General features: G+C 43.8%; 2 protein-coding genes across 3 annotated transcripts; one reads left to right on the top strand and one right to left on the bottom strand.

Annotated features, from left to right (window-relative positions):
- Positions 1-15,157: 15,157 nt before the first annotated feature.
- UXT (ubiquitously expressed prefoldin like chaperone) lies at positions 15,158-66,777 on the bottom strand. 2 transcript variants are annotated; one of them, XM_078664782.1, is made up of 7 exons: positions 66,640-66,777; positions 39,919-40,100; positions 38,661-38,742; positions 29,842-29,909; positions 26,740-26,847; positions 23,485-23,548; positions 15,158-15,486 (listed from the first exon to the last, which is right to left on the bottom strand). In XM_078664782.1, the coding sequence occupies exons 2-7, from the start codon at positions 39,999-40,001 to the stop codon at positions 15,424-15,426; spliced, it is 468 nt and encodes a 155-aa protein (XP_078520908.1). In that variant the 5' UTR covers positions 40,002-40,100; positions 66,640-66,777; the 3' UTR covers positions 15,158-15,423. The 2 variants fall into 2 exon arrangements, with proteins under 2 accessions (XP_078520908.1, XP_078520909.1); XM_078664783.1 differs by lacking the exon at positions 23,485-23,548.
- LOC144785911 (ER membrane protein complex subunit 3-like) lies at positions 66,695-107,830 on the top strand. The gene is made up of 8 exons (XM_078664781.1): positions 66,695-67,274; positions 85,847-85,904; positions 89,570-89,663; positions 92,695-92,799; positions 93,579-93,660; positions 95,730-95,809; positions 104,968-105,050; positions 106,886-107,830. The coding sequence occupies exons 1-8, from the start codon at positions 67,120-67,122 to the stop codon at positions 107,015-107,017; spliced, it is 789 nt and encodes a 262-aa protein (XP_078520907.1). The 5' UTR covers positions 66,695-67,119; the 3' UTR covers positions 107,018-107,830.
- Positions 107,831-144,179: the final 36,349 nt, after the last annotated feature.

A 144,179-nucleotide genomic window follows, 5' to 3' on the forward strand; every position in this document is an offset into this window, starting at 1 on the left:
TCCACGTGGGCGACCCTATCTGCCTTGTCTTCATACAGTTTGTTCATTTTTCTCAGGGAGCTTTGGATCTTCTTAGTTGCCTGCTTGGCCCTCCGACCCTCTGTCCTGGCTTCTCCCTGCATTTGCTTTAGGGTAGAATAAAGAAGATCCAGTGAGGTGTTCTGAGGAGGCCTATTTGGTGTGTTCTGCCCCACCTGGTTATTTACGCTGCCATCATCTTGATACAGCTGTGATGTAGCTGAATAGTCCCAGACGAGCTTCCTGGCGGTCCAGGGCATTAGAGGGGCTATCAGGCATTTTCGTCTTGATTTAATCCTCTTTTTCTGCTGGCTACCCCTATGGGGAGCCTTCTGTACAGATGAACTGTCAGCAGAGTCAGAGGCGCAAGATAAACTCCCTTCACTTGAGAGAAGAGAGTCAGACTCATCATTAAGAGAGAAAAAACAGCCTCCATCAGGTGAGCCAGTAGCCCCCCCCCTGTCCTGTGCTAACCCTTGAAACTGCCCTATACTTGTAAGATCAGTGGGCCCTGAGGGATTTAGTAAGGGTCTCAGCTCCTGACTACTCACAACATCCTCCAGTAGGGCCTGCTCTCTTCCAGCTGTAAATCCTAGCTAGAGAAACGGTATCAGCATTAGATATTAGAACATGAGTTTGCATTTCTTTAGGCTTTACTTTATTTTTAAACTATAGAGTGTTTTAGTTGGTTAAATCCTATGCTAGATTCACTTACTTCTTAAATTATAATTACTGAGTTTCGAGTTTAGAAAGATGATATTCTTATTTTCTGCTAGTAATGTTTGGATATACTCTGTTGCTATTTGCTATATCAGGGAAATATAAATAGAAAGCTTTATATTTATTTTTGGGTTTAAGTTAAATGTTTGACTGTTGGTGTTATTTAGTTATAATTATTTTAATTTATTTTAGTTACTTTTTAGAGCTAGCTTTCCTATCTTGGAGTTGAATTTTTCATTTCTTCTGTGTAGAACCTGGCAGAGTGTTGCTTTGTTAAAGTCCTGGTCCTTTCAGTGTAAATTAGTGTACATTTTTGTCTCCTCTTTATAGTGGTGATTTAATTAGTAAAATGTTTGAATTGGTTAGTTTCTTTTAAATTTAATTAGATTTTTTATCTTATTTCTTTCAGGTTTTGGTCCTTATTTGGTGATTATGTAATTAGTGTTCATATACACACATATATATATATATATATATATATATGTTCGCTCCAAAGTGCCCACCTGGCAAGTAGCACTCCGACAACAGCTATGAAGGTAAACCTTTTTATTGGGTATGGGCAGGGTCACGCTAGCTGCATCCTTGCAGCCCTGAATTGTCATCCGCCTGACGCGTTTCGAAGCAAAGGCTTCTTCCTCAGAGGCGTGGCACAGGAAGTGCGTGTGGTCCACTAACAGTTCTTTAAATTTTCCATGCCTCAAAGCTTTCTGGGAACTGTAGTGTCCATTTCAAAACCCGGAATGGGTGCACAAATCACACTGCTGGATTGAAGAGAACTTGAATAGATCTCCGCCGGCGGGACCCGCCCTCAATCCCAAACTGCTGTCCCAAATCGCAACCCGGTAGGATACCGAGCTGCATGGCCCCCAGGAGTATCAGGATGGTGCTTGCTTCACGGCTGGGCGGCCGTGTAAAAATGTTCGCTCCAAAGTGCCCACCTGGCAAGTAGCACTCCGACAACAGCTATGAAGGTAAACCTTTTTATTGGGTATGGGCAGGGTCACGCTAGCTGCATCCTTGCAGCCCTGAATTGTCATCCGCCTGACGCGTTTCGAAGCAAAGGCTTCTTCCTCAGAGGCGTGGCACAGGAAGTGCGTGTGGTCCACTAACAGTTCTTTAAATTTTCCATGCCTCAAAGCTTTCTGGGAACTGTAGTGTCCATTTCAAAACCCGGAATGGGTGCACAAATCACACTGCTGGATTGAAGAGAACTTGAATAGATCTCCGCCGGCGGGACCCGCCCTCAATCCCAAACTGCTGTCCCAAATCGCAACCCGGTAGGATACCGAGCTGCATGGCCCCCAGGAGTATCAGGATGGTGCTTGCTTCACGGCTGGGCGGCCGTGTAAAAATGTTCGCTCCAAAGTGCCCACCTGGCAAGTAGCACTCCGACAACAGCTATGAAGGTAAACCTTTTTATTGGGTATGGGCAGGGTCACGCTAGCTGCATCCTTGCAGCCCTGAATTGTCATCCGCCTGACGCGTTTCGAAGCAAAGGCTTCTTCCTCAGAGGCGTGGCACAGGAAGTGCGTGTGGTCCACTAACAGTTCTTTAAATTTTCCATGCCTCAAAGCTTTCTGGGAACTGTAGTGTCCATTTCAAAACCCGGAATGGGTGCACAAATCACACTGCTGGATTGAAGAGAACTTGAATAGATCTCCGCCGGCGGGACCCGCCCTCAATCCCAAACTGCTGTCCCAAATCGCAACCCGGTAGGATACCGAGCTGCATGGCCCCCAGGAGTATCAGGATGGTGCTTGCTTCACGGCTGGGCGGCCGTGTAAAAATGTTCGCTCCAAAGTGCCCACCTGGCAAGTAGCACTCCGACAACAGCTATGAAGGTAAACCTTTTTATTGGGTATGGGCAGGGTCACGCTAGCTGCATCCTTGCAGCCCTGAATTGTCATCCGCCTGACGCGTTTCGAAGCAAAGGCTTCTTCCTCAGAGGCGTGGCACAGGAAGTGCGTGTGGTCCACTAACAGTTCTTTAAATTTTCCATGCCTCAAAGCTTTCTGGGAACTGTAGTGTCCATTTCAAAACCCGGAATGGGTGCACAAATCACACTGCTGGATTGAAGAGAACTTGAATAGATCTCCGCCGGCGGGACCCGCCCTCAATCCCAAACTGCTGTCCCAAATCGCAACCCGGTAGGATACCGAGCTGCATGGCCCCCAGGAGTATCAGGATGGTGCTTGCTTCACGGCTGGGCGGCCGTGTAAAAATGTTCGCTCCAAAGTGCCCACCTGGCAAGTAGCACTCCGACAACAGCTATGAAGGTAAACCTTTTTATTGGGTATGGGCAGGGTCACGCTAGCTGCATCCTTGCAGCCCTGAATTGTCATCCGCCTGACGCGTTTCGAAGCAAAGGCTTCTTCCTCAGAGGCGTGGCACAGGAAGTGCGTGTGGTCCACTAACAGTTCTTTAAATTTTCCATGCCTCAAAGCTTTCTGGGAACTGTAGTGTCCATTTCAAAACCCGGAATGGGTGCACAAATCACACTGCTGGATTGAAGAGAACTTGAATAGATCTCCGCCGGCGGGACCCGCCCTCAATCCCAAACTGCTGTCCCAAATCGCAACCCGGTAGGATACCGAGCTGCATGGCCCCCAGGAGTATCAGGATGGTGCTTGCTTCACGGCTGGGCGGCCGTGTAAAAATGTTCGCTCCAAAGTGCCCACCTGGCAAGTAGCACTCCGACAACAGCTATGAAGGTAAACCTTTTTATTGGGTATGGGCAGGGTCACGCTAGCTGCATCCTTGCAGCCCTGAATTGTCATCCGCCTGACGCGTTTCGAAGCAAAGGCTTCTTCCTCAGAGGCGTGGCACAGGAAGTGCGTGTGGTCCACTAACAGTTCTTTAAATTTTCCATGCCTCAAAGCTTTCTGGGAACTGTAGTGTCCATTTCAAAACCCGGAATGGGTGCACAAATCATATATCATATATATATATTCACAGAAAAAACCATAGGTTATAGACCATATATAGTTAGGAATTAGCATTTACAAAACCTTGAAAATTCACTGAAAAAACCATAGGTTATAGACCATATATAGTTAGGAATTAGCATTTAGAAAACCTTATTTTACTCACACAAAACCATTGAAATTCCATATATAGTTAGTTGCACTAACTATATATCGCGCACCCGCAATCCACTGCTGATGATGTCACATATTACATCATTCATGACATGGTCAGTGACATCACTGACAATGTCATGAATGATGTAATATGTGACATGATCAGCAGTGGATTGCGGGTGCGCGATATATAGTTAGTGCAACTAACTATATATGCGAATGTCAATGGTTTTGTGTGAGTAAAATAAGGTTTTGTAAATGCTAATTCCTAACTATATATGGTCTATAACCTATGGTTTTTTCTGTGAATTTTCAAGGTTTTGTAAATGCTAATTCCTAACTATATATGGTCTATAACCTATGGTTTTTTCAGTGAATTTCATAGGTTTTTTAATAGCAAATCTTTATAAAAATAATACATTTTAAATCGAATTTTATATTTTATAATTTTTTTATTTTTTTTAATATTATTTTTAGTGCGCTCCCGGGGCGCGGACAGGTGAACGCACGGGTAAGCGCAATCTTGCGCCGCGCCCCGGGGCGCGTACTAATGCGCGTCCCGGAAGCGCTATTGCCGCGAACGAAAACAACATCGTGACGTATCGCGTAGCCGCCACGCCTTGCGTCATAAGACACGTATCGCGTAGCCGCGAGATGCGTCTTATGACGCAGCTGTATGGGCGGTTGACTGTGTGCATGAGTGTATTGGTGAGTGAATGGATATCTCAGTGCTACATGTCAAAGTAAGTACATATGTAAAACACAGTACATGTGAGAGTTGACATTTATAAATAACTGTGCATAAGAGCCAGTGAATGTGTGAGTGGCTGTATGGATCATTGTGAACTTGTATCAGGGATTGTATAAGAGAGTAAATATGTGTTAGTATATGTTTGAATAAGTAAGGTGTGTATAACTGTATAGTTGAGGAAATGGAGGTGTGATTGATTCTTTGCATGACTGACTAGGTGTGTGAGTAACTCCATGGATGAGTGACAGTCTGTGAGTGTCTGTTTACACTGAGTGTATCTAAGGTTATATTAGAGTCTGAAGAGGTTCATCGTATTATCACATGAATGATGTCATCAGTGATGTGATCAGTAATGTCAAATGAGATGTCATCAGTGATGTCATTTGAGATGTCATCAGTGATGTCATTTCAGAGGTCATCAGTGATGTCATCAGTGATGTCATTTGAGATGTCATCAGTGATGTCATCAGTGATGTCATTTGAGATGTCATCAGTGATGTCACTGACCATGTCATGAATGATGTAATATGTGACATGATCAGCAGTGGATTGCGGGTGCGCGATATATAGTTAGTGCAACTAACTATATATGCAAATTTCAATGGTTTTGTGTGAGTAAAATAAGGTTTTGTAAATGCTAATTCCTAACTATATATGGTCTATAACCTATGTTTTTTTCTGTGAATATATATATATATATACGGTATTTTATAGTAACACCGAGTTCAAAAGCTGATGGTTACAATGACATAACATGTTGATTATCTGTTTGTTCCATAATGAAATAACGAAGTAAAAAATATTTTTAAAAAGCAAATAAGTACGTCAATTTACCTTGATTACTTAACTATACTATGTTCATACCACTCCTAAGTCCACATAACAACTCATTAAATTGTGATTAGTTACTTGATGTATCTTATCGAGGACTAAATATATTTTTGCTGATGAGAATAGGTCAATTACTGCTACCATAGGTAATAAATAGTGGATATTGTCGAAAATGTGGTTTGTCACATTTACATATATATGCAGTGAGTTAAAAATTGAAGAGAAATTTTAATTTGACAAATAATTGGAAATGCTGTAGGCATTTCACATATGAACATATTGTACTATTTTAGAAAACTGTGAAACCTAAAAACATATAAAAAAACATTAAATCTATTGAGATTAGAAAAAGTGGTATGATTTTATTTGCTTTGATTTTTTTGTTTTAAATTTCTGCTTTGTATTCATGAATGAATATATAAGCTTTAAATAGCTTATGTGATACAGAACCAAGCATAATAAATATATCTGAGTCTTCTATGGCAATACTTGGTGCCGTAGATGTTAATGGCAATGCTGCATTGGCGTACCACTTTTTGACTATTTTACTGTTGCGAAGTAGAACAGGCACTGTTAAAGCAGAAGCTTAACAAGTTGGCGAAAGATCTCAAAAATCACCCATTGCCATACAAGTCCCTGACTGTGAAGTAATCTACTTTATGTGGGGATATGTTCCTTGTGAAAAGACAGACTGCTGTCACTCATAGTGAAGTTAGCCAATGGCTGAAGTGAGTAGAAAGATCGGCCCATGATGTATGCTGTGGCAGATGATGAAATATGTTAATTATGCAAAAAAAATCATAATCATAATGTTTTAAGTCCTTTCCTAAAATTATCTATAGAATATGTCAATAAAGGCTTAGGCCCTGATGAGTCCGGCAATCCATGGAGCGCCACACTCATGGTGGTACTTTCCCAACCGCCCTATTAGGACTAGGAACATCGGGCCGCACCGGGACCGCCGCAACTGCTGTTCCCTGGCTGTGTGCATCAGTCCTGAGGTCGCCATATGCTTGGCGGAACGCTGTGGCCCCACTAAGCATATTACGAGTTTCCTCACTGCCACACTTTTCATGGCAGTGCGACCGCCATGAAAAAATGTATCGGTGACAAAACAAAGGGGGCCCTCCATGGCCCCCTGGTGCCTCTTCGCCGTATGGTGCATGCAGGGGGCACATGATGTGCCCCCTGTCTGGATGCACCCCTATGCTCCTGCACTGAATGAAACGCACAACATTGTGTTTTTCTCTCCATGCAGGAACCGGACGTTCCCATTGCGCTGCCTATTTTAAAGGCACTACTATGGGAACTCCAAAGAACTGACCACCAGTTACTTAAAAAGTTGTAATCTGGCGGGCAGTCATTTTTGGCTTGGACGGTGTGGGAGCAGGTGGCAGCGCCACTCCCACACCGCAAAAGTCATAACAAGGCCCTTGGGGTCCAAAATAAGAATTGGATTGTTACAGGAGCCACAACAACACTAGCAGATTTTCAAAAAGAGATGATTTCTAGCAGGACACTTGAATAACGACCATTAGTCCACTACCTACAATAGAAGACATATTAACTCGGTAACCATGTGCCATTCTCTTAATGAAGCTAAACAGTATGCTGTTGTACAGTTTTCATGTAACGCCTAGGCACAAAGACATAAGCTAAATTCAAAAGTAATGTACTAGTGATTTGTGAAATAGCTAACTGGGAGAAGAGATCTAAATTTCCTCCCCCTTCCTTTTCTCAATGAATACCCATCAAGTCTAATGCACCTTATATTACTGATTTGACTGTATTAGCCTTGAATCAGCTAACCATAATCAAATGATTATGTTTTATGTTGTGTTTTCTTACGTTTCTTGTACAATGTCTGCACTTTCCCAATCTTATTTATAGCAAGACAATGCTAGCAATAAAAAAGTTAAGGAAACATTACCCGCAACAAAGAAAGTATTTGTAAATGAGCATTAAGTGATTGCTAATGATATGGACTTCATGGTTCATATCTGGAAAACTGGCAGCCGCTTGCCCCCTGGAGCCTGACAAACTGTTCAAAAATGGAACAGCCACTTTAAGGTTTTAAGAAGACATTATTGGCCCTCCACCAGAGACTCTGATTAAATCACACAAAACATTACCCAATGATTCATCACAGCACCTGTACATTGATTGTGCGACTCTTTGTTCTCTGACAGTGCAAGATCACTGCCCACCTGTGTCAAGACTGACCTGTCACATGGCCCTGAGATCTAACAATTTGATGTAAGATAGGGGCTCAGATTCCAGGATCACAATATCTCTACTGTGGATGCGAAAAGCTTCCAGAAATGCACCCATTACTGCAATACCACCCATTCCAGTCTTTATGGCTGAAAGCTGGTCACAGTAAAAGTTAGTTAAGTACATTATATCTGTTCACAATATGGGCTAAAGCTTGTCATTGATTTATTTGTATATAGTTCTATATAGTGGTTCTAGACTTGGGCTTGTTGGAACGCTGCAAAGAGTTGGATAGGTGAAACTCAAGTAGGGATATCAACTGCATAAGGCTTGATGAAAGATGGCTGCTTTTAAATTCTTCATTGAAATTAATGGTTAGTGAAAATAACAGTAGCATTGTTTGGAGTTTTATTAGGCAAAATCTCTGAGCAACACCTGAGAAGGCATTTGCAGAGGTTTTCAATTTTTTGTAGCAAGACATGTTAAGTGTAAAAGTAGTTATTTTAGCCCTCATCTAAAAGAGGCTTCCTGAAATTAAATGTTTTGAACTCATGCAGCTGAAATTTGGAGTTTAATCAATTTGAAGGCGATGGATATTAGTTTAGAAGGTATTCATGCTTTGAATAAGGTGAAAATGCACACCTTTTAGCATATTAAAAAATAAATCTAATGTCTTTCCCCTCGGAATGGGAAGTGAAGAAGGGTGAATGTTGGCATTCAGATTGTAGAGGGAACATTCATGGATTCCAGTTCAGATGGAACTTTCATAGACTACTCTGGAGATGATCAGGACTTCGACTAGAAAGAAAAAGTCATAGGCAGTGAAGCGAGCTTTGATATTGCGTTATAGTGGAATTTGGAAGAGGCAGCATATGTACCCTTCATCAAAGTAAACTGTTGAATACAGAGAAGGACCAGAAGTGATGCCCAAGCTTCTCACTGAGGGTGAGAGAAGAGGTGGGTCTCATTGTGTGAAAAGAATGGCAGCAAACTGATAATAGAATGACGTGTACAAGGAGCGATAGAAGAAACGTCAGCCCTCTGAACCCAAGTGTAGTGTGTCTTAAGACATTTTGGGGCTCTTTGCAGCAAGGCAAACACTAGAAAAAGTGGGTAGGATTGTCCCAGTGAACTTTTACACCATTTGTTAGGGTGCGCTCAGTGCCAGGCATAAATGTGGCACCTCATCAGAAGACTTCCAGGACCTGCAGTCTGTGACCTGAAGTGATCCATGAAGGCCTGGAGCTTCTCTCTTTTGTATCCAGGACTAAGAAGTGGACTCCAAAGGTCAGTTGGTGGACATCCTATGTGGCTCCAGGGACACAAGTTTCAAGAAGCCTTTTTCCTAAAGTGCTCTGCTGACCAGTGCCAACTGGACTTGGACTGAACTTTGCTGGTGGCCTCTGCCTGACACCTGGAGTTTCTAGGTGTCAGGCAGGTTCTGAGGGTTTCAAAGTGTACTCCTGTGGTTGTTTGAGCAACTAGAAGTTTGGGAACTTTTTAAAACGTTTGCTCTAGAGCGCCTGAACCAAGGGGATCTACTGAGAGAAGTATTCAACAGGCATTTCCTCAACATCGGATTGAATAAAAGAATCCCTTTCAGCGTTGAGACTTGGAAACTTTTTCAACCTGGAATCTTAAACACTCCCAAAAGTCAACAGGTCCAACCAGCTTCAAGTATCCATCACCAGCAGCAGTTCACTCTTGGGGAAGATGTTTTGTTCAAAAGAATTACAAAGTCCCTTTTTGGTATGGGATGTTTGGACTTTGAAACTTTTTCAAACGTTTTGACTTTCAGACTTTCACTGAGACCAATCTGCTTGGTGTATCAGGCCTCTTGTTGACCTCAAATTGTGCTCTGGATTCGGTCTACAACGACCATTGAATTCCATTGGTGCTATCGTCACGTAAATCTTTAAAAATTAATATCTGCGGTTCTCCTTATTGTATTTTTGTATTTCTGGTATAATTTGTTCATTACATTTTTCTCTATTTTTTCAAATTTATTTTTGGGATTTTATTGCTTGATATTTTTACTTTATTACTGTTTTAGTACTGCATAAATACTTTACACACTGCCCTAAGTGAAGCCTGTCTGCTTAAGCTACCAGGAGGGTTCTACTTGGTTAATTTAGTGACTTTAAGGACTCACCCTGATAAGAGTTGAGATTATTCCTCAAGGTGGACAGTTACCCACCTCAAATAATATCTGATCTGAGTGTTCCATCTTCACAAATTACAGATGGAAGAATGAGAACCATTCGAGGACTTGGTCATGCCTGTAAATGCAAGAACAGAGGATGGGCATCAGTGTCCCATCTTTAATAATGGCAATAGCTGCAGATAAATCCACTAGAATACGCAGGCAGGAGTCATCGTTATCAAGCAAGTACAATTTGTAAAGAGCGACTTGAGCAGTGGCTGTCGTGCTGAAGTATCATTGGAATCTGGATTCAAATTGTTGAACAAGGTTAAGTTTAAGATGTTAAGCACACACTACGTTTTCCAAGGAAAAGGGAGGGGGGGGGAGGAGGCGGGAACTAAACAAAGCGAGATCTGCGTTTGTGTATTTCAGAAATGTACACCATCAGGTTCCACCGCATTGCTTAGAATCGTCAGTACTAATAAAGGGGAGGCAGTAAACTTCAGAGGCTGTACTTAGGCTCACCAGTTATTGCAAATAAACGTTCCACTTCCAGTCCCAGGTAATAGAGTTCAAGGTTCTAATGGAGTGGTGTGTGCTTTAAGGTACAATAAAAAAGGCAAAACGAATTAAACTAGCGACGATAATATACATAATATATCATATTTTCACAGCGAGTGTGCAACTGCAACACGTTTGCCATTCAAAAATAAGAATACAAAACAAATAAAACAAAAAAGCTTGCTTGTAGACATTCTTCACAGATCTTCATGTAAAGGTGTGCTAAGTAAGGCCAACAAATAACATATTCCTATGACTGGAAAAGTAACCCCGTTAGGATGACAACAAGAGTTGCTGCCCCCATATTGACTATAACATCCTGGGAGCCTTACACCGTTTTGAGGGAGGCTCTACACAGTAAAAACAAATCTAGGGCCTAATTTACGAGGTTTTGGCACAGGGCAGCATCACAAGGAATTTGGTTGCGCTGCTCTTCATCAAAAGAAAAGGGCAACACATTCCTGTCCTGTTCCCCTGCGCTGGGACACAATGAGCTGCCTAGTGCCAATGCAGGCACCCTTGCGCCATGGTGCAAGGGTGTCTGAGTTGCAAGGGTGATTGTTTTTGTGCAGGAATGTGTCCCATTCTGCACAAAAACAATCAAGAGAGATGTTTTCTTCTTTCGATGTGTGCTGAAGAATGCAGTATATATCGAAAGAGGAAAAAAACTAGGAGAAATAAGGATATTCTTCCTGTTGCAGCTCCCTAATGCCACCCCTGGTGTGGTGTAATAAACTGACTCAATCGCAGGTATACGATTCCTCGTAAATCTGGGAAGATTTGTTGATTCCATTGGTGCTGCGTGGAAACCCCCACAGCATCACCCATGGAACGCCCCTTTCACGCAGTGTTCTGCGTGAAAGGGGCACGTATTTAAAAGGGCATGGAAAGCCACATAAAGTGGCTTTGGGTGGCCTTGGCAGTATGCTGCGGCACATTATGCCATAGAAGTGTGAAAAAAAAAATGATGCTCCGGCAGCACAGATTTAAAAGGAGTCATATACCAGGGATTGCGGCAGATTCTAACACCACCCCAGGGGTGGCGTTAGGGAGGCTCAACAGGAAGAAATATCCTTATTTCTCCTAGTTTTTTCCTCTTTTGATATGTTCTGCATTCTGCAGCACACATTGAAAGAAGAAAACACCTCTCTAGATTGTTTTTGTGCAGGAAGTGCCACTAGGGGCCTCATAAATGTGTTGGTCCCAATAATCAGAGACTTTTCATAAACCAGCTGTCCAAGTAAAGAAAGATAAGGGAGCATTTTCATCAGAGTCTGGAAATTGCCACAGCCAGGCATTTGGTCAATATCCAGGATAAAGACTTAAAACAGAAGTACTTATGTTGATAGTGGTCTTCCCCTAGAGCAAAGTGAATTAAGAACATGTTTCTGGATATTTTTTAAGGAGGTAATGAAAATAATCATCCGGAAGCTGTAGCCTTTGTGAAGTGCTCTGCTATGAACATCATTGAAGAGTCTACAGAGACTGTAACTAGGACTTCTGGGCAATCCCTTACTACTCCTAACACGCACCAGAGCGGGCGGCGGGTGTGCCGGAAATCGCCATTTGTTCCTTAGGGCAGTGTTTATGTTCTGTAATTACAGCCCTTGTCTTGTACAAACATAGATGTCTCTACGATCTACCTTCTGATGAGCAACCTCTCAAGGGGGCAGGGACTCTTCTTCCAGTCAACAAAAATATGGATGTTATGTGAGTAGGAAGAGGGGTTACTCCACTCTGTTTACACTACCAAATAATCACACTAGACGCCATCCCATGTGCCCCCAACCAGAGTCTTGCATCTCATTTAACAATAGACTATCTAATGCCCCCTCTCCTGCCCACTGCTGAAGCTGTTGTACCACACTGGGAAGCCAATCGGTGTCCAGACATTGGGGCAGAGCTCATTAAAGAAGACCGATAGAACTACGCTTCTGCAATGTAGTGTACAAGATTGGCCTGGGCATAAGCTGCAGCACGTCACAAGAGGCTGCTCACAGCACTTTGGGGCTGTACCTGGCCATACGTGGCTGTACATGAAGCAGCGACGTGGCATACAAATCTGGGTCTGGATAGAGGAGGCTCTGAAGGCAGTACCATGGCACACAATAATGTAACAGGTCTCGTGAGATTGTACTGGGTGTCTGAAGCTGTACCGGGGCATAAACGTGGTCTACGCATGTTAGGCTGCACATCACATTTTACTGGAGAAGCTGGAGATGTGGCCCAGCACTGCTCCATATGAAACCTTAGTAGTATTGTGTTCACTAAAAACAAAATCTCTTCCCTCAGCCATGAAATTACAGATTGTCTCCTATGGTTGCAAATAGAAAGGAGAACCAATGTGTCCTCGCTTGGCTTCTTCAGTGTGGGAAGGGCAAGCCTTCCATGTAACTTTATAGAAATGTAAGATTTCTGTTTTTTTTAAGGGATATCAAGGCCAGCACAGATCTCTGCAGCTTGTTTTCTGCGCTATAGACAAGGCAAACTCCTCTGCCACAGTTCAGGCTGTTAAAAATATTATCCAATTGATGCTGAACTGTCTTTGGCATCCCAGGTTAAATTTATATAGACGTGATGCTTCAACTCACTTCACACTTGTGCTTGCCAGTCACAGCACTCACAGTGTCAATTCTTAACTGTATGAGCATCAATCAGCTGCGGCGTAGCAGAAACGGTATTGACCAGTTTTGGGGCGTTCACGTGACTAACATCTAGCTGCCATTTAGCATCAGTAAATTTGATCATGCATCGTGTGCGATAGAAACCCTTCAAGTGTTGGCATTTTATTTTCAAAAGCAGTTTAAAGTGCTCTGTTCTGTACACCTTTCATGCACCACTCTGCACGCCTGCGTCTCAATGACAAGGTAGGATTGTAATTTTTTGGAATCTATATGCGGCTTTTGACACTAGCTTGGGGTCGGTGGAACTGCTCTTCATAGGATTTGGCCTCTTCTATTAGATAGAGAAAAATCTATCATTTTAGAGCTTTTTTTCTTCTGCTCCTCAATCAAATATGGGATTCCTCAGGGCTCTTCATTGATCCTTACATTGTTTAATGTATAGCCCCGTGTCCCATGATTGAATAATACACATCTTATTTTCTTGTTTGGTAAAAAGGTGGCAGTAGTCCAGTCTACTTTTAAGGAAAGTCTTTGGTAAATGGAAAAATTGATTAATAGGAATCACATGAAATGTAATTCTTCTAAGATGGAGATTCTTCTGTTTGAGCACATCGCAGACAGATGGTTGAACGAATGATGGTTGGAGGAGTGGAGGGCTGCTCCTACCCCAACTTCGGTTACTAGAAATCCTGGGGTTAAATTTGAAGACAGCCTTTTTTTTCTTTTCGACCCCAGATTTCATAGGTGACAGCGATGGGTCTCTCTTTGATCCAAGACTAAAAGAAAGTATTTGAATTTGTTCCTATGGGTGCACGCAAAACTATTGTGCACGCATCCATTACATCTAGACGAGACTATGCAAATGCTCTCTACATTTGTTTGCCTTACCTTCTCAACCATTTGCAAATAGTTCAAAACACAGGGCCAGGCTGACACTTGGGCTGCCCAGATGTCAATTTGTTATTTTACATTTGAAGGAGCTTTGCAGGCTACCTATCAAAAAGCGTAATACCTTGAAAGCTCGCTTTTCCCCCTCTTTTCATAAGACACTCCCGTATCTTTGTAAGAGGCTTTATCATTATCGGCCAGGTCCTCCTCAGATATCAGAGAAGGTCTTAATTCTAAAATGCCCACGATTTCATTTGGAACCTGGGGAGGCCAATCTTTTTCCTATCTGGCCATCAAAGCCTGAAATTCACTACCCTGGTCTTTCCGGCTAATTGATAATTAAAGGCAGTTTAACCCCTTGCATGCTGGTGACGAACCCCAGCCGTCACGCTCCGCGGTGCTCGTGTGCTGATGACGGCTGGGGTTCATCACGGCCCCGCCCTGTTCGTTTGTTTACTGCACAGCGGCGGAAACGGGCCAGCAGCGAAGGGGTTAAGAAACAAAGTAGGGCCATGATGTTCTGCCAGTGATCGATTTCTGTTTTGGTTCCCTTTCTTGCTTTAGCGCTGGGACGCCTTCTTGGCAGCTGTAGCGTGCTATAAAATTTCATGATTGATTGATTTACTTTGTTGATCTATTTAGGATGTTGCCCAATACCCTGCTTTTTATTAAGCATCCTGCTAAATTCTATCTCTCCATCTGGAATAATCTACCACTTGATCTCAGGTCTAATTTCTTGCTTTCTAAAATAGGCCTGGCTTTTTAAAGTACAACTGTAATGAGTGTCTCGACGACGCCCTCCACGAGTTACGTGCTTACCAATTTTCTGCCAATGCAAAGAAACGTTTTTAATGTATGTGCTTTCAATGAATAAGCTAACCAACAAAATGGACAATCAAGACACCAGCAAAACCCAGGCTCGCTCTCCCAAACAATAGCCAGAAAAAACACCAAACGTATAGGCAATTAATAAAAGAAAGGGTTGGGTGGGGAAAGGAAAGGAAAGCAGGCTTAGACAAGATAGCAACAACAGAGAAAGAGGCGAGAAAATCAAAGGAAGAAAGCAGGAGAGAAGTTTTACAGTGCACAAATGTCGTAGAAGTACTGGTAGGTTCCCATGCTGAAAAGACAGACTTTTAATCAACCCAAATCCGATCATATGTTGAAGCAGATTAATAAGTTTTCATTCTTTTACAATATCGGGAGATGGCTTAGTCTCCCCCTAGATGTGTTCTGTCCCTGCATTTGTGTTCAATAACGAACAACAATGATGCGCGCACACCCACTCACATAACTCACCCACGGAAATAGACAAGGAAGCTGCAAGTCCCTAGAAGGTATGACACTTTATTTGAATTCCTTCAGTGTATCAATGTGGTAACCACGGCGACAGTCCACACTGAGGGAAGAAGCCAGGATTCCCTCCCCAGCAGTGATGAAGGAGGATGTCTGGTACATGAGCTCTGGCGTGGGTGGGCAAGTCGCCTTGCGGGGAGGTTGCTGTGTTGCTCGACGCGTCATGTTCGTGACGTCGTTTTGGGGAACCCAGAAAGGGGGAGGGTTTCGTAGCTGTTGCCTTAACTCCAACAGTACCTAGAAAACGTCTCTGCGCTTCTCATCTGGCAGCTCTTGCAATCCCTGCAGTTCTCGCAGCCCCTGTAGGAGGACAGAGAGAAATATGGTGAGGAGATGAGAGGCGAATAGAGAAAGGCAAGATGGTCAGTTGAAGATGGGAAACCCAGGAAACGTGGATGCAGATAACAAGTATTGAGAGTGGGTGATGGAAGACATGTAAGATGAAGAGAGAATAAAAAGCACTTGAGAGCGTATAACGATGAGGAAAAACAGGTCGAAGAGGGAAAAATTCAGCAAAGATGTATAGATACAAAGAGACTGTCAATAGAAAAAGAAAGGTTTGAAACGAACACATAAGTAATACAAATTAGAAGACAGCGCTAAAACAGCAGGAGGAAAATGTGATGGAGATTGAAAGGAAGTAATAGAAGAGAGAAATGAGATGGACTATTAGATGAAATATTTCATGTAGTAGTACGTGTAAAGCACCAAGGTGTCATGAAGTGACCCCAGGTTGTTTTGATATTGGTAATTCTTAACATACATATCAGAATAGACCACAAGTCTGTCGAACAGGCATAGCAAGGCAACCAAAAGGTCTAGCCTTGGTGAACTAATGTGGTGTTTAATTTATTTTGAGTTGCAAGTATATATTATAAAAATAAATGTAAGAAAAAAAAGAAAGAAATGCAGTCATCTAAACGTGGAGACAATATGATTGCTGTTTTTTTGTCGCAAAGAAAAGCTTTTAAATATTTTGAACTACTGTGACCTGAAGTCATCATTTAAGTACATAACGAGGTCTAAAAATACAAAGGAAAAAGAACAGATATAGCAAATGGTGGGCAAAGTAAAGCATTGGCGCACGAACCCTAGCAGTGAAATGCACTTCTTTTTAAGTGGATTTGCACATGTGATCAAAGCAAATGCCATCACTCACTGAGTAGAGCCAATGGCCTTAAGGAGGCTACTCTTTTCCTCAAAATGTGCTGTGATTGGCAGAAGCAAAATGTGAAAGTTCAAGGGATGAAGAGGGATGTTTGGGTTTTTGTACGTATTATTTCTTTTCTGATTACATGAGGAAGGCGAAAAAGCTAAAGCGTTTTCTAGGCAGTACTAAATTCAGTTACCATCTTCTCATATGACAAATCATTTCTTAGTACCTGCAGCAGCTAAGAACCTCTCTTTTACCTCTTTAAGGTATGTTCTTGCATCATGCAAAGGCACTGTAGTTTTCCCATTGCATACTTCCAGAGTTTGACGCACTTTGTTGTGCCGCTTTAAAGAAAAAGCAACAGGACCTCCTTCCTGGCAACTAAAAACCAGGCAAGAGTGAACTGTATGTTATATCTACTTATGCCTTTTGTTGAACATGAAACATGAATAAGGTGGTATGCACACCACGTTTGTCTTTTTTAATCATTGTCAATCTTTAACCATTTTAGTCAGTTCGCGTGCAGGACTAGGTCGTGACATGCCCTGAATGCACTATTTAAAGTACAATCTGTGGGGAGCGCCTGGTAGACGCTCCACTCCCAGCCGCACTGCGTGTTTTAGGATTCCAAATCCAACCATTATTTATCCATTCCAACATTCTCCATATTCGTCATGCTTTTACGATAGTTTTACCATGTTTTCACTCTCATCCTTAGTTATTCCACGATTCCATCAAAATGTATTTCAGAAACTTCACATATTTACACGTGCCAATCCAGGCCTCCTTGTAAATTGGGTCCAATACAACCAATGGCTTTTAGGCAGCATCTCTTTATTTCAACCCAATGCATTTCGGGCTTTAACAAGCCCTTCGTCAGGGGTAACTGAAAGTCAACAATAATATACATTATTTCAGTATATGCTACGTTTTAACCGAAAGTATTTACATTTCAATTAAGCGTTACACATGTGGCATTTTGCATATAAACAAGTAGAAACCTTCATTTAAACTAGCCCAATTATTATGTAATATTCAACTCTTCATTATAAAAATAATATTCAACTCTTCATTATGAAAATAAATGTAACAAAAGTGTATTTACGTGCTTGTGAGCCAAACTTAGTGTTTTGGGAATCGTGCATTATGTCCTTTCGCATACCCAAGCGTCTATCAGTTCAAACTGCGTGTTTGTTCCTAAAGCCCCGAACTGAATACTTTATGCAGTTAGCGTCATGTTTAAGGAAAAGCTCTCTGTTTTCCCCCCAAGTCTCATTAGCCATCTTATCAAAAAACCATCCTGCACGTTTATTCAGCTTAACTTGCAGACGCCTGTCAGCAATCATTCGCTCTTCAATTATTTGCAAACCGCAAAAATCGGTTAAATGCGGTTTGCAAATATTATTTTTATAATGAAGAGTTGAATATTACATAATAATTGGGCTAGTTTAAATGAAGGTTTCTACTTGTTTATATGCAAAATGCCACATGTGTAACGCTTAATTGAAATGTAAATACTTTCGGTTAAAACGTAGCATATACTGAAATAATGTATATTATTGTTGACTTTCAGTTACCCCTGACGAAGGGCTTGTTAAAGCCCGAAATGCATTGGGTTGAAATAAAGAGATGCTGCCTAAAAGCCATTGGTTGTATTGGACCCAATTTACAAGGAGGCCTGGATTGGCACGTGTAAATATGTGAAGTTTCTGAAATACATTTTGATGGAATCGTGGAATAACTAAGGATGAGAGTGAAAACATGGTAAAACTATCGTAAAAGCATGACGAATATGGAGAATGTTGGAATGGATAAATAATGGTTGGATTTGGAATCCTAAAACACGCAGTGCGGCTGGGAGTGGAGCGTCTACCAGGCGCTCCCCACAGATTGTTTTGTTGAACATGGCCTACAACAGTGACTAATTGGCGATTATTATTCTTTGTCCAGAAACAAGTTGAAATTATTGAAATACATAAATCACACAAAGCATTTCGCTATTTTTTATAAAGAAAAGCATTCTGATTTCTAGTCAGTACTAATCTCTTTCGTTATCTAACAAGTAAATTAGCATTAATTGGAAGTGATTCACTCTTAACTTTCAGAGATTGCCAAATTTTATTAGCATTTGAATATTCACTAAGATGCAGCAATTAGTGACTATGGCCAAACTTCTCAGCAGACTTCTACTTTGACCTGCTAGATCATATACTAAATTCCTCTATGGGGACTCTAAATTCCCACAAGTCGCACCCCTGCCTCGTATTTTCATCATATAAGATTTGCCACATAGACCCACCCAAGTCTGACCCTCTTTCTAATTGTATCTCTGTTCCCCTTTTATAATATTCCTCTATGTAAACAAATAGAAATGATAAATGTATGAGCTGTAATGTTACACCATCAACTTCTATTTTTGTCAAACTATCACAGTTTGTATATGATCCCAAACGACAGGCCCAGAAACGTGTAAAGTGCTCCAATACTAAATTAATTGGTAGACTGTGTGGTATAAAAGGGCTAATTAAAACAACTATATTAGACCTACGGTAGTACAGAAATAAGCATGTTAAAAAAATACAATCCATTGTGAAATGCTTTGTCCATTACCATGCCTATGCTGAACTGTAAACATCTTTTAACATCCACGGAGTTTAACTATTTTTCGACTGGTAAAACTGGGTGAGAAAAAATGGTTGGTAGGCATAACTGTTTACTCAAGCGAAAACACAATGAAACTGTTGGTATGAATCTTGGGTTAGTGCAGAGGATAACCATGTTATTGTAAAACTTTAGGTATAGCTCCTTTGTTGAGAAAAAAGAAAAAGCATGCACTTTTCTTACTCATCTAGTCGATGTAGTTTCAACAAAAAGGCTGTCTTCCAAGAGAGATACTGAAGTTTGTTTATATGCATATGTTTTAGTGGTTCTTTCATCAATGCAGCTAAACAGTGTTAAGCTCCCATGATGGTGCTGATCTTAACACTGGGTGGAATGCATAAAAGTCTTTCCACAAACACTTCATTGAGAATAATGTTGAATAGGCAGGCCTTCTCAGGGATGTAGATATTGATGAAATGTGAACTCTTGCATAAGAGTATCTTAATTAAACCAGATTCAGTCAATTATAGCAGATAGGAAAATAACTGATGTGGGTACAAGGACACTAGTTCCATTCGATTAGAATGTCCCAAAATACAAAATGGATCTATATTAACTTGAATGTTGTAAGATTTGATAGTGCTCAGACTGCCTGCAAGATCTGTATGCACTTGACTGGGAGTTGCAATGTGCCAAATTCTTAGTCCAGAGAAGCCAGGCTGTCATGTGTAAGGACCACAGATCCTGTTGAGGTTTTGGACCTTCACCCCGTGACAGAAAAATAGTGTCCAGCTTGATCTGGATTGGCATTGCCGCAGACATCTCTAATAACAGGGAGGACCAACGCTGCTTTCAGGATTATTGTGCAGCACCTGACCGTACCTTTCCTAAACCAATGGGCAAAGGAGGAAATGCATACATAAATTTGTTGGTCAAATTTGTGGAAACGTCCTCTGCCATGAACCCTGCACATCTTCATCTGCTAGTGAACAGTGAGGCACTGTTGTACTGAGCAGTTGCTTAAAGGGCACCTGTGGATCCACTATCTTTGAAAGATAAAAAAAAAACACCCCTCTGGTCTGGAAAATTACAAATGGCTGCTTGTTGTCAAGTTCCCATTCAATGTTTGATTTTTAGTTTCCTGTGCAACACATCTGCACAGTTCTTTATTATTGAGGGGCCATTCCCAGCCTTGCTTTGTACTGCTGAACATCACAGTTGTAATGTCTGTGTGAATCCACTGGCTGTTCTGTTCTTCCTCAACTGGTCCCATTTGCAGCTGGCACTGTAGCGGCAGTTGGATGCAAGAAGAAATGCAACCAAATGGTTTTCCAACATTGCCTTCCCTTGTAACTATTCTGGCTTCTAGAAAAACTATCAACTTTGCTAATGAAACTATGGACGTTTTTCCGCTAATGACTAGGCCTTGTGCTGATAGAAGCTGCATTGTCCTTTGAACTGCTTATTGTGCCTGAGTGAATGAAGACGCTTAGATTATCTGGTCAAATAAATATGGGTAAGTAGACAGAATCTTTCAAAGGCATCCTGCTGCAGGTGCCATGCATTTCGTAAATATGCAGCAGAGATGAGCGGAGACCTAACACAGGGCTTTGAATGGAAAACTTCTTTTTCTCAAATCACAAGAGTGCACATAAAATACAGATCTTGAGCCCATAGGATATATAGTACATTAGCTTAATAGTATGATCATCAATTAAAAATATAATTGATTCCATAAGATACTAATAAGTTCATTTACTATATATCCCTGTGGGCTAAAGACATGCATTTTATGTGCACACTTGAGATTTGAGAAAAGCAATTTTGCTTTGTGGGGGCACATGGACACTGACAAAGCGACCTGTTGTCATGAAACACGTGTTGGCCCATGATGGACACTTAATTCATGAATGAGGTGTACAAATAATTTCTGGAAACCTTCATTCATTCCATTTCGAAGATTTATTGTCTGAATCTGAAGACCTCCGAACTCAGTTTCTTCTTTCAGGGCTGTTGCAGAGTCGCAATCAGAGAAATACAGGTCAGGTAATTGACTGGGATTTCTGAGATAATCTGAGAGACTGACTTCTTGTTGGTCTATTTAGCATGCTTTTTTGGAGATGCTGATCATTGAGAAGCTATGGGTTACAGAAGTAATTCTTTCGGCTTGGTTGGTCACAATTGCAGCACACCTGCTGACAGTGCGGCCAAGAAGTGAAGTAGCAGATTCGGGAGGGGGTCATGTGACTAATGTGCATTAAGTGCATTATTTTATCTCAAGTTAGAGTTTTGCAGATCCTTGAAGGTAAGACAAGGTAGTGCAATCCATCCAAGTCACACTACAGTGGACTCTTCTCGAAGGTCTAGTTTTGAAAAATATATGGGTTTGGTAGATTTCGCTGCATGGCAGCTGAGCCCGGGCCCACATTCCACAGCTACCCATTGTGCCAAAAGGTTAATTTTTCCATGCCAAACATTTCATGTCTCTATGTCGCATTTTGGGCCTTGTAGCAAGTGCTAGGCCTGCCCAAACAAACAAGGTACCATTTATAGAGTAGAAGAGTGGGAACACATAATAGGAGAACATTTGGTATTACCAATTGTATTTATTTCCTTTGTTTGCTTCTAAGAGTAAGCCTGCGTGCAAGAAAGGACGTATTTGGCAAAATGCCCTCTCCATCACGATAGTGGGTGTAATAACAAAGTCAGAGGTGTTTAAATAACCACTGTTCCTAAATTGGGTATCTTGTGGACATTTCAAAAACACATTGATTTCCTTTCTACTCATTTTTCATTGATTAGATGTGACCATATTAATTGTTGCACTGTCAGTCTACAATAAAAAATCATTATTCGCTCCAGCAGAGTTGTTGAGTTGGGGTACTGTACGTTTTTGGACAACCAACAAATACTATACAGCCCTGTGATTAGAAGGGTATGAACGATGCAAATGTATAATACTTTTGTAATTCAGCCACTGGAGCAAAAAATTACAGATGTAAACATTGTCACCAATTGCCATCTGTTCCTACTTATTTTCATTGTTTTATGTCAATGACTAGTTTCTTTTGTACCCGAAAGCACTCTACATTTCAAGTTTTACTCGTGTAAGCATATGCTGAGAACAGGGCTGAGAGCCCATGTCCAAATTGTATTAATGGCGGAGCGGGGAAAAGTCTGTCCTTCACTGCCTCCCACTCTCTATGGTTTCTTAGATCATTCATGAATTAAGCAGTCTTTCCTTAGTGCAAAGAAAAATATGCAACAATTATGTAGAGATATACTCATACACAAGCAATCTACACAAATGACCCTTTTCTGAATTCAAACTTTTTTTCAGTTTCCCAACCCCGAAAATTCTAGCTTTCCCAGTTCACCCATTAGTTTTTCATTTCTTTCCACCACAAACTGCAATTAGGTGGAAACCACAAAAATGAGGAACAATGGAGTACCAGTCAGAAAAATGCAAAAACGGTGGCAAACAAAATTGGTTTTCTGTTACAACTTTGTATGTTGCCTAAAACTGGCTAGATGGGGACCTTAGTAGAGCAAACCTTTTGTGGGAGTCATTAAAAAATACACTTTCTTGCAAAGCTTTTTAACCAACAGAGAAAAACACAACATTTTGCTATATTTTTTACTATTTTCTCAGGTTTTTCCAGCATACTCCACAAACGCAGGGTACCTTTAGCATCCTTAAGATGTGGTGGAGGACCCTGAAAATTTGGCCTTGATACCTTCTGTGGAAAAAGGTCTGAAGGCTTGTGCGCAAAGTAATTATGCCTTCCCATCTTAAAATTGTGGATGAGGGAGTTGCTGACGGTTTCCTTTGCACGGTCTCTCAATCGCTATGGTCTCTCAATCGCTATGGTTTGTCACACCATCCATGGGTCTTTCCATTGTGCAAACAAAATACATTTCACATTCTGTAAAGATACACTGATGTAACCGATTGCAAATGTGCCTGAATTAAAAGCATAAAATGCCTGGGTGGCATATTTTTACTCGTTTTAAGGGTGTTTTGTAAATAAGCTGAAGATCACCAAATCGGATGTTTTTCCACTGTTGGTTGGGTACAGACCTAATAATGACTCTGGATATTTATTTTGCTCATATTTCTTTCTGATGATCTGTAGGAGGGCAGAGGAGTCTGGAACTTCTTACCAAGCGTGAAGTATTCACAAATGTGATGTTGGCTCAGATGAAACGTTGTTACTACATTTAGGAGAGCGTTAGAGAGTACCTAGAGATTATTCTGTATGTTTATGGGCCCCCAAAAAGTTTGTCGCTTAAAAATCTTATGTATGCACTTCTTTTTTGGAGAGGGAAACTTTGGAAAGTGAGGGTGAATAAGGAGTCCAAGATGGCATTTGCCCCATGTCTGTTTAGTGACTGAGATGATGAAACCTCGAAAATTGGGATGACAAGTGGCGGCTGGGCCGCCCTTGATGGCAAAACTTTATCTGTAAATCAGATCACCCCAGACTGGAGAGTATCTGCCAAACCACTGTAGATGTAAATATTGTGCAGCAACATAAACGTACCTCTAACACCACCCGAATATTCGCTTTGATTTTTGCTGCATCTTGGGTCATCATTTCACTTGATCTGGGAGAGAGACAACAGGTAAAGAAACCGCAATATTTTATACCATCCAAAATGCCACACTTCCAGGAGCCCATGGACTCTTAAAACTCCAAACCACTGACTAAAATATTGAATCTAATCAATCAACTGGATAACACCAATAAGTGGTGATGACCATTTGGGAAAGGGGATGTCCATGGCACAGATGATGTGCTACAACACTGCTGTGGATGTGCATCTGATATTTGTATAGTGCAAGTCTAGCCAAAGGGCGGTAGTGCACCATTCAGGGTCAAATGCAAAGATGCAGTCAGCGAGTGATTTAAATGGCAACCTGGTTCTAAGAGCAGAAGTGGACTATTCTTGCGTTGTGTGAAAATGTTCTTTAAAGAGATGTACTACCAGTTCTTTCCTAAATTGAAACAGAGTTAGGGCAGACCCGATATGTACTAGAATGTCCCTCCTTAACCTATGTGCATAGATGGAGAAGGCCTTGTTTTTTCCTTTTTTGCACTTCGTCTCCACTCTGAAGGTGACCTTGCTGCAATTGAGCAGAGAACCACTAGAGAAGGCTAGCTAACTAGCCAAATAAGTGTGATGCAGGTTGTGATGCCTTTGTAGATTATGGAGCTGGCTTTAAAGATGGTTGGAGCAGGCAAGGCGAACCAGTGGAATTCAACCCAGATGGGGAATATGGTCATATTTCTAAACCCTTTATAAGGCATGCTCCAAAGTGCAGGATGCCATTAAGTAGGGGTCAGCGTGGAGTCTGGGAGGCTAAGGAGAAGGACCACCAGGGACAAGAATTAGTGAGCTTGAACAGTATTTTTGAAGGAGTCTTCAGACCGGTTTGGTTTACAACCAGTGCGAATCCAACTGACTTGGCCTTGGGTGAAAGTTGGAATTCAAATCAGTCCACATTCATGTGGAAGAGCCAGTTTTGGACCCAGTTGTTGTTGCTTGGAAATAGCAGGAATTCTGATTTGCTGGGGGTGAACTTCAGGTAAGTGCTGAACATTTAGGTTTTGGTGACAGGGTTTCGGTAGTTGGCTGTCTGGAGTGAAGGAGCTTTTCAAGTACAGTTATGTCTTATCTGCGTATTCGTCATTTTTAATGCTCTTAATGAGGCGTAAATTCTGGGGCTCTTTGAAGCGTTTTGGAAATCAAGGGGGTGCAAGTAGCAACACTGGGTGGCGCTGCATGTGATGGGGGATTCTAGGACCTGGATATGCCCATGTAAACAAAGTGGTATAAGTTTGATAGGTAGGAGGTGAACCTGTGAAGGAGAATGAACTGAATCCTGCAATAAAGGACCTCTTGTATGATCACCCCCCCCCCCCAATGTTTTTGGACTGACGCTGCAGGTTTTCCAACTCTGTGGTGCACTGGGTCCTGCTGTTCAGGCCTCAGTGCATGTACTTGTACCCCTAAGTACGTGTACAATTGGCCAGTACCTGATTCACTCATTTAACTTACTCTAAAGTCCCTATCATATGGTATCAGAGAAACCCAGGACTGGTAAGTTTAAATGTCACTAGTGGATTGAAGCACTTAATTGTGCTGCCACAGCAGTGACGAGACAAAAACTGACTCTATGCTTGCCACTGAAGCCTAGTTGGGGAGCGTAACACAGCCAACTAGACATGGCAAATAAACCCTTTTGCCAGGTCAAATTCTTCTTTTTTAATATTAATAGGCCACCCCTAGGGACGCCCTTGGTAGTCCGCCAGGATGCATGCTTCGTATTAAAAAGAAGGGCATGTTCCTTTTGGGTTTAATATATCCACACAGTGAATACAAGAAATTGACATTTTCACCGTAGCAAAGCTGGATGTCCCATTGGCTAGCATGGAGTTTCACAAGTCAATGCGTTAATTACTAACAATCATTTGAGACCACCAAAGATATTACTCCAGGGCATCAACTTAATCCTTACATTAATCCAGACTCATTGCTGATATCGAATTTAAGGTGACATTTAATAGAAAGAGGACTTTAGAAAGTCACCACTTTGTTACTCAAACATCTGGTAGCCTTTCCTGTCTATCTTCAGCAGTTGTTACCTGCGACAACATGCTGCCCTCCTACCAGGAAGTGTGAAGGGCTTCCACACAGGGATCAATAAGAATTGGTGATGGGAGGAGGTGTGACCTCCTCCAGCAGGATAACTACCTGGTAGTGGTCACATGTGGTCCAGTTACGAAGAAGGAAATAGCAATCACACCTTTGACAGGCTGGCATCTAGTCTAGAGGAAGAAAAGCCATTGCAAAAACAGTTTTCCAGGAGGAGTGGCTCATTGTGCATTGACCAGAGCTCTGTCCCAGAGAGGAAGGGCCTCGACATATTGGATTTGGGTAGTGTCTGGGATCCTGGGATTGTTTGGTGGCCAAATCCCCAGGAAGTGATGTAAAGTGTGAAGGGTTTCCTCGTGGGAAGTACAGCCCAATTGGCTAGCGAGTCCTCCCCCAAAAAACTAGAAGATAGCATAAAAGTGGCACCCCAAACCCACAGTCCTCAGATCGCCATTGGACTGTAAAGAAGACAGAAGATGGACTGCCCTGCTGCTCCCTGGACCCTGCAAAGAGAATCTAAAACAAACAATGGACTGCATCTACTGAACCCGATGGTTTTGTAAAGGGGACTTCGCCCACTCATGGAAAAGACCTCAATTTGTGCCAGGACAGAAGAAGCGACTCCAAGAACTAGTTGGCTAGCTTCCTGTTAAACTTCAGGACCACCAAAAGCTAAGAAAACCTGCACCCCTCGAGAACCCTTTGAAGTATTTCAGGGACCTGAGGGGTTGTTAGTTTTAAGTGTAACAAAAAATGGTGCTTCATAAAATATGCCTAAAATCAGTGGTGGGCTCAGATTTCCTGCTCCATTCATGAAGTGCAGCAGGAAAGGGCTACTTGCTTTACATACAGTGAGTGAAATCTGATAAGTTAATTTCATAATCTTTACCAGGCAAGCAGATCTTCTATGATAGTGCAAGAGGAAAGGTTGTTATATTATAAACTTTGTGTAAAATCAATGTAGTATTACAGTCTGAACTCTCATATGTCTCAAAAGTGGATCTGGATAGGGCTCAGTATATACGGTACACAGATTAACAATCAGGTTAGTGCTATGTTCATAGATTCTTCAACCCGACTTACACGTGACTTTACTAGAAGAGTAGCAGGAGGGCTGTGTTAGTAAAGATCACACTCACTTTGTTAGTAACTGCGACTTCTTTTCAATAAACTTCAGTGCCTCAGCCAGAGTCAATTCGGCAAAGAACCCATAACCAATAGCAACAAATACCTTAGAAGGATCAGGTCTGGAGAGAAAAAAAAAAAAGAACACAATAAGGGTTAATAAAAAATGACATCTAAGCAAGTACCAGCTTAACTTCAACTTAAAAAGATTACACATAACCTAGGCAATTACCACCCAGTACGCCAGATTTTTTGATAAATTATTACAACAAATACACAATATGTGTAAAGATCTGTAAAAAGCAAGGTTTGTGAAAAGTAAATCTTGGCGAAAAAAACAAGCTATACTCGTTAGAGAAAATTGCATGCATGGAACCCAAGTTGGCTTAAATGAAGTCTTCAGAAGCATTTGCAGTTCTCTTACATGACAATCTAACAAGTAAAGTGGCTAAAACTAGACTGAACATGGATGGGTATGGAACCAATGAAAAATATTTGAACATTTGCAGACACATAATGAAAGTAATTACGCTAGCTTTAGATTGCATACTGTTAAAAGTGGAGCAACTCTGGGGCCAGTATTATTCAATAATTATATGTAAAATGGTGTTGAGATTATAGTAACTGAGAAGGATCTTTACAATAGTGGGGCCAAACTATAAATGAGCTGTCCATATGATTCAGTAGTCAAAAATAGATTACCTTCATAATGACGCATAGACTTAGACTAATTTCTCCCTACTTCCCAACTGTTTGAGAATTACACATCCTAGCTGGCAGGACCAGGAAAGCTTCACATAAAGAATATTGCCACTTAAAGAAAAATTGCAACTCTGCCAGTGCTAGCATCCCTCTGCTTTAAAGCTCTCCCCAGACCAGTGCATCAACAACCATCCCCATCAAGCACAGCCATGTTTTCTCACTTGCAAAGTTGCAGCACAGCATTTTCTCACCGAGAGCACGGCTGAGTGGATGCTGTGAGGTAAGGAAAGCTAAGACCAAGAGAACCAGAATCAGCAGGATGATAATTATGTCTTACTCTGTTGTATATCTCTCCCTCATTCCCAGCTCTTGGGGCATCTGATAACACTGAAAAATGAGATGTTCAAGTGGTTTGTCAGAGAAGCAAGGACAAGATATAAAACCCATTCTGTTTGAAGGGAGGCTCAAGATGTAAATGGTTGTTAAAATGACATCTCTCCTCCTGATTTTAAATAAAAAAAATATAATTAGGAGGATTCAAGTAAGCTCAAAGATAGTATTTAAAGAATCTACATAATACAGCCAAATGGAAAACATAATTCAGTTAGTGGAGCATCAAGAGGATTTAGATCGCTCTGTCTGTACTGTCCAGTAGCATACCAGAAGGCACTTACTTGTGTTTTGATTTCTGTGTCAATCTTTTATAGATGCACCCACAATGGCATTGCATATCTCGAATGTCTAGAAGTAATTCAACTTGTATGGAGGACTGAAGACTTGACATCTCTTGCTAGACCAACAAAACTAAAGCCTGGGATAATGTGGGCTCTATAATAAGTATTTATACAAATGAGGGAAAAGTAGGTCCAACATACAGGCCCTAAATAATACAACGTAGCAACAAAGGAGTATGCAGTTCCTATGGGGAGGGAGGGGAAGGAAAAGTCGGAGGCTGGGTTGGTCAACACCCCTGTTCTAAAGTAGAGTGTGGGTGTCTCCCAATATGGGAAGTGGGACCCTCACACACCTGATTGGGTGTCATGCTTCATCATAGGGCATGCTCCTCGTCAGGCCGGCGCTGCAATGCCTGACGGGCACCTCTTTGTCAGAGATCTTTTTCCCAAACCATATGGGTGAAGTGCAGGTGAGGGGTCTGGTGGTGTAGAGGTGCGAAGATGTGTGGGAGAATAAAATGAGGCGAGATGATGCTCCAAAATGAGTTTAATCTGCGAGCCCACTCGTCTCAGTTAAAAACATCAGGGAAGTCACCGTCGATTATGATGATCAGAGGAGTCTAGGTTTGCGTAGTTGTGGTCAACATGTTTCTCGCCTTTTGTGTAAATAATCACTTGGCAATTTGTCAGGACCTACAGTAATTCACTATCTACACAGTGGTTGGTTATAGAAATGAACCAATCACTCAGTCGACCTATGAATGAGGTACCTTGATTATTTAAAGAGTAGGACCAACCCAATTCGGGTTTTAATCACGCCTCATCGAATTGCAAGCAGAGGAATGAGCATTACTAAAGAGTTAACGTCATGAGTTCTCCTGGGAACAGGTGCCGGGGACCTACACCTCGCTAGACAGAGCGAGGAGTAGGTTCCCACAAGAATTGACAGAGCTCTTGAACTTTCTAAGAGTTCAAATTAGCCGGGGAAATCAGAGGGAAGGGATACACAAACTCGGGTGTCCATTGTAGGAAAGGTGCATCTCAAAGGAACTTTGCCCCCGATTTCAACCAGAAAACTCCATCTTTTGAAGACAAATGTATTTTCATATGATGTATTCTAAAGGCTTGACCAAGATTATCCAATGACTGACCACATGCCCCAAGGACAGAGCAGCATCCTCAAAATCCAGCTCTCGGGAGAACCGTCTGCTTTTTTTAGATGTCCTCTTGAGACAGTGATCAAGTCACAAGAGACATCACATTCCTTTACAAAACTAGGCACCCCACATAGGGGTCTGCTTCTCACTGACTGCAAGTAACCAAAGTATTATTTGTATGTATGCATATGGTATTTCAATAGTATAATCCTAGCGAAAAGGCAGTAGAGTGCTGTACAGGGCCAAAGACACGCATAAAGTCAATGAGTAGTAGGAGAGGTAACTGGATTGCGATAGGGTGCTTTTCTCCAGAAGGACATTAAGCAGGTGTTTTTTCTTTCCATTTAAGAGTTTGGTTATATAATATCCCCACACGAAAACATTTTCAGCTCCCAATGCTACACTATCATCAACAACTACACAGAAGATCTACCTGTGCTTCACTCCTCCATTTCCTCATGGCTAATGCTTAGATTTTCAATCATTACCCCTTTGTGCCACTCCTGATTTAACTGTGATTCTCGACATTGGAAAGGCAGCACCTTGGATCTTGACAGGATTTCACAAATATGCTTTCACTCACACTTCTGCGTCGACAAAGAAGTTACAGCCCAAGTCCACCTGCATCTTCAGGACCTCCTGCTCAGACTCCTGATGAGAAGAGGCAAGACAAAAGACAATCAATCAAATATTCAAATATTAAACTAGGTGTTTTGTGTGATTCGTTGTTTGCCTTTATGTCGAGTCTTCATGGTGAATTTTATATCATTAACAAAATCAAAGCTTAATCTTATACTGCCTAGAAAGGGATTGGACCATTAAAGCAATGGGGTTGACCCAATGAATCAAAGGACCTGGGTAACAATTTATATGAAAACAGAGTGGTCCCTGACACAATTTCAGAATATTACTTAATGTAAATCTTATTTTTCGAGGTAAACAGATCAAATCTGTGGAGAGATGTATTATTTGCAAGAAACAGTATTAGTATAACAAACCCAACACAAACAATACAAAAGGTCAATTATGCTTGATCTTTCTTTGTATAATACCACATTTAGTTACATGTTCATAACAAGCATTGGCATTGCCAATAGGTCTCGCTTGTGGGTCTTTCGTTCTCTGCCAGACAACGCACACCGGATCCCCAGCACTAATCAAGTTATTTCCGTATTCAAGAATCTGAACTATTCATTTCAATATTATGTGCTTTCTCGGTTTTTCCCCCTCGCAATCACCAAGATAATTAGACATTTTGCACTTTATAATGAAATGATTGCAGCCTCAATCTGTGAGAAATGGGGAATTGACTGTTCTTCATTGTACTGTGGAGTGGATGGAAATGTGTGTGTGCGGGAGGGGGGGTAGAGAGAGGAGGTGAAAGAGAGAGAGAGCCGAGACGGGACGGACGTGGACCGTCTCGGCTCCCGGCCCGCGCGCTGCTCCGGCCTGGAGCCCAGCGTCCTTGGGAGGCCCCCCGCGACGCACACACTCCCTGATTGTAGCGGAGGGTGTGGGGCATCTGCAGGGCTACCCCGATCGCTGCTGGTGCCTGTGGAGCGGCGATTGCTGAGTGCTCCCGATCCCCGCCAAGGACCCAACATGGCGGCCGCCCGTTACCAGCTCGGGCTATGGAGCAACAAGGAGGAGGAGCGGAGACCGGGGGCGAGTCGGACGGGCGGGCGCTGTTCACCCGAGCCGATGTAGGGCTCCTGCCGCGTCCCCCGATGCCACCTCGTTGCTGGTGTCTGTGGAGCGGCGCTGGCTGGCTGCTGTCGATCCCTGCCGGGGACCCAACATGGCGGACGCCCGCTGCCGGCCCGGACTGAAGGGCATCAGGGAAGAGGAGCGGAGACCGGGGGCGAGTCGGACAGGCGCTGATCACCTGAGCGGTATGTAGAGCTCCCGCTGCGTACCCCGCTGCCACCCGCTGTCACCCGCCGAGACTCTGAGGGCATTCCAGGGGCACACCAGTAAAGGGCCGGTGATTGACGGTGGCGCCCCTGCTGATGACGGCGCCGCCCTGAGGCCTTCCCACCGACCTGCTCCGGGGGCCATACACCCCTCTCTCCGCCACAGACGAGCCTGGGCCCGAGGGCAGAGATGCGCCCCCCCCTTCCCGGCCGCGCTGTTTGGCGCCGGCGGGGCCTGACTTCAAGATGGCGCCCTTGGAGACACACTTTCTATGACCGGCAGACGCAGGCTACGGGAACACGAACGCAGAGGATAGTGCCCTGGTGGACTCTGGAGGACTTTTTCGTTGGACTAGTCCCTCCCTACATACCCTGCATCCTACCCACCCTTCCTCTATGCTGTGAATGCTGCTGTTTTTTCTTGGACAGTTCTCGCTGGACTCTAGCCCTTCCTTCCCTCCAGACCTTTGCATCCCACCCACCCCTCCTCTATGCTGGTACTCGTGTAGTGTTTGCAGCGGTCCTCTGTACTCTCTACCACCCCTATATTACCCCTAGAGTGTTTCCAGTCACATCCCTCCTGTCAAGATAGATGATAACTCTAATGACTAGTTTACTATTTGATTTTTAGACTGTATCCATGTGTATCCCCTCCCTGGGTTAGAATTATAGCTTTTACGACTAATCGCCTGTGGAACTGGTGAAATATAGCCAGGTGTACCCCTTCCCCCGTGTGAAGAGATAACCCTATCCACTAGAGCAAAAAGAAAGGTGTTCCTGAAATGTGTAACGTAACTGATTTTATGTAAAGTGCCTTGTAAAGGGGCAGCTGAAATTCCAGGAGCCTAGTCCCGACAGCTCGACGACTTCGGAGGGCTGGAAGTGGTCCCCCGCTACACGGCGGAGGAGGGCACTGGACATCGAATGCTGTCTTATGTAAAGCGCTCTGATAACCTAACCGGTTCAAGATCCTGAAATATGCAACGTAATTGATTCTATGTAAACTGCTGTGATAACATGTAACGGAACTGGTGCTATGTAAAGCGCTCTGATAACCTAATCGGTTCAAGTTCGCGCTATAGAAAACTCTAAAAATAAATAAAATAAAATAAGGAAGGGAAAGGTGGAGAGAAAGAAGCAGAGGGGGAGATAGGGGGGTAAGAGGAAAGAAAGAAAGAAAGAAAGAAGGAATGAAAGAAAGAGGAAGGAAAGAAGGATGGAAAGAAAGAAAAAAGAAAGGAATAAAGAAAACGAGAGAAAGGAAGAAAGAAAGAATGAAAGAAAAAGAGAAAGGAAGAAAGAAAGAAGAGAAAGAAAGAAATAAAGAAATAAAGGGGGAAAGAAAGAAAAAAGACAAAGAAAAAAGGAAGGCAGGAAGGAAGAAAGAAAACGAGAGAAAGGAAGAAAGAGAGAATGAAAGAAAAAGAAAAAGAGAAAGAAAGAAAGAAAGAAACGAACAAAGGAAGGAAGAATGAAAGAAAGAAGGGAAGAATGAAAGAAAGAACGAAAGAAAGAAAGCAAGGAAGGAAGAAAGAACGAACGAAAGAAAGAAAGGAAGGAAGAAAGAAAGGGGAGGGAGGGGAAAAAAGCGAGCGAGAGGAAGGAGAGATAGGTGGAGTAAGAGAATCATAAAGGGGCGTGGGGAGGGGTGCTTTGGCTTTCTCCATTGCTCTGGGAAGTGCATGTAAATCTGTATGACAGAGAAAGAGGCAGAAAGGATTAAACATAAAGGTGGGAGATAGAGGACAGGAGAGAACAAGAACGAAAGACAGGCCAAAGCAGGGTGAAGGATTCGAGCATGAAAAACAAGGCAGCGCTGGGAGGGGGGCTGGGCACGAAGGAAGGAGAAATTTGAGTCACGGCGGCCGTGAAGTGTGAAGCAGATCCCTTTGAAGCTCTCGGAGGCAGGAGCAAATGGTAAGGGGAGCTAAAAACAAGAGCGGCCGGGAAGCGGCCAGGAAACTAAGTACGGCCGGCCACATAATTAGGGCAGGAGAAGTGTGGCAGGCAGATGTGCGGCCTGGTGAGGGGGCGGGAATGCGAGCCTGGTGGGGGAAGGCGGATTACGGAGATGCTCGTGCTTGTGTGGTCACGTGACCCGCTTTGTGGCCACGTGACCTCACATGCACTGTGAAGAAACGCCAGGGAGCATGATTAAATCAATTGGTCAGATGTATCGTTCTGTACAAAAGGGAAACAAAAAAGGGGGAGGGGGGTGGGGGGAACACGAGTCAGCAATTTTAATGACCCACACCCAGCATTAAATGCAGTAAATCCCACAGTATTAAGAAACAGTGACTCACCCCTGTAGTAATCAAGGGTGATTTAATGAAGGCACTCTCTAAATGGGCCGTCGTAATGAGTCCGTTATCCGACCAGGAAGAAGCCCAATGAATGGAAGGGGTCCTGTGTCGAGAAAAGACGCCGGAATCAACTGGTGCTAAAATCAGGACTATTGATGGTATTAATAACGAGGGGTATGTCAGAACAACATTCAGTTTCATAAGTACCTCCCCCCCCTTTTTTGTTTTTTTTGTTTCCCTTTTGTACAGAACGATACATCTGACCAATTGATTTAATCATGCTCCCTTTTTAATCTATTCATAATTTGGAATAGCACCTATAAGTCATCCATAGGTGAGTTTTCGGCTTATTGAATTTATTTGGAATAGGCTGGACAGACAATTGATAACTGGGCCTTTTGGAGATGGGCATTTAGTTAGTTCTTCTGTCTTTTTCAGGTGGCCCGTCCAGTCGTTTTGACGTGACCCCGGTAATGTACCCAACACTGTTTATTGAAATAACTAGAAATTCCTCTACACGATTAGTTTATCTAATTTAATCTAAAGTTACCTTTTAGGTCCCCCCCTCCCTCCCTTGACCCCAGTCCTGAAGAAGTCCCGCAGCAGAGGTTGTGAATTTGCCCGTTTTGCGCCAGGGTCGAAACGTTGACTATTACGCCCCTATCAATTTGAGGCCTATATCATCTATTCGTCATTGTCCTTGCCCTTCCCCCCTTTTTGTATGATTTATATGGATAGCAATGTATGGGTAGGCCTCCTTGGTTGTCCAACTGCAAAAGTGTAATTTGAGTTGTACATAATTATCTTAACTTTGTCCTTCAAACTATTTCTTCTTTCAATTCACTTGAGCACCCCCTTTTCTCTCACTGCAGGTTGCAGTTCTTCCCTTTCCCTATTTTTATGAACATGTAAATACATTTGGTATTATACAAAGAAAGATCAAGCATAATTGACCTTTTGTATTGTTTGTGTTGGGTTTGTTATACTAATACTGTTTCTTGCAAATAATACATCTCCTCTCCACAGATTTGATCTGTTTACCTCGAAAAATAAGATTTACATTAAGTGATATTCTGAAATTGTGTCAGGGACCACTCTGTTTTCATATAGAAAGGGTTTGGAGCATATACGCAAATGCATACTGTAAATGCACATTTATATTCACACTGTATCATCCCTCATTACCTGTGTCATACTACAAAGACAGATCTATATGCAGTAGCGGTCAGGTATTCATACACACTGAGCATCAGGTTCCTCCATTCCTTGCACTAAACACAGGAGACTGAAAGTAGATTAAAAGATAAGGTACATTTCTTTTGACATAGTTTAATAACATATCAACATGACATGAGTAAACTTAAGGGTTTACTTTCACAGGCACAAACACAGTTCGCCACTGGCTGGTGGCATGGCATCAGTGGTAGATTTCAGGCAAAGACCCAAGTAGGTAAGTTCGGCTAAGGCCTCCCAGCGAGGATGGGCATTGGCTTTACTGGAGTTTGAGGCACTGCTGGAGTATAGAATAGTGCTATTCTATAACAAATGTGAAGACTGCTTGTTGGCACAAAAACAAATCCCTGAAGAGTTGGCAATACGGAGCTCAATACTTCTACTTTAGACAATTTTCAAAAGTCAATGTTTCAAAACGAGCTGTAATGGGAGCTGAAGAATACAACTCAGAGTATTTGCTTTTTTCGGCTGAAAATGTTTTAGTCTGATATTTGCCTTGAAAAAACCACTGCGAAAGTAGAGTTACATTACATAATAGCCAACGTTTATTGCACTGCATGACAGAGTGACAAGATGCACGGCATTAAAAACCCCTTCAGACTTACATCACCCAACAGCAGGCAGCCTTTTGAACATCAGCTCTCTGGCCCCAAATTAAACAAGACCTGGGTCAGCATGTACGCCTTTGTCATTCTGCCTTTACATTTTTTAGCTCTCCTCCTTCCTGCCAGCAATGGAACATTTCTGATCATCATCATTCTTTGTGCAAGGCTATGAAAGGAGGACATTACAATTGGAAATGTAATAGTTTAAAAAATGTGCTGGACTGCGCTTTGATTGTCTATGTGCTCATCACTAACCCACCCAGGCGTGAGACTTGTTTTTAATGTTCTTGAAGCGAACGTTGACCGAATGCTTCACCCATCCCTACTATATCATTCTAAGTGCCCTAAACTTAGGAACTAACCACAGGATACCTTCGTCACTCAACTTCACCCTGATAACTCCCTCCGAATACTCTCCTCGCTTTGCATCCATACCCATGGCAAACTCTGAACCCAGTAGTGGAAACCCACACATTTCTCCTTTTCGACGATTATGAGCAATACCTGCTTAGACATGAAGAAAACACTTGCTAATCTATCATCTATCCCGTGATGGAATGCTATCAGTTTGCAGGCATCATATCCTTTCTCAAGAGGTTTACAGTATACCCGACCTATCACCATCACCTAGTCAATCTGAACTTCCTCCATTTTTTGTATGATCCTTAGGCGTCTAGTGTTCATCCTCCTTTTCTTTTATCTTCCCTCCAAACATCTGCATAACCCCATTCAACTGGGCATCCAGTCACTTCATTCCCCTAGCACCTTTCTAGATTAGTTTACTCTGCCCACCACATTCATGTCTCCCAAACTCTTGTTCTCTTCAAACCTTCCACAATCTTTAATACTTTATACCAGTGGTTCCTAACCTGCGGTCTGGAGATGCCAGGGTGTTCACGACACCTACTCAGGGGGTCCACGACTACTTAGAAAATTAAGTCAAATTAACAGATTAATAAAGTGTAGGTAAATAAAGAAGCAACATTGAAAATTGAAAAAGATATTTAGACATCAAGGAATTTTAAATTGGATGATGAAAATTAAGTTGGTATGCTCAGACTGATTTGCGGGAACAGTGCAAGTGCATCAGAATATAGAATGGTTGATCGGTGGCCTTCATAGAATTTGGAAAACTTGCAACTTTAACATTCTCTTTAGATTTTTTTTATGTGTGTGAATGAATTCAAATATTTCATCATTTGTGTATTTATTTTAGGAATACTTTTTTCTGTGTTTATGTGTATTGTTTTGCTGTTCAAATCATCGATATTGCATAGGCTTGGGTCCCTAGATTTCAATAATGACTCTGAGGAGGTCCACGGATTCCAATAATGAATCAGTGAGGTTACACGGATACCAGTAATGATTAAGTGGGGGTCAACAGAAGACAAAAGGTTAAGAACCACTGTTGTATACCATCCTCACAACTCTTAGCTTGGTATGCTAGACAGCATGGTCCTTGAATGGCTTGCCTCATACCCCTCATTCTGTCCCCTGATGCCCCTTGTCCCTGGCTCGTCCAGCTGGAATTTCCCATGGCTCTATCCTGGGCCTTTAACTTTTCTTCCTCTGCACCACCTCCTTTAGTGAGATCTTTTCTTTTGGCTTTTCCTACCACTACTATGCCCCAATAAAACGTCAACTTTTACCCCTCAACTTAATACCTTCCAGCTGCAAGTGGTTGGGTCACCCTATGCTCCTCCACGGAGCCATGTACCATCTACCTAAAATGGCCACTCCTGTTTCATACTAAATCAAATAACATTACCCATCTCACGCTGCTAAAAAATAATCTTAAACATGGCTAGTGTCTGAATTCCAGCTGTGCAACATCAGCAAAATCTACACACCCCTTCTAAAACCAAGTCCCTCATCAACACCGAAAACTGATCAAACTAAAGTACTTCAAACGTGTGCTAGTGTTCCTCCGATTATCCTCTTGACAAATCCATTAACTCTGCCAGACAAGCTCTCTTCAATCTCCAAGAACAGCAGCCCTTATCAAACGACACTTTGGTTGGATATTTCAAATCTAAAGAATAAATATGAACTTCTTGCACTGTTCTGCAAAGGCATTTGCGAAATAGCCATGCTCCCATGCCAACACCATGTTCCCTTATGCTCAGGCCAGAATACTTTGCTCTGCCACTACCTGAACACTCCAAAGCTCCCTATGCTGTTTTGCACTTTGGACTCTTTTACCTGCTATAATTAAATCTTTGTAACAGTTTATCCCATTTAACTAAGTGCCACAACCTTCTGGATTGCTCTCGAAACTAATGTCCACCCTAAACTACGTTCTGTCACTCAAAAATGTTTCTGCACCCATTATAAAAGCATAAATATTTTTTTACCATTCAGATATTGTACTGTATGCCCTCATGTTTCACACCATCCTCGATGCCACATCAACAGTGTTCATATGTATGTATGGTTGATTACTTTGAAAAGGTTTCCATTTGAAACGCTCTTCAGTCCTTAACAAATAATACAGGGTACATTTTCATATTTTGTATTGGATGACATAGCTGTCTAAGATATGCAGAATTAGCCTTCCACCTCTATAACGGCGTTAGTGCAATGGTAAAGAAACCTGGAGCATTTTTCTTCAAATTAGCTGGATCAGAGTTTTTTAGGAGGGCATACATGGCTGCTCTCCTACCAATGGCTAAATTGTTCAGGATCCTGTAATAGGGATAAAGATTTGTCTTTGCATATGAATTAAGAGGGGTGACCAGGGATATGCACCTTTTTGCCTTTAGGTCTCTGTGGGTTCTGAGGATTGGCAAATGTATCCTGGATCGCTGGGACTAGGTATTTTTAGACCACTAATGTCCAACACGGGCGCTAATGGACAAATCCATTTAAGACTTTCAGGATCTCCACCCAAGATAAACGTGAATGCAGTTAATTAGTGTGTGAAGTGTGTATATACTCATTAGTTATCTTGATAATCTGGGAAGGATAGCTCACTCCTCAAGTTATGTTAAACCTTGATTTCGAACAATGGCAAAGTGCTATGGAACCTCTCTTTAAGCTTGGATGGGCGGAAGTATACAAAATCTACCATGTCTAGGCTTTCAGGGGATTGGCACAATTCTTAAGCCTGTGACCTCTACACCCAACCGTATTTCATGCAGAAGACACAGACAGGCAAAGGAGCAGGGTTGAGTTCATCTCAAGTCACATGCATCAGTGGAGGGCCATGGAATTTCATTACTATCTACTTGGGCTTCATGAGAGAGAAACTAAAAATATCACACCCACTGTTAACAAACCAAGTGGACACTCAGGTTCACCTACAAGCAAGCCTGGCTAGTTTTAGCAAATGTCTCAAAGTAAATTTACCTGTAGCCTCTCAACTACATTTTTCAGCTGTAGGTACTGTGCAATCTTCTCGTAAATCACATCTCTTTGTTCCAGTACCTTCCTGAGTAGGAAAGAAAAAACACACATTACTAACACCACAAGGCGGCAATATCATGAGGATTTTTTGAGAGGGGAGTGCTCCACCCACTACTGTTTGCTAATACTTAAATCAATTAAGACATTAATATATTAACCCTACAGAGAGCAGTGTGGAGTATACACGGTCTAACTGCACTAGGGTATGAAAGATATGAATTCTGCCCCTGAAGCTATAGTGAACAGTGTGGACATGCACAATTGTGCCATGAGATGTCGGGAGGCGTACACCCTATGCCAGGAGGCAAAGGAAAATGGCTGATGTGAATGATGGCCAATGCAGAGTTAAAAGCCCAGGGTTATCACAGACAGGTTATTTGGTTCCTTCTATCCATAGAGTTCTTACCTTTTTGTTCCTGTCAAAACCTCAGTCCTGAAGTTCTGACAATGGACATCTTGGTGAATTTCTAGCATTTCGGAGTACCGATAGTCAGAAGAAGATCTTCTGAAGTACAACGACTTCTTAGAAGATCAGGACATTGTTTTCTTTCCTCGGTTCTCTCCATGTTAAAGCAAATGTAGTAGATTCCATTCTTTGGAGCAACTTGCAATGGTGCCTGCATTTATAATCCTACTGCGTCAAGCCTCTTATGAGCTTTCTCTGGCTAATAAAGGTAGCTGTATGTGGGCAGTACAATCAAACAGGACAGTAATAGTAGGTTCATTTAGTCATCTTCAGTCCAGGAGTTATACACAAAGCCAAATGCTGAGTTAACAACTGAATTGCAGAAGCTTTTGTATCTCATACATCCAAAAACTGAATATTGCATCTCTGTCATCTTACTGTTTGTGGTTTATGGTACTGTTTGTTAGCCTCCTAAACACTTGTGTCCATAATACGTGTATCTAAATATCTACTTTTTGGATCACCGTTATCAATATGATTAACAAGCCTAAATGAGCGTCCAATAGCCATACAGAAATCAATCCAAGACACATCACCAAAGCTTCAATTAAGCATAAACTGCCATATAGTTAGACTAAAAATGAAATAGCCAGAGTGCTCAATGAAGGAAGTACATAGACTAACAGGGGAAAGGAGGTAGACCATTTCTTTAAATAAAAAAAATACAAAAAACACACATTTCACAGCAGGAGATTTAACCAGCAGTGCTGTAATACCAAAAAATAGGACACTTACTGCAGGTCTTGTTGAAGGACTTCATTGATAAATTTCTCATATTCTAAAATCTTCTGCTGCACATGCACTTTACCAGATGTCATGGCAATCTATGAAGTATGTTTCCAAAGACTGCATTCAGAACACCCCAGTGTCTCTGGATCCTGTCAGTCCTGGGGCCACATTCTCCTTCGTGTCGTAACCTGAAAAGAGAAGAGAATAACAGGATGATAGACAATAAGAGTGAAATAAAAACATGGCAGTAGAGAAACAAAATAGATATTGGACTTGGATGAGAAACAAAGAAGGTGGAAGAAAGAACAAAAGAAGTTAGATAGAAAGTGAAAGAGTGCGCCAAAGCAAAAAGATAACAAGGAAGATGCTGTAACGACATAAAATATTTGGGGAGAGAAAGACTAATAAAACTAACATTCTTTGTGGTGTGCGCCAATAAGTGAGATAGCAAGTGAAAGAGTGCGCAGAAGGAAAAAGTTAACAAGGGAAATGCTGTAATGACAAATGGGAAATTTGGGGAGGGAAAGACATATAAAACAAAATTCTCTGTGGTCTGTGCCACAAGTGATTATGAGAGGGAAAACAACAATCAGAAGCACTTAGCACACTGCGGCACCTGCAGAGTGAAGAGCATACAGGTCTAAACGAGTCCACATTCAAGAAACTAGAAAATGATTTTGTCAAATAGGATTAGTAAGGGCTAAATTTCCGACAATTAACAACATAATGTTGATTAAAATATCATGCGTCTCTGTATACGCAGTGTCATGCAGTGCAAGTAGCCGATTGGTATGTTGATATTTCTATTGTATTTTACCATGCTAAAGGACTCAGAATTGGGGAAAATAGTACGCCTATTACATGTGATATCCACTCCTGATAATTGTTAACACATTACACTCAAACACCTGCCGTTGGGGAATTAAAAGTACGGAAAGAAAGGCAAAACTACGTGTCCCAGAATGCAAAACTTGGCATCATGGCAAGGACAGACCAATCTTTCTGTGTGTCGATCGCCTATGAAAGACTGGAGAGCTGGCAGTGCGATATCATTGATTTAATGGAAACAGAGCTGATCCTGTCAAAGTTGTAATGATTGGATTTTAACATGGATATGCTAGCCCAAACTGACTTTAATATTTAAAGCATTAGAATGGGTCTCACCATTGGTCTTAGCCAAGAAGTTGAATGGTAAGGTGACTTTATGTGTTGACTTGTAGTTGATCAATTCCCATTACAAAGGATAGACTAAATGGGAATGCTGTCCTTAACTATACAAGCTAAGTGGTATTCAACGTTGGATCGGTCTCTTGCACACCATCAACATAGGGCTGGATCTTAGTAACAGACATCTTACAATGCTTTTTACACCTTTCAGCTGCTACCAAGTTAGATGTATGCCTTTTGAGCTAGAGTCTGCAACAGCTGTGTTTCAGAGACTCCTAACACAATTATTTGGGCACTTACCTGAAGTTACATTCTTTCAGGATGATATTTTAATTATAGGTAAGAATAAGAGACATGATGATGAAGTGTTAAAAAAAGTGTTACACTTTCTAAAATTGAAAAGGTTGTAAGCAGAAATGGGCAAATGCAAATTTGCAGAGAAAAATATCACATATTTAGGTCATGAAATAAGCGATGTTGAAATCAAAACTAAAGAGAAACTGGTGAACGCCATAAATAAAGCTCTATCTCCCAAGTCTAAGGATTAGCTCAGGTCCTTTTTGGGCTTAGCAGAGTTTTATTCATAACTTGTAGAAAATTCCTCACTGAAAACGTAACACGTAGTGACATGAGATTATTTTTGAAGAGTAAAGCTACATTTGGTTGGTGTGAAGCACTTCAGAAATCATTTTTGGAAATTAAGCAGGCAATTAGCAATGTTCCAATGTTGTATGGTTTTAATTCCACTGCTGACACCTCAGTAATAACGTATGCCAATGGAAAGGGTTTAGGCAGTGTATTATCCAAACAACTGTTATGTTATGATGGCTTATAGAGTGCACCGCTACCCCAGCAAAGGGGCATCCCGGCGCTGAAGCAGAAAACTGCACAGCTAGTAGCCAGAAGACAACTTACAGCGGAGGGAAGAGCAATGTTTTGACAGCTTTACGAAAAGGTAGATAGGTCCTTATACTGCGGATGGAAAAGGGCAGCACGTTCCAGAGTTTCGAGGGCCAACACGCGGAAGGAGCGCCCTCCAGCATGGAACCTCCTCACCCTAGGGACAGCCACAAGATTCTGTCCCTTGGAACAAAGTAGGTGGGAGGGGATATAAAAGGTATGAAGATTGGCCAGGATACCAGGAGAAGAAAAATTCAGGATTTTGAACGTAATGCAGAGGGCCTTAAATTCTATGCGCTAGGCCACGGGCAGTCAATGGAGGAAACGGATTGCATTAGAAGTGGTACACCTCCAAGGCAGACTAAGGAGAGCTCGGGCAGCCGCAATCTGAACCCTTTGTAGTCTGACAATTTCGGTCTGGTTCGCCCCCAAATACAGGGATCTGGCATAGTCTATTTTCGACATAATCAAAGCCTGGACAATAACCTGGCTAATTGGGGATCAAAGAAACCCAACAGAGGCTTGAGCCCCCGCAGTAGCAGAAAACAAATCCCAGCCACCTTCTTGGTGTGGGTGCGGAAGCTACGGGTGTTGTCAAAGCAGACCCCCAGGTTTTTTACTACATGTTATGGGGTAGGCGCCAGCCCCAGCGAGGCAGGCCACCAGAGCTCACTCCACATCCCCGAGTCTCTACCTACCAGCAGTATCTCAGACTTGCTGCCGTTGAGCTGGAGACAGTTGGCAGTCATCCACCCCGCGACAGCTCGAGATCGCTCCGAAACTTAAAGGCGTCACGAGTGCTGTCGTCGGCGAGTGCGACTACCAACTGAGTATCATCTGCATGCGATACTACCGTGAGCCCTCTGTTCTTTGCTAACATCACCAGTGGTTGAACATATAGGTTAAAGAGGGTAGGGCTCAAAGCTGAGCCCTGCGGTACCCCCTGCTTGGTGGCATAGACTCTGGAGACAAAGAGAGGGGCGGCTACCTGGAGTACCTCTTAGCAAGAAAAGAGGCAAACTACTCCCGGGTAGAACCCACTATGCCCACCTCCTCCAGACGCCTTAGCAAAATCTGGTGGGAGACTGTGTCGAACGCGGGACTGAGGTCAAGCAAAATCAGTGCTGAGGTTCGACCCTCATTTAGGGCCCATCACAGATGTTCTGTGACAGCTAGAAGAGCATATTCCATACTGTGCCCAGGACGAAAACCATTCTGAGAGGGGTCCAGTATGTTGCTTTCCTCCAGATATCCTATCAAGATGGTATTGATGTGGGCCTCGGAGATCTTAGAGACCAAGACGGGAGAGAGATGGGACGAAAATTCTCTGGTTTGGCGGCGTCCAGGTTGGGTTTTTTCTAACAGGGGGACCACCCTCGCATGTTTCCAGGTACTCGAAATGGCAGTCGAGGAGAGGGATAGGTTGATCACATGACTCAGCGGAGGGATGAGCACAGGTAGAATCTTCAGTAGGCTGGCTTAAGAGGATCAGTTGGAGAACCGGATTTGACTTTGCTGCATAGCACAGACATCTTGTCTTGGGAGATAGCGGGAAGAGTAGTCAGAGTGCATAAGGTAGGAGGACGAGACACTGGGTCAGAGCCTGATGCAACCTGAGGGAAGCATTGATAGATCTTCCATACCTTCTCAACAAAAAAAGGAGGCTAGAGTTTTGCATAGCTGGTCAGATGATGTCGACGTAGCAGTCAGGGCTGTAGATGATTACAGCTATTTCAGTATCGAAAAGATAATTTTAGAAGGATTCGCACTGCTCTTAATCTCCTCTGCATAATGTGGAGAAGTGTGGCTCACTGGTTAGAGGAGGCAGACCTGGAAGCAGAGGTCAGCCCGGGACCAGGGTTCAATTCCCGGTTCGGCGGGGTCTTGAGTCCTAAAATGTCCATGGACTCGACAATTCTCGCTCTGGTGCCTACTCGATTCACGGGTTCACACTCTGCGACTCTGGGCAATAGCTTGCTTAATCTCCACAACGGCCCCTCGCGGCGGGATGCCTGGCTTTCACCTTGCGGATACCCTGCTGGGGTTATCTCACAGGGGAATACCAGGACGGGTTCCCTAAGCAAGCGCTTAGAAACCGCTTGGTGATTTGCGCTATATAAATTCCTGTACATTTACATTTACATTTACATAATAAGTAGTCCGTTCCAACTGAATCAGCCTATGGTATTGCTTAATCGCTATTTGGTAGGGCCTCTTCAAGTTGGGGTGATAATTCCTTCTCCATGCTCTCTCCAGCCTCTTGCACTCTTTGTGCATGAAGGTGAGTGTAGAGTTGTACAAGGGACCAGATTTGGATCTGCGGCTTTTAGACCATTTTGCTGGGATAAGGGAGTTGAGGACAACAATTTATCTGCAGGGTCTGGGTCTGCAGGAAAACTAGGCAGAGACGAGGAAAGAAGGACTTGGAATTGCCCAATGTTAAGTTTATGCCAAGGGCGCCTAAGTGTATGCTTCTGGGACTGACATTGTAAAAGAAGTTATTATAGCATTTGTGCCTTGATTCTTCTCACCCACAGAGGAAAAGTACTCTGTGTTAGAAAAGGAGACAGTGTTTGTTTGGGCATAGGAACACTTTCCAAAGTTCTGGTGGGGAAGAAAATGTATCCTGAGGTTGCATTATAAACCCTTAACCAAATTGTTAACTACCAGGGGTTTAGCTAGAGCATCTGCAAGAATCGAAGTTCAATATATACTAGGTGTCAAAAATTTCACTGCTGATTTTCTAAGTAGAATGTCACTACCTCTCAGAGAAATTGACCAGGATCCCTGGAATAATTTTTGTGTGGCAAGTACATTTACTGATGAGAGTGTCAACAGTATCCCAAAAGAACAAATGGATCGAAGCATACTATAAGGACGATGTCTTAAAAACCTTATAGTAGTGAGGAGAAGTTATTAAACAGGAGATACTAGGAGAAATTAAAGCATTTTGGGATGTACATGACAAATTTCGTGTGGATGGTGTATTTATTTTGAGGTGACAAAATCATTCCACCGAATTTAGTTAGAGAGAAAATAATTTCAATTTGTCATGAAGGGTGTTCGGGTATTACACGCACCAAACACAATGGGAAAATGCTATATTGGTGGACAAAGGTGGACAAAGGTGGATCTGGAAACAGAAAGGTTTGTAAGAGGTTGTATGGATTAGGAGAGTGCTGTTATATCCCAGAATACCTTGAATCTACCAATATGCTCTTAGGGATGTCTCAAATTACCATGGGATGATGTAGTGCTGGATTTCATGGGGCCAATTATATGGTGTGATGGTTCCTGTAAATATATCAGTCCTGATAGATGTGTTTTCCAGATGGGTTTGATTGGATGTAGTGAATAAAGTGGACACAAGCACAGTAATTCGATTTCTTGAGGGAGCTTTTTAAGAGAGAGATTTCCTACAGTGATTCTGACAGACAATGGGGTACAATTTAAGTAAGACGAAATTAAGAACTTTGCAAAAATGGCTGGCATAGAGCAGATATTCACTGTGTTACATCATCCCTGGGGTAATGCTGTGGGGAATAGAGTGATTAAAGGCATAGTACAATTGGCCAGTAGAGTAAGGAAAAATTGGGAGTCTGAACTGAAGAGGATGTTACGGACATGCAGAGTGACGCCACATGATTCAGTGGGTGAGAGTCCTTTTGGCTTGATGAGAGGACCATTCTGCATCCCACAGTGAATGCTGGTTGGACGACAATGCGAAGTAAGTTGAACTGGGATGCAACAGAGATAAGGAAATGCATCATGGCATCGCAAGAAATACATAAAGCACATTTTGATTCTAAACATGGTGTACAAGAAATGCATGTTAAAGAGAGTCAATGGGTTTGTGTCAAATCGGTCAGGAAAGTGGCTAAGGGAGAAAGTAAATTTAGTGGTCCTAAGAAAGTGAGGATGACTCCTGATTGCCCACTGAGCTCGACCCAGCTCTGACTTCGTCCAACCACGCACGCGATCTCTGGATCATCCTAGAGAACGAAATAACCAGGAAGAACAAAGTCACTGCCTTGGGATAAGGTACAGTTTTTTTTCCGGGAACTTTAAAGGACCAATCTGTATCTGTTCACTGCATTCCGTCGGTAGGAAGGTAAGGCATTGTGGACTACCTTACAGGTTACCTTTGCAATCTTGAAGCTCATCCTAGCCTCGAGGACAACCCAGTCGAGTTGTTTCAGGTTGAGCCCGATATGGTCTGATCTCCTGGTACCTGTAACGAGCTTGGTGGCCACATGAAGGAAACAAGCATTTGCAATGAAATAGGTCTCGCATTTGTGAGAGTTTGAGCTATTGACATTGTAAATGACAATGCCTTTTATTTATATGTTTTGAAAACCTGCAAGTGGTGCGTCAACTAGCACTTTGTACTTATAGTCCTTGCTTACAAGAAGCAAGTCTGACAGTAAAAGAGGACACAGGTATTGCAGCTGAAAGGCCAAGCACATAGCCAATCGGCCAGGGGGGCCTTACCGAAGAGCAGAGTCTCGGTTTTGTTAGGATTACATTACATCGAGTTGGCATTAAGCAAGCAATAAGACAGAGGTTTGAAGTGCTTAAAAAAAAAAATGAAGAAGAAGATCAGAACGTGCACTCCCAGACACAATGCTTTACTAGTGTATTTACATTTTATATTACATGAATTTTTTGCCCCCTAAGGTTCCAGAATTCATTAGTCATAGAGCGGACATCAACCACGCAATTTACACAAATTCAATCCATTTCCGCGTGTGAAAAATGACAACCAGTGATGCACTTGGGCATTAGAGTGTCATGATCATGCACAAAGATACTATATGGATGTGGACCACTGTTCTTTTTTAGGAGGTTACACATATCCATGCTTGTTGGTGCAATGCAATGTAACCCTAAAAACCACAAACAAAACGTAAATACAGGATAACTTCTGCGAAACAAAATGAGAAACTCGCGTTAGCTATTATGCAGGTACAAGTGCGTCAAACACTCAAAAAAGCTATCATTAGCTAAACAAGCATTGGAAATGCAATAGGTCTCGCAATAGAATAGTTAGACTTTTTTCTTTTTGCAAATGGAAGAGTGGCGTTGCGTGGATGAGTGGCGTTGCATGGATGAGTGGCGTTGCATGGATGAGTGGCGTTGCATGGATGAGTGGCGTGTGTGAGTGGCGTTGCGTGTGTGACTGGCGTTGCGTGTGTGACTGGCGTTGCGTGTGTGACTGGCGTTGCGTGTGTGAGTGGCGTTGCGTGTGTGAGTGGCGTTGCGTGTGTGAGTGGCGTTGCGTGTGTGAGTGGCGTTGCGTGTGTGAGTGGCGTTGCGTGTGTGAGTGGCGTTGCGTGTGTGAGTGGCGTTGCGTGTGTGAGTGGCGTTGCGTGTGTGAGTGGCGTTGCGTGTGTGAGTGGCGTTGCGTGTGTGAGTGGCGTTGCGTGTGTGAGTGGCGTTGCGTGGATGAGTGGGGTTGGAATGCAATAAGTATAGCATTAGAAAAGTTGTAGTTATTGGTGAGGGTGAGGGTGATTGAGGGTAAGGGGGTGAGGGTGATTGAGGGTAAGGGGGTGAGGGTGAGGGGTTTAGGGTGAGTGAGGGCGAGGTGTTGAGTGGGGGTGAGTGAGGGTGAGTGAGTGTGAGGGAGGGTGAGTGAGGGAGAGGTGTTGAGGGTGGGTGAGGGGTTGAGGGTGAGAGGGTGAGTGAGGGTAAGGGTGAGGAGTTGAGTGTGAGTGAGGGTGAGGGTGATTGAGTGTGAGGTGTTGAGGGAGGGTGAGGGTGAGTGAGGGTGAGGGTGAGGTGTTGAGGGTGAGTGAGGGTGAGGAGTTGAGGGTGAGGGTTAGTGAGTGTGAGGGGTTGAGTGTGAGTGTGAGTGAGGGTGAGTGAGGGTGAGGGGTTGAGGGTGAGTGAGGGTGAGGGTGAGGCTGAGAGGTTGAGGGTAAGTGAGGGTGAGTGATGGTGAGGCAGAGGGGGTGAGGGTAAGTGAGGGTGAGTGAGAGTGAGGGTGAGTGAGGGGTTGAGGGTGAACGGTTGAGGGTGAGTGAGGGTGAGGGTGAAGTGTTGAGGGTGAGTGAGGGTGAGGGGTTGAGAGAGGCATTGAGGGTAAGTGAGGGTGAGTGAGAGTGAGGGTGAGTGAGGGGTTGAGGGTGAACGGTTGAGGGTGAGTGAGGGTGAGGGTGAAGTGTTGAGGGTGAGTGAGGGTGAGGGGTTGAGAGTGAGTGAGGGTGAGGCGTTGAGGGTGAGTGAGGGTGAGGGTGAGTGTGGGTGAGGGTGGATGAGGGTGAGTGAGGGTGAGTGAGGGTGAGTGAGGGTGAGTGAGGGTGAGTGAGGGTGAGTGAGGGTGAGTGAGGGTGAGTGAGGGTGAGTGAGGGTGAGTGAGGGTGAGGGGTTGAGGGTGAGTGAGGGTGAAGGGTTGAGAGTGATTGAGGATGAGGATTTGAGGGTTAGTGGGGGGTTGAGGCTGAGTGAGGGTGAGGGTGAGTGAGGGTGAGGGGTTGAGGGTGAGTGAGGGTGAGGCTGAGAGGTTGAGGGTAAGTGAGGGTGAGTGATGGTGAGGCAGAGGGGGTGAGGGTAAGTGAGGGTGAGTGAGAGTGAGGGTGAGTGAGGGGTTGAGGGTGAACGGTTGAGGGTGAGTGAGGGTGAAGTGTTGAGGGTGAGTGAGGGTGAGGGGTTGAGAGTGAGTGAGGGTGAGGCGTTGAGGGTAAGTGAGGGTGAGTGAGAGTGAGGGTGAGTGAGGGGTTGAGGGTGAACGGTTGAGGGTGGGTGAGGGTGAAGTGTTGAGGGTGAGTGAGGGTGAGGGGTTGAGAGTGGGTGAGGCGTTGAGGGTGAGTGAGGGTGAGTGTGGGTGAGGGTGAGTGAGGGTGAGTGAGTGAGGGTGAGTGAGGGTGAGTGAGGGTGAGTGAGGGTGAGTGAGGGTGAGTGAGGGCGAGTGAGGGTGAGTGAGGGTGAGTGAGGGTGAGTGAGGGTGAGGGGTTGAGGGTGAGTGAGGGTGAAGGGTTGAGAGTGATTGAGGATGAGGATTTGAGGGTGAGTGGGGGGTTGAGGCTGAGTGAGGGTGAGGGTGATTGAGGGTAAGGGTTTGAGGCTGAGTGAGGGTGAGGGTGAGTGGTTGAGTGTGAGTGAGGGTGAGGTGTTGAGGGTGAGTGAGGGTGAGTGAGAGTGAGTGAGGGTGAGTGAGGGTGAGGGCTTGTGAGGGTGAGTGAGGGTGAGTGAGTGTGAGTGAGTGTGAATGAGGGTGAGTGAGGGTGAGTGAGGGTGAGTGAGGGTGAGTGAGGGTGAGTGAGGGTGAGTGAGGGTGAGTGAGGGTGAGTGAGGGTGAGGGTGAGTGAGGGTAAGTGAGGGTGAGGGTGAGTGAGGGTGATTGAGGGTGAGTGAGGGTGAGTGATGGTGATGTGTTGAGGGTGATAGAGAGTTATAGAGGGTGAGGGGTTGATGTTTAAAAAAATTTTTGTTAATAAAATGTCTGACGGAAATCGCCACCTGAACGCTACCTACATTTACCAGGTTAGCGTTCTAGTTTTTTTTTTCTTTTCCCTACCGTTACGTTTTATTTTTGATGGACATTTTTTTTAGCCAATCGGAGCGTGACGTTTTTGACGTCGCGTTCCGATTAGCATACGTAATCGGTGGAATTCTCCAGAACATGGAGAATAGCCGGATGCGGAAGGCGTGTTCCTGTACGTGTGCTGTTGGTGCGTCGTAGGATAGGTAAGAGATTCCCTCGACGTGTTTTTTTAATATAATGTAAAGTAGTATTGATAGTATGCATAAAATAGTTAATAATTACGAGTGTATTTATATAAATAGTGACATATTTTGTTAGCGATTGTAATTATTTTAGTTATTTATGTAATTTATATGCAATTAAGTGTTTTATTTACTACATATAGTATATTTAAGTTAACGAATGAATAGGAGTGTATTTTTAATACTGTTGACATTGTATTTTTTTGTTTGTAATATTTCGAAATGATTATTATGTCGTGTAATTAAAGTTTTGTTTTTATTAATCGATATGTAATGTATTAATTTTCTTAAAGTGTTATGTAATGTATTATTAGCAGTTGTTTGTAATTTGACGTACAAGAGCGGTTCATTGAGTTTCTAAGTACTCTTTTCGCCATGAATATTGTACACTTAAAATGTATTAATTGTATTACGATTTCTTTTGTGAAGCTAAGAGACATATGTAATGTTTATTGATTATTTTTTGCGCTGAATCCAAGTTGCGTAATATGTTTTTAATACTTGATGTAATTCCGTGTGATGAAGTGCTATTGTTATATGCCTACGGCTTTTTGTGTAACTCATGACAATTGTGTTTAATCCGTCCGATTTACGGGATGAATAGTGCTTGTTTATTACCCAAGTTAAAAATAGGCTGTTTTACTTTTGTGTTAGTACATCCTAGTCCTCGCATCCTGACTGATAATTCTTCGTTCTTTTGTTGGTGTTATTTTGTCCTAATAATTGTTGGTTTGGTGACCTGAAGCTTGATAAACATCATTGGGCGTATTTTTACTTTGGTTGTTATTTTCTAGGATGTCTTTCTGTTGCGTATCTTGAGTATGTATTTGTAGGGTGAATTAGGCTGTTAGTTTATTAGGGTGAATTAGGACTCAGGATTTCTATCTTGGAGTTAGAGTGTGGATTAGGATAGTTTATTTCTATTATTCCTTTTGTTGTTGTATGTGTGTGTGTGTGAGGGTGAGTGAGGGTGTGTGAAGCTGAGGGTGTGTGACGGTGTGTGAGGGAAGCTTGCACTGCTGCTGTCGGTGCTGTACCTGTTCCATGTGTAAGGGAAGCTTGCACTGCTGTTGCCTGTGCTGTACCTGCTCCGTGTGTGAGGGAAGCTTGCACTGCTGCCGCCTGTGCTGTACCTGATCTATGTGTGAGGGAAGCTTGCACTGCTGCCGCCTGTGCTGTACCTGATCTATGTGTGAGGGAAGCTTGCACTGCTGCTGCCTGTGCTGTACCTGATCTATGTCTGAGGGAAGCTTGCACTGCTGCTGTCGGTGCTGTACCTGTTCCATGTGTAAGTGAAGCTTGCACTGCTGCCGCCTGTGCTGTACCTGATGTATGTGTGAGGGAAGCTTGCACTGCTGCCGCCTGTGCTGTACCTGATCTATGTGTGAGGGAAGCTTGCACTGCTGCTGTCGGTGCTGTACCTGTTCCATGTGTAAGGGAAGCTTGCACTGCTGTTGCCTGTGCTGTACCTGCTCCGTGTGTGATGGAAGCTTGCACTGTTGCTGCCTGTGCTGTACCTGCTCTGTGTGTAAGGGAAGCTTGCACTGTTGCTGCCTGTGCTGTACCTGTTCCGTGTGTGAGGGAAGCTTGCAATGCTGCTGCCTGTGATGTACCTGCTCCGTGTTTGAGGGAAGCTTGCATTGCTGTTGCCTGTGCTGTACCTGTTGCATGTGTAAGGGAAGCTTGCACTGCTGCCGCCTGTGCTGTACATGATGTATGTGTGAGGGAAGCTTGCACTGCTGCTGTCGGTGCTGTACCTGTTCCATGTGTAAGGGAAGCTTGCACTGCTGTTGCCTGTGCTGTACGTGCTGTGTGTGTAAGGGAAGCTTGCACTGTTGCTGCCTGTGCTGTACCTGTTCCGTGTGTGAGGGAAAGCTTGCAATGCTGCTGCCTGTGCTGTACCTGCTCCGTGTTTGAGGGAAGCTTGCATTGCTGTTGCCTGTGCTGTACCTGTTGCATGTGTAAAGGAAGCTTGCACTGCTGCCGCCTGTGCTGTACCTGATCTATGTGTGAGGGAAGCTTGCACTGCTTCTGTCGGTGCTGTACCTGTTCCATGTGTAAGGGAAGCTTGCACTGCTTTTGCCTGTGCTGTACCTGGTCTGTGTGTAAGGGAAGCTTGCACTGTTGCTGCCTGTGCTGTACCTGTTCCGTGTGTGAGGGAAGCTTGCAATGCTGCTGCCTGTGCTGTAACTGCTCCGTGTTTGAGAGAAGCTTGCATTGCTGTTGCCTGTGCTGTACCTGTTGCATGTGTAAGGGAAGCTTGCACTGCTGCCGCCTGTGCTGTACCTGATCTATGTGTGAGGGAAGCTCGCACTGCTGCTGTCGGTGCTGTACCTGTTCCATGTGTAAGGGAAGCTTGCACTGCTGTTGCCTGTGCTGTACCTGCTCCATGTTTGAGAGAAGCTTGCATTGCTGTTGCCTGTGCTGTACATGTTCCGTGTGTGATGGAAGCTTGCACTGCTGCCGCCTGTGCTGTACCTGCTCTATGTGTGAGGGAAGGTTGCACTGCTGCTGTCGGTGCTGTTCCTGTTCCATGTGTAAGGGAAGCTTGCACTGCTGTTGCCTGTGCTGTACCTGCTCCGTGTTTGATGGAAGCTTGCACTGTTGTTGCCTGTGCTGTACCTGCTCTGTGTGTAATGGAAGCTTGCACTGTTGCTGCCTGTGCTGTACCTGTTCCGTGTGTAAGGGAAGCTTGCAATGCTGCTGCCTGTGCTGTACCTGCTCCATGTGTAAGGGAAGCTTGCACTGCTGTTGCCTGTGCTGTACCTGCTCCGTGTTTGAGAGAAGCTTGCATTGCTGTTGCCTGTGCTGTACATGTTCCGTGTGTGATGGAAGCTTGCACTGCTGCCGCCTGTGCTGTACCTGCTCTATGTGTGAGGGAAGGTTGCACTGCTGCTGTGGGTGCTGTACCTGTTCCATGTGTAAGGGAAGCTTGCACTGCTGTTGCCTGTGCTGTACCTGCTCCGTGTTTGAGGGAAGCTTGCATTGCTGTTGCCTGTGCTGTACCTGCTCCGTGTGTGATGGAAGCTTGCACTGTTGCTGCCTGTGCTGTACCTGCTCTGTGTGTGAGGGAAGGTTGCACTGTTGCTGCCTGTGCTGTACCTGTTCCGTGTGTGAGGGAAGCTTGCAATGCTGCTGCCTGTGCTGTACCGGCTCCATGTGTAAGGGAAGCTTGCACTGCTGTTGCCTGTGCTGTACCTGCTCCGTGTTTGAGAGAAGCTTGCATTGCTGTTGCCTGTGCTGTACATGTTCCGTGTGTGATGGAAGCTTGCACTGCTGCCGCCTGTGCTGTACCTGCTCTATGTGTGAGGGAAGGTTGCACTGCTGCTGTGGGTGCTGTACCTGTTCCATGTGTAAGGGAAGCTTGCACTGCTGTTGCCTGTGCTGTACCTGCTCCGTGTTTGAGGGAAGCTTGCATTGCTGTTGCCTGTGCTGTACCTGCTCCGTGTATTTGTAGGGTGAATTAGGCTGTTAGTTTATTAGGGTGAATTAGGACTCAGGATTTCTATCTTGGATTTAGAGTGTGGATTAGGATAGTTTATTTCTATTATTCCTTTTGTTGTTGTATGTGTGTGTGTGTGAGGGTGAGTGAGGGTGTGTGACGGTGTGTGAGGGAAGCTTGCACTGCTGCTGTCGGTGCTGTACCTGTTCCATGTGTAAGGGAAGCTTGCACTGCTGTTGCCTGTGCTGTACATGCTCCGTATGTGAGGGAAGCTTGCACTGCTGCCGCCTGTGCTGTACCTGATCTATGTGTGAGGGAAGCTTGCACTGCTGCCGCCTGTGCTGTACCTGATCTATGTGTGAGGGAAGCTTGCACTGCTGCCGCCTGTGCTGTACCTGATCTATGTCTGAGGGAAGCTTGCACTGCTGCTGTCGGTGCTGTACCTGTTCCATGTGTAAGGGAAGCTTGCACTGCTGCCGCCTGTGCTGTACCTGATGTATGTGTGAGGGAAGCTTGCACTGCTGCCGCCTGTGCTGTACCTGATCTATGTGTGAGGGAAGGTTGCACTGTTGCTGCCTGTGCTGTACCTGCTCTGTGTGTGAGGGAAGCTTGCACTGTTGCTGCCTGTGCTGTACCTGCTCCGTGTTTGAGGGAAGCTTGCATTGCTGTTGCCTGTGCTGTACCTGCTCCGTGTGTGATGGAAGCTTGCACTGTTGCTGCCTGTGCTGTACCTGCTCTGTGTGTGAGGGAAGCTTGGACTGTTGCTGCCTGTGCCTCACCAAGATTTGTCTAAGTAAATGGAGAGGGGGGTGAGAGTTGGAAGAGAGAGTGAAAGAGGCAGAAACGTGTAGAGGAATAGAAAGAGAGAAGGGATCTGTAACCTGAGAGATGTGGCATAACAGAACGCTCGCTAGTGCGGGCACTGCTGCTCGGGGTATCGGCGCGATTTGTGTAAGTGGGTGACTGAAGCAGAGTGGGTGAATATATATGTCTGATGATAGTGGATGTCTGATGATTGCATGTCTGCTGGGGTGCAGGGTCAGTACAAGTCAAGCTGTAAGTTGGTGTGTGTCAGAACTGGTTGCCTCGGGGCCAACGAAGTCTGTTGCGAGGAGTGGGGGTCAGCCTTTGATGTGCGAGAGAGCTGCCGTGAAAGGCATGTAATTAGGGGGAGGAGAAGTGGCGCTGGGGTGAATGGAGGGAAGGCAGAGAAGGGGAGGGGGGATGAATGTGACCCGGCGGGCAGGGGAGGGGGTGAGCGGGGAGAGCGGCATGAAGGTGTGAAAGCAGCAGGGGCCTGGAGTGGGGCTAAGATAACTGAGACGGCGGGCAGGGGAGGGGGTGAGCTGGGAGAGCGGCATGAGGGTGTGAAAGCAGCAGGGGCCTGGAATGGGGCTAAGATACCTGAAGCCACTCGACACGGCAGGCAGGGGAGGGGGCGTAGCGGGGGTGTGGGAGGAGTGCGTCTGAGGGATGTTAGCGCTGAATCCAACTTGCGTAATATGTTTTCTATATTTGATGTAAATCCGTGTGATGAACTGCTATTGTTATATGCCTACGGCTTTGTGTGTAACTCGTGACAATTGTGTTTAATCCGTCCCATTTACCGGATGAATAGTGCTTGTTTATTACCCAAGTTAAAAATAGGCTGTTTTACTTTTGGGTTTGTACATCCTCGTCCTCGCATCCTGACCGAGATTTCTTCGTTCTTTTGTTGGTGTTCTGTTGTCCTAATAATTGTTAGTTTGGTGACCTGAAGCTTGAAAAACATCATTGCGCGTATTTTTACTTAGGTTGTTATTTTCTAGGATGTCTTTCTGTTGCGTATCTTGAGGGTGTATTTGTAGGGTGAATTAGGCTGTTAGTTTATTATGGTGAAATAGGACTCAGGATTTAAATCTAGGAGTTAGAGTGTGGATTAGGATAGTTTATTTCTATTCTTCTTTTTGTTGTTGTATGTGTGTGTGTGTGTGTGTGTGTGAGGGTGAGTGAGGGTGTGTGAAGCTGAGGGTGTGTGACGGTGTGTGAGGGAAGCTTGCACTGCTGCTGTCGGTGGTGTACCTGTTCCATGTGTAAGGGAAGCTTGCACTGCTGCCGCCTGTGCTGTACCTGATCTATGTGTGAGTGAAGCTTGCATTGCCGTTGCCTGTGCTGTACCTGCTCCGTGTGTGATGGAACCTTGCACTGCTGCCGCCTGTGCTGTACCTGATCTATGTGTGAGGGAAGCTTGCACTGCTGCTGTCGGTGCTGTACCTGTTCCATGTGTAAGGGAAGCTTGCACTGCTGTTGGCTGTGCTGTACCTGCTCCGTGTTTGAGTGAAGCTTGCATTGCCGTTGCCTGTGCTGTACCTGCTCCGTGTGTGATGGAAGCTTGCACTGCTGCCGCCTGTGCTGTACCTGATCTATGTGTGAGGGAAGCTTGCACTGCTGCTGTCGGTGCTGTACCTGTTCCATGTGTAAGGGAAGCTTGCACTGCTGTTGCCTGTGCTGTACCTGCTCCGTGTTTGAGTGAAGCTTGCATTGCCGTTGCCTGTGCTATACCTGCTCCGTGTGTGATGGAAGCTTGCACTGCTGCTGTCGGTGCTGTACCTGTTCCATGTGTAAGGGAAGCTTGCACTGCTGTTGGCTGTGCTGTACCTGCTCCGTGTGTGAGGGAAGCTTGCACTGCTGCCACCTGTGCTGTACCTGATCTATGTGTGAGGGAAGCTTGCACTGCTGCTGTCGGTGCTGTACCTGTTCCATGTGTAAGGGAAGCTTGCACTGCTGTTGGCTGTGCTGTACCTGCTCCGTGTTTGAGTGAAGCTTGCATTGCCGTTGCCTGTGCTGTACCTGCTCCGTGTGTGATGGAAGCTTGCACTGCTGCCGCCTGTGCTGTACCTGATCTATGTGTGAGGGAAGCTTGCACTGCTGCTGTCGGTGCTGTACCTGTTCCATGTGTAAGGGAAGCTTGCACTGCTGTTGCCTGTGCTGTACCTGCTCCGTGTGTGATGGAAGCTTGCACTGTTGCTGCCTGTGCTGTACCTGATCTATGTGTGAGGGAAGATTGCACTGCTGCTGTCGGTGCTGTACCTGTTCCATGTGTAAGGGAAGCTTGCACTTGGAACGGTTGCCTGTGCTGTACCTGCTCCGTGTTTGAGTGAAGCTTGCATTGCCGTTGCCTGTGCTGTACCAGCTCCGTGTGTGATGGAAGATTGCGAGATCTGGCATAACGGAAGGATTGGTAGTGCGTGCACCGCTGCTTGGGGTATCTGCGAGATTTGTGTAAGTAAATGGAGAGGGGGGTGAGAGTTGGAAGAGAGAGTGAAACAGGCAGAAACGTGGAGAGTTAAAAGAAAGAGGGAATGAATCTAAGCTGCGAGATGTGGCATAACAGAAGGATTGGTAGTGCGTGCACCGCTGCTTGGGGTATCTGCGAGATTTGTGTAAGTAAATGGAGAGGGGGGTGAGAGTTGGAAGAGAGAGTGAAACAGGCAGAAACGTGGAGAGTTAAAAGGGAGGAGTGCGTCTGAGGGATGTTAGCGCTGAATCCAACTTGCGTAATATGTTTTCTATATTTGATGTAAATCCGTGTGATGAACTGCTATTGTTATATGCCTACGGCTTTGTGTGTAACTCGTGACAATTGTGTTTAATCCGTCCCATTTACCGGATGAATAGAGCTTGTTTATTACCCAAGTTAAAAATAGGCTGTTTTACTTTTGGGTTTGTACATCCTCGTCCTCGCATCCTGACCGAGATTTCTTCGTTCTTTTGTTGGTGTTCTGTTGTCCTAATAATTGTTAGTTTGGTGACCTGAAGCTTGAAAAACATCATTGCGCGTATTTTTACTTAGGTTGTTATTTTCTAGGATGTCTTTCTGTTGCGTATCTTGAGGGTGTATTTGTAGGGTGAATTAGGCTGTTAGTTTATTATGGTGAATTAGGACTCAGGATTTAAATCTAGGAGTTAGAGTGTGGATTAGGATAGTTTATTTCTATTCTTCTTTTTGTTGTTGTATGTGTGTGTGTGTGTGTGTGTGAGGGTGAGTGAGGGTGTGTGAAGCTGAGGGTGTGTGACGGTGTGTGAGGGAAGCTTGCACTGCTGCTGTCGGTGGTGTACCTGTTCCATGTGTAAGGGAAACTTGCACTGCTGCCGCCTGTGCTGTACCTGATCTATGTGTGAGGGAAGCTTGCACTGCTGTTGGCTGTGCTGTACCTGTTCCGTGTTTGAGTGAAGCTTGCATTGCCGTTGCCTGTGCTGTACCTGCTCCGTGTGTGATGGAACCTTGCACTGCTGCCGCCTGTGCTGTACCTGATCTATGTGTGAGGGAAGCTTGCACTGCTGCTGTCGGTGCTGTACCTGTTCCATGTGTAAGGGAAGCTTGCACTGCTGTTGGCTGTGCTGTACCTGCTCCGTGTTTGAGTGAAGCTTGCATTGCCGTTGCCTGTGCTGTACCTGCTCCGTGTGTGATGGAAGCTTGCACTGCTGCCGCCTGTGCTGTACCTGATCTATGTGTGAGGGAAGCTTGCACTGCTGCTGTCGGTGCTGTACCTGTTCCATGTGTAAGGGAAGCTTGCACTGCTGTTGCCTGTGCTGTACCTGCTCCGTGTTTGAGTGAAGCTTGCATTGCCGTTGCCTGTGCTATACCTGCTCCGTGTGTGATGGAAGCTTGCACTGCTGCTGTCGGTGCTGTACCTGTTCCATGTGTAAGGGAAGCTTGCACTGCTGTTGGCTGTGCTGTACCTGCTCCGTGTGTGAGGGAAGCTTGCACTGCTGCCACCTGTGCTGTACCTGATCTATGTGTGAGGGAAGCTTGCACTGCTGCTGTCGGTGATGTACCTGTTCCATGTGTAAGGGAAGCTTGCACTGCTGTTGGCTGTGCTGTACCTGCTCCGTGTTTGAGTGAAGCTTGCATTGCCGTTGCCTGTGCTGTACCTGCTCCGTGTGTGATGGAAGCTTGCACTGCTGCCGCCTGTGCTGTACCTGATCTATGTGTGAGGGAAGCTTGCACTGCTGCTGTCGGTGCTGTACCTGTTCCATGTGTAAGGGAAGCTTGCACTGCTGTTGCCTGTGCTGTACCTGCTCCGTGTGTGATGGAAGCTTGCACTGTTGCTGCCTGTGCTGTACCTGATCTATGTGTGAGGGAAGATTGCACTGCTGCTGTCGGTGCTGTACCTGTTCCATGTGTAAGGGAAGCTTGCACTTGGAACTGTTGCCTGTGCTGTACCTGCTCCGTGTGTGATGGAAGATTGCGAGATCTGGCATAACGGAAGGATTGGTAGTGCGTGCACCGCTGCTTGGGGTATCTGCGAGATTTGTGTAAGTAAATGGAGAGGGGGGTGAGAGTTGGAAGAGAGAGTGAAACAGGCAGAAACGTGGAGAGTTAAAAGAAAGAAATAATGAATCTAAGCTGCGAGATGTGGCATAACAGAAGGATTGGTAGTGCGTGCACCGCTGCTTGGGGTATCTGCGAGATTTGTGTAAGTAAATGGAGAGGGGGGTGAGAGTTGGAAGAGAGAGTGAAACAGGCAGAAACGTGGAGAGTTAAAAGAAAGAGGGAATGAATCTAAGCTGCGAGATGTGGCATAACAGAAGGATTTGTAGTGCGTGCACCGCTGCTTGGGGTACGACAAACAGGAGATGGTGACTAAAGTTTCAACAATGAGGTTGGAAGGCAGAAACGTGGAGAGTTAAAAGAAAGAGGGAATGAATCTAAGCTGCGAGATGTGGCATAACAGAAGGATTGGTAGTGCGTGCACCGCTGCTTGGGGTATCTGCGAGATTTGTGTAGGTAAATGGAGAGGGGGGTGAGAGTTGGAAGAGAGAGTGAACCAGGCAGAAACGTGGAGAGTTAAAAGAAAGAGGGAATGAATCTAAGCTGCGAGATGTGGCATAACAGAAGGATTGGTAGTGCGTGCACCGCTGCTTGGGGTATCTGCGAGATTTGTGTAAGTAAATGGAGAGGGGGTGAGAGTTGGAAGAGAGAGTGAAACAGGCAGAAACGTGGAGAGTTAAAAGAAAGAGGGAATGAATCTAAGCTGCGAGATGTGGCATAACAGAAGGATTGGTAGTGCGTGCACCGCTGCTTGGGGTATCTGCGAGATTTGTGTAAGTAAATGGAGAGGGGGGTGAGAGTTGGAAGAGAGAGTGAAACAGGCAGAAACGTGGAGAGTTAAAAGAAAGAGGGAATGAATCTAAGCTGCGAGATGTGGCATAACAGAAGGATTTGTAGTGCGTGCACCGCTGCTTGGGGTACGACAAACAGGAGATGGTGACTAAAGTTTCAACAATGAGGTTGGAAGGCAGAAACGTGGAGAGTTAAAAGAAAGAGGGAATGAATCTAAGCTGCGAGATGTGGCATAACAGAAGGATTGGTAGTGCGTGCACCGCTGCTTGGGGTATCTGCGAGATTTGTGTAAGTAAATGGAGAGGGGGGTGAGAGTTGGAAGAGAGAGTGAACCAGGCAGAAACGTGGAGAGTTAAAAGAAAGAGGGAATGAATCTAAGCTGCGAGATGTGGCATAACAGAAGGATTGGTAGTGCGTGCACCGCTGCTTGGGGTATCTGCGAGATTTGTGTAAGTAAATGGAGAGGGGGGTGAGAGTTGGAAGAGAGAGTGAACCAGGCAGAAACGTGGAGAGTAAAAGAAAGAGCGAAGGAATCTAAGCTGCGAGATGTGGCATAACAGAAGGATTGGTAGTGCGTGCAGCGCTGCTTGGGGTATCTGCGAGATTTGTGTAAGTAAATGGAGAGGGGGGAGAGAGTTTGAAGAGAGAGTGAAACAGACAAACGTGGAGAGTTAAAAGAAAGAGGGAATGAATCTAAGCTGCGAGATGTGGCATAACAGAAGGATTTGTAGTGCGTGCACCGCTGCTTGGGGTACGACAAACAGGAGATGGTGACTAAAGTTTCAACCATGAGGTTGGAAGGCAGTGAAGTGAAATGTGAGGAGGCACCTCTTCAAATTGTAAAACAGACGGAGGGCATTGCTGTGGGGAGGGGGTGTAGGAGAAATGCACATGGCGGGCAGGGGAGGGGGCGGAGCGGGGAGAGCGGCATGTGGGTGTGAAGAAGCCGGGGCCTTTGAAGTGAAGCTAAGCTTCACTTCAAAAGGTGTCGGAGGAATGCGGCAGAGGGAACAGACGGCGATTGCGGCTGAGGGAACTGATGTGCACGAGCTTTTAAGCTCAATGCACATGCGCATTGAGCTTAAAAGTCACGGGCACTGCAAGGAATCGCCAGGATTCCTTGCTTCTTAGTTAAAGCTTGTTTAAGCCGCAATAGGCTCGCAAGCTCGATGCGCATGCGCATCGACAGGCGAGACCTAAAAACATTTGGTTAACGTAGATAATCAAAGTAAGCCTCATTCAAAAGCGTAATCTGTGCAAAATCTTTTCACTAAGAACAGGCAAGTTAAAGTCCAATATACATTAGTGCAGCAACGTGGAGATGATGGGCCTGTTCCATGTTCCTAAGAATGAATGGGTGAATACTCAGTGTGAGTTCTGCCTGCTGACAGGGCTTTGAGCCAACCTACTGAATACTGTATACTTCAGCACTTAACTCTGAGAAGTTAAGGAGCTGACTTACACTTACAGGCTTTTAGAGGTTGCGGAGAACATACATAATAGTGCCCGAGGAACTCAGAACAGGGAACTGCTAGGGCTCAAAGCAAAAAAACAAGAAACAGAACAAGTAGGGATAGCAAATAACTTTGAGACTTTACAGAAGGCGGGGTCAGGACTGAAAGCGACGCTTGGAGCAATATGCATTCCTAGCCTCCTAAACAAGCATTTGCAAAGCAATAGTGCTCACACTTACACAAGTTTAAGCTATTGGCATTGTAAATGACAATGCCTTTTATTTATCTTTAAGTAAAAAAAAAAGGCATTGTTATTTTCAACACTAATAGCTCAAACTTGCGTAAATGCAAGACCTATTGCATTGCAAATGCTCATTTTGTAAGGCAAGTTGCTGCCATGATGGCTTAATTCTGATCTCGAATTTCAAGAGATGCAAGAACGGTGGGTTGTCTTCATGGTGCCAGCGTCCAACATATGGAATAATCTCCTTTTCAGATAGTTTTTTTTTGTGACAATCATCTCTTTTGCCCCTACTGACATGTCATTTAGAATCATGTTATGCCTAGTATTTTTGATGCTTTGGTTGACTTGAGTTTGGTAGCTATCTACAGCACTGGTGGAAAGGTAACCTGGGTTGGTGAATGATCACCGAACAAAAGACACATCACACGTTGCCATCAGGAGTCGGTGGTCACAGTAGCTTGTATTAAGGCTGGTTCCTTCCACAGCCTGAATAACTGCTGTGTGTGTGCTGCAACCTGCTCTTGACTGATATTCTAAAAGTGAAGGGTTGAGTTGGTTGTGCAACAAAGTGTTGCTAGCTAGATGTAGCAGAGTAACTTGTGTTATAAGATTTTGTCAATGAATCCTGCATCTCGGTCGGGGTTTGGCAGACTGTTTCAATGACAGTTCTCTGTCAGAAGATGATGTCTCGATACAGTTTCATTGTTGCCGGTAGGGACGCAGTCTAGCGTGGAAGGAGAGACCATGTCTGACTTCCGGTTAATTGCTGTGAACCTCCCTCGGTCTTGGCACTCGTGCAGTATTCTGGAGTGTGTGCCGGGGATTCTTCCTTGGCACAGGGCGCTTGTGTCCTCGTCTCCTAGGAAACATGTGGGGGTAGAGGCGGTATAGACAGGGTGCTCACATTCTTGTTATAGGTCGAGCGTGTGGATGCCGCCAGATGAGCTTTGATTTGGAGCATCGTTCTCTGTCAAAACTCACTCACTGAGGCATTCACTGCCTTTCTCTTCTTCGAAAACGCTTTGGTAACCCTTTCCCCGAACCTTTAAAGTGAAAGGCCATTTTTACCTTCTGAAAAATAACCATGATTCAAGCTACACATAATATTTTCTCGAGACACCTAATATATGAGTGAGCTGTGTCCGTTTGTGCTGTTTCTGTTTTGTCAAAATGGTGGTGGCATATGCACGTGTGAGGGTGTTGCACCTTTTTTTGGTTTGTTAATTTTTAATTCTGGTGTTAGCCAAGACCATTGAAATGTAATATGTTCGCTGAAGAAAAAAAAACAAGCCGCCAGCCCGCGCTATGCAATAAATAGACAAAACTGAGCGCAGCGCCGCTTCACCGACACCACGCTCGGTTTCTTTATATATTTCTTAACTTTAACACTGAGCGCGGTGTCCTTGAAGCGGGCGCTGCGTTCTGTGCTAAAGTTAAGAAATATATAAAGAAACTTAGAGCGGTGTCCGTGAAGCGCCGCCGTGCTCAGTTAAAAGTTAACAAGCCCGCGAGCAAAAGAGACGCCATGCGGTGCGCGTGCACATTGGATGTCCGGCCACTAGCTGGAAGCAGAGAGGTGATGCCATGCGCGTCAACATCGCATGTCCAGGCGTGCACATGGTTTGTCTCCCTTCGCTAGCAAAACCGACAACAATAGTCTTGCCAAGGCGAAGCGGCGCATGCGCTGCATTCGCTAGGCGATACCTTAAAAACACACCTTTGGTTAAAATACTGTGCATAATTGAAGGCAAACGTACACTGGCGTGTACCTTACTATCAGACGCTTGTTCGGGTTGGTTAAGTATTAAAGGGCGATGTTTTCTTTACTTTCATCACATATATGCATGCAGTACGAGTATGGCACGAACACAGGACAACAGGGAACATCACTGACAAAACTCACACATGGAGTGTGTGAATGTCAACAGTTAGATTTGCAATGTTATTCATGTATGACCTTTCCCCCAGATTACTACAACCAGCAGGTGTTGGGTGGGGTAGTCGGCGCTGTTGTTGCCTGCGGTGCAACATGAGAGCTCGGTAGATAATGATCTTGGAGATGCCCGACTGGAAAGGGACCTACGAGGTTCGCAATGTACGGCTCATAGTGAAGTAATGGAAGAAGGTGATCAAGATTATTTCGGACAGCAGCATCTGCCTCAGAACAGCCCCAGGGCATACGGCAGAACACCGATAACTTTATCTACACACCCAATGTCCTATAAATGAATTACATGCACGTTAGAGTTAGAGTGCACATGATGAAACAAAATGAAAAATTCAACTGTTAGGCAAACTAACGAGATGTAAAGAATAAAATCAACACAATACTGTAAAAGTTACCAACGTGAAATAATTGTGTCGAACAGAAGAAGTGCCAGGGCTAAATGGGAGCCTTGAGTGTGTACGTTCTAAACTTCATGTAATAAAATGTAAACGGAACAAGCAGCTCAGGGAAAGAAAGGAGGCTCACATCAAAAACTCTGAAAAAAGTGCTCTCTTCTCTCTTAAACACCTCAAGAAACTGAAACCTTTTCTACCCCACAATTACCTCAAGACAGTAGTCCAATCCCTAGTTCTCTCTAAAATCGACTACGGAAACGCCATCCTTACAGGGACTCCAAAGGCTCACCTAGCCCCTCTAAGAGCTGTGCTGAACATGTCCGCTCGACACGTATCTGGAGTTAAAAGATTTGATCACATCACTCCAGCTCTCAACTGCCTCAATTGGCTTCCCATGGAAGGGAGATGGATCTATAAATTGGCCTGCATCACACACAAAACCCTTCACTCTCCTGACTCCAACTACTTAAATAACAAACTGAGTAGAGCAGGTCAATCCAGAACACTAAGAAGCTCCAACTCACTCATTCCTCCGAAATTGAAAAAGAAACCACCCAATACCACAGTACAGAAACTGCTATGATACACATAATTGACGACGCCCTCCAAATCCTAGATCAAAACGATACCTGCCTCCTTATCCTTCGTGATCTCTCCTCTGCATTCGACACCGTCAAACATGAGAACTTACTCGATCTATTAAACACAAGAATGGGTATATCTGGAACTGTGCTCAAGTGGTTCACGTCCTTTCTACACAACAGAACGCAGAAATTCAACAGTAACAACTTGATGTCTTCTCCAATACCGGTAACGCTAGGCGTCCCACAAGGATCCTCCCTATCCCCAACTTTGTTTAACCTAGTTATGGAACCTCTCACCACCTTGCTACAAGCATCCAATGTTCAATTCCACATGTACGCCGATGACACTCAACTTTATCTCAAAGTACAATCACCCAAAGACATTATGCTCTTGAATTCAACGATCAGAAGCACCCAATCATGGTTGGCTGCTAATCATCTCAAGCTCAATGCTCTTAAAACAGAGTTCCTTTTGATCTCACCGCCTGCGAAGATCACTACCACTAAAATCTGGCTTAAACACCTAACCGCACTCAATGTTCATCCCACCATTGTGGACTCAGCAAAATCTCTAGGCATAACACTTGACACCAACCTCAACATGCAGGAACACATCAACAAAGCAACTAAAGGGGCGAACTACCAGATCAATACCTTAAGGAAACTCAAACCCTTCCTTCCAGCCAAAGATTTCCAAACTGCGGTACAAGCTCTAGTCATCCCTCGAATAGATTACGGCAGCATCGCCCTCTGCGGTCTCCCCCTAACTACCACGGCACCCATAAGAGCTTCTCTAAACGCTGCAGCGAGACTCATCACCGGTTCAAGAAAACACTCACACATTTCCCCTGACCTGAGAGCCCTGAACTGGCTGCCTTTTGAAGCCAGAATTCATCTGAAAATCGCCTGCATCACGCACAAGGCTGTTCACCTGAGCTCACCCGGATACCTCGCCCAAAAGCTGACGATTTCCGGAGGCTCTAGAAACACTAGAGGCACAAACAACCTCCTGCTAAAGCCCCAAAGATTCCGCAAGGAAAAAACGTATAAACGCTCCTTCTCAGGAATGGCACCCAGGATCTGGAACTCACTCCCCCCTGAAATCAGACTCATCTCCTCTACCATGCTTTTTAAGAAAGAAGTAAAAGCTATCCTCATGGCTAAATACACTTGAACTATTACTGGGGAGGATATTTACAGACGTTGTACCATTCAGTTTTACTACTTTTTTTGCATTTTGGTATGACGCGTGTTATTGACCTGCCTGAGTGTTTACGCTATCAATTATTTGTACTTGTATCATTATTGATGTATCTGGCTGACTATGCTCCCACATGTACCTTCCCCACTGCAATTGCTATTTACTCACACGTTGTTCCTTTCGTCTGTAAATCGCTCTGATATCTGCAAAGATCTTGTTCGCGCTATATAAAACTTTCAAAATAAATAAATAAAAATAAATACCGATCGTTTTCTGGCAACGCTCCCAGGATATGGAACGCTCTCCCTGGAGTCCTTAGATGCAACCCCTCCTTCCCCTGTTTCAAAAGGGACCTGAAACTCCATCTCCTAAACAAATACTATCATGACCAACGTCAATCAACCTAGTCTTCTTTATCCGAGTTGTCTCCTCTCTCTCTGGACACTCAAGAATAATGGGTAACTGGACCATGTCACTCTCGCCATTTCTTTTATTGCTCTCTCCCCCTCCGCTCCACTGTATATTTACTTCCCATGCTGTATTTTTTCTGTGGTTTGCCTACAATGTAATGTATTATCCTTCTGCTGTTTACTATGTGTATGTAAAGCGCTCCGATACTTACCGGTCAAGCTAGCGCTATATAAAACTTTAAGTAAATAAATAAAGAGATGACCGCAGCCTCGATTTTACGCCGCAAAATAAGTAAGTGTCTGAGGGAACGGCAGAGACGCACATGCAGCTTGGAACGCCATCCAACTGAAGGGACTGCTGTGGGAGAGACCGAGTGAGCAATACCACGGTCAAAAAGTGATGGGCGCAACAGTGAAAAAAGTTCTGCCAAAATAACACAAGAGCAATGCAAGTGTAATAAAACAGTGCTTGGCTGGTGCTCCTACGAGGAAAAACAGAAATGATGCATAGCTAACTGAACCAGTTGGGTGGCAGCAAATAAGAGCCACACTGGACTGAACCAGTCAGGAGCAGGAGGCGGGAGTAAAGTCCTTTAATTGATCACAACTGTTCTTGCTGCAGGCAGCGTAGCCTCGACCTTAAACCTGCATGGGAGTTGGGAAAGTCTGCCATTCACACAGGGAACCAAAATACTACCCACATAGGAACACAACAATGATAACACTGCCACTCATGCACTCCACAAGCGTACCATGCTACCCGCCTTATAATGCGCTTTAGCGATCCACAGAGGGGTATGAAACTATAAAATGCTACTATACAATATTGGTATTCAAATAGCCTAGACATCACTGCTACTAACAGATCTGCTATCATGGGACGATTAAAAATGCGAGTGGGGTTAGTATACTACGACTAAGGTCATTACAACTGAGCAGGCAGTAGAAATTGTCATTAAAAATGTGTGACACACGTGTACACTTCATAACATGAAAATGGCACACGGTTCTCTGTGAACCTATTTTCCCCTCGGCTCATGGTTTCCCCCGTCAACCTAGAGCTACCTAAAACCATTCGTATCGGAGCGCCAGAAAATAAAAAAAAGAATCTCTGTACTCAACACAATGATGCAAGGAACTATATTTACCATCTGGGTGCGGAACCACTGCTCCCAAGTCCCAAACCCCGGACGTGTTACTGATACTTCCGCCTTTAGAAGAAGAGCTTCCGGTTCAAGTTTACGACTTCCGGTGTACAGGACAGGTGTGTTTGTGCTGTCCATGTGACCAATGAGCTTCCTTTTCAGGACTTTAGGAAGCTGAGAAACACCCCGGAGTTTACCGCCTCCTGCCAGGTGCGCGGTAACGTCATATCTCCCAGCACTTCCGGTGGGCAGCCAGTCTGACGTCAAAGCGTAAGCGGAGCGACTTTCTCGTGGGTGTTACGTCACAGGTTGGTGCAAAGAGATGTCAACGGCGATGACGTCACCGTTTTAACTGCTCAAGTTTTGGACTTTGTGCGGGTCATCTTGGGGACAGTTGTCGGTGGGGTCCAAGGGCAGTCGTAAAGTTTTTAACTTCCAGCACTACTTTGGAGTCATCCGGCAGCAGTTGGGCGAGAGGGCATCATGGCGGCCGTGGAGCTGCTCCTGGACTCCTCTATCCGACTCTGGGTGGTGCTGCCTATAGTCGTTATCACCTTTTTTGTGGGACTTATCCGACACTACGTGACCCAGCTGCTGCACAGCGACAAGAAAGTGGAGCTGGAGGCAGTCTCTGACAGGTGAGGTCAAACTTTAATTTTACTCTTTCTCCTGGGAAATGAATGTGATCTCCGGTGGCCTTTCCACTTTCTCAAGTCAATCCAACTATTTATCAATGGTTCCATCTCTTCGCTGTTAGCCGCACGTGCATCCACAGAACACCTACTATGCCTGACTTTGCCCTGCATCCCTTGGATTATGGGACGCGTATTGTGTATGAGTTACTACACTTTCTAGCCACTGCCTCTTAAGACCCCTGCACAGTGCCAAGCGGTATTAATTATACTTTTTTTTTAAAAAGTAATCTCGATTACGTGCCGATGCGTGGTATTTATTTATTGCTGTTTAGCATTGCATAGCCATTTTAGGTTTCATTTTGCCGATTTTAAATTGCACCAACAAAAAGATTTGGCAAAGCCAAAAAAGGCTTGACTAATTACTTTGCCAATGCTTGCTTTAAATTCTCTTTTCCCAGCAGAGCAGTGTCCGCACACGCTACACTGTTCCCTCGCTATTCTACAGAAAAAAACCTTTCTAGCTAGTGCGTCAAGAATTATCATTTCTATTAAAGATCCTTTATTGCAAAACACAGCCAATGAACAGTTAACAAACAAAACTACATTTCTCATAACTCCCTTTTCCTGTCACATACACCAATCATAATACGTTACTTATGTTCAATAAATTATCAGTTTGCCATTATAACTCCTCTTTACACAAAATCACAATGAATCACTAAACTAATTCCACACCGAAACCCAAGTGTGGAAGAAGCACGCGGTAGTGTGCTCATCTTCAGCAGCGTTGAAAGTCGCATAGCTTAAACTTCAGTAGTTGAATAAGTCCTGGAATAGAGCTGGGACTCGGATGTCCTACAGGGGTTAAAACTCTGCACGAGGAGTCAGAAGATACTCTTTGTGAACTTTTACCATGCGATAGAGGCAGGGTCAGATTCATAGAACTGGAAAAGAGGTTGGCTGGGGAGGCATGTTACAGTTGGTGCTCGCAGGAGATTTCAATTGTCACCTTTGTCCCAACGTGAAAAATAGTGGGGGCAATTGGTCTTCTTGCCCATTGTAAAAGGGCCCCCATTTAGAGCACACCACAGAGTGAAAAGAGCTTGAAAAGGTGCTGGGAACTTATGCACTCCAACACACCCTGGACCTACTGAAAGGAGGGGATTCGGGTTGGGAGTGCCCAACTTTTAAAGGTAGAGGCTGCGACTCAGTCATAGATTTTATCTTTGTATCAATCACATTGAAACGCGAGGTCATGGGGTTTGGTATAGAGTGGAGCTAGGGTGACCAACTGGCATTGGTGCAAATTCAGGACAGTGAGTGTAAAAATTCAGGACAAAGGGTCGAAATTCAGGACACAAATTCAGGACAGGAGGTCAAAATTCAGGACAAAACTACATGACAATTGGATACGTTTTACAGACACATCAGAGGTCGCGCAATAGTATAGAAGTAAGCCCAGCCATATCCAAACATATTCAACAATTTGCAAACCTATCCATCATGTATCCTTCCATCTATTATTTCACTCACCCATCCCCTCATCCATCCTTTCACTCATCCATCCATTATCCATCCATCCACCCTTTCACCCTATCCATCTGTACACTCATCGATCCACTCTTCTATCCATCCATCCATTCACTCATCCATCCAGCCATTTACCCTTTCACCCATCCAGCCATCCTTTCACTTACTCATCCATCCACCCAGTCACTCATCCTTCCACCCTTCCACTCTATCAGTCATCCATCCATCCTCCCTTTCTCTCTCCATCGACCCTTTCACTTAGTAATCCTTCCTTCCATCCATCCACCCACCCATCCATCTACTAATCCATTCACGAATCCATCCATTGACCCTATCACTGATCCATCCTTTCTCTCATCCATTTATCCTTTCACTCCTTCACTCATCTATTCATCAGTTTGTCCATCTACCCTCCCTTTCACTCACTCATCCATCCTTACATCCACCCTTTCACTCATTCGTCCATCCATTCACCCTTGCATTTGTCAATTCATCAATCCATCTATCATTTTACTTATCCATCCACCCACTCACTCATCATCCACCTTTTCACTCATCTATCCTTTCACTCATTCATCCACCCTTTTACCCATCCAGCTACCCTTCCACCCATACATCCAGCCATTTACCTTTTCTCTCTTCCATCCTTCCACTCACTCATCAATCCATCCATCCTCTCTCACTATCCATCTATTCAATCTTTCATTCATTTACCCTTTCACTAATTCATCCAGCCATCCACTCATATAAATTTTTAGCGGAGCCTTTTTGACAAGAGGTCCATCAAGAACTTCACCCTCGCTGCAGGAGCCACTCCAGGACTGGGACAGAAGCCACCCAGGGCAGAGACAGGATCCACCACAGGAGGGGGACAGGAGCCATCACTGGGGCGGGGCAGGAGCCATCACAGGAGGGGGAACAGGATCCACCAGAGTGGGCACAGGGGTGGCCATGCAGTATTCTAGTATAATCTTGGTCTCTTCCAGGGTGGGGTAGGGCTCCTCACCCCTTCCTGAACAAGACAACGAGAAGACAGGCTCTTTCCAAAATGTTAGTTTTGCCATCCCCCACTGTGATGTACAGTACTTATAGGAGATGCTCCAAGAGCACTGATTTAACTGATTGTCCTCCATACTTTGTTAATCAGTGTGGGTGTGATTGTGCCATTTCTTAATGTTATTACATTAAGACTGCATGTTAGAAGAACCCAGGTTTGTTTAAAATGTAGTGACAGTACTTATTTAAGCTCTGTGAAGCGAACCAGTGCTGCGCAGTGTAATCAGGGCCGGTTCTAGTATTTTTGGGGCCCAGGGCAGAAATGGAATGTGTGAAGCCCTCCTTAATCGCAGAGACATGGCGCATTCAGGGCTGTTTGCATCTGAATAGATGCCCCTGCTCCTGAAGCTGCCGCCCCTCCCTCTCCGTCCCCTTCAAGCACCTTTAACAGCTCATCAAGGGCTGAAGGTGTGAGGGGTGCCATCCCGCTGTGCCTCCAATGCTGCGGGGTATCTGAGCTTTGCATCAGAGTCATGAAGGGAGGAGGGTGGAAGCTGTGCCGGCTTTAGGGTAGTGCGACCGGTGCCCGGGTTAAAATTACGGACAAATGGCGTCCGTTAAAGAATCCTTCACGGACAACGGACAGACGGCCGAAATTACGGACTGTCCATGAAATTTACGGACGGTTGGTCACCCTAAGTGGAGCGCCTTCAGTGATCATAACTCCCTAGTCATTGTATTGAGGGACCCCAATAGGACAATACCCCAAGCAAAGAAGGGTGAGAACAGGGTGTTAACAGCGGTTGACCAGGGGAGAAGGCGGAGATGGTCCCAGATGGAAGATGCTGCCTTCTATGGAGCATTAATGGCGGACGAACACCGCCATGTGTGGAAGTGCCTGAATCCGGCAGTGAAGGGGGCTGATTTAGTCAAGGCCTATGAAGGGGTAACAATGTATATCGATGGACTCCTCAGGGCCAAGCCTGGAAAAAAAGGCACGGTGGAACAAGGGTGGTTTGATCAGGCCTGCTCTAAGGCCCTGAGAGAGCTTAAATTGGCACTGAAAAGCCGCTCCGGGGATAAAAACATGGTTATGGCATGTCGAGGCCAATATAAAGAGGCGGTTAAGCGCCGCAAAACCCAACTCCAACAGCAGGCCTGGGAGAATTTAGGGGAAGCAGCTGACACCAAAAACATGACGGCATTCTGGAAGGTCATTAATGAGCCATGCTTCCAAGATAGGGATAAGCCTAAGATTGTAAACCATATCTTGTCGGAGTTCTGGTTCGAGCATTTTAATGACCTATACAATTATACCACCCTGGAGGATTGTCTAGTAACTAAGGAGGGGCAAGGAAGGGAAGAACAAATAATTTTTACACTGAATTAAATCAAGGCGAGCATGGAGGGATTGACTAGCAATAAAGTGCCGCGGCCAAACGGGGTCCCCCCTGATTTGTTTTGGGCTCAAGCTGATTTGTGGGTCCCAATATTGACCAGGGTTATAAATGCTGCAGTAAGCACGGGCATGCCTGCATCTTGGTCCCCAGCAACAATTGTACCAATCTTTAAAAATGGAGATAGGGAGAGCCCGTCTTGTTATCGACCCATCTCCCTCATTGATGTGTCCATGAAAGTCCTGGGTCGGGCTATACTCAATCGTTTATTAAAATGGGCAGAGGAAAATAAGATCGTTACGGACACACAGTATTGGTTTAGGGTCGGTCGCTCTACAACTGACCAATTCCTTAATCAGTACCTCCTGACGGCCAAGTACACGATCGCTAGTTAAGAGACAGTGTACCTGGCCTTTATGGACCTGACGGCGGCATTTGACCGGGTAAACCGTACAAAACTACGGGAACTCATGGAGGAGCTAGGAGTGGATATTGGGCTAGTAAATATCCTGAGATCCCTACACTGGAACACCGTCGCCCAGGTTCGGTATAATGAAGAGGGCAGCATGACTGACCGGTTTTCATGTACACGGGGAGTTAGACAGGGCTACAGATTGGCGCCCTTTCTATTCACCTTGTACATTAATGGTCTGGAGAAAGCATTGGCCGGTCTGGGAGTGGATTCGTCAAGGATAGGGGCCAGGGGGGTTCGGGTTCTGCTTTATGCAGATGATGCAGTATTGCTGGCCCGAACTCCCCGGGCCTCCAAAGATTGTTAGGCGGGTTTGTCCATTTTATGGATGGGCTGGACCTGTCAGCAAATTTGGCTAAATCATACATAATGGAGGTAGGAAAGGTGCCCAAAAAGAACTACAAATACATGATTGGGGCGCATTGTATAGAAAAAGTTCAGTCCTTTTCATACCTGGGGATATTAGTTGACTCTCGACTCAATTTTAAACCTTTGTTGGAGGAAAAATGTTGTAGCCTTACCAGAAGCACGGGTGCAATTATGAATTGCGCCCAAAGGTTGGGCCACTGGTCTCCCGACCAGGTTCTGAATCTCTACAATTCAATATGCTGTGCCAAAGTACTCCATGGCAGTGAGGTATGGGGCTGTGTGGATGCTAAGTCTCTCCATATTGAAGAGAACAACTTTTTCAGAAGATTATTAAAAGTGCCTCAAAGCACCCCGGGCTTCACTGTTCACGAGGAATTGGGTGCTGCTTATATTAGTGATAGGATAAAATTAAAACCCATAAGTTGTTGGGTTAAAATCTGGACTAACCCAGAGGCCTCACTGACAAGTGAACTTGTAAAGGATTGCATGGCAAGGGATAAAGGGATGAGAATCCATGGCTTAATTATGTTAGGGAATCCTTGAGGACCTGGGTCATCCCAAATTGTTCACTTACCCAACAAAATTGGTGGCCAAAGACAAGGTTATGGTCAAGGGGGAGATTTTGAAACATTTGGGTTCCAGCAGGGAAGATTATGAGATAAGAAAGCCTTCGGTGAGAATGCACATTCTAACTAAATCCTGCTTGGGCATTGAACCTTATTTGTATCTCATCCACAGTGCCCAAGATAGATTCTTAATGACGCGTTTTAGGCTGGATTCCCTACATCATAGCCTTGCGGTCCCAGTAGGTTTTACCAAGACGGTGGAGCAGAAGGGCCCCTGCGGCTGCGTTCATCGATCTCCGCAGGATACCCTTCATTTTGTACTCCTATGCCAGTTTTACATGCACCCTAGGAAACATTTTTTTAAAAGGATTTCAAAATAAGCTGGCTTTAGGCAGGCTAAAGCGGCTTTATTATATTTAAAACTTTCCTCTGAGATTTTAACGTTGTATTGTACTGTACATTTTTTAAGAGTGGCAATGCGTCTCAGGAACACCAGAGGGAATGTGTGACTGGCCCGTTGCTTGTCCTCCCACTGGTGAAATAGAAAGTATGTGTAATGAAATGTATAAATGAGGGAGTTTATTTTTTTTTATGTTAGCAGGGCTAGCAACGCTCATTAAGTTATGTTCCCCTGGTGTCGAAATTTTAAATGTATGAATTGTTTTTTAGCCTGTGCTTCTATGGTGGTGTTTTTATGCCGAATAAAGTATATATTGAAGTCCTGGAATAGGTTGTCGTTGGTGGAGAGATTGCAGATTTGTTTCCTTTATGCCATGCCCACTTTGACTTTGCAGGAATCCTCGATAACTCATTGCAGGAGCCCATGTCTGATTTGAATCGCTCTTAGTATGTGGGCAATCTCAGTAAGTCGAGCACAGCAGTTACATTCTCACAAGTCTTATCTGCTAATGTCTTATACTCTCTTTAAGTTCGCTTGAACTTTCTGACCTGAGAACATATATCTAAAGAATTCAATACAGTCTTTCAGGAATTCTCTTTTTTCCTGGAGTAGGGTGAGCCCATACCCAAATAGGCATTGTACCACTGCATTGAGGTGTGACTGCTCACAAGCGGGTTGATTTTCCCGGACTTTGCAATGCGTTCTATAGTGGAGTATGCATCATCGGGCAGTTCTTGATCATTTGGCAAATTTGAAAAATGACAAGTCCAGTCGAGCTTCTCAAGTGTGTCATAATTCATGCCAGGGGCCAAGCGTCTGAATGGGGTCCAAACTGTCTCTAGATTAGCTAATGATGAGCTACTACAGAATCAGAAATGTGCAGCCTTGTATGATCACTTCAATGGTAAATGCATGTCCAAATGGTAGCTGATGCTTGTTCGATTCCTGTGTGAAGTATCATCATTCCAGTAGCCTCATATAGAATTGTAGATATATAGCTGTAAACTGTGAGGATGTCATTCACTGAGAGGAGCTCAGTAGACAGCAGAGTTAGTAGGAGCGTAATTCCAGTTATCTCTGAAGTAAATCGCCACCCTGAGCTGAAATTCTTCACTACTCTCAAGTGTTAGATGGAAGCACTTGTCTGTGAGCAGTATGTGAAACAAAGTTTGAGGGTCTTTTTCCGGGAGTGGTTGGCCTTGGTCATGATTTATGCAGTGTTTGGGGAACACACAAGCAGATAAAACCCTTGTTTGGAGTTGAGATTTTTTTCAGATCTTCTGTGAGTAATAACATGGTAATCTTTAGTCTTAGACGGGTGGTTCTGATGTTTTTCGACTTACAGCAACCATTTCTTTCGAACACAACGTGCAACAGTGGTGTAGGGTTAAATTAGCGGATGAGTTAAGCGTCAACATGTTTGTAGACTGCACATCTTTTTTAAAGAGCGGGTTCATTGCTAATCTCGCAGAGGTACCAATAAAAATGCCAGTGCTTTTGTTTAGTAGCTTAACTGCTTTGCAAACTGTCACTCTCCATCTAGTGTTGTGAGGAGTCGGTGCCCAGCTTTCAGTTGAGGTGGGGAGTGCCCTTTTGATTGTATCCATTGCCCAAAACAGTCTGGTACTTTTGCTAAGTAACTGATAAAATCACACCTTGTTGAGTTCCGAGGGTCATAACGTAAAATATATGGCATGTCAGAATGCATAAACCTGAGGCAGGATGCCTTCAAATGCAACTTTTGTCCCAACAGGCATTGAGCTTCCTTTAATTCTTCTTACTGGAACTAGACTTTAAATATTTGTTTCTTCTTTTCACATCTATCCTACCCCTTTGTTTGTTCTTCTCCTCTTCTCTAGATGTGATACCCAGAATCCTTTTCTGACCTGTACTTTGTTTCCTATTCCAACAACACCCAGAGCATGTTCTGACCTGCCTGGCAGTGGTTTAAATCCACCTAGTCTAACCTGCTTTCCTCTTTAGCTGCAGCTCATGAATGGAAGCTTTCCAGCTGGCTGAATATAAACGTGAAGGAAAAGTTTGTCTTCAGGAACAGAGTCCTGGTACTCCCAGGATCAGACTTGGTACGTGGATGCCTGGCATTAACTTACCTGAAGTATTTCAGAATCTTGCCCTTTATTTCGATAAGCAACCTGTCCTGGTTCTTCAGATGAGCGCAGTGAAATTCACATTAATTCCAGTTAAACTCTGTATATCATTGAGGTCTATTTTTTTCCCAGTACTATGGCAGGGCCTTCTGTCCGAGTAGGCATCTTTATGTAATTCAATCAGTGCAGAAAATTCTCAAGTGAGCCACGCAACTGTTGACAAGCCTAAGAAACATCTAGCTGCCTGCTCAAGCTCACACTAGTAGCCAACAGTGACTGATAATCAGAGTAGTACCGTTTATCCTAGGAGTGACATTTGCAGACGTCGACAATCTACTCCTTCCCCCTTCAGGTGCCTCGGATGTTCAATCACCGACTGACCACTACCTTGAATCTATGAATACAATAGTCAATGAAGTCGCCCCACTGCAATTGAAGAGAGTCTCCACCAAAATTTCTAACCCCTGGTATGACGATAGACTCAATGACGACAGGCGTACTATGCGAATGGCTGAGCGCACCTGGAGATCGGACCCTTCAGCACTGCACCTCAAAAGGCTTAAGAACAAGAGAAATGCCTACTTCAGGAAAATAAAGCGCACAAAGTTGGACTTCTTCAGCCGCCAGTTAGACCAAGCAAAAAACAGGCCAAGAAAACTGTTCGAACTAATCAAGACCCAAACAAAGACACAACCCGTACAATCAAACAACACAACAAGCGACACCCCACACTGTGAAGCCTTCTCTGTCTTCTTTAAGCTAAAGACTGACAACATAAGAAATGACCTCATCATGGATGTAAGCCGATTCCCCAACCACACCAGAATGGCTAACACTCAACCTAAAAACAAGGCATCTTGGCTGTACTTCGATACCTACTCGGAAGAAACAATACACAAACTGCTCTGCACTTTGAAGCCCTCTATTCACCTCACAGACCCTCTACCTGCTAATGCTGTAAAAGACTTCATCCCCTTGCTCCTCCCTCTATGGACCAAAATCATCAACTGCTCCCTGCAACAAGGCCTCATTCCAGACTCCCTCAAGGTGGGGCAAGTCACGCCTATACTCAAGAAACCTACAGCTGATCCGTCTGACCTAAACAATTACCGGCCCATCACCAATATCCCCACACTGGCCAAACTGCTGGAGAAATGCGTCCAACTCCAACTAACAAAACACATTGACCAATTTGACCTCCTCAACTCTCATCAATCAGGCTTTCGAGCGAAACATAGCACGGAAACAGCTATGACGCACATAATTGATGACGCCCTCCAAATTCTTTATCGCAATGAGTCCTGCCTCCTCATCCTTCTTGACCTCTCGTCAGCATTTGACACGGTCAAACATGAGAACTTGCTGGAGCTGCTAAGCACTAGAATGGGTCTATCGGGAACTGTTCTCAAATGGTTTTCGTCCTTCCTTCACAACCGGTCTCAGAAGTTCAAGATCGACAATGTGCTATCTTCACCTGTGCCTGCAGATCTAGGTGTTCCACAAGGATCCTCCCTCTCCCCCACATTGTTCAACCTCGTCATGGAACCGCTCGCCACCTTGCTCCAAGCTTCCAATGTCCAATTCCATATGTACGCCGACGACACACAACTTTACCTAAAGCTTCAATCCCCGGAAGATATCAAACATCTGAATTCCACGCTTATTAACACTCAATCTTGGCTAGCCGATAATCACCTCAAACTAAATGCTCTGAGTTCCTACTCATTTCACCCCCGGCGAAAATTTCCACCACCCAAACATGGCTCAATAACCTAACAGCACTCAATGTCCAACCCACCATCGTGGACTCAGCGAAATCCCTAGGCATCACACTCGACGCCAAGCTCAACATGCAGCAGCACGTCAGCAAAGCCACAAAAGCAGCTAATTTCCAAATCAACACACTGAGGAAAATTAAACCCTTCCTCCCTGCTGAAGACTTCCAAACTGCTGTACAAGCGTTAGTCATCCCTCGAATAGACTACGGAATTGTGGCCCTCAGCGGACTCCCGCTATCCACAACAGCACCCTTAAGAGCCTCCCTGAACGCTGCCGCGAGACTCATTACTGGCTCAAGAAAACATTCGCATATATCCCCAGACTTAAAGTCCCTAAAATGGCTGCCTTTTGAAGCCAGAATTCAGCTAAAAATTGCAGTTATGGCACACGCGGCCGTGCACCACAATGCACCCAACTACCTCGCTCAAAAGTTGTCTATATCAGGAGGTTCGAGGTCCAATAGAAGTTCAAAAAATCTACTCCTGAAACCTCGTAGATTCCGGAAAGAGAAAACATACAAGCGCTCCTTCTCAGGAATGGCACCCAGGATCTGGAATGCGCTCCCCCCTGAAACCAGGCGTATCTCCTCCACTGCACTCTTCAAGAAAGAGGTGAAAACCATCCTTCTGGCCAAGATCTCCTGAACCTTATAGGTGCTGGATCAGAGACCCTGCACTGCTTTGTATCAATGCTCACCTTGTCCTTGGGCACTATACTTCTACTTGATGGGGACACTACTACGCTACTTTCTTACTACCGACCAATATATGATACACGTTGGTTCACTGATTCACTCTCCCGATGCCCCCACTCAGTGCTCTCTCTATACTAAAACATTGGTATAAGCCTTCCACACACCCAAGACGTACCTGAACACCTCTGTAGTGGGATCAATGACTTGTGCCGTCTTATATTACTGGTTTACCTGATTGTATATTGATATGTTTTATGTATGTTATTATTATCCTATCATGTTAGTGACTACTACACTGCTCCCATTACCTCTGTTCATCCCTACTGCCCCTACCCTGTCTTTGTGAAGCGCTCTGATATCTGTAAGGATCTTGTTCGCGCTATATAAAACTTTGAATAAACACTGTTTCCCTGGTGAGTGGAGTGTAGGGGCTACTGGCTGTCCTTTTGGTGCCCGTAAATAGCCCAGTTGGTCTAGTAGCAATTGGGCCACATAAGGAGCAGTTGCTGAGTAGACTCTTCTAAGTACATCAGGTTCCCTACATGAGCTGTGGAATAGACAAGGGACGGGGTAGAGGCTATCAGGCTAAGATTTAGCCTCCGTTGCAAAGATACTTCATACATTGTCTCACTGTCTGTAGAACAACCAACTGTCCCACAGTGTGAAGGCTAGTCTTTCGGAATTTGAGATGGTTCTTTCTTTTGTTCTTGAGGTCATAATGCAAAGTTCCATATGTGTTGCTGATTATTTAAAGGGGCCATAGGTCAGAACTTACTGATGGATGTTTTTCCGCTTATTGATCTAAGTATCAACCCAGTGAACTTTGGTCCAGTTTCCATGATTGCTTTCTGAGGCGTAAAAATCTCGGTGCAAGTGCAGGAACTACTGCTTGTAATCAGCCAGTGCATGTGTGCATGAGTCAGTTTCAGTCCAATGCTAATATGCTATAGAATGGATCTGAGGGTGGACCCAAAAGACAGCGTAACACCGACACTTCTAGAGAGAATTTAAATGTGGTTGGAGAACTGCATTCAGCTTTTATAAAATATGTCAGAAATCTAGTTGTCTCTTTTGGTGACAGCAGCATTCTCAATATATCAGCTCTCCCTTCACAGCCTCTCTGATTATGCTAATTTTACATCAGTGTTTGAACTCTAGCAAATTTCTAATTTTCCTGGAGTTAAGCAAATCTACATTTAGGAACAGGAAGGCTGCAGGAAGCTGTAGGCCCAGATTTGGAATTCCCTGTGAGTCTGTACAGTCACTAACTTGAATGTTGAAGTCTATTTATTCACCCATTCTTCACCAATCTCTTCCCACACTAGAAATGATTGGATGTTTTCTCCCGACCAGGGCATGAGTAGAATTGTTTTAAATAGGGGGCTTGGCGGGGGGGGGGGGGTGAGTGCAAAGAGAGCTTGTAATCTCTCAGAAGGTTTTAGCATGACCAAATCAGCTAGGTTTGAAAAAGGCTTGAACAGAAACGCTTGAAGACAGACTCCGAAAACCAATCTGCACACTTATTTATTTATTTATTTATTTATTATAGAGTTTTGTATAGCGCGAACAAGACCCGTGGGTATCAGAGCGCTTAACATCGAGGTAGGTTACACATTGACAGTCCAATATCAATTCTAAAAACAAACAGATATAAGGTAAAAGGCGCTATGGCTATAAGGGGTGCCTAAATAAATATATTCCAAACACATGTGCAATTAGTAATAAAAGGTGAGAAAGGCCTAGTTCATAACACGGTCCATATCAGTAGATAAGGTGGGCCTTGCGAGACCCCAAATGCATGAGGACAAGGGGTTGAGATTGCTTGGTTAACCCGGACTCGTTGAGTTCTGTTGCTTAGGAATGGATTAAACCATCTCAGCACACTACATCACATTACATCGAGGTAGGTTACACATTGCCAGTCAGATATCAGTTCTAACAACCAACAGATATAAGGTAGAAGAAGCTGTGGCTATAAGGGATGCCTAAATAAATATACACTTCATGATCTCCTCCAGTCGGATACCGGTCAACAAAGACTCCATAGCCATGCCAGCCCTAATAGAGTGTGCTCTAAAAATAGAAATATCCTTGCATGCCTCTGACATGATCAATCTTACCCACCTGGGCAACATAGTTGTTGACACTGTTGCAAAAAGCTTCTTGAGTGAAATCAATAGTTGAATGACACTACATGATCTATACTCACCTAAGCGTGATTTAAAATTTGTTCAAGCAACGAAGAAGCCCTTTTTGTTTTTCTGCCAGTGCTAAAAGTTCATGGGGTAAAACTTGTACTAGAATTGTCCAGGGCTCCGACACCCACAATATGAAATTAAGCAAAGCAGGTCGCCAGCTTGGCATACAATTGTTTCTTGGATAGTTCCTTCTTAGCAAACTAATGTAAAAACTGCAACATCGCGATGACAACCCAAATCTACAAACCAAGCTAAACTAAAATATATTAACTGACAGGGGCCTGGAAAATGAAATGGCCCACTGAACTGGCAGATCTAAATGTATTTAAAGACCTGTACTCCATTCTAGAATTCTCCAACACTGAAAGAAGAGGTAGGATGTGAATAATATCTGTTTGAGTGGGGTTGAGGTCCTGTTCTAGATGCTAGTGTCTCTGAGAAGAACTGAATTGCTTTCAGGTGCTGGCTGCCCATGCCCCAGCGATGCATTCTGTGCCTTGTTTGAAAGGCCCGACACTTAACATCTATTCTGGAAATTCTCCAAGCTACCAACTTCAGCCGAACCTTCAGCAATAAAGAATTGAGTTTGCCTAGGGAATCATGCCTAGGGAATCAGTCAGTGGATATCAACATCATGGCAAACGAACTGGGCAGTCGCATGAGACCTCCAGTAGAATTAGGAATGACACCTGGGATCTCTACAGGGGTGCAATCCGGATCAGTTCTGCCATTTGCATGTGAACCTGAGCTGTCGCTCTGGAGAGCAAGATAAAGGAAAGAAATGCATAAAGAAGAGCTCTTGATCAATCCTGTAGGAAGGAAACTGATATCTTTGCCTCTGGGTCGGGCTTCCAGTTGAAAAATCAGGGAAACTGTCTGTTGAATCGGAAGACAAACTTGTACAGCTGGCAAGGGCCCCAGCGCTCAGAGTTAGAAAAATCTAGATCACTGCTGTCCAGTAGAAACCTGGAATTCCAGTCTACAATTTGGTTGGCAGTGTCTGGTTGATGTTCCATTCCGACTGCTGCCTTGCAGTGAAGGCAAAAATGGCATTTTTTTGACGACTCAGTCAACATGTTTGACTTCATGCCCCCCAACTCGCCCGCCCTCCCACCACCCAAAAAAATCTTTTTATTTACTCCATCAGTGTTATCCATTTTCAAGAGGCGGCAACATTTCAACCCATCTTTCATTAGAGCGTTCACTGCTAAAGACCCTGCAAGCAGCTCTAGGAAGTTGATGTACATTTCCTATTCCTATGAAGACCACTTGTCCCCACACCTGGCACCCCAACCTTTCCTGCTGTTAATTGAGTCTATCCCCAGGTTCAGGAGAGAACCAAATATTGCCTGTCCATTCCATTCTCCCATATGAGTGAGCCACCAATGCATCTCTTGTTTGGTGTCTTCCGACAGGGGAACTGTCGCCGTATGAGAGACCCTTGCAGAGGGGAGCTATTGCCATTCAGTGAAGGTTCTCTGGTGGAGAGGGCCTGCAAAAAAATAAGCCCAAATCGAAGCCGAGAGGTGCTCAACAATTTTCTCTATTTGTCTCAACTAAGAGAGGCAGGCCTCTTGCCATTATTTTCCTCAATTTCTTCTTTGTTATAAATCTTTGTATTGTGTAGTCAGAGGCCTCAATTACTTCATCTGGGAGCCAAAGAAGGTCAACAACTGGGCCAGACACAACTGTAAGATCTGGACAGTGATCCGGAAGCCAGGATTCCCTAGAAGGTTGATAGTTACATTCACATGCTGAGAGAGAAAACCAATTGCGTAACTTCATGAGAATATCATGTTAAATAGACAATTAGTCAAATGCCTTGGTTTCTCAAATCCTTTGCTACTGACTCTGTCAGCTATGTAAAGCTCCAAAGAGTGAAGGGGAGACTGAACGGGAGAGCTGTGAATTGGTATGTTCAATTTTGCCATTGAAACTGCTTGAAAATAGGTATGGGCAAGTAAGCATCTTTAAATTTGAGACACATTAGTGATTCCTTTTGCCACAAGACATTCCTGAGGAGGTGAATTGCATCCATCTTAAAATGTCGCTATTTTAACCAACTCTGTTGAGTGTATGACCACCCTATTGCCTCCTGTTTTTTTTGTCTACATCAAAAATATTGCTGAGCAAACTAGTTGGATGCAGTACAGTCTCTTGGATTGTCTGTTTCAGAAGTTGGGAGCTGACAACTATTTGAGGGGCTGCAAACGCTATCGGTCTTGGCAGACAAGATTGCTGACAAGAAACAAAAAAACTCCATCCGAAAACCTTGTGCTGTCTGCAAGACCCATGCATCTCTCATCAAATTGAGCCAACTTTGTATAGAAAGAAATTCACATGACCCCCCTCAGCTCTTTTTGCAATTGTGGAAGAATTCCCAATCTCTACTTCCTTTAGCAAAGCCTCCATTGTTTGGCTACTCCATAGTTCTTTCTAGGGAAACTGCCTTTGTTGCTCCTTTCCAGGGAAAGGATGAAATTGCCAAATCTTCTCTGGTCATCCCAGACATTCCTTCTTCTGGTGTTTGCATTAATGCGAAGATACTGATGTAGGAAATGGCCAGTTGAACCTCCCCTACAGCTGCAAGTCTTCTCAAAAGGCCTTGTTTGAAGACCTTATTTGTCGAAAGCTACACTTTGTTCAATGCTGTGAACCTATTTACAAACTTTACCAGCTCTTTCAAAAAGAGCTCTCCAAACAGGATCCCCTCCGCACCGGGATCTCCTTGGGAGTACTCTAGGTCACCAAGTTTAGGATAAAGTCAAATAAGCCTTGATGGGCGCTGTTCTAAGGAAACAGAACAATTTGTATTGCCAAGCAGGGAGATGGTGCTCTGAGCCCATTCCATCAGAACCTCTGCATTTATTGGCACCTTCATCCTTTACTGTGATTGCAAGGTCCACAATTTTTGTAAGGAGTCCTGCCAAATCAAGGAGTTTGTCTTGGCAGCCTTTCCATGCATTGTCTATCCCCTTTGTTTGGATCTTTGTTTGGATCTCGTGAAAACGTTCCCATAACTGTGGACATTTTGGGTCAACCATCAGACTTACAGCTATCTGTCCAGGCGAAAGTGGTCTCAAACATTTTTCTAATTATCTGTTTCTAACGTCCTCTTGGGGAGGGCGACCAATTCACGGATCTGGGCTGAACTAAGACTTCAGGAGAAAACCTCTCTAAAGGAAATGCTTGGTTGCATCACCAGAATACTCGCCCATGTCATCTGACACCTTCTTATTCGGTCTTGTTGCTGGAGAGGACTGCCAGTAACTGCTGAATTCTTGATTGAACCCCAAACAATCTGAACCCTATATGAGAATCTCTTTCTCATCTGAGTGAACGTTAGCTTGGAGCTCAAGCTGAGAACTTTCCTCAACAATCAAGAACTGGCCCCATGAACTCATTTTATCTGGGTGCAACTCCTTGGAATTAGAAATGAGTGAGTGAGGCATGCAGCCTGGCGAATGCTTCTGCATGCACCAAATGTTTAGACTTTTTTGAGTCTTTCGAGAGCACTGTGGCTTCCGGAACTTTAGCATGGATCCATCTCACCCACAGGTAGAGTCGGACCTAGATGGTCCTATGATGGTGAGTGGCTAGCCTTTTGTTGGACCTTAATGGGCTGTGGAAATAGCTCCGTAGATTGAGGCATGAACTGAGGCATCCATGCAGGGCTCGAAAAAAAAAAAAAAATGGTACTAGATCTGCAGGTCAAGTAACTTCAATAATCTAGCTGACCTAACTATAATGTACTTGATCCCTGAACTGATCTCAAATTGTGTGACCATTGGCAAATATCATGTTTCACAGTCACCTTTTTCTTCATTCACACATTCGAGTGCAACTTCAAATATGTGGTTTAGCATTTCTGCTGTACAAAACCGTTTTGTTTTATTAAATAGACTAAATGATTGTTCCATGTATAATAAGAATCTAGCCCACATATAGGGTACACATTGTCCCTGACTTGCCTCTGTTTGCTAATAGCACTGCTATCCGGGCAGGGCAGGAGTGTTTCTCAGTTCATATTTAAACACTCCCCTTTAATGAATATATCACTAAGGTGTGATGTGGTAGTCCACTGTCATTTACAATCCGTAAATTTCGAAGAAATGGCCAAACGCCTTTCCACTGCCCGCAGCTTTACTGATAAAACTATATAGGGTTTTAACAATAATTTGTGAACACTGGGTTCCAGAAAACATATTTATCATTTCTACATCACCAAGTAGTGTTCTGATTTGTTTTTTATCCTCTTAAAATATTTTTTTCATCTCGCAGCAGTACATACAAGAATTGCCATAGCCAATAGGTCTCGCCTTTGGGACCTTTATAAGTATTTAGTTATGCAGCACATATCCTTTGTGCAACAACATAAACTGTTGCAGGGCTAATCACTTATACGGTCCCAAAGGCGAGACCTATTGGCTATGCCAATTCCTCCATAAGGTTTATTGAACATAGCCACACAAATAGTAGCCAATATTTAAACTTGACAAGCATTTGTCTATAATCTGCAGAACATGTCCAGTTAATATTTACATCTAAAGTCTGAATGTGAAAATGTTCTCTATGCATGGCATCTAGCCACTGACGTCTCCAAACAGCCCTTGTATCGAACAACTGGTGGCTTTTTTTTTGCCCATAAAGTAGCATTGCCTCCATGATGCCACAGGCCTCCCCAAATGTGGATTCATGGCCATCACACTCTACTTCACTTCTTGCTGCCACCCTCATGAACAATTATCACCGGTTGTGTTCAGAGATTTTGGAAGGGTCCACAGAATGTTTTATTGTGTGTATATATTGTGTTTTAATTATTGTAGTATGTTACACAATCTTTGAAGTAAGTATATTTTGAAATGTATATTGTATGGCCTGTCTACCACACACAAAAACAATACACAATGATCCGTACCGTTCCAAGGTGACTGCGGTGTGCGATGTTTGCTGGGCAGCTAACTTGCAATGATTTTGTGCATCGTTTATAATTATTTTACCACTCCAGGTTGACCACCACTTTGCTTCTAAACCTAGTGACAATGTTGGAAAGGAAAGCGATGAGGCACAGCAATGATGCACAATACCATACTAGGTTTTCCTTCTGCTACTAAGTTTAATGTTCATTTTATTGCAGACTTGTTGAATTGTGTGCACGGGTTTTACTGTGAATGCAAGAATGCGTCAATTAGGGGTGGAGAGGATGTGTGGTTACAAGGAAGTGTTACAGTGCATGCATGATGACCTATTGAGTACTTAAACACACTATTGACTGAGGAGCTTCCCTCATTTGAAAGCCTGGCCTGTTGGCATTGCCAATGCGTTTACTGGGAGGGCTGTGGGAAGGTATACTGTTTTATGTACTTAAATTCCCTTTGCTTGCAGATGTTTTTTTTGAGAGTGAACAAAATTTATTTTAGCCAAGAACTATGCTGTAATCACAAAGTATAATTGGTATTCCAGACTTCTGATAGCCTGGCAAGTCGCATATCCCTGATCTCGACTTGTTTTCGTTTAATAAATGTGTTCATTATCTTTGGAAGTACACTTGTTTTGCCCTGCATGCTGCAGCAGTATTTTCAGAGCATGGTAACATGAGGTAAGGGCAGATGGGACTATGGCAGCTGCTTTGTATTTTTGGAAAATAAATGGATTGACAACGTTTTCCTCTAGGAATACAAGTATGTCATGCGCCACAGCCTTCTAAACTTTATTCTACTCTACTTGGAATGCACTGCGTTTCTCTTTGGTGATAATTGCGGCCTTTGTTCCATACTACTGTATGGATAGTGGTTATGTTTTAAAGCGGGCTGCTGCTGAGATTGACATGCACTGGTGATTGACAAGGTGACCTTGGCATGCTCCATGAAGTTTGTGATTGAACATGGTTCGGATAGCTCTATTCTGCTGAGGAGGATGTAGGGTGTGAGTGAAATTGCGTGGCTCTGATAGCATAACTTTGTATGACACCCACACACTGCAGCCAGACCAGTAAGAACTTATGTGCTCTTTCTAGTGCTTAACTCTTCTTTCTTCTTTTTTTTTTTTTTTTTTTTTACCTTTCAGTCAAATCTTAATCCGAAGCCGGGTGCTGAGAGAGAATGGACGGTACATCCCGAAACCGGTAAAGCTGGCAGGCCAAGATTGCTTCCTAAATTTATTCTTCCTGTTGATGTCATTAACCACCCAAAGCTTCGCCCCAAAAAAGTACATTCTTGTTAATTTGGTGCCCTAAGACTCATCATAAACTTAGCCTTTTTGCTGTGCATAGATAGCTAGTACTACAGCCTCTTGCAAGCAGCATTGGTAACTTGTCCATGCAATTAAATTACTTCGCTGTATAGAAACGATAACGGCGAAGGTAGTGGAGCGTTGACGCTCGACTGCTGAAGGGTGAGCATGTTATGGTTTCATTACCGATTAACAGATGTTATGTCCCCCTTTAATGACATCATTTTGTTTTTTTTTTTAGCCGTCCAACATCTGTTCTAATATGTGGGGAGGATGCACTTCATTTTTGGGGCCACAATTTAAACAAGTAACCACTATTGGTACAAGTAGGTACACCCAGTTAACAAAGTAGTGCATCTGATTCAGTGGACAGTTTTTCAGTTATGTGGAGGCTGTGGTTGCAGTCGAGCTGTCTGGTCACTTTGTCGTGGGAAGGTGGTATGGGGTTAAATGCAGATAAAAATGATTTGGGGAAGAAGTTGTACTGACTGGATTGATGGGTGGAGAGCCAGTAGCTGAAGTAGGCTGGTGCATTGGCATAAAGGCGTATGCAATGATGGGCGGAAGCAACATGTAACTATCAGTTTAACAGATCAATGGATGAAGAGGGCTAATTCAAACTGGTCCTTGGCCAGACAATAAATAAGCATTTGCAATAATATAGGTCTCGCATTACTGAAAGTTTGAGCTATTTGTGTTGCATTATTATTTGAAATGCCAATAGCTTAAACTTTCAGTAATGCAAGACCTATTGCATTGCAAATGCTTCAAGGAAAGGTGAAGCAGCGATTAGGGAGGTGGTGGGGGAGGGGTTAAGCTGCATATCTGGAGGGTGTTAGGAGACAGTGGACGGAATAGGCGCCATCAGGAAACAGTGTTGTGCCGCCAAAAATGCACAAGCTTGGTGTGCCACCCTTTATAAAAAATATTATTAGGATGAGCAGTCTGACCAGAAAGACACACCGCCTATGCTTGTACTTTTCACACACTCACTGGGATAGCCATTGTTTTCGATTTTGAATGATGGGGAAACCTGCTGAGAATTCAAGGCAGCCCCATGGCGACTCCAGTTAATACAATTAAAAAGTATCCGCATTAAAGCTAATAGCCGTGAAAAAACAAAGCCATGAATCTCCTGTGCCTGATAAGAGGCATACTTCGCAGCAGTCCTAGACAATTTGAGTATTTTAAAGCAGGCCGACCGATACTGGTCAGGATTAGCATGTAAATGCGGACAGCCCATCGCCTATTGTAGAACAAGGCGGCTGAAGCTAGGTGGCACTGTCTGGCCCTCCCCATGTCACTCCCCAAGGGGGTGAGGGTGGGTGTCACTATTGGAACTTTTCGCTGTTTTGTGAGCTCACAATCCCCAAAACCAACACCAAAGCAGATTAAACAAACACATTAGCTGCCCAAATGTGCAACTGCAACTCTGCTAATGCGCCCTGGGGTGTCGGAAGTAGCTAGGGAAGAGTATTAACCGAAGAATCCGATCAATCACTCCTTCTTTTTCTTTGAGAATTAGCAATCAAATTTTTCCCGTAGATCGGTATAAACCATAAGAAGAATTTGTTAAGGCTATGGATGGGTGCCTACGTTTGTGAGATGCAGGATGAGGGAAAAAAAAAAAAACCTTTATTTGCATAAAAATGTGGCTTCTGAAAGACCTTTGTGATAAACAAGATTATGTCTGTAGGCGTGGCGCCTGGGGGCTGGATGGGGATGAGGGGCTGTGAGCCTCAGGCGCCATTGCTGAGTGTGTGTTGATTGATTTGGGCAAGCCGCTTATAACAAAAGGAATGCGTGGCTGCCATTCTGGAACTTGAAGCATGCCTCGCGCTTGCAGAAATATCACAAAGCGCACTTAAAACCAAGTTACTTTAAAGAAAATGTATTATGGCGTGAGCAGCGTTTATAGCGCGGTCGAAAAAAACATAACATAAGTTGAAGCGCAGCCGTCTTACTTAAAAGAAAAAAAAGCAGTTGCAGGAAAGTATTTCGAGCGTGCAATAGGAGAAAGTCATTTAAGAAAATAGTGCTCACAGGCTGCAAATAAAACATACTGAGTAACCACACACGTAAAAGGGCCAGTCCTCAGGAGAGGTTATAAAAGGAGAAAATTAGGTACTAAGGAGAGTCTACTAAACCTATACACGAATCAAAAGAAACCATTTACAAAGGACAGTAACAGGAGTCAATTGAAAAGAGGGACGGGATATGGGGGGATCATATCCTGAATACAGCAAGTCTCAAAGAGACAGCGCAAGCACTGCCTAGCCGAGATCTACACAATTACCGGTACTGTATGGGGGAAGCCTGCATTCCTTTGTGCTGTAAGTTTGTATTGCTACTGATGTTAATGTCAATGGAGCCTACACTGTTGCCTGTATTGTTCCTGGTCTCTGTAAAGATAGCTTGCACTGTTGTTGCTTGTGCTCTACTGGAGGGTGGCATAGAAGCATAAATGCTCATCTTCGTGAATTGAGCTTTCACTGCTTTCCCACACTGTCCCCTTCTGAATGTGTTATTTTTGTTTGAGAACAGCTTTTCACAATACAAATGGCAGAGCATGGTTTTGTCAATATTTGTTAAAACAAAAATACAACCCAGTGTGAATTTTGGCTGTACTGTGACACAGCAACAGGGTTTTTGTGACGCATTTGGTTGTTATATTATCTCCTTTGGTTATATCACCTCTACTACAATATGGAGCATTGCTATGTTTTTTTTTTTGGATTCTTTTTCCGTTACAATTTTTTATTTTTTGTTAAATACCCTTACCTATTACTCATTTTCTAAGACACTTGATCCTAAAAAGTGTGGTGGGTGCAAGAGTGTCTGGGGAGGAATTTTACTGACACCCCCCCACATGACACGTACATATGTATTGACACAAAATGTGTTGCATTCAGTTCTGTAATATTAAACTGTATTTCATTCACATTTTTATCTTCACTTTCTTTTCTGTCCTTAACGTGTTTTCTTTTCATCACTGTAATCTTTCCTTTTCATCTCCTTCCTGTACATTTTGTATTTGTAATTACATTTTATGTTTGTTTTTCCCCCTCTTGTACCTCTCTATCATATCATTTTCCCACCCCACCTATCATTTTCTAATCATTCCCTCATGCATATCGCATCTTTTATGTTCCCTTTTGGTTCCATCCTGGCGCCTCTTCCCATTTTCTATTTACTACCCGTTTCCCTCCCTCTTGTACTCTTAACTGTCCCCACTATTTCCTTTCTCTGATGCTCTTGTGTTCCCTATGCCTTACTTTCTCACATGTTGTTTTTATTCTCAATCATGTTTCTGGTCTCTCTTCATTTTGTCCTTGCACTTAACCTCTTGTTACCACACTCTGTATCTTGTTCCTTCACTCTCTCATCCATTGCTTTCTTTCCTGGCCATGCGTGCTACATTTAACTTCTGCCTCTTTTCCATGTGGTTATTTCTCTTTTTCTTGGCCTGTTTTTGTCTCTTGTAATTCTCCTCTTATTTTTATTATTTCTATTCTCTGTGATCTGCATGTTTTATTCTTTCAAAAATACTCACTGCAGTCCTTTGTGATGAGGAAACATTACTTCAATGATGCCGAGACTGGATTTTTCAAGAAGACAAAGAGGAAAGTTGCTGCCAAGAATCCTATGACAGGTGCGTATGCTTGACTAGAGAGGAGGAAAGTTACCACGCAACAGTGATGATTTAAGCATTTAGCTCACTGATAATGAAGCTTTTATACAGCGTTGTCATAGTTTACCTTCTGTCGTTTTGGAATGAGCGGGAGAAAATCTTTTCACCCGATAGGGTTCAAGTACTTTTCTCCTTGTGTATTCTTTACTTTCTGGCATTATCTCAAAATGTATCTCCGATCCAGACAGGAATGGTTTCTTTGGAAAAGGGCTTTCCTGAAGTCTTTACCAAAACTGTGGGCAGGATAGATTTGTGATTTTTCCTTACATTTATTGAGTGTGTTCCATTCTAGAAAGCTGCTTGTGATGGGGTCTTCTCTATTCTGGCAAATTCTCCTTTCTACTGACCAGACTTCTTAAACCCACATTAAAGCCACGTCTCTAGCCACCTTCGTTTCCCGTGGAGGAGTATTCTTAGAAAAGGGTAGAGTACAGACACTGCTGGAGTTGCAGAAATGTATTCAGGATCAAGGCTTTTGGTGAAAGTTGGGGTTCAAAGCTGTCCGTGTTCATTCCATTGAGCCAGGTTTGTACTGTTTCTTGTTCTTGGCAATTAACAGAAATTCTGTTTTGGTTAAGTTGATCTTCATGTAGGTGTAGGTCATCCAGGTCTGGATAATGTGCAGGCATTGTTTGAGGTGCTGGATGCCTGAGGCAAAGGAGGCTTTCAAGTATAGCTGTGTACCATTTGTATATTGGTGATTCTTGAGTAGAGCACCTAGTGGCTCTTTGTATAGGTTGAAGATGACAGGACACTATGGAACACTGGGGGGCACCGCAGGTGATAGGGATCTTAGCGAATAAGCTGGTGTTTGCTGGGGATGGGAAGAACCAGTGAAGGACATTGCCAGTGAATCGCATCCAAGAATCCCGGGTGCATATGAGGGTGGGATGGTAGACTGTGACAGCTGAGAGGTCCAGCAATATCGGGAGGAAGGTGACCTCTTCATCTGCGGTCAAGAGGGCCTTTTCTACATTGCGTAAGTCAGGGTTCGCCATGCAACAGCATGATCTGAAGCCAGATTGGTAGTTGTGCAGGAGATGGTTATCACTGATATATCTTGGATTTGTACACAGACTGCTTTTTAGTACTGGCTGTGAAAGACATCATATGAGCATACCAGGAACATAAGGAGGCTTGCATCCTGCCCATTGCTTACTATTGGTTGGCTTTTCTGTTCCTCTCATTTGTCTGCATCTTATTCATTGGCTTGTCTTCACCTTGTGTCTGTTCCTTCCCTGGAGCATTGGCAATTTACTTGTGTCCTTCCGCTTCTCACATTTTTAGGAGACACATTTTTTTCTTTTGTCTGTAGCAGTCAACGAGAGTGCGTGTATTTTCCATCTATCTTCATAGTGTGCTTCTCTTCCCTCGTCTGCACTCCGTTTTGCGTTCTCTCACCCCGAGAGTGCTTTTCTCCTGGCTTTCCATTATTGTGCTTCTCCCCACCGCTCCACGTTGCACTGTCTTTCGTTTGCTTTTCTCCCCACATGGTCCATGTTGCTCTCTCTTGCCCATTTACTGTTACATCCTCTACCCAAACGTCCCTGTGTTGTTTCCCTCCACCTGTGTGCCCCAGTGTTGCTTCCTACCACTTGTGCACCCTTGTGTTGCTTCCCTTAATTGGCGCACCCCCATGTTGCACCCCCCACACTCAGGCCCCACCTGCGCCCCATGTTATTTCTACCACTCCTCCCTGGGTAGTGTTGCTTTCCCATACCAAATTTGTATGTTTTTCTTTTTATTTACCAATCCAACTCAGATCGTTAAATTTAAATTAAAAAAGCGTCAATTGGTGGTACACCCGCCTGCAAAATGCCATTGGTGGCTTGGTCATTAGCTTTGTGTTTTTTAAATTCTTTAGTCCTGCAGCACAGTATCGAGAATGCTGAACAGCATTGCAAAAAAAAAATACATTGGGAAAGCCAAAAGTTCCCAAAGGCATTAACTTGTTGGCTTTGCCAATGCTTGTTCAGTAATTCTGGTGATGAATCGTAGGTGAGTGATGGGCTGGTAGTTGGTGAGGTTTTCAAGACCTAGTTAGTGTAGGATTTTCTGTGTTTTTTTTAAGGGGGTGAGAGGATCTAGCCTGTCTTGAGAGCTTTTGGGAAGATGCCTTGAGTGAGAGAAGCATCCACAACCGTGAATAGGGGCGAGAGAGCGTCTCCAGAGAGCGATTAAGGATATGACCTCTCAAAAAGAAGTGGATTTGAGAGAGTTGAGTAAGTCTGATATTAAGCCGGCATGGCATTGTGGATGTGTTGTCTGATAGTCTGATTTTTTTTCACTGAAGAAGATGTTGAAGGCATTGCACCTGTCTTTAGAGTAAAGAATGGCAGAGGGTTGATGTAGTGTTTAGTTGACTTGAAAAGTAATCTGCTTCTATTGGTGGCTTCATTCATGGAACTGGTATAGTTCTTTGCCTTGGCTGATGTTAAGAGCTGTTTGCATGTTGTGCGGAGGGACTTTAGTATCCTGAGGTCATTAGTAGTTATGCTTTTTAATTCCATTTTCTTTCCTGTCTGTGAATGAATTGTCAGCAAGCTCTTTAGAGTGCCTTCGCTCTGAAGGCTTTGGATTGTACTTGTATGGTGTAGATGTTCACGTAGGTTTCCTAAAGGTGTTGACATTTATAAGGTTGTTGACTTTAGATGTGGAGTTGTTAAGGTGAGATATGAGTTCATGCATTAAGTTTTATATGGTGCAGTCTTTGAAGACTATCAAGATTTGGTCTTCTCTTTTGTGTTGACCTTGGTTTATTGACAGAATGCTGAGCAGGAAGCTAGGGATGGCAAAGTGGAAAGTCCAGTGCAGGGATTTGAGTGGTTTGCATTGTATTGTTGGTGGTGTTGAAAATACTATCTAAGCTCCTGGGCCATGAACCAGTAAGTTTCTCACTCTGAAATTTGTCACATGCATCCAATATGCTACTGCTCTCCTTCTCTATTATGTATTCACTCATTTCCCCCTCTGCCCGCCCCGTCTGTTTCAGATCCCACTATGGTGACCGAGATGATGAAAGGAAATCTTACCAACGTGCTCCCTATGATCCTGATTGGTGGCTGGATCAACTGGGCCTTCTCTGGGTTTGTGACCAGTAAGTATTGCTGCTTGTGAGACGACTGGCGCATTTTTACTACAAGGCAGACTATGAGCCATGGTGCTCCCACTTATAACTATTCTGCGCATATGGTACAATGCTAGGAATTCTTTTTCTCAGTTGAGCGGCCTCTGGAGTGCTCATCCCTCTTGTTGGTCCAGGCTAAGATAGGTACCTGCACTACACTTAGTTTCCAAGTGCTCATTTTACATCAGCATATGTCCGTTAGAAATGCAAGTGGCCCTCTGAATCTCAAAATGCAGTTTAAAAAATACAAATCGTAAAATTGTATCTGCAAGAACTCCAGGGTGACTGACTTTTTAATTTAAGCTGTGCCCATATGCGCTTTTGCATCATAAAGAAATCAACTCTTTAATAAACTATCCAATTAAAAATATATATTTATAACTTTGTGCATTCTATATGCAAACACATTTTAAAATGTACTGCGCCTGTCTTGTGAACTGTAACCAGGGAATCTAAAAGTGCACTGTACCTCAATTTGTAACCATTTTCCTAGACACTTTGCGGGGGACAGTGGTATCCAAATAGCCTGCACAGTTTCTAAAAATAGAGGCTCGCCACCTTCCCGGCAAAATGTAACCGCAGGCAAAAGACTTTACATAAACACTGCACATTAGTACAGTATGTACAGTCACAAAGTAAAATCTATAGCAGTTTGCCAAAGAGACAGTGGCCTCCTCAGAGGAGCACATGGATAGTTGTGATGTGCACTTAACCGTCTTCTAAGGTACTCACTGTTTTATCTTTTGCAGCAAAGGTTCCTTTCCCGTTGACCCTCCGCTTCAAGCCGATGCTACAGCGTGGGATTGAGCTGCTTTCCCTAGATGCATCTTGGTAAGGTCTGGAACACATGTATTGAAAGGCTTGCCCACTTGTATTTGGATGGAAGTGTTTCCTCTGCTGTTTCGATGATAGTCCCAGCTTTAGGAAATGTGTACGTTTCGTCTACCTGTGTCTAGACGGTTGTCTTTGCTTTAGAAAATAGGGAGTGTTGGCCTTCTTGTTTGTGGATGTGAGCATCTGCTGTTGCAAGGGAGGCATGTACGCATGACTTTGAGTGCCTAGTGACACAAAGGTGCAACTGTGTAGATGTATCTGCTGTCAGGGTGTACAGGATGTTTTTATTTGACATAAGCAAGTTAGCCATTTTATATAGCACACATTCCCCAAAAAGGAGCATCAACGCATCTTAAATGAAGAACAGGACAACATACGATATAACCAGAGAAGCAGATACAACAGTAGCCATACTGGTAGCAGTTCTTTGAGCATGACAGGACACCCATAGTAACTCGAAAAAATTGGGGCTCATTAAACTTGATGAGAACTAATTAATTCATTTAGCGGTGAAATAAGTGTATTTTATGTGTTTATAACAATGAAATGGGTGTGGTGAGGTAAGAAGTTCTAGGGGTACTGAAGAATTTACATTTTCCTGGTGCCTACCAAGGATTTTGGCACTTTTGATACATTTCCCATGGCCCTGGAATTTGGGACTGTGGAGCTGGAAAAACAGACCAGATTCTCACATGTGGGCTGTTTCGTGTACTTTGCCAGAAATGTAGCAGAGCTGTTGGGGTTCTGAATCCCAACATCTTTGCTATAGGTTAACCTTGTTTATGAAAAATGACAAGCCATTATCAGAAACCTGAATGCAAAGCAGACACCTAACAATATATAGTCAATCCTTACAAAATCCTACATTGTCTATTGAAATATCCCCAACCTCAGCTGTCTTGTCAGCAGTTCAAGTTCATGGGAGTATTTCATATTCATTCTTCAGTGTGACTGTAGTATTGCATTCTTCTCGGTAGTAACTAACACATAGACTGCTTCTACATTTTTGCACTTTGTAAAAATATCTGTCAAAGCGGTTTTGGTAACGTGTTTAAAAGACAGCACTGGTTTCTCAGGTTATTCATAAGAAGTTGTTGTGAGACAGACACCTTCTAAAACACAGCTATTGAAATGTAAAGACAATTTTTCAAAGTCGCCTAAACATACTGTAAACAGTATTTTTTTTATAAATAAAAACACCGTTTTGGAGGAAGCACACTAAGTTAAATTCATCCAACACTGCTCGCCTAACATTTGAATAACATCACCTTGTATTTACTGCCACATTTTCTTTCTTGTTTGATACACACATGTTTATAATCAAACATTATATTAAATGATCACAAGCGTCCACAATTTCATATTCTATATGATTGATACATCAACCCATATTGTACTTGACAAAGGTCCTAAATTATCTGAGCCCACAACAAGCATCCATGTCTTTTGGTGACAGTGGAAGAGGCGTCTTGTGTCCACATACTTAAATTTAGGTGAGAGCTGCTCTGGCTTAATTGTGTTTGGACAACTGTATCTTTACTGGCACAAAGTGAGTTTTATTTACCTGCTTGCTTGGATGAATGTATTAGCTTGTAGGGAATCAAATTGGGCAGCAGGAACGTTGGAAGGGGAGGTAGCGGGTCGAAACTGATAGAATCTGAGTTCTGATACAGTTTTATCTGGAGAAGCTTCTCTGTTTATAGATCACATATCTGGGAAGGGATTGTATTAGCAGACTAGGCTTTGTCTAAATGTTGATCAGAATTTGATCCCATGCCCACATGACTGGGAAGAGTTCCAGAGCTGTAGTGAGCAGCCTTGGCAAAATCTGAGTTTTGTTTAAGGCTGAATATTAACTGCAATATGTGAAACTGCAGTAAAAAAGTGTTATGGTCATTCTTTGAATCAATCTGGGAAATAGAAAAGGCTTAATGACCAGTTGTCTTTATCAAATGGCGCTGTTTATGTCAGAATCTATGCGAGAGTAGTGTCCAACATCCTTCTGTATCCAAGTCTGTGCTGCTATATATTAAATTCATCAAATCGCCTCACCTCTTTCCTTTTAGGGTGAGTTCAGCCTCGTGGTATTTTCTCAATGTTTTCGGCCTCCGCAGCATGTACAACCTGATCCTGGGACAGGACAACGGTAAGTCCAGAGTGAGGAAAGTTACCCAGGTGACTGGTTGTCAGCAAGAGGAAAACCGCCATTCATAGCTGTGAATGTTGTCTGATCTTTTAATTATTCCTTGAGCACCTTGTGCACTCAGGCCCACCCCAAGGCAAGATGCCTCCACTGTCCCTCTTAAGACCCGGTTAGTAAGTCACCTTTGTACTAAATTGTAGTTTTAAAGAAGCATTGTAAAACATCATAAATGATTGTGATTCTTTAAAACAAATAATCTAAGTGCATTGAAAACTCGAACATTAGTAACATATGAGTCTTACACGATGCGCAGAACTGCTACAGCACCCAATCTGTGGCAGGTGAGACTTCTACTCTAGTCTACGCTCTTGAGCACAGCTTGACTTTACGTATTTAAGAATGTACTGGAAGGGAAAAATCATGCCAAGAAAGAGAAAATAACTTGCAGGCACGGTTGAAGAGTGAGAAAAATACTTCACTGTCCCTATAAGTGGAGTATATTTTGGCCTTATATAAAAAACAAAACCCTTACTGTCGGCTCTGATAATACCAAACACGTACACTATGTTTATCCTGAACTTCAAGGTAAGTTTCCAGACCTCAAAGAAGGTCAGTCAAAGGTACCCATCAGTCACCACACGGAACCGTCCTTCATCATTTGGGATTCCTTATTGACCAAAGAATGGAACACCTGCCTTAGATGGATGAGGACAAGATGGAACAGCCTTCATCTACTCAGCCAGGTATCTGTATGGTCTTGCTACTCTCCAGTAGGCTCGGACGCCAGCAGAGAAGTACTGACGGACAGAGCGGTGCTTCACTCATTTCCTGAGCCGCAGCCAGGTGGGGTGAGGTCTCTATTTCTTACGATACTGTGACATGCACAGTCCACGAGATAGGACAAGGAGAGGACACCTAGGGAACCAGGTGATCTCGTAGCTTGTCCTATTATGATTTCTGAGTAATTATGAAATCACACGTTATTTTCTTTCTTTTCACATTTGCAGTAGCATTAGTCATATAGGTCCTGAAGAAAGCAAGGACTCAGTTGTCCACGAGATTTGCTGAAACATGTTGACCTCTCATCACACTTAGGCAGCTATCTTTATAAACTGCCGTTGACTTTTTAATATTGGAGGAGTGAGTAGCACCAGAATAAACTTTTACAGTACTCCCTCACCCAATTTTAATACACATTTTTTTTCACACTTTTATTGTTTTGCACTGCAACATCAGTCACTCTGTTTCATCCTTTAACTCTGATACAGAGTAGCAAGACCATACAGACACCTGGCTGAGTAGAAGAAGGCTATTCCATCTTGTCCTCATCCATCAAAGGAGGTGTTCCATTCTTTGGTCAATAAGGAATCCCAAATGATGATGGGCGGTTCTGTGTGGTGACTGATGGGTATCCTTTACTGACCTTCTTTGAGGTCTGGAAACTTACCTTGAGGTTCAGGATAAACATAGTGTACGTGTTTGGTGTTTCTATCAATTTAGGCATCTTGTTTAGACCCTTTGACACTTTTGTGTTGTTAAGTCATGCGAGGGAACGTGTCAAAGCTTGGTCTCTAAACTCCCTCGGGCCCCAACCCCACCGTGTTGTTATTATAGCTCTGATAATACAACAAAATCGTCTTGGGTTTGTTCTTAAAGCTTTATAAACTAAGCTTAAATGAAGATGAAATATGATAAATGTTGGAGATACAAACCAGATAATGCAGGCCATCTCCATATGTGTGGCTTTGATCTAATGGCGGAAGGAGATATTTACCAAAAGAAGGTGAATCACAAATGTAATTCAGCTATCTTCTTTACTGCTGCAAAATGACCCTTGTTCTGCTGACATACAAGATAAGTTAAGCGATCCAAAGAGTGCGTAAGTGAAGCACTTGCCAAAAGAGTCATCCTTTGTTATCGGAAACATTTAAAGAAGCTTTGTATGGATGATTGGATTGCTTACTCGCCACTCAAGTGAATCTGGAGGAAGTCGCCATCAGGCTGATAAATGAAAAATTCACATTCATGTTCATCTGGTCTAAAAACCGAGGCGTCTGTGCTTAACATTTTGCATTAAGCACACTTTGGGTAACAATTGGATGTGTTTATAAAACAGTATTGTCAAAACTAAACCTTGCAGTTCAGGTCAAGGCTGAGTTGTATATACATTCTCGTAGTCTTGTTTTCAGTTTTCTAGTTACTACCGTTTTCTTGAAATTGTGTATTTTCCTTTTTTTATATTTTGTTCTGATTCATTTCATCTTTAATACATTGTTTCCCTAAAATAAATTTGACAAGTATGGGCTATATAGACCGTGCTTAGTGGACCAAAGCTCTTGTTGGTCATTAATTTGAGAGTTAACCAGTTATTCACGTACTAATATGCATGCACTGGCTTGCAGAGCTTCATTGGCTACCGAGTCCAACTTAAATTGGTGCCACTGCAGATCACAAAGGGTGGGAGTAATTAACTTAAGGTGAAAGACCTGTTTCGCATATTTATGAAAACCTGTAGCATTTACCCTGGTATAAAGGATGATTTAACCCTGCCAGGCTACACTAGGGTCAACATACAAGGCTCAGACACAGGTACTTAAAAAATACTTGACACGTCAATCTATTGGAATTCGGCTAAACCACAGAGGTAGTTGTAGTAAACCATCTTTACTGGTAATTAAATATGAAGGTCGAGGTTAAAATATTTCTCAGATAGACACCGTCGACAGGGAAATTCCTGACTGTATTAATCCATGAAAATGTTTGAGCTCCTCTCTGCCCATCATCCAGCAGCTCTTACATGCCACAATAGTCACCCTCACTTACCTGGCTTGCAATTTGCCTCATACTGATTTATTTATTTCTTAATATGCTTTAGATGATCTTTTCCAGTGGCATTGCGTAGAAGTTTTTTTTAACACTTTATTGGCCTTTTACACATGGTAGCAGTAAACAATTCACATTTGAAATCCAGTTTTCCAATATTATCTAGTGTGATAAAATCTAGGTTAAATTCGACAATAATGCAATACTGACAGTATCACAACTGGCATTCCGTAGAAGTTGATCAACCAGAGAAATAGTAGTGACCCTGACGGTGCCCAGAAGAAAGTGGTTAGGTGAGTGATCCTTGGGAACCGAAGGCTACTCGCAAAGTACAGTCCTCTGACAGGAACAAGGCCCAGTGCAAATGCCTCGTATCGCTCCTCTTCCAGTTCCCATAAGCTTTCTCTCGGACAACTCTTGTGGCACTATTGGAGTTATACTTCCATGGCACAACAGAAATCTTCTCTAAGATGAAGCACAGAAGATGATCAACTTTTGTAGTGCTAAGTCTCTTCTAGATTCACATTCTTTGCACAGTTCCTTTATCTAGTGTTTAAGTTCTGAAGTGTTCTAGTATAAAACGTTTCTCTGTCTTTGATGGATGTCGGCCTAGCTGGAGCCAGAGTATGATGTTAATCATAAGCCCACAATGCCTTAGTACATGAACGCCATTTTACATTCTTTTATTTTCTGCTGTTGGGTTCGAAAGGTGAACCAAGTTAGCTCCTGAGGAAAATTATGAAACCTCATCAAGCGATAAAACCGAGCCACAAAAACATTGAAAATGCTTGCAGTCGAAGGAGCTCTAGTCCACCCTCCCTACCAGTTCTAAAGAGAGAGCCACCGGTAAGGAGTTGCCAGAAGACTTTGGCTCGACTTCAGGATACAGTCAAGCTTGGGAAGGGGTGATCGGCACACTTGAAAGTTAAGTCCCAAATAGACCAGAAAGCCCCCAACATTGTTGACATCAAGAGGAACAAGGCCGCACTGGAGGCAGATATAGAAGTGCTTGTCAAAAAGAAGAGTGCCTTCGAGGAATCTATTGAGCAGCATAACATACCTATTCCCCTAGATTTAAAAGACCTAGACAGGAGTCTGAAACATTTTCAACTGCAGAAACATCCCAGGAGGTAGAAACATTTCTGGAATGTGGGGAGGGAAGGTTCATTAATAAAACAAGAGGAAGCAGACCTTGAGGCATATGATGAGGAAGAGACATGTTGAGAGGACGTTGAGGCTGTCTCTTGTCGAAGGAAGTAGACCTCGATCCCTCAGGACCTGCTCTCCATATGACATTATCAAATATCACTGGGTGATTAGGAGAGCCGCAGAATCCTTTGGCGTATAGATGGGGTGAAAAAGGAAAACACCTCTTTTCGTTTTAGAAACCCTCAGCCCTGAATATAGAAAAAAATGTATACCTGTACTGCGTAATGTCTTACTGCAAGGGAGGGAGGTCCTTCAGAAACCTGCATCTGCCAACACAGTTATCCCTAGGATAGAAAAGAAATGCAGAGCATCAACTTTAGATCTTAAGTTCTTGCAGTCTTGTGTGGAGCAAGACTCTCCAATAGTATCCACTGCAAGGAAAATACCCATATCCCGAGGGTTGTACTGTTTGCCACCGGACAAGGCTAGTAAAAGGCTAGAAGCAGCGCACAGAAAGATGGAGAGGGCAGCGGCTTCATAGTGGTGTACTGTGAAGTCACATGCCCGTCTAAATAAATATAGTCCACAATAATGGGAAACAAATGAAGACCTAATATCACACCTTCCAGAGGAGTACCAAAAGTGAGCTTTGGAAGACATAGTTAAAAGAATTGGCTAGGTGCTTCCCATTCTCTATTTACTAGATGCAGCGGACACTCCGAGAGGACAACTGGCTATAAGAACTGTAATGAGGCGACATACCTGGCAACTAATTTAAGGAATTATGCCCTAACTACAGGACAATATGGTTGATTTGGCTAAAACATGAAAACATCTCTTTGGACCAGAGGTAGGTAACAATTTACAGGGCATAAATAAAGCAAATGAAAAGGCTAAAGCTGCAGGTGCATTGCAAACATTTAGGCCTAAAAGAGGCGGCATCCCAAATAAGAGGGCAAAGAAGAGAAACTTTCATTTCAACATCCATAAAACCTACAGGTGCCCACTTTGGGCAGACACTACAGTGACAACTGCAAAACGAACACGGCAATTGCTTTTTTGTGTGCCAGAGACAGCACCTCTACAGAAGCAGCTTCACCATCCACCAAGTAATTTGCGGGAACCCCCCACTTCCTCCGCACACAAAATACTGATTGGTGGGGGTGGGATAAAGGGTTTCCGTGACACCTGGAAGGCCATCACCATTGACAAATGTGTGCTAAACCTAATAGAGCATGTGTATTGCATACAGTTGATACATACACTCCTACAAAATGCGGAAACTAAAAACATAAAAGAAAGAGCAAGAAGAGGTATTGCAAAGAGATGCAAAGAGTTGGAAAAGGAAGCAATAGAAATTGTACCCGAAAGGTACAAAACACCAGCATGCACTCTGTATTTTCTTGTTTCCAAGCAAGACTTAAACCCTGCGGCCAATACTGGACTGGAGGTTTGTCAACAGATTTGTCAAGACTCGGATTCCAGATGGTAAAATTACAGGAGTTTATTCCCCTGTTGAAAGAAAAGGAATAGCTGGCAGCTGCAGGCCTAAAAGGTGCATATTTCCATACCCCCATTCATCCCTCACACTGAAAATGCCTCTGGTTTGTGTAAAAGCGATGCATTGTTAGTTCGGAGTATTACCGTTTGCGGCAAAAATTCTGCAACTAGGGTATTTACCAAAACTCCTCACCCACGCATACAAGGCCCTTCACAACACCAGACACGCATACCTGAACTGCCGCCTCTCCTTCAACGCACCCAAAAGATACCTCCGATCAACCCAGCTCTCACTGGCCACCGTCTCATAGGAGGAAAGTCCTTCTCCTACCTCGCAGCCAAAGCCTGGAACACCTGCCACCTTCGGCAGTCTCCCACACTGCCCCTGTTCAGGAAGGATCTCAAGACCTGGCTTTTTGGGTAACACCAGCACTCAACACAGCCCTCCCTGACATACTCTCCCCCCCCACACAGCGCCTTGAGACCCTCATGGGTAAGTAGTTGCGCTTCACCAACCCTGAATGATTGATTGAAAACACTAGTAGTAGTTATAAGGATAAAAGGCATTATGTGAAGAAACCCAAGGTTCTTACCGAAGGTGGTCTCCCCCTTTTTACATCAACGTAACCATTACACCACCAGCCTTCTTTCAAAATCTGACTAACCAAGCATAAATGTCACTACTCTTGTTAGATGTAAGAATGGTGATAATGTACTACATTCAAGAAACAAAAAACACGAGAAAATCTCTACCGTTTTTCGTGGCACAGCTACAGAAACTCTAGGAACAGCCATAACCAAGATCACCATCGCCAGATGGATGATATAAACTATTGAGCATTGCTGCGGTTTGGCTAAGCCAGACAAAGCCAAGAACTTATTCTGCTACAAAGAAAGGTGCTAAGCTCTCATTTATGGCCAGTGTATCTTTGAAAGATATCTGCAAAGCGGCTACATGTTCATCGGAACACACCTTCGCAAAACACTATTATGCTGTTAATCCACCCTTGTGAAGCGAATAGTGACTGGGCAATCCATATTTAAACATTTATTCTCAGCTACTCCCTCTCACCATGCCTCCATGGTGAGAACTGATGTGCTTGGGTAAGTCCCCGTCACCCAGAGCAGCTATAGACTGGCCTACATGTATGGGCACTCTGAGCCTAAAGATCAGAATAAGAGTCTCGGAGTATGGCTGGATAGCACTCTCTGCTTTACTCGTAAAGCTATCAAGCTCTCCGCCACCTGTTTAGGCCTGATGAGGCTGTTGAGAAAAATTCTGCCCCTTCTCCCTTTTCAGGCCCGTAGGATTATGGTGCAGGCTCTTATCTTGTCCCGTCTAGACTACGGGAACGCCCTGTACCTGTATGCCCCGACGACCACCATCAAAAAACTTCAGGTGACCCAGAATTGCGCGGCACGCTTACTTTTGAAGCTGCCTCGGAGACACTCGGGGTCAGCTGCCTTGAAAAAACTCCACTGGCTGCCTATCCAGGCCAGGATTCGATTTAAGGCGATGTGTATAGCCCACAAAGCTATATGGCACGCAGGCCCTGCTATGATTTGTTCTTTAGTAACCCCCTACCACCCCTCCAGAAATCTGGTTCTAGCACAACTTTTCTTGCAGTCTCACAGAAAGTTCAACGAGCCAGATGGGGAGGTCGCTCCTTCTCCTGGAATGCTGCCTCTTTTTGGAACTCCCTGCCCCCCACCATGCGCAGCGAACCAGATCTACAAAAGTTTTGCAAACTATTGAAAATCTTCCTTTTTCGTTAATTTGCACAGCCTGATTGTTGTCCCTGCCCACCCTTCCTAAGCGCTACGAGGCCTGAGGGTAGAAGTGTGCTTTATAAAACCGAATTTCATTTCATAAGACTTCTAGATTCACATGCTGTGCGCAGGTTAATGTAGCAGAGAATTAATGCTGTAGAAGAAACCAATTACATTCCAGTAATGATAGTTTTGCAGCTTCTACAGTCACTTGTGACCCTCGCACCTTCCCAGTAGAGGGGCGGCAGTGGAGAACAAACAGTAAAAAAAAAAACTAAAAAAAAACGGGGGGCTCTAAAATTGTTTGGGGCATTACAAGCTTGTAGTTTGTCATACTCGGGTTATGCCAATGCTGTTCTACAAACAGACACCACCAATAGATGATGGCATTATGCACTCTTGCGATTCTAGCACATCTTCAACACAGAACACCAGAATTATTGGTCTGTATCTGGTTTCTTCACTCTCTAGCTCTGCCTACTTTAATGCCATTCTGTTTCAACATGAGTCTGCCCCGTTTTGTGAATTATATTGTGACCTTTTGATTACAAATTAATAATGTTTTACAATACATTAACACCTCTTGCCTATCCCAGGCACTCTAAGTAGCAGGTACTGCAGTGACTTTATCGGTTAACGTTTTCTCGAATGTGGAGGATCCCGTTAGGAACTTGTGTATTTCCAAAGGCAGTTTTGCGCAAAGCGCGGCAATAAAAGAGTCTCTTGATCAATTCAAAGATGAACAAATAATAATAGGGTGAGCAGTGACCAATTCCATTGGCGGTTGTGGTAGGAGAGGTTTACCGTGTCCTTTTCTGCAGGTCTACAGTGGAAGTATGTACTTGGATTATGTGCCTTGGTATGTCCCTTTAAAGTGGTTTCTAAAGGGAACAATTGTAGTCCAGCGAATCACTGTCACTTCAACACTGACAGGCTCAGATACGATAATGCTTTAAGACTTTGCTTGCTGTAAAACAACCCAGCAACCATACACTGGAGTGCAAACACACAGCATATCTGCTTTTTCATGCATTGATTTATCAGTATTTATTTATTTTATTTATAAAGTTTTTTATAGCGCGAACTTGACCCAAGAGGGTATCAGTGCTTTACATTTAGGATCGTTGCGTTACAAGTTACATCAGATACAAGAGCATAGTACAGTACACATAAACAATGTTTCAATAATTAGTAGGAGGGAGGGGGAGAAGGAGTAATAAATAGCGGGGAGACAAGGAGGAATAATGCCCAATGTCCGGCTGGGTAGGTGACTGTCAAGGGGAAGGGGGAAAACCAGGGCCAGACTCCTCATTAGCTGTCAAGCAGCTCCACCGGTCATCAGCCATGTTGCCCAGGTCTCAGCGTGCAGGAAAAACGTTTTTAGTGTATTTGATTTGCGAAGGTTATATAGCGCTATCTAGACCCCGAGCTATCAGAGCGCATAACCAGGGTAACGTTGCATTAGAAGGTACATCAAAAGGATCATAAAGAATAAATGGATGAATACTCAGTGTGAGTTCTGCCTGCTGACAGGGCCTTGAGCCAACCTACTGAATACTGTATACTTCAGAGTACAATCCTTGTTGCTTTTAGATGTTATCACCTGAATTGCCCACCATCCCTGACCTAACGCCATTGTATTTCCTCTGGTTCCTTAGTACTGCAGGGCAATATTTTTCCTGTAGCTTGAAAACTACATGTATATTCTTGTTCTACCACAGACTTGTGCAGTGTTCCCAAGAGTTTGTAATAAAAGAGTTGGAGGCGCTAAAAGTACTCTGAGTGTAATAAACACTCAGATGTGCTCTTAAAGCCAGCAGATGCCATCCCACAAGAGCCATTGTGAAGTTTTGCCTAGCAGCATGTATTGGCTCATTGTAAGAGGCTTAAATATTTGCTTGTTTGCCATCTTGCCGCAGCTGCTGATCAGAGTCGCATCATGCAGGACCAGATGACTGGAGCTGCAGTTGCCATGCCTCCAGACCCCAACAAGGCTTTCAAGGTAAGAAGTGTGTGGTCTTAGGGATTTTAACATATCCTTCTGTGCCCATGAACCACCTAAGAGGTGCTGTGGCAGCTCACTTTTTTACAATTTATAACAGCACCTGTTAACGTAAACAAATTGTAAGAAATTATGCTTTCTCAAACATAACTGCGTAGGACTCCACCTTCTATTGCATCACTTAAGGACTGCTCAGGATGCCCGCCTCGTGGTGGTCCATCGTTCATACATGTTTGTGTTCGATTGGACTTAATTGCACAAAATTGCCCTTCTATTCCTCCCGACACGATTGCACAGGGTTCCTGCTTTTGTCCTATTGAAGATGACTGTGCAGGACGTTTTCTCCCTAGTGTTCTATTATACATGACAGTGCAGGACACCTATTATTCCAATACACTAGATTTCCTCTCGAGTCTTATTAGACACGACTGTTCAGAATAGGCTTCCATCAGACATGATATGGCAGGTTGCCTCGTTTTGTTTCATTATGCACAACTGTGCGGGGCTTCTCTTATTAGACAAAACACGGTCTATGTATATGGAGACCCCTTCACTCCATGTCCTCATGGACTTTGTTTCTAGTCCTGGACTCTCATGTAACAGCTTAATGCATTTTGGTTATTGCAGTCTTTATCTAGGTCTATGGTACTAATCAGACTGACAATTGTGATACCGCTGATTTGTGGACTATAAGCCCTGGACTGGAAACTGTGCTCGATGACATGGAGTGAGCTGATCACCCAAGACTTGTGTTCCAGCAGTATGGACTGCTTAGGTCAGTCATAACCATCAATGGTGCCCTCTTGTTTTCATCCCCCACAGCAAAAAGGTGACTGGTGGAAATGCTTGAATTAATATTAATCACTGGACTTCCCTTAAAGAACTTTCCAATTCATTGCTTTTTACTTAGTCAGTAACATTACGGAAGGCGGCCTACCATATTATCAGTTAAGGTCCTGTCATGTAAGGGGCATGCCCATCTGAACTGCTGGACACCTCACCCTCAGAGTGAAAACAAGGAAAGCAGGATATATTTAATCTTTCTTGGACTTCTAGTGAGGCGCCTCTAGAGTCCCTACAGTAGAGAGCGCTGCATCTACGCTTCCACATTTTGCTTTCTAAGCCAGTTCTTGCGTTTGAGTGCATATGGTTAGTTTCTGTGTTTCTTAAGACTAGCCTGTACCAAACCGTCTCAAATGTTTCCTCAAACAGGACTCCACATACTTGGCTGTCCCCCATCTGACATGGCTCACTCTCCCTATTAACATATGACCTGCACACCAAGATGTAACTATGTTTGAAGAGATGTTCGCACCTTGAGTTACCAAAAAAAACAAAGGGGGCCTCTGGTATAGTGTTAAGTATGACCACCTCATACTCTTGATCCCTAAAACTAGGAGGCAAATCCAAACACATATCTGAAGGCCTTTTTGTCTTCCAAGTAACAGTGATGGCAAGTAGGCGGTCATAGCTTATACATAATCATCTTGTATGTTCTTTGGCTTGCCATTTTAGTCCCATGCTGGCAATAGCCTCTAGTGCAGCAGTTTGCTGAGGAGGCAACCTACACCATTGTATATTTTGATTTTACTGCTAGTGAATCCAGGGTACTATTGATTCTTTTCCTTGAATAGAGTGGCTCTCGCCTTTCCACCTCGCTGCGGAGCCATCCATATAATCCATTCCTGCTTGTTTTCCATTATTGTGTATGGACAGATATCTACATTCAGAAGGTATTGCCAACAAATTGCACTTGTCTTTTCCCTTCACGGTCCCTCTCTCTGTTCCTACTATGCATAGAAGTAACCTGTGTTGTCTCTCTTGGACCTTCATAGGCAGAGTGGGAAGCCTTGGAAATTGTTGATCATCAGTGGGCTCTGGAGACCGTGGAAGATGAACTAATGGTGAAGGACTTGGACTTCGAGGGGTTCCACAGTCGGGAGCCTATTGCCACCTCACCCTTTTAAGGCTGTTGGCTCACCACTGCCCAGAATACAGTGACCACCAGGAAAACCTGCAGGAAGCACAGCAGATAGTATTCAGAAGCACCTTCCTGCAGCTGCCTCTCTATCTCATCCTACACATTCAAAGTGCACAAGACTGTGAGGGTGCCTGCATCTTTGGCTGGTCCCTTCTGCACAATGCCTGATGAACCAGCACAGTATTTAGGGCCATGTCGCACTCTCTGTTATGGTGTGCAGATTGGGAGAGTACCCAGGAACACACTGCCTTAGGTCTAATTTCCAGGGGGGGCACTCTCCAATAGGTTGGACCTCTTGTTCTCCTTTCTTCCAGCCATTCTAGGAAAAATGCCAGAACCTTTTACTTCAGTGATTTCACAGGGATCTGATCGCCATTTTTAATGTACTTGTCGTTTCCTTGTAACACTGTTATGCGAATTCCAGGTACAGTTACATTTGGTAGACTTGCATTAAGTCGTGAAGTGACCTTATATCCGAGACCCTAGTTTTGCTTTCCTCTTGGATGTCCTCGGAAAATATGCTACTGTCATTTGTATTCCTATGTCAGTATTTCAAAAACGTACTCTCTTTACTTCCAGTGCAGCATATCCCAAATGGTGCATGTTTGACAGAACATGCGTATTTGCCTATACAACCTAACCCTGCACTGTGGGTTCCCTGAACACAGTAAAATATAAAATTGCTGGGTATTTGTGATAAATGACTGAAAGTACTCTTAATTCTAAAAATTGAGATAGTGTTACTTAATGTGCCAAAGTTGTGCCATTCTGTCAAAAAGCAATAAACTCTTAAATTTGTCTTTGGTGTCCTTATCTTTGTGTTATTTGGCTGTGACTCAAAAGCACTGGAAATGGAAGTTCTTCACCAAGAAATGTGGATTAGATTCTGTAACTCGAAAGATTCCTCCACACATTGGTCGGTCCGCCTCATCCCTGCAGAACACTACCTTACATAGCAGTTCATCTCAAGAACATCCTACAAATTGACAACACCAATCAACTTTATTATTCTCTACCAAAGCATAACCTCTGCAATCTATATTGCAGTATACATATTTGTACTATCCAATACTATACAACTTTGATGAATTGGTTGAAATAGAAACCCCCTAGCTAAGCAGCTATATAGAGATTCAAGAACAGTGATTTGTAATTTGCAGAACTCCATCCTAGACTCGGAGCTCTTTGTTATCACAGGGTAAGTGAATGATCTCCAAACTGAAGTTCGGCCAACAGTTTACTCACACAGCATGAGCAGGAATTTTCACCTTCTGGAGCTCTGCAATCTTCAGTTGTAGACCATCCCATCTTTATTCCTGGAATGCCGAAATATTCAAAAATCAACTGTTAATGTGAAGTACCTGTAGGTACCACTGTCCCTTGCATGCATAACATTTTAATTTAAAAAGGCATAAAGTGCCTTGATGGATGCTATTGTGATATTTTTAGGTTGTGATGCAGGCAAACCTTCACGCCTTTGAAATCAACCTCGCCCCAACAAGCAGCGAAGAGTGCATTCGCTGTGGGGACTAAGGAATAATTGCATAGGTAGTTTTCACTCCTTATTGATATTACTGGTGTCTGCAGGTGAACCTTTCAATTAGCGGCTCTTCACCGTCAACTACACCAAGCAACACTACTGTGCCTTGCTCCTCTTCCCTACAAAGGTTTTGGGGAATGGTTCTTATCTGCCCTCCTTCCTTCACTAAGAAACGTTTAACAAATGGGGCCAATTGTTGCAGTCCATTTGCATATGAATATATATAATGTGTGTATGTATATAGTGTGTGTGTGTGTGCGCAATTGATTTATATTCAGCGCGGTTCCAGTAACGCGCACAAAGGACCCTCTCATTAAGTGACCGTGGACAATTGGAAAGAACTGATGTTTGCCGAAGGGTTGAGAAAAGACACGGTCCGCCCGTAGTTCCTTGAGGCATTTCCAGCTTATTATAACATCGTGTGCAGAGGGAGCGGAGAGACGCTGCATCTTGCCTGCTCTGAGAGCTGCGTTAGCCCAGAGGCTGGGGCTGAGAGTATGGGACAGAAAACAGCCACACAAGTGTTTGAATAAGTGAAGCCACACAAGCCTGAGTCTGCATTGCCAGCCCGCTGCATCTCGGAACTGGTAGTTCCAAATACTGAAGTGAGCAAAAGCAATTGGAAGCAGGTGAGCCCAGCCGCCACTTGGAGGGAGGATCTCGAATACATGAGAGTGAGGTGCATTCACAGGCTAAGGACGAGAGCACAAGAAGAAGGCACACGCCGAAACCGGTCTGCTTAGACTCCTGAATAAATTACCTGATTTCAAGCTCCGCAGTGTCCTTAGTGATGTTCTTAAAGCTGGAAGAGCAATTGATTTATATTTTTATATATATATATATATTCACTGAAAAAACCATAGGTTATAGACATATATAGTTAGGAATTTGCATTTACAAAACCTTGAAAATTCACTGAAAAAACCATAGGTTAGAGACCATATATAGTTAGCTGGACATTTTATTGACATAAAACCAATGAAATTCCATATATAGTTAGTTGCACTAACTATATATCGCGCACCCGCAATCCACTGCTGATGATGTCACATATTACAACATTCATGACATGGTCAGTGACATCACTGATGACATCACTGATGACATCTCAAATGACATCACTGATGACATCACTGATATCTCAAATGACATCACTGATGACATCATCTAGTGTCTGTGTGTTTTTGTAAAGTTTAAATATGTTTTACATATTGAAGAATGAGTGGATGTATGGAAGACTGAGTGTGTGTGTGTGGCTGGCTGGGAGGTGTGTGACTGCATATCAATGTGTACTTGTATCAGTGATTGTATAAGAGAGTAAGTATGTGTTAGTATATGTGTGAAAAGTATGGTGTTCTGTGTTTAACTGTATAGATGAGGAAATCGAAGTGTGATTGATTCTTCACAGGACTGACTAGGTGTATGAGTGCATATGATAGTGTTGTAATAATGAGTGACTGTATGTACGAGTGATTGTATGGGTGAATGAGTGAATGTGTGTGTAGACGTAGGAATCAGTGAGTGCGTATGTAGTAACTGGTATTGGTGTGTCATGATGTCATCAGGGATGTCATCAGTGATGTCATCAGTGATGTCATTTGAGATGTCATCAGTGATGTCATCAGTGATGTCACTGAAGTATGGTGTTCTGTGTTTAACTGTATAGATGAGGAAATGGAAGTGTGATTGATTCTTTACAGGACTGACTAGGTGTGTGAGTAACTCCATGGATGAGTGGCAGTGTGTGAGTGTCTGCATAGGTGTATGAGTGCATATGATAGTGTTGTAATAATGAGTGACTGTATGTATGAGTGATTGTATGGGTGAATGAGTGAATGTGTGTGTAGACGTAGGAATCGGTGAGTGCGTATGTAGTAACTGGTATTGGTGTGTCATGATGTCATCAGTGATGTCATTTGAGATGTCATCAGTGATGTCATTTGAGATGTCATCAGTGATGTCACTGACCATGTCATGAATGATGTAATATGTGACATCATCAGCAGTGGATTGCGGGTGCGCGATATATAGTTAGTGCAACTAACTATATATGGAATTTCATTGGTTTTATTTCAATAAAATGTCCAGCTAACTATATATGGTCTCTAACCTATGGTTTTTTCAGTGAATTTTCAAGGTTTTGTAAATGCAAATTCCTAACTATATATGGTCTATAACCTATGGTTTTTTCAGTGAATTTCATTGGTTTTTTAAAAGCTAATATCTATAGCTGTAAAATATATTCTTTATTACGTGACGTATCACGTAGCCACGTGAGACACCTCATGACGCGTCGCATAACCGTGACGTATCGGCTCTGCAGCGCAAACAAAACCCGTAACGTAAGCGTGCCGGAGCACGCTTACAGATATATATATTTTTTTTAACCTTAATTAGACAAAATCCACACGTGCACATATCTTGAGGCCTTGCAAAGGCACATCAAACAAACAGTCCCTACAATTTTGCCAAGTTTGCTGGAAATCTATTCCCGTAATTTTTTTTTTACTGTTTCTCTTGGTTTTCCCCTTGTTACGCTTACCGGGACGCTACCCGGTACGCAAACCGGACGCTCCAAAAACACAAGATGGCGGACTCCCGTTACGCTGCCGGTTAGCTGCCCGGTTCGCGTACCGGGAAGCGCCTCTACCGCGAAAAATCGCGGGGGACTTTAATATCCCCCTCATCAATCCTAGGGGGTCAGGAGGGGTTTACCTTGCCCCCTTTCCTTCATTTCCCCCTTCTTTTTTCACCACATCTTGTCTCTCGAACCTACCGAGAGACAAGATGGCGGCCGCTCCGGACTGTTTACAATGTTGACAGCTACGCTGCTGGTTAGCTGCCCGGTGAGCTGCCCGGTGAGCGTACCGGGACGCGCCTCTACGGCATAAAATCACAAAAAAAAAAAAAAATTTTTTTTTGCCCCGCGGGGCACTTTAATATCCCCCTCATCAATCCTAGGGGGTCAGGAGTGGTCTACCTTGCCCCCTTTCCTTCATTTCCCCCTTCGTTTTTCACCACATCTTGTCTCTCGATCGTACCGAGAGACAAGATGGCGGCCGCTCCGGACTGTTTAGAATGTTGACAGACACCGGAGAGCCAATCAGCTTCGCTTCGCGAAGTTCCGTTACGCGTCAGGTACGCGAACCGGGGCGCTAACCGGAGCGCTGTCACAGATATATATATTTTTTTAAACGTTAATTTCTCAAAATCCACTGGAGCACATATATTGAGACATAGCAAAGGCACGTCGGGCAAACCATATCTACAATTTTGCCAAGTTTCATGTAAATCTATTCAGCCGTTCGAGCTAAAAGTGAGTCCAACCGCCCTATGGAAAAATTAATGGGAAAAACGCGTTTTGGGACCCCCCTTTTTTCTCGGCCCCCCCTTGACGAAACCCCCCCAAATTTTCAGGGGCTGCTCAGAAACAAAATGTGCCATTTTCCTGAAAATTTCAGCCAATTCCGTCCACAAACGTCAAAGTTATTAGACATAGAATTTTCAGAAATCCCATAGAGAAAAAATCCTAACTATATATACCCACTGGCTATCGCCAGTAGGTAATATACATATATAAACATATATAATCTGCATATCTATATAAATATAAATGCATGCATACATTACCTACTGGCGGTCGCCAGTGGGTATATATAGTTAGGATTTTTTCTCTATGGGATTTTTGAAAATTCTAGGTCTAATAACTTTGGCGTTTGTGGACGGAATTGGCTGAAATTTTCAGGAAAATGGCACATTTTGTTTCTGAGCAGCCCTTGAAAATTTGGGGGGGGTTTGTCAAGGGGGGGCCGAGAAAAAAGGGGGGTCCCAAAACGTGTTTTTAACATTGAGTTTTCCATAGGGCGGTTGGCCTCACTTTTAGCCCGAACGGCTGAATGGATTTGCACGAAACTTGGCAAAATTGTAGGGACTGGTAGCCCGATGTGCCTTTTGTAGGTCTCAATATATGTGCTCCAGTGGATTTTGAGAAATTAACGTTTAAAAAAAGATATATATCTGTAACAGCGGACCGGGCAGCGCTCCAGTACGCGTACTTTTCGCGCAACGGAGCTTTGTGAAGCGAAGCTGATTGGTTCTCCGGCGTCTGTAAACATTCCAAACAGTCCGTAGCGGCCGCCATCTTGTCTCTCGGTAGGATCGAGAGACAAGAGGAGGCCAAAGCGAAGGGGCAAATGACCATAAGGGGGAATAGTAGATCCTCGCTGACCCCCTACGTTTGATGTGGAGGTTTTAAAAGGGTCCCGCGGGGCAAAAAAAAATAATAATAATAATAATCGAACGGCTGAATGGATTTGCACGAAACTTGGCAAAATATTAGGGACTGGTAGCCCGATGTGCCTTTGCTAGGTCTCAATATATGTGCTCCAGTGGATTTTGAGAAATTAACGTTCAAAAAAAGATATATATCTGTAACAGCGCTCCGCTTCGCGTACTTTTCGCGTTACGGAGCTTTGCGAAGCTGATTGGTTCTCCGGCGTCTGTCAACATTCCAAACAGTCCGTAGCGGCCGCCATCTTGTCTCTCGGTAGGATTGAGAGACAAGAGGAGGCCAAAGCGAAGGGGGAAATGACCATAAGGGGGCATAGTAGATCCTTCCTGACCTCTTAGGTTTGATGTACCATTTTGCCAAGTTTGGTGTAATTCCGTTCAGCCATTAAGGCTGTAGACGTATGTAAATGTCCTATGGAAAATTGCATGGGGAAAACACATTTGAAAGTGTTGAAATTTAGAACCAATTAAAATGTTAGTTTGGTTTTGTATTTGTGTGTGATGAAAGTTAATTGGTTATGTATATATGTCAAATGAGAGGAAACCACAGCCATTTTGTGTTACTACTGTCTGAGGTACATTTGTGAGGAATTTTTGGTGGTGAATTTCTGGTGTTTGATTTACACAGTACTAACACTTCTCCTACTTTTAAAAAGGTGAGTTGTTAATTTGTAAGGGGAACTATGTTGTACACTTGAAGATAATTTGAAAAATGTTTTCTGTTATTTATTTGCAGTCCTTCTGTTATACTAAATACTTGATAAAGTTAGTTTTATATTATGTATTACTAAAAACGATAAATGAAAGTGATTATTTTTTTCTGCAATTTACAGCAAGCAATTTCAAAATAAAATGGCTCACAATGAAGAGACCGTGGCAATTTCTTTTGAATTGTCCACTACATTGATTGAAATTGAGAGCACCAATAATGAAATATTGTCACAAGGAGGAGATGACTTGTATGATTCCATTAGATTGATTGAAATGGACAGCACCAATAATGAAATATTGTCACAAGGAGATGACTTGAATGATTCCACTACATTGATTGAAATTGAGAGCACCAATAATGAAATATTGTCACAAGGAGGAGATGACTTGAATGATTCCACTACATTGATTAAAATTGAGAGCACCAATAATGAAATATTGTCACGAGGAGATGACTTGAATGATTCCACTACATTGATTGAAATTGACAGCACCAATAATGAAATATTGTCACAAGGAGGAGATGACTTGAATGATTTTTTTGATCAATCTGTTGATGGCGAATTTATCGAATGTTTGGAGACCATAGAGTTAGAAGAATCATCATTGCAGACTTTTCATGAGGAAATTGCTGATGAGGACATGTTACTAGGTCTTTCAAATTTAGAAAATTCTGAAGAATAAATTTATATTTAGAAATCAAAAATTGTTTGAGACATTATTCATTTTTATTTTTAATTTATGAGGTTGTAGCGAAGTGATTGTAGTATAAAATGAGACTTATAGTATAGAGTGCAACATTTTTATGTTACATGGTAAGTTTACTCATATTTACTTCCCTTCTGCCACTATATTATCTCCAATGTGTATTTGACATCTCTTCTTCATCTCCGGCCTCCTTTCTCTCACTGTGTGTCTCCGATGCATCTTATCGCTGCTATTTTGTGTAATTACAGAAGAGAGTAAAATAAAATAGTTCGGAACGTGAAAAGGGGGCAAAGTAGAGTACTCCTCACCCCCTAGGCCTTTTTAGGCGGTCCCAAAAGGATCAGTTTCTGCTTTCCTGAGAGATTATGGTATGAGTTCCATATACCACAATAACTTGCATTACAACATGCAAGATATCTATCTCCTATTACCAACTTTTGGAGATATTCACGCTAAGCGCGAATATCTCCAAAAAGTAACACCTGCCCTGAGCAATTCTTAGCCATGTTATCCAATGGGAGGTGGATAACATGGCTAAGAGCATTAGCTCGGTAATGCATGAATATCGCTGAGTTTTTAGCGATATTCATGCATTGCGGCCGTTTATTATCGCATTTGCGATAAACCTTGATAATAGCAAGGTTTATCTTCGATAATTTCTGACGATGCTTAGCGGTAAAAAATTCGTTGGTAAGCATCGTTAGCGATAAATATCGCTTAACTTTGGTAATATGCCCCAACGTCTGTTAACGTTCGATTCGAAGGAAATGAGGAAGTGTTGAAAAACATTGTCTGCGCCATCTTGCCTTTTTTGAAATGCCACACTTTTATCGTGCACGGCAGCCATTTTAGATGCCTTGACCAGACCCACTCTCTGCACGCTGTCGATTCGTAGCATGGCTCCTCACCCTCGCAAGCATCTTCCCCAGGCACTGGTCACCCCCGCTCTCTGTCTTATGCATGGGCAATAAACCTCCCCCCATCTGCGCTGCTCTTCCCTGAGAATCACACTCTGTGCCCGCCCGACACCTCCCTTTCGCCCTATTCACTACCGCACCCTCTGACACTCCTTTTCCTCTGTGTCCGATTGTCCAGGCTATCACCTAGCCCTGCAGATGTAGTTTATGGCCCCAGCTGTAAAGAATCACCCCTCTTCAAAGGAGTTATAGTAGATCAAGGCCCACACCCGATGAGATCCGTCACACCACACGTGTTCCTACTATCTGAAAACCATCCTGTATTGTGATTGGGGAGGGGACCGAGCCTGAAGCGGAAGATTCCAGGAATGACTCTTTGTACATCAAAGTTTTTACAATTATGTGTCACATTAAAAATATATAGCACTCCAACAAAGTAGTAGGAATATAAAACTTTAATAACATATAAATATATACAACAAAACAAAAACAGTAAAAACATTTAAACAACGAAGAGACCGTGGCAATTTTTTTTGAATTATCCAATAGATTTATTGAAATTGACAGCACCAATAATGAAATATTCTTGTCAGTAGCGGTCTGTTGTGCGAATAGTTCCAAGGCAGCAGAACGCGCTGAAATCTAGATGGCACGAAAGTGATGTCTAGTAAGTTGCCGCCCAGCAAATAACGGCGTGGGGCGCCGCGGGGGTGAGTGAGTCCAGTAGGCACCACAGCTATTCTTACCGGCATTGCAGAATTACTGCTGGGGACAATGCCTGTGCTGTAGCAGGGTCACAGCAGAAACAAAAAGGATTCTGTTGAAGATGTTGTTGGTTTTAAATTTGAAAACAGTTCTGGTGTCAACTGCTATGCTAATGTAGTGGTTAATGTTTTGTTTTCTCTAGAAAATGTAAAAGAGGGGGAGGCAGTCCAAAGTTCCGTTAAAAGGGCAAAGGAAAGGATCGGTGGTTTGAACTATCAGTCAAAAAGGGGAGGGGGTGCAACAATTTTTCCTACCGGGTCACACTGTGCTTTCACCGGAACTGAGGTCTGCAGGATTCTAGTAATTCAAAGTGAGGCTGGCGCCAGCATGGGAGCGCCGACGTCCCGCGGATACAGTTTCGTCACTCCACGGGCGATCATGGCAGTCATTCCCCATCGGGGGTCGGAGACTCCCGCGGCTCCTCTAGAATCTTCAAGGTCGTGGAGGACTACGGTGGTGGAGTCAACCAGTGACCGGGCCATTTCTTTATGCTGGGCCCGCTCTTGCCAGGTCGACCGCCATTTTGAGAGTTCGGTAGCTACTGGCGATCGCGGGGTCAAATGAGCGGACGGGCTCCACCCTGCCGGGCGAGACGTTGCAGCATGGCCACAGTGGAAGAACCCTTTTCCGGGCGCCTGGAGCGCTGAGGGTGCAGCTGGGAAGCCTCCACCTGGGGAGGCGGGAGAGGCCTGTTCGCACCGTCTCTCCCTCCCAGTGCACCCCACGGCGTCTCGCTTGAGATTTGTTATGGCCGGACCAGGCGATGAGGACGAGGGGGGGGGGGGGTCGGAGGCATGTGCAAGACATCCCCCCCCAGTGTTGTCGCAGCCATTATTCATGAAAGAAGAAGTGTCCCGTCCGTCTTCGGGCCGGGCTTCCGGTAGATGTCGGCCGGACGCCCCTGGCTCTGGCCCCATGAACGGGTTTCTTGGTTTATCGGCTGCAGCCGGATCCCGTCGGCCTCGGCCCCCTGACCGTTGGTGGCCGGACCGGAAGAGCATGTGGCGGGAGTACCTGCAACTCTCAAGGGCCACCGCGGCCGGACTGGGAGAGAGAGGGGAGGGTCGAGGAGACATTCCCCCCCCCCTGCAACTGTTCAGCGTTGTAAAGGCAATCCCCTGGCCGGGTCCCGCTGGCCTCGGCCTCTCCTCCGGCTACACCCTACGTTAGGATCTCCTGGCCGAGGCGTGGCAGCAGGACCTGCCTTATATGGGCTGCTCCCGGCTGGGCGTAGCCGCAACCCTGCCCCACCTTGGAAGTTTCCAGAGTGGGGGCGGATGTTCTACTGACTTGCATTTTCCCTAGTCTATCGATTTTTTTGGGCGTGGCAGGCGGTGGGACAGCGAGGGGTGATTTGGTTTCTCTTACTGTTTTTCTGGTCTCTCACCACTGGCATATTTTAACGTTTTCTTGTTTCTAGGACATTAATAGGTTTTATCATTACGTTATGTTATCGTTTCTTTGTTCGTTGTTTAATAAAAGTTCATGTTCATCAGTGGCCTACTGATTTTCGTTTTCCTATTCTTTTCTTTCCAGGTTGTTTCATGCTAAAGTTTCTGTTAACAGGATACAGTGATCACTTCGTTATTATTGCATATGTCCTTTTCACTAGGGGTGCTCTCTGGTCGGGCCAGATGACGTATCTCTAGTAAATGGTCCGGGTGAAACAGGTGCATCAATCAGTGGGGAGTAGATAGGCATGACAGATTACAACGGGGGAGAAAGGTCCGCATTACGTACCCTTTCACTACTTGCAAAGATTTTCCTACGTTTATTTGCAAACAGGGAATACCTCCAAAAAGAACTAATTCCCAAACAGTCAATGTTCGGACAATCAATCAATCAATGAGGAATGAAATAGGTACGACGTGTTAAAGGCTTGCGTTACCTACCCTTCACTATCTGCAAAGGGAGAGAGAATATTCCTATTCTTCCTCGTTTGCAGGCAGAGAAGATCCTTAAGAGAACCAACTTCGAACAATTCAATGCTCGATTCAAACAATCAACAAGGGGTACTGTGAACACAAATGAACGCCGCTTATGTACATACGCATTGCTATTTTCAACAGGTTGTTCCTAATGTTTCTATTTTAGCGAGGTCAAAAAGAGATCCCATTAGTGGCCTTCTGATTTTGCTCGATTCCTTTTGATTTTTTACACGATTTTTCGCTATCTGCAAAGACTAAACAGAGTATTGCGACTCTGTGCTTGTTTGTAAATAGAGAATGAACCAAAGAGAACAATCAATCAAATGGAGAGAGAAGCAGGCACGACGGATTACAAAGGGGGCAAAGGGCTGCGTTAACTACCCTTCACTATCTGCAAAGAGAGAGTACTCCTAATAGAAATGAGGGGTGGGGGGCAGCATTCAAAGCAGATCAGTGTGCATAAACACGAAAATGTTTTTACTTACCACGTACTTGACATTCGACAGCTTATGAAATTTGCTATTAAAAAACCATTGAAATTCACTGAAAAAACCATAGGTTATAGACCATATATAGTTAGGAATTAGCATTTACAAAACCTTGAAAATTCACTGAAAAAACCATAGGTTATAGACCATATATAGTTAGGAATTAGCATTTACAAAACCTTGAAAATTCACTGCAAAAACCATAGGTTAGAGACCATATATAGTTAGCTGGACATTTTATTGACATAAAACCAATGAAATTCCATATATAGTTAGTTGCACTAACTATATATCGCGCACCCGCAATCCACTGCTGATGATGTCACATATTACATCATTCATGACATGGTCAGTGACATCACTGATGACATCACTGATGACATCTCAAATGACATCACTGATGACATCTCATTTGACATCAATGACCACATCACTGATGATATCATTCATGTGACAATACAATGCATCTCCTCACATTTTAATATAACCTCTGTTTCACCCAGTGTTAAAAAGAGAGTATAATTTTTGAAACCATTGACACACCAATACTAGTTACTACATACGCACTCACTGATTGCTACGTCTACACACACCTTCACTCATTCACCCATACAATCATTCATACATACAATCACTCATCTTTACAACACTATCATATGCACTCATACACCTATACAGACACTCACAGTCTGCCACTCATCCATGGAGTTACTCACACACCTAGTCAGTCCTGTAAAGAATCAATGACACTGCCATTTTCTTGTCTATACAGTTAAACATAGAGCACCTTTCATTTTCAAACATATACTAACACATACTTACCTTCTTATACAATCATTGATACAAGTACAGATTGATCTGCACAGAGTCACACACCTCCCAGCTAGCCACACACACACTCAGTCTCCCATACAAATACTTGGGCAATCAATCAATAACCCATATAGTTACTCATATAGCTACTGATCAACACATGCAGCAGTTTACAGAACAACAGACATAATGATGCACAAATTAAGACAGTTTAGTCACTAACCCATGCACTCAGTGAGACACATTTAATCACTCACTCATACAGTCAGTCATGCACCTACTAAATCCTTCGTCCAGACACTTACACATCCACTCATTCTTCAATATGTAAGACATATTTAAACTTTATAGAAACAAAAAATCACTGGATGTTGTTATCAGTGATGTCATCAGTGATGTCATTTGAGATGTCATCAGTGATGTCACTGACCATGTCATGAATGATGTAATATGTGACATCATCAGCAGTGGATTGCGGGTGCGCGATATATAGTTAGTGCAACTAACTATATATGGAATTTCATTGGTTTTATGTCAATAAAATGTCCAGCTAACTATATATGGTCTCTAACCTATGGTTTTTGCAGTGAATTTTCAAGGTTTTGTAAATGCTAATTCCTAACTATATATGGTCTATAACCTATGGTTTTTTCAGTGAATATACATATATGCATACATATGCATGTTATTTACATGAAAGTTTTAAAAACACTAATAAAAGCAAAGCTAAAAAGCCACCTCATTACAAACAGAATGGCTTTAACTTAAACGAGGGCGAGATCTATTGCATTTTCAATGCTTGTTTACTTTGGTTCTATCAAGAAGGCATTCAGATGTGTCACATATTTGCCATAAATTCTGAATGTTAGCACTCTAGTTGCTCATTAGATCACTTTAGTAAAGCTAGTGCTCACCAGGGAAGTCTGCTGCTAATCATGGTTTGCAGCCATTTTCCCGCATTTTTTATCCCGCAGACTTTCAGTCCGCATACCATTATCCCGCAAGGTCATTGACCTCGCATACCATTATCCCGCATTTTTTCAAAACGCATGTGCATTTATCGCGCATGCCTTTACAAAGAATTACGTTTTAACGGCATGTATGGTAAATGCATTTGCGTTGTGAAAACCACGATGACGAGATAGGTAAGTGGGTTTGTGTTAATTTTTTCGTGGGTTAGTGATTGTGTAGTGTAGTGTTGTGTAGTGTAGTGTTGTGTTAGTGTAGTGTAGAGTTGTGGTGGTTGTTTAGTGTAGGATCATGCTGGGGGTAGTGTTTTAGGGTTTAGGGTTGTGTTGTAGTGTTTGCGTAGTGTAGGGTCATGCTGGGGGTAGTGTTTTAGGGTTTAGGGTAGTGTTGTAGTGTTTGCGTAGTGTAGGGTCATGCTGGGGGTAGTGTTTTAGGGTTTAGGGTTGTGTTGTAGTGTTTGTGTAGTGTAGGGTCATGCTGGGGCTAGTGTTTTAGGGTTTAGGGTAGTGTTGTAGTGTTTGCGTAGTGTAGGGTCATGCTGGGGGTAGTGTTTCAGGGTTTTGGGTAGTGTTGTAGTGTTTGCGTAGTGTAGGGTCATGCTGGGGGTAGTGTTTTAGGGTTTAGGGTAGTGTTGTAGTGTTTGCGTAGTGTAGGGTCATGCTGGGGGTAGTGTTTTAGGGTTTAGGGTAGTGTTGTAGTGTTTGCGTAGTGTAGGGTCATGCTGGGGGTAGTGTTTTAGGGTTTTGGGTAGTGTTGTAGTGTTTGCGTAGTGTAGGGTCATGCTGGGGGTAGTGTTTTAGGGTTTAGGGTAGTGTTGTAGTGTTTGCGTAGTGTAGGGTCATACTGGGGTGTAGTGTTTTAGGGTTTAGGGTTGTGTTGTAGTGTTTACGTATTGTAGGGTCATGCTGGGGGTAGTGTTTTAGGGTTTAGGGTAGTGTTGTAGTGTTTGTGTAGTGTAGGGTCATGCTGGGGGTAGTGTTTTAGGGTTTAGGGTAGTGTTGTACTGTTTGTGTAGTGTAGGGTCATGCTGGGGGTAGTGTTTTAGGGTTTAGGGTAGTTTAGTTGTTTAGTGTATGCTAAAGGCATATTTGTTCTAAAAGTTTTCGTTATTTTAATTTGCGGCCTAATAGTACATGCGGGATTTTTTTTGCGGACTGATGGTATGCGGGATTTCGTCATATATTCGCTAATCATACTTTCTATGGCAAAATGAACCCCCTCATTTTGTTCCTTTTTAAATTAAATGTTTTAAGAGTTACCACTTTATTCCAATCAAGATGGCTTCAGGTGTGCCATACCTTTGTAATAAGTAGGACTGTTAGCACTCTAGTTGTTCTTTAGAACACTCTGGGACATTCTGTCATTGGGCTATAGTTGGGCTACATCTGGCTGATTAGGGTCATGCTGGGGTGTAGTGTTTTAGGGTTTTGGGTAGTGTTGTAGTGTTTGCGTAGTGTAGGGTCATGCTGGGGGTAGTGTTTTAGGGTTTTGGGTAGTGTTGTAGTGTTTGCGTAGTGTAGGGTCATGCTGGGGGGTAGTGTTTTAGGGTTTTGGGTAGTGTTGTAGTGTTTGCGTAGTGTAGGGTCATGCTGGGGGTAGTGTTTTAGGGTTTTGGGTAGTGTTGTAGTGTTTGCGTAGTGTAGGGTCATGCTGGGGGTAGTGTTTTAGGGTTTTGGGTAGTGTTGTAGTGTTTGCGTAGTGTAGGGTCATGCTGGGGGGTAGTGTTTTAGGGTTTTGGGTAGTGTTGTAGTGTTTGCGTAGTGTAGGGTCATGCTGGGGGTAGTGTTTTAGGGTTTTGGGTAGTGTTGTAGTGTTTGCGTAGTGTAGGGTCATGCTGGGGGTAGTGTTTTAGGGTTTAGGGTTGTGTTGTAGTGTTTGCGTAGTGTAAGGTCATGCTGGGGCTAGTGTTTTAGGGTTTGGGGTAGTGTTGTAGTGTTTGCGTAGTGTAGGGTCATGCTGGGGGTAGTGTTTTAGGGTTTGGGGTAGTGTTGTAGTGTTTGCGTAGTGTAGGGTCATGCTGGGGGTAGTGTTTTAGGGTTTAGGGTTGTGTTGTAGTGTTTGCGTAGTGTAGGGTCATGCTGGGGGTAGTGTTTTAGGGTTTAGGGTAGTGTTGTAGTGTTTGCGTAGTGTAGGGTCATGCTGGGGGTAGTGTTTTAGGGTTTAGGGTTGTGTTGTAGTGTTCGCGTAGTGTAGGGTCATGCTGGGGGTAGTGTTTTAGGGTTTAGGGTAGTGTTGTAGTGTTTGCGTAGTGTAGGGTCATGCTGGGGGTAGTGTTTCAGGGTTTTGGGTAGTGTTGTAGTGTTTGCGTAGTTTAGGGTCATGCTGGGGGTAGTGTTTTAGGGTTTAGGGTAGTGTTGTAGTGTTTGCGTAGTGTAGGGTCATGCTGGGGTGTAGTGTTTTAGGGTTTTGGGTAGTGTTGTAGTGTTTGCGTAGTGTAGGGTCATGCTGGGGGTAGTGTTTTAGGGTTTTGGGTAGTGTTGTAGTGTTTGCGTAGTGTAGGGTCATGCTGGGGGTAGTGTTTGAGGGTTTTGGGTAGTGTTGTAGTGTTTGCGTAGTGTAGGGTCATGCTGGGGGTAGTGTTTCAGGGTTTTGGGTAGTGTTGTAGTGTTTGCGTAGTGTAGGGTCATGCTGCGGGTAGTGTTTTAGGGTTTTGGGTAGTGTTGTAGTGTTTGCGTAGTGTAGGGTCATGCTGGTGGTAGTGTTTTAGGGTTTAGGGTAGTGTTGTAGTGTTTGCGTAGTGTAGGGTCATGCTGGGGGTAGTGTTTTAGGGTTTAGGGTTGTGTTGTAGTGTTTGCGTAGTGTAGGGTCATGCTGGGGGTAGTGTTTTAGGGTTTAGGGTAGTGTTGTAGTGTTTGCGTAGTGTAGGGTCATGCTGGGGGTAGTGTTTTAGGGTTTAGGGTTGTGTTGTAGTGTTTGCGTAGTGTAGGGTCATGCTGGGGCTAGTGTTTTAGGGTTTAGGGTAGTGTTGTAGTGTTTGCGTAGTGTAGGGTCATGCTGGGGGTAGTGTTTCAGGGTTTTGGGTAGTGTTGTAGTGTTTGCGTAGTGTAGGGTCATGCTGGGGGTAGTGTTTTAGGGTTTAGGGTAGTGTTGTAGTGCTTGCGTAGTGTAGGGTCATGCTGGGGGTAGTGTTTTAGGGTTTTGGGTAGTGTTGTAGTGTTTGCGTAGTGTAGGGTCATGCTGGGGGGTAGTGTTTTAGGGTTTTGGGTAGTGTTGTAGTGTTTGCGTAGTGTAGGGTCATGCTGGGGTGTAGTGTTTTAGGGTTTTGGGTAGTGTTGTAGTGTTTGCGTAGTGTAGGGTCATGCTGGGGGTAGTGTTTTAGGGTTTTGGGTAGTGTTGTAGTGTTTGCGTAGTGTAGGGTCATGCTGGGGGGTAGTGTTTTAGGGTTTTGGGTAGTGTTGTAGTGTTTGCGTAGTGTAGGGTCATGCTGGGGGTAGTGTTTCAGGGTTTTGGGTAGTGTTGTAGTGTTTGCGTAGTGTAGGGTCATGCTGGGGGTAGTGTTTTAGGGTTTAGGGTAGTGTTGTAGTGTTTGCGTAGTGTAGGGTCATGCTGGGGGTAGTGTTTTAGGGTTTAGGGTAGTGTTGTAGTGTTTGCGTAGTGTAGGGTCATGCTGGGGGTAGTGTTTTAGGGTTTAGGGTAGTGTTGTAGTGTTTGCGTAGTGTAGGGTCATGCTGGGGGTAGTGTTTTAGGGTTTAGGGTAGTGTTGTAGTGTTTGCGTAGTGTAGGGTCATGCTGGGGGTAGTGTTTTAGGGTTTAGGGTAGTGTTGTAGTGTGCGTAGTGTAGGGTCATGCTGGGGTGTAGTGTTTTAGGGTTTTGGGTAGTGTTGTAGTGTTTGCGTAGTGTAGGGTCATGCTGGGGGTAGTGTTTTAGGGTTTAGGGAAGTGTTGTAGTGTTTGCGTAGTGTAGGGTCATGCTGGGGTGTAGTGTTTTAGGGTTTTGGGTAGTGTTGTAGTGTTTGCGTAGTGTAGGGTCATGCTGGGGGTAGTGTTTTAGGGTTTAGGGTAGTGTTGTAGTGTTTGCGTAGTGTAGGGTCATGCTGGGGGTAGTGTTTTAGGGTTGTGTTGTAGTGTTTGCGTAGTGTAGGGTCATGCTGGGGGTAGTGTTTTAGGGTTTAGGGTTGTGTTGTAGTGTTTGTGTAGTGTAGGGTCATGCTGGGGGTAGTGTTTTAGGGTTTAGGGTAGTGTTGTAGTGTTTGCGTAGTGTAGGGTCATACTGGGGTGTAGTGTTTTAGGGTTTAGGGTTGTGTTGTAGTGTTTACGTATTGTAGGGTCATGCTGGGGGTAGTGTTTTAGGGTTTAGGGTAGTGTTGTGGTGTTTGTGTAGTGTAGGGTCATGCTGGGGGTAGTGTTTTAGGGTTTAGGGTAGTGTTGTACTGTTTGTGTAGTGTAGGGTCATGCTGGGGGTAGTGTTTTAGGGTTTAGGGTAGTTTAGTTGTTTAGTGTATGCTAAAGGCATATTTGTTCTAAAAGTTTTCGTTATTTTAATTTGCGGGATTTTTTTTGCGGACTGATGGTATGCGGGATTTCGTCATATATTCGCTAATCATACTTTCTATGGCAAAATGAACCCCCTCATTTTGTTCCTTTTTAGGTCTCGCCTGTCGATGCGCATGCGCATCGAGCTTGCGAGACTATGGGGGCTTATCCACTCTTTATCCAACTTGCAAGGAATCGTGGCGATTCCTTGCAGTGCACGAGAAATTTAAGGTCAATGCGCATGCGCAATGAGCTTCAAAGCGCGTGCACATGCCCCCAGCCGCCTGCATTGCCTGCTCTCTCTGTCACAGCCTCCCCCAGCTCCGCCTCCTCACTTATTGATTGCACGGCCGTTAGGCCGTGCCTCCCCTACTCTCCTCCTCCCCCCTCCTCCTCCACTCCCCCTCACGACGCACCTCCGGATCCGCCCCCTCCCCACTTTCTCTACCACCACTCTAGCACTGCTTGTCTTCCGTGAAACTGTCTGCCACACAAAAGTATTACCATTAACAAGACCTATTGCCCAGCAGAAATGACTTTCGTCTTCAACTCTAACTTCCCCAAATCTCTTTTTGGGGACAATGAAACATACTTATTTATTAACAAACTTTTCTATACAGCCTTCGACATCTCTTCCCCAACCCACAAACGCCAGCACCTCCCCCCTCTGTTCCCGTACACAGCCAGGCTCGCAATTCAACTCCCCCTCCCCAGACCCCAGCACCTCCCCTCTCTGTCCCTGCACACAGCCAGGCTCTCAGAACACAAAAAGACTTGAAACTGAAATCGTCTAGAAAATGAAATAATGACACAGCCAGGCTCTCAGAACACAAAAAGACTTGAAACAGAAATCGTCGACAAAATGAAATAATGACAGACGCATTACAAGCTACATCGCCTTGTACATTCCCCAATCAGCAGACCTACTATTCCCACCCCTCCCTCTACAGCCTGCTACGCAAAAAATAGCGTTAGTATGTATAGCATTGCACCTAAAAAACAGTTAATATTACAACCCACAAACGCCAGCACCTCCCCCCTCTGTTCCCGTACACAGCCAGGCTCGCAATTCAACTCCCCCTCCCCAGACGCCAGCACCTCCCCTCTCTGTCCCTGCACACAGCCAGGCTGGCAATTCCACTTCCCCTCACGACTCCCCTCCCGATCCGCCCCCTCCCCAGTCTCTCGACCACCACTCTAGCACTGCTTCTTTTCCGTGAAACTGTCTGCCACACGAAAGTCTTACCATTAACCAGAGCTATTGCCCAGCAGAAATGATTTTTGTCTTGAATTCTAACTTGTACAAATCTCTTTTTTGGGACAATGAAACATACTTATTTATTAACAAACTTTTCTATACAGCCTTCGACATCTCTTCCCCAACCCACAAACGCCAGCACCTCCCCCCTCTGTTCCCGTACACAGCCAGGCTCGCAATTCAACTCCCCCTCCCCATACGCCAGCACCTCCCCTCTCTGTCCCTGCACACAGCCAGGCTCTCAGAACACAAAAAGACTTGAAACTGAAATCGTCGACAAAATGAAATAATGACAGACGCATTACAAGCTACATGGCCTTGTACATTCCCTAATCAGCAGACCTACTATTCCCACCCCTCCCTCTACAGCCTGCTACGCCAAAAATAGCGCTTGTATCTATAGCATTGCACCTAAAAAAAATGTAATATTTTGACATGTTTATAAACGGAATGAAACACACAGAGTCAGTTCAATTCAACGGGCCTACTATTTCCCTCCTCCGACACAGCGTGACATCACAGAGCCTCTAGCACATCCACGTGACTAAACAGTCCTCGCAACCCGCCATAACCCCCAACAATACGACGGACCTGCTGGGACCATTCTTTAATACCATTTACATGAACACAAAGCCAGGCCACAGACTCCAAGGCTTTCGTCAACAAAACTACAGGATGCTAGACTACTTTAAGCGCCGTCGTCAAGATTGTAATCACTTGTGAAGTTCCTTTGGGGATGTGCTAATTTAGAACAGCAGGATGCGAGCCGGGTGTTACCTCGAGAACAACAACAAACCCCCCCCAAAAAAAACCCACTGAAAGAAAATACTAACACTAGAAACGTAATGCTTTTTCGCTAAACTTAAACAATCCCACTGAACGAAAATACTAACACTAGAAACGTGATGTTTTTTTAACAAAACTTATTTACTTTACATAACCATGCCTAGTATTTCACAACTTCCCTCTACAGCGTGGTATGTAAAATCGGCCTATTGTACGTCGACGCTTGTACAGACTAAAGATTTCCTATGTTGCCTTCAGTGAAACATTTCCGATGTTGCCTTCTTTTGGATAACTACCATATTTCTTATACACACACATTAAGGGGCGCATCCGCAGCAGCCTCACCCTCACTCTCCCTCACCCTCACTCACCCTCAACCCCTCATGCTATTTTTAAGGGTAACTTGGAGCAGACAGTTCAAGTCGAATTACGGTAAGGCCACTCAGCCACGCAACGCCACTCAGCCACGCAACGCCACTCACCCACGCAACGCCACTCACCCACGCAACGCCACTCACCCACGCAACGCCACACACACATGCAACGCCACACACACATGCAACGCCACACACACATGCAACGCCACTCACACATGCAACGCCACTCACACATGCAACGCCACTCACACATGCAACGCCACTCACACATGCAACGCCACGCAACGCCACTCAGCCACGCAACGCCACTCAGCCACGCAACGCCACTCACCCACGCAACGCCACTCACCCACGCAACGCCACTCACCCACGCAACGCCACTCACCCACGCAACGCCACTCAACCACGCAACGACACTCACCCATGCAACGCCACTCACCCACGCAACGCCACTCACCCACGCAACGCCACTCACCCACGCAACGCCACTCACACACAACGCCACTCACCTACGCAACGCCACTCACCCACGCAACGCCACTCACCCACGCAACGCCACTCACCCACGCAACGCCACTCACCCACGCAACGCCACTCACCCACGCAACGCCATTCACCCACGCAACGCCATTCACCCACGCAACGCCACTCACCCACGCAACGCCACTCACCCACGCAACGCCACTCACCCACGCAACGCCACTCACCCACGCAACGCCACTCACCCACGCAACGCCACTCACCCACGCAACGCCACTCACCCACGCAACGCCACTCACCCACGCAACGCCATTCACCCACGCAACGCCACTCAGCCACGCAACGCCACTCAGCCACGCAACGCCACTCCGCCACGCAACGCCACTCACCCACGCAACGTATTACAATTAATCGTTCACAACTTCAACTACATACATTACTTGCACACTAACTGGGTACACTTTCAATATTATACGCAAACCGCATTCATTCTCAGATTTAATGCAACCCACTAACTACTCCAAGTTACAAGATGACACATACACACCTTTTTTTTACGTCTGTTACTATTACCTTTTCACGCACACACGGTTAAGAACACATACTATATAACACGCACGCCGAATTGAGTGCAACCACAACAGAACACTCATTACGCTTTTAGTCACAGCTTCACAGCAAGACAGTAAACAGGATGATCGTACTGAACAGTGAACAGAGCTGCAGCTTACACTAATCACACACACCCTGTCATATTATCTTTCAATATTACACGCATACCGCTTTCATTCTCAGATTAAATGTAACACAGTAAACAGTCCAAGTTACAAGATGACACATACACACCTTTTTTTACATCTCTTTGTATTAACTTTTCACGCACACACGGTTAAGAACACATACTATATCACACGCACGCCGAATTGAGTGGGACCACAACAGAACACTCATTCCGCTTTTAGTCCACGCTTCACTGCAAGACAGTAAACAGGATGATCGGACTCAAGAGTGAACAGAGCTGCAGCTTACACTAATCACACACACCCTGTCACATTAGGCTAAACACTGACTGCCACCCTTATACAGCACGTGCGACTACAACGCAATCTAAGATCATAGCACTTCGCCACTACAGCCCCAAACTTTCAGTCAGAACTTCTAATTGCACATTTCTTTGCACGCAAACAGGCTACACTTTACAACATTCACGCGGAATGCATTAATTCGCAGCTTTACTGGCACACAGTAACTAATCCAAGTTACAAGCTGACACACGAAAACAGCCGCTCGTACAACTACTAGTATTACCTTTTCACAAACACACATCCAATAACACATTAGCCAGGATTAGCTGCCTACAAAAATAAACACTTGACCTTACACTTACTACACTATTCACAGGCACATTGTAACATTAGGGGGAATAGTACAACCATAAACCGTTCGCAACACTTCGCCACATCACAACAAACTTTTCATACACACATTCCACGATCAAGGGGACTTTCACACACACCCTCTATTACATGGCTACTCACAATCTTTCTCTCAGGGGCCAAATTTACTGTTTAGTTTGTGTCCAAGGGGCGCATCGGTGGGGGCAGGGTCAGTGGGTAAGGGTCGGGGCTACAGCAACAACATAAAACAGACCATAAGGCGTTACCCGTGCCAGTACAGTATAGCAGTCATTAATTTAATGCTGAACTTCGATAGGGGGGCTCCTATGGCCTCTTTTAGCAGCAGGTTGTGGTACATGATGGAATGCAGCACAAGCAGTCCTCTTCACGTGTTAAATAATGGGCAAAGATACTATGAGTTGTTAAATATGCGTTGGGGGGCTCTGCTCATTGCTGCACGCTGTTTACTTCGATTCATAAATCGTGAAAGCAGAGAAAGAATGCCATGCCTACTTACTTTACTGAATTCCTTTCCCAGTAGAGCATCCATAAAACTATTTTCAGAACCATTTGAACCCTGTGTATCGTGCAAATATGGACACTGAAAAGGCAATTCCACTAATTAATAAGAAATTGCAAATTATACGTATTTGTGTTTTATTTTTGTTATTGTTGTAAATCTTTTTTATTGAAAACGGTAGTGCAGTTATGCAAGAACAAGTTATAAAGACATCGATTCACTCACTGTTAGCATAGGTGGGTTTTGGACGGTACATTAAATAATCGCATTTACACATACTCAAATTCCACATTAATCAGCCTGTATAAGTTCTGCTAAGAGTATCTGTGGTTGATGGCTTGCCTTTCCCTTCACTGTTGAGGAAGACATGAAGCCAAACACAAACAGGAGAAAATGCAAAAAAATTGTGAGAAACACATATGCATTCAATTTGTATTTTTTTATCCATTTTATGCAGCAGTTAAAAATTCAGAAGCAAAACATGGGAAATTCTTAGTGTCAAACCCTGCTTGGGGACAGACTAGTTACTGGGCCACAACTGTGGTTGGTGTGGTCTTTTTCCACTGGTGTTCTGGGTCCGACCAGCTATGGCTCTGCATTCTCGGCCACATACACCTTTTCCATGCTTGACTGTCAAGGTGCAAGAGCGAACAGTCAAATGCTTCTCATGGAAAAAGTGTGAGTGGCAAGAACTTGGAACTCAACAATCAACCAACAGATACATAAGATACTGTCCAGCAAAGTGATTTTCTTTTAAAAAGACAAGAACTTTAATAACCCAACTACACATAATGCTACACAAGTAATGGGGCTCAGTTAAAAGGCTCTTAAAATCACTATGGACTGTAACTAATGCATACAGTGCCTGGAGTTCTGAACAGTGGTAGTAATCTCTACCATCCTACAGAGTAGGCTCTTTATGGCTGTTTTTTTTTTATATTTAGGAGAATCTCAGTCCAGCATTGGCTTATCGCAAGCCCACTACTATGGACATTCGAGCAATGGCTCAGAAAGAGGGTCCCGTTGGTCAACTCAGTCTTGTATCTTGCTAAAAGTTCAGTTGCCACACTGGCTATGTTTAATTCCACAGTTCAAGAGCAAGATGCAATCTCTAGGTCTTTCAGACTTTCGCGTTATTTCCCTGGGTGCAGCATTGCTCTGAGTTGTGGTTGTTCCACGCTCTTTGCATTCACACAGCAGACTCTTGCTAGAGCAGGGCCACTAATGTACGCTTTTAACAGGCACACACACCAACAGCTATCAATGGACGCTTTCACCAGGCGTACATACACAACAGTCATCAGTGCATCCTTTCACCAGGCATACACCCACACAAACAGGCATCAGTCCACGACACTGCACCACTCATCCCCAACACTCATCAGCACTACAACATTACTCACCAGACAAACGTCACAGAAACAGAACATAAACAGGGCATACATACTACCAATAAAAATACTTCAATGTGAACAACAAAAGGACAATGCAAAGCGCCGAAACAAAACGCGTACGGCGAAACGCAAAACAAAAATAGCCAACAGCAACATAAAATTTTTTTTTTTACAGGAGGCAAGTTCAGACGGAAGTACACTACAGGACCCGCATACCAAAACGACACGCGCAAACATAACTCAATGCATGCAACTTTTACGACGGAAAAAAAGGGGGTCTACGGAGTAGTGCATCAGATACGTTATACACAAAATATACTTCCCAAAAGTGACCTACAGGATGCAAGGATGTTAATCAGGCTTCGGGCCAAAAAGCAAATAAAATTCGTACAATATTACAACAATATTACACCAACAAAACAAATACAAATATGTGGCAGGAAGCGAGGACGAGGATGTACAAAGACAAAAGTGAAACAGCCAACTTTTTCTTGGGGCAATAAACAAGCACTATTCATCCGGAGAATGGGACGGATTAAAGACAATAGTCAACAGTTACACAAAAACACGTACGCATAGAACAATAGCAGTTATTCACACGGAATTACATCTAATATAAGAAACATATTATGGAAATACAACTATTCTGAAACAGCAAATTTTTTCAGGGGGCAATAAACAATCACTATTCATCCGGAGAATAGGACGGATTAAAGACAATGGGCAACAGTTACACAAAAAGCTGTACGCATACAACAATAGCAGGTATTCACACGTAATTACTTCTAATATAAGAAACATATTACGAAAATTGAACTATTCTTTCACAAAAAGCACAAAAAAAAAACATTACATCACTGTACATCCACTTCATACATTGCTACGAAAAATAAAGTCAGCAAATACACAAAGTTTCTTTTCATACATCAAGTACGTCAATAACATATAATCCGGCTAGTTCAGCATCACAAGAAAAAATAATGCAAACACAACTTACATCAATATATTACAAAAATAATAGCACTTCAAAGTTCGAAAACCAGCTTTTGTACGTCAAATAACAAAAAACAGCAAAAAAAACATTACATTACAGTTTAACAAAATATATGCATTACATATCAACAATAAAAAACAAAACTTTCCGTTACATTACAAACATTTACAAATATTACGATCGAAAAAAATACATTTCGCAAGTCTTTTACTTAAAAATTAGTATATATACTACATTACATTACATAATAACAATCTTTAATACTTTCTTACCTGTCAAACGACGCAGCAACACCACAGGAACAAGAACACGCCTTCCGCGCACCAACATTCGCGATCTCTGGGGAATTCCACCGTTGACGTATGCAAATCGGAACGCTACGTCAAAAACGTCGCGCTCCGATTGGCTAAAAATAAACGTCAAAAAAAGTAAACACACACAACACAAAAAAACTAGACCGCTAAACATACCCAACGTCGAAGTGACGCATTGCGTCGGCCATTTAAAAAAAAAAAAAAAGGGACTCCACAAACACGTTTAACACATCACACCGCACAGTTACTACAAAACATACACAGTTACATTACATACAAATATACACATAAGACAGAAGGAATACAAAGGGAACATCTAACACCTTTTGTAAAACACAACACATATTACTTTATTAAAATTAACAGACACACACTCATAACATCACCCTCACACACCAAAACTATCACACTCCTTCACACACCCTCAATAACTCTAACACAACATCTCCCTCATACACCATCACACACCTTCAGCCTCACACCCACTTACTCACACTCACAATCACACTCACACACACTCACACCCACTCACACTCACACACACTCACACACCCTCACTCCCCTCAAAAAATAACAACCCTCACAACAAGCTCACACTCACTACACCGGACAGCCGCACCCACTCACACCCCTCACACTCTATCACCATCAACAACCCTCCGCCTCACACAGCCTTAGCCTCATCCCCTCACCCTCACACACGCACAATAACCATCACACCATTACCCTCACACACTCTAACTCTCAGCCGCAACAACTCACTCACACTCACACTCCCTCGCTCACCCTCACACTCACACACTCACACCCCCTCACCCTCACACCCCATCACCCTCACACCCCCTCACTCTCACTCACTCACACTCACTCACAATAACTCACACTCAGACTCACACACCCTCACGCTCACACACCCTCACACGCCCTGTGCCTAACAACACCTCTCACACCCTCAATAACCCTCACACACACTCACACTCACACATCGTCACACACCGTAAACGTCACACCCCCTCGCTCACCCTCACACACACCCCCTCAAACTCAAACACCTTACACTCACACACACACGCTCCAATAAAACTCATCACAACACTCTCAAACTCACTACACCACACACACTGACGCAAACAACATCACTCATCCTCATCCACACTCACACCCCCTCACCCTCACACCCCATTACACTCACACACACTCACACCCCTCACACTCACAACAACACCCTCACAACCCCTCACTCACACTCACTCACTCCCAATGACTCAAACTCACCCTCACACACCCTCACCCTCACACACCGTCACACACCCTCTGATTAACAACAACTCACACACCCTCACTCACCCTCACACACACACCCCTCATCCTCAAACACCTTACCCTCACGCACACACGCTCCCCTGAAACTCATCACAACACTCTCACACTCACGACACTTCACACACTCTCAGACGCAAACAACATCACTCATCCTCACACTTACACACACTCACACCCCCTCACCCTCACACCCCATCACACTCACACACGCTCACTCACCTCACACTCACAACAACACCCTCACACCCCCTCACTCACACTCACTGCAAATAATTCACACTCACCCTCACACACCCTCACCCACCAGCACACACCCTCTGTGTCACAAAACCTCGCACACCTACACTCACCCTCACACACACTAACACTCACGCACCGTCACACACCCGAAAAGTCACACACCCTCACTCACCCTCACACACCCTAAAAATATCACCCCCTAGCGCTCACACCAACTAACACCCTTCACCCTCACACCACTCACACTCACACCACTCACACTCACCCTCACCCCCCCCCTCACCCGCACCCCCTTCACCCTCACACCCCTCACCCTCACACCCCTCACTCTCACCCCCCTCCCCCTCCCCCTCACCCCCCTCACCCTCACCCTGACACCCCTCAGACCCCTCACCCTCACCCCCCTCACCCCACTCACACTCACCCCCCTCACCCTCACACCCCTCACCCTCACACCCTTCACCCTCACACCACTCACCCTCCCTCACCCTCCCTCCCCTCACCCTCACCCTCAACTCCCTCATACTAACCCCCCTCATCCTCAACACCCTTAACCCTCACCCTACTCACCCTCACCCCCCTCACACTCACCCTCACCCTCCCCCCCCCACACCCGCACCCCCTGCACCCTCACACCCCTCACCCTCACACCCCTCACCCCCTCACACTCACCCCACTCCCCCTCACCCTGACACCCCTCACCCTCACCCCCCTCACCCCCCTCACACTCACCCCCCTCACCCTCACCCCCCTCACCCTCACCCTCACCCTGACACCCCTGACACCCCTCACCCTCACCCCCCTCACCCCCTCACACTCACCCCCCTCACCCTCACACCCTTCACCCTCACACCACTCACCCTCCCTCACCCTCCCTCCCCTCCCCTCACCCTCACCCTCACCCCCCTCACCCTCAACTCCCTCATACTAACCCCCCTCATCCTCAACACCCTTAACTCTCACCCCACTCACACTCACCCCCTTCACACTCACCCTCCCCCCCTCACCAGCACCCCCCTCCCCCTCACACCACTCACCCTCACACCCCTCACCCCCCTCACCCTCACCCCCCTCCCACTCACACTCACCCCCCTCCCACTCACACTCACCCCCCTCACCCTCACCCTCACACCCCTCACACCCCTCACCCTCACCCCCCTCACCCCCCTCACACTCACCCCCCTCACCCTCACACCCCTCACACCCCTCACCCTCACACCACTCACCCTCACACCACTCAGTGCTACAACACATTTTGTGTTACAATATCTGTCAGATTTACGAAACATAAAACTATTGCCATTGTAAATAACAAAGCGATTATTTTCACAATTTAAAAAAAAACAAAAAACCTCACCCTCAAACTTTCACCCTCAACACCTCACTCACACTCACTCTCACTCACCCTCACTCAGCCTCAACTACTCCCCCTCACCCTCACTCACCCTCAACACCTCACCCTCACTCACCCTCACTCACCCTCAACACCTCACCCTCACTCACCCTCAACACATCACCCTCACTCACCCTCACCCACCCTCACGCTCACCCTCACTCACCCTCAAAACATCACCCTCACACAGTGCAATAGCTCTCAGACCATTTCAGTTACAGCTTTTATAAATATTTATGGCTTTTTTTATTTGTAATTCTTTAGCATTGGCTACAGGAAACAAAAATGCTAAACATTTACAAAAAAAACCCATAAACAATTCTAAAAGCACTAACTCTAATGGTGCGAGACCTATTGCATTTCCAATGCTTGTTAAATTAAATGTTTTAAGAGTTACCACTTTATTCCAATCAAGATGGCTTCAGGTGTGCCATACCTTTGTAATAAGTAGGACTGTTAGCACTCTAGTTGTTCTTTAGAACACTCTGGGACATTCTGTCATTGGGCTATAGTTGGGCTACATCTGGCTGATATTTGGGCTACATTTGTTTTTTTTTGTCTCTGGTGGCCATCTTTGGGCTACATTGGGCTACATTTGGGCTCCAACATATATATAGCCCAATGTAGCCCAATATATATTTTTCAAAGTTAATTTTCGTAAAAACCACTGTAGCCTATATCTTGAGACATAGCAAAGGCACATCGGGCTACCAGTCCCTACAATTTTGCCAAGTTTGGTGTAAATCCATTCAGCCGTTCAGGCTAAAAGTGAGGCCAACCGCCCTATGGAAAATTGCATGGGAAAAACACGTTTTGGGACCCCCCTTTTTTTCTCGGCCCCCCCTTGACGAAACCCCCCCAAATTTTCAGGGGCTGCTCAGAAACAACATGTTCCATTTTCCTGAAAATGTCAGCCAATTCTGTCCTCAAACGCCATAGTTATTCGACATAGAATTTTCAAAAATCCCATAGGAAAAAAATCCTAACTATATATACCTACTGGCTATCGCCAGTAGGTAATACATATATATATATATATTTTTTCATATATTACCAGGTTCTCCTAAAATATTTCTCGTCTAAAACGATTTTGGAAACAGAATATTTTCTAGCACAATTTCCCCTAGAAAACAGCTAAAACGTCACATGAATTGCATGATGTTAAACAAAAAAATCTGGGGAGTCGATTTGACATGTCTTGCTGGCATTTTACCAAATTTTGAGGCATCCTGTGTCGCATCTACCATCCCTTTAATGGGGGGTGGGGTGTTGAGAATCTACTTAAGAAGCCTGAAGAAAATGAACACTTTTCATGTCTTAGGGAGGCGGAACAATTCTTCAGGTTAGTCAAGTATATAAAGCAGACCTACTGCTTTGTGTACCTAAGAACGCAATGGTCCAGCCAGACATAGGTTAAAATTGGTGGTACTCTTAAATTTATGAATACAGATCATGAAACTACCTCCTTGAGCCACCTGCTATGGTTTAAGAGCTACTAAGTACTGTAGTGTAGTTCCTATATTCCCAATAGGCTCTGCGCATTGGAATAATATCTTCAATAGTATAGACGTAGGACAGAGGTTAACTAGGTCTTCTACTGTCGATATTAGACTTAAGTTTTGTGTGGCAGCTAGCTCAGAGTTCACTAGAAACTTTCTCGAATAAGCGAGGAGTTTAACCTCCCTGGATAGACAAGAAGGGATTTAGTTTCAGACAACCATAGAACATGACAACTTTGCTCTCCCTAATCAAGAGTATATCTCTAGAGTCGTGTGAAAACAAAAGACAGCTATTTTACTCAGTCAATACGTGCATACTTCGTTTCACCAGATTGCAGAGAAAAGGAGAGACGGGCGTTTTCAATAAAAGGTGTTATTTATTGATCAGTCTCTTTTCTCATACAAGAGAAATGAATCGCTACGATTGCAATACTTATAGTTAAGTAAAGTGCATACAGTAAAAGCAGGATTATAAAATAATACTGTAAAAGCATTGATATGGTTTCTTAGCCATATGATACTTTAAAATGGATAAAAGATATACATACATATATACATTGACTAATCGAACTCAACTGGTGCTTCTAACTACGCCTACCCCGGTGTACCTGACCTAAGCCTAATACATGGGAGGGAGTAAGTAGCAGTTTAAGTTAAGTTTGTTTTGCCAAGAATCTGACTCAAGAATTCTCTATAAGGGTTTAGTCAGTTCAGTACCTGGGATTTAGAAGGCTGGAGGTCTGGTATCTCTTTCTCAGGACTCGGTATCCCAGTCACCCGCGAAGGTGGGCTGGAAACGCTGGAGGCTGGATTTCTCGGCAAGAGAAAAGACAGCGTCTTCCTCAGCGCGTCAAAAGTGGAGGGGCAGCGTCCGTGGGCTCTCGCATCAGCTGGGCTCTCCGGCAAGTAGTCACTGCTCCAGGTTCATCACCGCCGTGTCTCTGCTTAGGGCAGCGTTGGTATATTTATACCCGAGAGGTGCTGGGTTTGACGTAAGGATGGACATAAGACGTCAATAAGGATGTCACTAAGAACTGAGCGTTCTTGCAGTGCTTTACAGGAGTTCTTGGACTAAATCAAAACATAGCAGGCGGGGATTTCCCAGGTTTGCTCGAGACTTGGATTTGTTTAAGAACTCTGTGTGCTTTCTAGGGGGCTGGAGGAATAGTGCTTGCTTAATGTGACAGCATGCGCTATGACTAATTTATGAAAGGGGTTTCAGTGCCGTTGTATGGATATTAGTAATTATAACCGGACAAGGGTCAGAAAAAGGAGTATCGATACAGGTCCCTAGATAAACATACTACACCCACTCCACGAATTCATGTCCATATTTACTAAACTAAGCAATAGTAAACCTAACTAATAGTGCATGTGTATACCGAACCACCCCAAAATAAATTTTTTGCATTTGAAAAATGGCATATTCGAAATACACGAAAATGAGTATAGGTACTGTATGCATTCAAGCAGTGTAATCATTAAAAAAAGATGCACATTTTATATCAGCATGAATGATTTGCGAAATTAACACATGAAATGGCTCTTAATACAGAAAAAAGAATGCGAGACCACTTCATCACATATAACAGTTACTTGTAAATATGCTAGAGGCTGAGGTAATGTATTGTCTCTAGAGTTCCTAAAAATAGAAGCTCTGTTCTCTAAGAATAGTTCTACTTTAAGCAGAAGATAGGTGCCAAAAAGGTAAATATTTTGGATTTTGGAAAAAAGTTTTTCTTTTTCAGGGGAAGAAAAAAATAGTTCTCAGTAGCTTTGTTTTCTTAAAGCTGAAGGCCAAATTCAGAGTTCAGGGAACGTTGTGTGTTCGTTTGCTTAAAGTTATTCTTTCTGTTCGGGTGAAAACATCATGTCAGACAGACTTTCAAAAAAACAGTCTACCGCCTCAGGTGAAAGTTCGACCAAGTTGGAAAATGTCGCTACCATGCAGTCGTGCGCATGTTCGCTTTCAGTGATGTTTCGATCAGCATTGCTTACAGAAGGTTGTACCTGGTTGATGCTGCTCTCATCTTGTACTTCACTACCCTTCAATCGTAGTGGTGAAGTCTCCACGAATGCCGTCATCAGGATAGGTAGCCGTTGGGGACAGCACGATGCATGAGCCTTTACTGGACCCAACCAAGTATCTGTATCCAATGGTACTTCTGATTGTAGTGTAAGACAGGTGTCCAACACGCATTCTTCGCCGCATAGCATGCACCTCAATACAGGTAAGACACAATTCTGCCATATGGGTCTGAACGAAAGAAACCAGGTCATATTCAGATCTCTTATCCGGGCTAATCCAAGGACTTTAGTTATGCGGTCCCGATAGCGTATAGCTAGGATCGTTTCTTCCATTGTTGCTGGAGTCTTGTCTGTGACATGGCTTGCCATAACGAAGCAGGAGTATCAAAAATAGGATGCCTGCTACGAGTCCCAACAGGAGTGGAAGTCTGCCAAAGACAGAATGGACAAAATTGGGAAATATACCCAGGACTGCTTTGAATGGGGTTAACAGTCCCAAAAAACGGTCTTAAATACACTCGCGATACCATTCGTATCAGAAATGTTAAAGATTTCGTTTAGCATTTCTGCGAAGTGTAGGGGGCATTTTGTCGATAACAATGCATGTATCTCTTCCGTTGTCCTTGCAACTTGGAGATCATACGTTTCTTTTGACGACATCAAATGAACTGGTGTCTGTAGGAGCACAGTCTTCATTCTGCTTAAAGTATCAATTCGAATAGAAGAGATTTTCAAACTGGGCCAAATTTTTCCCTCCCTGTCTGGAGTGTCGTTTGGATACAATACTCGCTCACAGCAAGTGATCATGGAACTCACGCTTACTAGATAAGGTTTTCCTGGCAGCAAGCCACAACATCTGTGATCCACAATTAGAATGTAGCTCCCGTTAGAAAGCCGTCTAAAGAATGGCTCTATTCGCGTTGCAGGTGTACCGAGCTGGTGACATGAAAGGTTATTTGTAGTCCCCTCACAGGCCCCATGTAAACTTATGCCCCGACACAGAAGTGTACCACTTAGTGATTTTTTACAATTGTTACCACTAAGAAATACACTCTGTCCTTTTTCACTATAACATGTGTGTGTATAAGGTAGGTTCCATGTTGACTTAATGTATCCTTTACCCAACCTTTCATACTGGCCTGCCTGTATATATTTTTGGCAGTAACGAAATTGGAAAGTCGGTATCGGAATAGTTATTATCCCATGTACTATCCATTCAATGACAGGTCGTTCTGACATTGTCAATGGTAATCTCTCAAGTTTTTCAATGCTCAGAATTGTATACTCTGCACCCTTTTGTGCCAAGCTGATTTGTGTATCAGTAAGGTTAAAGATAGTGAATAATGACGTTGTGTTGATTAAACACCAAGGCACGTAGCCTGAATGCAGATTTTGTAACGTCCAGCCAAGCTGTACAATAGAACGTAATTGGGACTGACCGTGTTGCAACATCAGTAAGTCTTGCTCTATTATATCGATTGCAGATGATACAATACTGTCCAGTGAATATATTCTGGAAGACAGTCATTAACCCATTGTCCACAACAGAAAGTGATTTTTCCAAATGAATACGGTCAATTTCCCGTATTTTCTCTGCTGTCTCAATTTGAGTTTCTTTCCAAGCTTCGTTATAAGCTGCATATATAGAGGCCGCTATGAAACGTTTTTGACGCGGTTTGCATGGTCCCATAATGAAATCACGCAAGTCAGCACCTTCTTTAAGTAAAGTCAAGTGTTGCTTAATTTCTGCCAGTGTGGATGTTCGTAGCCATTCGAGGCAGAGTGTCCCTACACTGTAAGTTGTTATAATCCCTGGATGTTGTCTCTGGGAGTATCTTGGGTCTGGCCTGGTCAATTTGAACCCCTGTATTTTGTTCAGGAATCTATCTTGACAGTTATTTGTATCTGTGGGCCAGATCAACCATTTTTTCCAATCAGGATGTGTTCTGTTTTGGTTTAAAATATGGGATACGTCTATCTCAACATCTGTAGTGCTATTACTGTCAGGTGTTGGCTTTGGAATAGACGGTTTGTTCAAGTCTTTAATTTTGGCTAGGCCAAGACGGGTTGTCTGTTGAATTGTGTCATTCAAGAATATAATTTGTTCTGGGATCATGCAGGCTCTAAATAATGATTCTAAACCTTGCACCTGTCAATCTTTTGTACCCCAGATTGTTTTCGTTTCAATATAATTGTTCCAGAAATCAAAACCGAATGTATTCATTTTGTCAAAAAATGATTCTGAATAGATTAATTTTGTATTTGTAAGCATGGTTTTCATTCCTGTCTTATTTAACAGTTTGAAATAAAACGTTTCTGCATCACTTGTGTTAAACCATGAGAAATATGAAAAATTTTCATAAAATGTTTTTGAACTGCCTTTTGGTGGAGTTGCACAATGTTCCCATTGATTATAATTAAAAACATTTCTAGGTTGAGCAGATTTATGCAGATAATGGTTACCATAGTGGTTGTAACAGTACATCTAGTCATAATTAGATGAACCCTGTAAATCATTTTCTGTAAATTTAGCTGACATCACTAGATCTGACATCATATCATTAATACTTTCAAAGTCCCAATCATCAGCGAATGTGCTCGGTTTTACAAAGTCACTTAATGAAATCTTAAATTGATGAGGATACTTCAAGAGCTCGACCGGGCCATAGATTTCGTAATCAGTTTTGTCCCATGCTACCCCACCGGGTATAGGATTGGCTGTGAAGTTTACTGAAGAAAGTTCTCTTTTCTCGATGTGTGAAGACTTGTGTGGTTTCAGGACCAAGTTGATATTCTGACTTGCTGTGTCCATTGTAACATATTTTCCCTCAATGAAATGTCCCAAGCATAGTACCATGATGAGCCAAAAGTATGAGGACAAATACACCTTGTGCCACCCAAAATTCAATCCATGGAGAAATCAGATAGGTTTCTTGTAGTTGATGAAAGAGTTCCTTTGCTTTGTCTTTAAAAGTCTTTAATGTTGTCGACTGTTCCTCAGGTTCACTCAGATCCTCAGAAAAATTCATCGAAGTTGATAAAGTAGCCTGATGCTGTTCTGTCAATTGTTTCAATTGCTTCTGGATTCCTTTTTGTTTTTGGAATTTTCTTTGTTTCATTAGCATAGTCTGTGCTTACATCATTGTAGACTGGTGTTTCTTGATGTAAGATTTGGATTTGGGTTTCAAGAGGTTTAAGTTCCATTGCTTTGTTGCATAGTCCTTGTTGATTCACTGTAGGTTTATCAAATGTGATTAGTCTCTCAGTTCGAACCTCTGTGTTTGTAGCAAATTTTGGTTTTCTGCTACTTCTTGGGAGTCCACTTGGCCTACTACTTATTATCGGCCACATGATTGTGGTTTAACCAGGTCGATGGATACAACTCGGTTCTCCTTTTTACCAGCAAGGGGCGGTAATACAACTGATCTTGTCCCGTTGATAGCCAAGACAGGTACTGCTTTTCTGTAAGAAGGCCCAAATTCCTTCTTTACCGCGATCTTCTCTCTGACCAGATCCCTGATTTTTGGAATCCAGACAGGCCTTGCTGGGACAGGTGGTTATTCTTCAGTGGTTGTTGGCTGTTGTTTCAATTTTATGTTGCTCAGGTCTTTTCTTTTTTCGTTTAAGTCCTGTAAAATAGCCAAACTATCTTTGATATCAAAGCATTTTTCTTTAAGCACTGAAGTTTGACTATCGAGGTCCTGGATTAACATTCTAGTCCCAAACAATAGTTTGTACGTACTGAGACCTCTCAGAGAATTTCTTGGCAGATTATTAAGACTACGTTGGACACTTATTAAATGTTTGACCAACCCAGCCCCCGAACCTAATACCTTTGCCATTATAGATTGCTCTATGCCTTGGTTTTTTCTTTACACCATCCCGTTTCCCTCAGGAAGGAAGTGATAAGAGTCCCGCAATGCCCATGCTGGCCAGGCCCCCCCATAAGCTCGAGAGCTAAGAGCAGGACAATGGTCAGAATGTAGCATGCCCCTTGTGTATATGCCATTATAGACTCGCTAATCTTTTTATAACAGTTCAGACGTCAGCCGAGAGCTGGGGTCTACATTTTAAGTGATGATAGTCTCTATATGTTAATATGACGCATTATTCATACTGGGTTTTTTATATTTATTGCTTAATCCCATCTTGAGCGAAATGCCATGGTAAAACACCGTCTCGATCGCCACTGCGATCTCTGTTGCAGTTTGGACAGTTTTTTGCAAATATGTGATGTTGCAGGCTCATTCCTGGCCAACAGTATGTGGATTGCAATTCTTCCAGAGAATCCTTTAGTTTAAGCTGTCTAAGACCCTCACCCATATGTGCGTCTGCTATTAACAATACTCTCCTGTTCGTGTTTGGAATTACTCTATCCCCCACTCCAGGGATTTGAGCAAAAGGAACGGAGTTTGCATCGATTATGTATGTATAATTGAGTGGATAGGTGATGGGTAGCGCTGAGCAGTCGCCTTTTGATGACGTTTTAACCGCCAGCATTGTTTCCCCGTCAATGTATTTTCCCGAACGCTTTTTTGTAGCTACGGAAGCCGATTTAGTTGCTTCCGCTGTGGCTGTTTCAGCCAATGAATTTCCTGCAGCGTGAACGCCATCACGCTGATGACTCAGTGAGTGTATCACGTGAGTCTTTGGTAGTTCGTTCTGTAAAAGAACTACTTGTTCCCAAAGCGATTTTTGCTTGATTGTGGCATCTGTGTCATCTTTGTAACCGTTTTGAATCCATTTCTGTAGATTGTTACGAATCGCACACTATTAGTGTCGGGAATTCGCGATCGGCATTATCTAGCGCCATTTTTAACGCTATTTCAGTCTGTTCTGAATTATTTTCCACTGAGTGTGTTTTCGTTAACAGAGGTCTCAATTTTCCTCCGCGCCACACGTTTTTTACAATCTCGCATGTGGCGTTATAGGCTTGCTTTCCCCAAACTGAGGGTTGAGCATGTCCGTCTGTATATATCACACATGCGTACTGTCTTATGGGCAGAATGTCGATTGGCAGAGGGTATTCTCTTTCATATTCTAGATTTTTTAATTTTTTCATTTCCGGGTCAAAATAGTATTTCACTTTGTCTGTAGCAAGAGAATTTTCCCATTGTATCCATTTTGGATTTAATGCCATTGTAGGTAAATTACATATGCTTGTTAATGCCTCAAAGGCTGATTCTGCTGTTCTGACTGTAATCCGTCTGCTGTCAGCTTGGTCTCTTTCTCTTGCTACAGCTGTTTGAACCGCATGAACAATGTTTTCCTTGATGCTGAATGTTTTTTCAGCTTCTGTGTACAAATGTGATTTGTATGCTATTGGTACCGTTTCTCCCTCATTAGAGGTCAGGTATGTGAATCCGCATCTTCCTGGGATGACTCTGATTACAAGGTTGCGTGTGTTATCGCATGTTTGCAATTTTGTTTTAGCTAACATGTCTGTTTGCAATGATCTCAACATTTCTGGGTGTTTTTGAGTCCAATTGATTGCTTTAAAATCTGGTCTTATTAGGTCATAGAGAGGTTTAACCCTCTCTGCA

The sequence above is a fragment of the Lissotriton helveticus genome, chromosome 10 (assembly GCF_964261635.1).
Source record: "Lissotriton helveticus chromosome 10, aLisHel1.1, whole genome shotgun sequence".
Classification (NCBI taxonomy): Eukaryota; Metazoa; Chordata; class Amphibia; order Caudata; family Salamandridae; genus Lissotriton; species Lissotriton helveticus.

What these genes read in the sequence shown, in the direction of transcription:
- LOC144785911 (XM_078664781.1), top strand. Translation starts at nt 67,120, where the DNA reads ATGGCGGCCGTGGAGCTGCTCCTGGACTCCTCTATCCGACTCTGGGTG. An exon ending in CTTCTCTGGGTTTGTGACCA is followed by an intron (nt 92,800 to 93,578) that starts GTAAGTATTGCT and finishes TATCTTTTGCAG; the next exon opens with CAAAGGTTCCTTTCCCGTTG. An exon ending in ACCCCAACAAGGCTTTCAAG is followed by an intron (nt 105,051 to 106,885) that starts GTAAGAAGTGTG and finishes GGACCTTCATAG; the next exon opens with GCAGAGTGGGAAGCCTTGGA.
- UXT (XM_078664782.1), bottom strand. Translation starts at nt 40,001, where the DNA reads ATGACATCTGGTAAAGTGCATGTGCAGCAGAAGATTTTAGAATATGAG. An exon ending in GTCCTTCAACAAGACCTGCA is followed by an intron (nt 38,743 to 39,918) that starts GTAAGTGTCCTA and finishes TTTCCTACTCAG; the next exon opens with GAAGGTACTGGAACAAAGAG. An exon ending in ATGTAGTTGAGAGGCTACAG is followed by an intron (nt 29,910 to 38,660) that starts GTAAATTTACTT and finishes TCTTCTCATCAG; the next exon opens with GAGTCTGAGCAGGAGGTCCT.